The sequence below is a fragment of the Cannabis sativa genome, chromosome 1 (genome assembly GCF_029168945.1).
Source record: "Cannabis sativa cultivar Pink pepper isolate KNU-18-1 chromosome 1, ASM2916894v1, whole genome shotgun sequence".
NCBI lineage: Eukaryota > Viridiplantae > Streptophyta > Magnoliopsida > Rosales > Cannabaceae > Cannabis > Cannabis sativa.
In genome coordinates, this window is record NC_083601.1 from 22,875,751 (window position 1) to 23,019,929 (window position 144,179).

The window sequence follows — 144,179 nt, forward strand, 5'->3', positions numbered from 1 at the left end:
TAAGTGCATCACCTAAAGTTATTTCTTTGTCATTTTCCTCCCCCAGTGAAGTTTCTTCCATGGTATTTGAACTCTGAGCTTCTGTATGTCCAACAGAACCAGATGTTACCTGAACTCCCTGTCAAACATTGTAATTGGTATGCAAGGAATTATTCTTTGTTCTTTATATTGGGAAACCCAAACCTCACAATATACATATAAAAGAAGAGAGAGAGAGAGAGAGAGAGAGAGAGAGAGAGAGAGAGAGAGAGAGATTATTCTGCATCAGTCAGAGGTAAGAAAAATTTAAATCATAAACCTGGTCAGTCTCCATCCTCCTGATAATGATGCTGATCATCTGAGTCAACATTGCCTTAGACGTTGCTTGATTTACAGGACTCTTGCTACAAATTCAAACTAGACTTCATGAGTACTACTTAAAGTCGACACCCTAAAAGTTAATACAAGTACCCTGTGATCATATGAAAAATACCTGTGAAGAGCAATATTGTAGCATACTCTGATAACTCCAAGTAAAGGTTCCCCATGGACTGCATAATCACATGTCACTCTTAACAGCCTTTCAGGGTCAAATATCAAAACGATGGAGAAATAGAAGACACCTTTTATAAGTGTGAACATAAATCCTCTCAAGTAACATACCTCTGAATTTTGTGGATGCTACAGCAGTAAGGAGGACTTTCAACACTTGGAGAACAGTGCTGCATATTTACTTTTGTAAGTAAACAAGCGTAACACAAGACATAAACAGGGTTTAAAAAATTGTAATAGTACCTATCAGGTGATGAATTGTCAACACAGCTGCAAACCATGTTCAGGATGTCTGTAAACATTGGTACATTCTTACCACCATCTAAACCAGGATCTCCCTCTAGATGATCATATGCAATGAGTTTCTGTGCTTATATGATTTGAGAATCAATTAGCAGTTACAAAATGTATTCAAATGGAGATCAACTGACGAAAAGTAATTAAAAAACTGTGGAAAAGTTTAGTTAAGGAGATTCTAAAATCGAATATGATTTCACAATACTTTTTGCACCTTATCAAGGATCACATATTATCGACACACTAGTAGATCAAACTACAGAATATTTATTATAAGAAAGTGAATTTGAATAGCATGCCTTAGTTCTTCTAACTCAAAACAATTTATTCAAACAACAGCATCAAACTCACTAATAGAACTCAAATGTAAATCCTTCAATACCCCATAACCTTGCAGATATCCTAAAATGTAAATTCTGAAAAATCAAATATTTCCCTCTCAAAAGTCCCTTTTCTCAATCCGACCACTTTCAACATAATGCTAATATTCTTACCTTTTCTATTGCAAATAACTTAATGAAACAACTTGAAATTTGTATCTCTTTCTCTAGTAAAATAGAATTTCATATATTTTTATTTCCATGATCATGCATATCAAAAACCAATAATTCAAGCTTGTCTTGCAAATTTACTGTTCCCATATTACATCTCTCAATCAAACTCAAAATTCACTTCCCATCTATTAATCTCCTCAATCTTACGCAACTGACATCAAGAACCGAAGGGAAAATCTTAAACAAAGAACCAATAAATTGAGAGCGTGAAAATAAAAAACTAAGAAATAAAATAAACATGACAAATACATACATGAAGACAATCCAATGCAGATTCTAAGATTTTCAAGTTCTTTGTCTCAAATGCAAGTCGAAGAGGACTCAACACAAGTTCCGCCACTGACCCCTCCAAAGTATTCCCAGCACTTGCCAAGACAGTTGAAATAGTTGCACTTATGCTCACTGGCTTAGCAACAGGAATAGCCTGGGCATCATGAGGAACTGTTTGTGACTGGCTTTGCTCCTTTTCTGTTTTTGAAGCTCCATCTTCAAGTGAACTGCAACCGAAAGGGATACCAAGACACAAAAATTAAAGGACATCACGGTGTTACAGAGAATTTGATAGGTAACGTTTTGCATGTTAAAGAAGTGTTAATTGACATAATTGCATCAAAAAAAATATATTATATTAATCTTAGAAGTACAAACTACAAACCTCTCATCACCAGCCACAGATGCAGCTTGGTTTGTCTCACTGGAAGCGGGAGGCTGAACCTGATTGACCTCCTTCGTACCATCTGAGAAACAACATTACAACAAAACAAACTAGTGAGTTACACCATGAATTTTCTCATCTCAAGCTTGATGGACAATTGATATAATAAGCGGATGATTGTGATGAAGGTGCAACGTACAAACCAAAACAAAACTGTTCATTGCTAATTTTAGTCAATAACAGCCACCTCTAATTTCAATCACAAACAAACAAAAAGTAATCGAAAAATCGACATTATCAATTTCAAATTAAGAAGAAGCATAACCTATATAATTCTGGATAGCTTTCTGAAGTTCTGGATGTTTTTTCCCCGAACATTCTTTGAGCATCGACTCAAATGCTCGTGTAACAAAACCACCAGCTGCACCACCCGACATTTTTACTTTCTTCAATCAAAATTCTCCCCGTTCTACAATTCTCCCCAATCTTGAACCAAAAAAAGAAAAAAAAAATTGTTAATCAAAAAGGACGCCTAACATAAATTAGCATCAACCAAAAGAAACACAGTAAAGAAACAAATGCCGAGAACTCGGATCGAAAGCCATTGAGCCAAGATCCGATAAAGAAATGAGCTACTATTGATGAGCAATTGCAGAGAAATGGAGAGAAAGACACGTACCTTAAATTTCTGCAAGTTGCGAAAGAGAGATCTGAAAAGAAGGAGATGAGAGTATATTAGATCTGGTGATCTATAGAGTAGGCTTCACTCTTCTTCTCCTACTGGCTAGGCTACTGGTCTTCTCTCACGGAGCTCGGAGCGAAGCCTCAGACATTGCCAATTGCCACTGCTGCCTGAGATTTTTATTTTATTGTCAAAAACGACAATATTGCGAATGAGTCTTCTATGCAACCTTAAAGGCCAATCAAAAAAAAAAAGAGTGAAAGTTTGGGTTAGATTTAAAAATATGATAACAGTTAAGAAAATTAATTAATAGTGATACGATCGCATACCATATTCTTCAAACAAAAAAAATAGTCCATAGAGATTAGAGATCTCTTCTAGTTCTACTCCTCCAAAGTCGTTGGACACTGTCGTTTAAGAGTAAACGACATGTCACTAGGTGAAAACAAAAATTGGTATTAATTAATAAACTTGACCAGGAAACTCATTAAAAAGGGCCTATATAATAAGAACTGTCCCTTCATATTAATATTTCTTAAAGAACTATCTCCCAACGAATGACAATGATATAATTATTCTTACAACTATAAAATAAAACATAAAAACTCAAATTCATAATCATCATCACAATTCTTTACATTTTTAATTATCTTTTTTTTTTAAGACAAATCTTTCCAAAAACATAGAATGGCGTAAAAATCATCTTACGAATCACTTCTATCAATTCCAAGTATGAATGTTGAAAGTAATTATTAGCAAATATAGTATTTTTTAATAGTAGACTTACATAAATGAATTTAACATGAGAAACACATGTAAATTTATTTATGTTACGTTGAAACATAAGTAAATTTTTATTCAATTATATTTACATCCATCTTCAAGGACTCGAAATAATAATGAATAGTTGAAAACCATCTCATATCAAAGTTGAAGAAAAATTCCCAAAAATCTCACAGTAACAATTGAAGGCAGCTCAAAACATTGGGGTTACGAGAAGGGGTCTTTCTCAGTATTTATTTTGGATATTCTTTAGTTTATTTTCTGTTGAGCTTGTTTTTAGATGTTACATTTGTATCTATTGTGTTTTTTTTAGTTTTTTTTTTTTTTTTTTTTTTGTTAATTAGGATTTCCTCCCGAACTTTGACATGTACCAAATCATGCCCCTTGAACTTTTTTTGCCGTTAAAAATTCTCCATCAACTATTGAGATTGTTAGATTTGAGGACTTCTGTCTAATTTTAGTAAAAAAATTCTAACATGGATGAAAGTTTATGGGACATGATTTAGTACATATCAAAGTTTGAGGGCATGATTTGGTAGATATCAAATTCTGAGAGCATGATTTGATACATAAACAATCACTGAAACATTAAAATTGAATGAAATTAGACAAAAATTCTTAAATTTAACAATCTCAATAGTTCAGGGGGAATTTTTAACGGCCAAAAGAGTTCAAGAAGCATAATTTAGTACAAATCAAAATTCGGGAGAAAAAAATCCTAATTAGTCTTTTTTTTCTCGAGATTTTTAGTTTTGTTTTTAGATGTTAGATTTGTATTGTAGCTTGTTTTTAAATTGAATTTAAAACCAAACTTGTGTTTGGTATGATTTTAATGGAGGATTTATGTTTAAGTGAATCTCATTTTTAAGTTTATAAGTGTAATCTCAAACTCTTTAAATACTTAAAAGAATTTCTTACATCAAACACCACATTAATATTTATCTTTGGTGGTCTATCATTATCATTTTCGTTAACAATTATGGTTTCATTTATGTTTGCATATGTTTACTAAGGATAACTATAATGAATCTTCAATTTTTTTTTTAAAATATGACACTAAATTTATTCAAACCATGCTTTAAAAGTTATCCTATATAGATAATGGAATGTAAACCATACCAATTCTTTTTGTTAGTATTATCAATTTTTTATAATTAAACAATGTATTTATATTAAACTTTTATATATAATATAAAATTTTGTATTTTAATATTAATAATTTATTATTTAATTAATTAATTAATTAAATGCAAAATGATAAATATAGTACTGAAACAATTATTCTGTAACTACACAACACAACTTTGTAACTACAAAATAAAATCAGAAAACAAATAGTGCAGAAAAATAAAAATACACAAAAAAATTTATGTGGTATCAACAATCCTTGTAAATTGTCACTAGTCCATGAGCTCACGTTCAAAAATTAGATTTATTAGATAGATCTCAAAAATACAAAGTAATTGACTTATGCATAAATAGACTCTCTCTTATTGTATGCCTCAAGATTGCTGTATTCCACTGTCTAGTTGAAACTTCAAGTGCTCGAACTCCCTTCGATCTTCTTGAAGAGTGCTTGCTTCCTCCCGAGGCAAGACTTGAAAAGTTATCTCTCGAAAGCTTGTAGAACCTACCATTGTTGTTGTTCTTCTTTTGTAGACTTGATTACAGACTCAAGACAATACAAAATACATAAACACAGAAAAAGAGGCGAACACACTCTTCTCTACAAAATAAAGACATTCTTTCTTACATGATATGAATTAAATACAAAGAAGGGAATATATACAAAACCTACCTGCTATAAGGTATATTTATAAGGGCTATTTTCAAAAATATGGGAAAAATTATTAAGGTTATGATAAATATGGTATAAAAAGTAAATGCCACTAAATATGGCATTATCTAACCAATCAAACTAAAAATATGGTTTTTTAAAAAACCATATAAAAAATTAAAAAAAAATCTGAATTTAAAATTCATAAAAAATAAAAACTTAATTAAATTACCATCAAAAATATTAAAATTCCCTTCATATTTATTTTTTTAAAAAAAAAAATAAAACAAATAAAACTATAGTGATTGCCGAAGTTGTCACTCGTGCCGGAAAAGTCACCGGAGTTTACTGTCAGAACCGGAAAAGTCGTCGGAGTAGCCGCCGGTGCTGGAAAAGTCGCCGGAATTGCTGCCGGCGTCAAAAAAATCATCAGAATTAGCATTGTCGCTGGAAAAATCACCAAGAAATTGGTTTCTTGATGAAGAAATCGGTTTCTTGGTGATTTTTTAGGTAATTTTACCGGTGAGAATGCCAACTCCGACGACTATTCTAGAGTTTGATGTCGGTGCCAAAAAAGTTGCGGGAGGCACCTGGTGTTGGAAAAATTACCGGAGTTATTGACGGCGTAAAAAAAGTCGTCAGAATTGGCATTGTCGCCAGCAAAATGATTAGAAAATCACCAAGAAAGTGGTTTTTTCATCAAGAAACTGGTTTCTTCACCAAGAAAGTGGTTTCTTCATCAAGGAACTAATTTTGTTACACAACAATAATAAAGATTATGAAAACAAAACAAAAATGATATACACTGAAAATAATTGAAACCAAGTTCATCAATCAACCAAATATAGAAAAAAATACAAAAAAAAAATTACCAAGAAATTGGTTTCTTGATGAAGAAAAAAAACCAGTTTCTTGGTGATTTTTCTGATAATTTTTCCGGCGACAATACCAATTCTGACGAATTTCCCAGAGTTTACTGTCGGTATTGAAAAAGTCACCAGAGTAGCTGCCGGTGTATTAGTCGTCAGACTTGCTACCAACGCCAGAAAATTCGTCAGAATTGCCATTGTCGTCAGAAAAATTACCGGAATAATTACCAAAAAACTGGTTTCTTGTCACTTTTCTGAAGTTTACTGTCAGTGCCGGAAAAGTTGTCGGAGTAGCTACTAGCGTCAGAAAAGTCGTCAGAATCGGCATTGTCAACGGAAAAATACCAAGAAACCGGTTTCTTAGACTTCAAGAAACCGGTTTCTTGGTGATTTTTCCGGCAATAATGCCAATTCCGACGAATTTTCCGGCGCCGGCAGCAACTCCGACGACTTTTCCGGTACCGACCACTACTCCGTTGACTTTTCCGGCACCGACAGCAAACTCCGGTGACTTTCCGGCATCAATGACAAATAAAACTTCCTAAACAAATAAAAACATTAAATATGGGATTTAGAAAATAGAAACCTAATTACATATATATGGCATATCAAATACCATAAAAAAATCTAAAAACAAAAAAATACCATATAAATTGGTCAAACTTAAATGTGCCATATTTATCATAAGAACTTTTAAAATCCCATACTAAGTGTAATTTCCTCTATTTATAATCAATACATACCTTATTGACAGCTCATGCACAGTCTGAACAAAACCATAACACATAAGAAACTTCCTTAAAAAAGATATTCAATCAACCCAATAGTTTATGTTTCTATACCTACAGAATTGTGAGCAGTAAGAGTGACTTTCCAATTAGGAAAAGGAAAGTCCCAATTCATTTTTAAATCTGATCAGACCAATTAAAAAACTCATATAGGATCAAATTAACACATTTAGAAAAATAAAAATTGATTTATTCATAAAACTTACCATTTATGATAAAATTTTTAAATATAGAAAATCTAGTCACTTTTCATATCTTAATTCAATCAATTAAATACAAATATATGGAAATAAAAAAAAATACAACTGAAATTGAAAATTAATTTATGAAATATTTTATCAATTTAAATATCCCAAAATGGAATTAACAATAAAATTTTATCCAGGACTTAGGCTCCAGACTCACAATTTTGAGGCTCAAAATTAAAAATTAGAATGTATAGTATGTAAAAAAAAAGTATAATATATATACAAAAGTAATCCATTATTTTCATTAAAATTGAGCTAACACAAGTGGTAAGCATCTAGCTTATCCTTGAGGAGGTTATTGGTTTGACATTCACTTGTGACAATTTTTTTAGTTCAATAAAAAAAACTTAGTTTTTTTTTTTTTCAGATATAGCATATAAAAAAGATCTCATTTTAATTTTTTCCTAAGCCTTTCACTAGCTTGAGACGATCTGATTTTATTATGAATATTTTACTTTAAAATAAAGGTATTGTTTGATTCAGTATAATGGAATAGTAATAGTAATAATTGGTTATAGAAATAGTAATAAGAATAATATTATAATGTTTGATTTATTTTTGGAATGGTAATAGGAATGAGTAGTGTATTGACAAAAATAAAATATATGAGTTTTTTTAATTAAGTGTAATAAAAAAAATAATTGGGTCCACGGTGGGTATCGGTCTAATCCGAACCCGATCACATATGAAAAATGCACTCAAATCGACTCGTGCATCATGAGCGTTGCTCAGTCCAAACGGGGTTTTTCACATTTTCGGGTTGGCTGGATTCTAGCTAAACCTGATCCAAATGTTCAATTAGTGAATACATTGTGTTTACCCAATTTTTTGAAAACCGAATAAGAAATAGATTGAGCCTAAAGAAAGTGATTAAAGGTAAAGAAGACAAAGGTTTTTATATGGTTGGGGTGTTAGTGAGTCTTAGTTAATAGTCAAAATTATTGAGCTTTTTGGCTATGGAGTATTTTACACAAGTGTTCTTGCTAAATATATAATCAGAGTGTGACCAAAATTTGTAACCATTTGCATGAAGGGTGAAAGCCTTATTTATAGGCTGAAGTCAGGTTCACAGGTGAACCCAGACTCGCTAAGGTTTTTACTATGAAATAAGCCCACTGATGGGGTAACTACATTATAATATTGACATTGAGTCGAGTAGGTGAGGCCCAAATTAAAGAGTTTTTCTGTTGTTCGTACATATTCGTACAACCTGATGTAGACAAGTGGCCATGCGTTGCTGATCGTGTATAGTGATTGTTAGGGTTGCGGATGTTGGACAATACGTAGTTTGCTTTTTGTGTTGTGTGCCTTTCCTAGGTCTGGTACAAGGGACAAACCCATGATTCTGTGGGATCTAATGTTAGAGGGATGCCACGTCAGATTTCTCTCGAACGTTCGATGCTCTGCAATGTCCCTTCAATTATTCTTTTGTGATACCCCCGAGGGTATCTATGCCTCCTCGGATATTCAGTGATTTGGTTACGTTAACCTTCCAAATTCATTTGTCCAACTTTACCCGTAACGCAGTCTTGGTCAAATCCGAACCCCAGTCTGGTTTTATTCTTGAACCCAGTTGTTCACTTATTTAGGCATGTTTAATGGGCCCGTACGCGGATCTAGAATGTTGAACCTTACACGTGTCACATTCCCAAAAATACATATAACACATTGTAAGGGATTAGAACATCTCCAATCATACTCTCTAAACACACTCATTGGCTAAGATAGGGAGTGAGGTTTTAAAAATGAGCTTCAACCATACAAAAAATGACTCTCTATAATATAAAATGGATACGGAGCTCTCTATTTGTTTGCTAAATTTTTCTAATAGTATTTTAATCAAAAATACTATTATTTTTTATTATTTTATTAAATTAATTTATATTTAAAAAAAATTCAATTTATAAAATATTATTAAAATAATCAAATACTTACTAAAATAAGAAGCATGATTAGAGCAAAAATAATAAAAATAGCTCCATATTTTAATTTTTCAGCTATTTTAATTAAAATTTGGCTAAAAAAATAAAGAGTGTGGTTGGAGATAGGGGTGGGCAAGATCTAATCCAATTCAATTGAACTAAATTAATCCAGTCCAATCCAATTACAAAAAATTAGATATTCAATTAGATTGGATTGGATATGTTAAAAGTTGGATTCCAATTGTAGAAATTACACAAATTATGGTAATTTTTGTATTGTTTACTTTTTTATGGCATAATTAAATAATGCTTATTGGGTATAAATTTTTTGTTAGAAAATTATACTCTATATCCACTTTTTATTTTCTATTTCAATTTTTACCTTTATTTTATTACTCTTTAATTTATACCCCATTTTATAGGTCATATTCCCATTATGTACATTAAGAATTCTAATTATAATAAGTTACGTGAGGTTATATTTAGTATTTTGATTATAAAAGAATGTATTTATCAATTAAAATTATTTTAGAATTATATTTAGTTAATGTGTAATAAAAATAGGTAGTTTTCAACTTATCCCATTTTTTGTTTTGTTTAATTTTTTATGGGCTTTTTTAATGTCATAATTTTGTAAAGTGAAAATTACACCATATATGGGATTCTATAAAAAAGTTTCATAAATATGGCTTTCTTAACTTTACCATCTTTATATGACATTTGTCCAAATTTAAAGATTTTTATGGTATTTTTTACCACATTTTTATGAATTTAATTTCTAAATGCCATAAGTACTAAAAAGAATCACAATCTTAAACCCTAAACGCTACTCTCTCTCTCTCTCTCTCTCTCTCTCTCTCTCTCTCTCTCTCTCTCTCTCTCTCTCTCTCTCTCTCTCTCTCTCTCTCTCTCTCTCTCTCTCTCTCTCTCTCTCTCTCTCTCTCTCTCTCTCTCTCTCCAATCGCACTGAAATCGAAGGCCACATCGCTCAATCGCTGCCTCTCTCATTTCTTCTCTCTCTCCCTGACTACCGATCAGTGGTAGCTCCGGCGACTAAATCCCTTCTCGACCACCGCCTTTTGCCTTCTCTACAAATTTTCCACTAACTGTCAAGCAAATGCAGGACCTCTTGAAGCACTCTGATTCCCCCTAAATAAAAGAGGTATGTGTTCATGTGTATGTCAATGTCAATCTGTATATAAGACTCATTCTCCTAATACACCAAGCAAAGAATGAATGAAGTGGTGCAACTCTATTTTCTTGTTAGTCAATGCTAAAAAAGAGTATTTATTAAAAAAACTAACCCATATGATAGAATGTTGTTCTCTGTATGTATGATTCGTTGCCTCTTTTGACTTTTGATATTACTTGCTTTGGTCTCTTCATCAAGAGAGTATTTGGCAGAGAGTATGTAGTCTCTTTTTCTTTCTTATTACATATTTTTTCACAACAAGCTATGATGGGCAAATAAGAATCTTCTGCTAAGTAGCTTCTCTTCAATAATAATATGTTATATATGCCAATAAAGTAACGTGAGTATATACGGTTTGGTGGCTAGACATGGCAGTATAACTTTTGCCTAAAATACACTCAAATGTGAGAAAAGGAGTTAGAAGTAATCACAAAATTTTGGCTTGAAAATCATGTTGTTTTAAAACTTAATAACAATGGTTTAGTATATAATAATCAACTTGCTTTTACTACATAAATTAAATTAGGCATAAGTCAATATATAATTCGTTTTTAAGTTAGTTTTGATTGTTCCCTATTTAAATTTTTCTTTGATATATGTTCACAACTATATTTTACTATGTGTTTCATAATGAATAAAATAGTAGATTAAAAGGAACACAAGGAGACTAACAAGTTGATTTGCTTCTTTCTATTGATTCTCCATTTTTTCACATGGTTCACATGCTTTCATAATTTTGTAATAGAGTTTTAATTTACTTGCTTTACATAATTGGTTTTTATTATTATATTTTTAATTGGTTGTTTGATATAACTAGTTTTTTGTTTTAGTAGTTTAATTTTATAAGTTATTTCTTAAGAATTTTTATATGGTATCTTAGTATTTTCTTATATACTATATTTTTTTTCTAAGTTTGTCATATTTTATTTATTTTTTATATGAGGAAAACTGGTTTTATAATTTTTGTTAGGATTTTGTATGAGTTCACAAGTTTTTTTTTTTTTTTTTTTTTTTTTTTTTTTTTTTTTTTGGTTTTACAAGTTTTGTTATGATTTTTCATAGAGTCAAAATTGGTTTTACAAGGTTAACAAGTTCGAAACTTGGTTTCACATGTTTTGAAAGTTATGTAATGACTTGCTCCATTTTATGAGGTTATTGTATATCTTTTTTTTTTTAAGTTTCTTTTTATTATTTTATTTTTAGGTTTGAAACTTGTTTTTACAGCTATATTTTATTTTTAGATTATTGTTGTGTATTGTGTATTGCTTTGATTATATTTACGATCAATATTTTTTATTTTTTGTATTTATGTGTGTATTTTTATTCTCGTTTGGATTCTAATAAAATTGATTTCTGTTAACTTTCGTCGTTTATCATTTATGTTCTATTATGATTTTTCATAGGGTCGAAACTGGTTTCACATGGTTCACAAATTTAAAACTGGTTTCACATGGTTTACAAATTCGAAATTAGTTTCACATATTTTATTAAAGGTTATGAAATGGTGTTGTTCCATTTTTTTTGATGTTATTGTATTTTTTTTTTTATTTTAAGTTTCTTTTTATTATTTTATTTCTAGGTTCGAAACTGGTTTTCACACTTATATTTTATTTTTAGAATAATATTGTTGTGCATCGTATGGTGTTTTAATTATATTTGTAGAGTTTTTTTTTGTATTTTTGTATTTTATTGTGTGTGTGGGGGCGCGTTTTCCATTTAGTTAAGTGAAAAAAACTAGTTTCAATATTTTTCATTTATGTTTTGTTTTCAAAATTTCATTGTTATTGTGTGACGAAATTGATTTTGTTTGGTTTTCATAATGTTTTTTTTTTTTTGAATGAAATATCAACTTCATTAAATCAAAAGCATTCAGAAAGCAAGATATCCCTCAAATTGGGCCAGATATCTTGCTCTAAGATGCAACCACCAGGAATAAATCGAGATTGCCTTGCAATAGCATGAGCAACTCGATTTGCTGATCGTTTGACAAATCGTATTTTTACATTATTTAAAGAGGAAAACAATAAACGACAATCTTCTATAACAATTCCAAAAGTAGAGGACATCTTTTGGTTACTTCTTATTGCTTGCACAGATAAAAGACTGTCTGACTCAAGTTGCACATTCTCCCAATTTTTTCCTTTTATCCAGCTAAGAGCTTCTTTTATTCCCAATGCTTCAATTACTTCAGCCGGATAGCTACCTGAAAAATGGCTAGTCTTGGCTTCAAGGAACTTGAAACTGTTCATAATGTTCATAATGTTCATTGTTGTTGTAAGATGAAACTGGTTTTGGTTTATTTTTTATTTTTTGTTTAGATAGAATTTGATTCCTCCAGTAAGGATGCAACAAAAAATGTTGCTCAAGATTTAAGTGTTGACTTTGAGAAGAAACTTCCTCTAATTAAAATTAAAATTCTAAGGAAGGTTATTCACAAAAAAAAAAAAAAAAAGTAAATCTAATCCAAATTTTAATGATTCATCTTTGGTATGTATTATTTTTGAAGTATATTAATTTTGTTTTAAAAAAAAATTATCTCTTGATGTATGTTCAATTTTTTAGTTGTTTATACTAAATAACTGGTTTTCGTGTTTAATTGTTGTTTTATGTAATTGAGGTTTAAATTTTATTTTTATTTTAGGAAACTGGTTTTAATGTGTTAGATTTACTTAATTTGCTTGCTTTTTGTAACTGGTATTTCTGTTTCACTTTTTAATTGATTGTTTAACATAAGTGGTTTCAGTAATTTAAATTTATTTATATGTTAAGAATTCTCTTGTGATATGCTTTAATTTTTTTTTTTTTAATTTCCTGACTAGTTTGTGTTTCAATATATCTTTTTATTGTTTTATTTAGGCTTCTTATGTTTTTTTTTTTCTATATTAATGAATTATTAGTTTTATTTAATTAGCTATCTAATATAGCTGATTTCTCTATTTTATAAAGAAACTAGTTTTTATGTTTCAATTTATTTAATGTAACTAGTTTTTACAATTTAATTATTAGTCTTTTTTTTTAAAAAAAAAAAAGAAGCTAGTTTTTATGTTTCAATTTATCTTTTGATTGGTTTAAGTTGTATTGGTAACTGGTTTCCCTTATTTAGTTATTATTTTTGTTGTTTTACATAACTGACTTTAACATTATAATTTTTAATTCAGTTGATTTAATTAATTAGTTCTCAGTTATAGTTTTAAATAGTTGATTGTTGTAACTGGTTTCAGTGTGGCAAATTCCAACGTCTAACACCAGTGACAACTCCTATGTCTAACTCCGGTGACTTTTCAGCAATGAAGATAACTCTGACGCCTTTTTTGATGATTTTTCGACTATGATAACAACTTCGACGAATATTTTAATTCTATTTTTTTACTTTTTTTTGTGGCTAATATTTTTTTTAGTGGATAATGACTATTTTGTGTAGTGTTGTGCATTGATAGTTAAATTTTGGAGCTTTTAATAGATTTGTAACTAGTTTTATTCTGGTATTGTATTTAATTTGTTCAATTCCATACAATATCTAGAGCACAAGCATGTAAAATTTGTATATAATTTTTGGTATATGTAACTGGTTTTTTTTTTTAGATAACAATTCTAGCGAATATATTCTTATTCTATTTTCTACTTCTTTTGGGGCTAATATTACGCTTTAGTGGATAGTGAATGTTTTGTAGTAGGTTGATGGTCTAGTATTAGAGTTTTTGAGAAGTTTGTAACTGGTTTTAATATTAGTATTATGTTGGTATTAATTTTGGTAATGAGTTAATGATCAAGTTTTTAAACTTATAAGAAACATGTAAAATTTATATGAGTTTTGGTATTTGTATACCTAAAATTTTCATTAAGAAAATAATTTTGATTATACAAAAGAAATTGTTTGATTAATTTATGGCCTTACCGAAATTATATTGCTATTATTTTAGCTTATGGACGTTTTTTTTTTAAAAAAAAGTTACAGTATTTGTGTAAATAACTGGTTATTTTATATGATAAAAATAAGAATCACAATTTTACAGTTTTTTATGGCATTAATTCTTATTTATAATAATTTTTTCTCATGTTTTAAGTTTTTTTGAAAAAAATGTCATATTTAATATAATTAAGTTTGCATGCCATATATATGAAAACTTTAATTGTTTTTCCCATATTTTTGTAAATAGCCTTGTAAATAAATTTAAGAATACCATATTTTATCTTTTTTTTGTATTAGAAATACATATTCAAAGCTCTTGCAACTGTGCGGTAGAAAGGAACAGTGATAGTGATAAATTCGCCTTACTGTGTGTTCACGATTACACGCCCAAAGAAACCACTAAGATGGATGGAGATGTTCAGACTGTTTACCAAGGAAGAATTGGTCTTCTAAGGTTTTATACAATTGTGATTATCCTAAGAACAAGATTCTCACTCATGAACTCGTTAATACAGAGACTGGTGCTTTCCTCCACAAGTTTCAGTGGCTTAAAGATGATGAAATTGGATATGTTCCTTTTGGTTGGAACTTTTTAGAATGGCATAACAAGGTGGTTGAAGGTGATTCCAATACTTATCTGAAAGTTGCACATTATACTCAGGGAGGACCATGGTTTGAGGCATGGAAGCACTATGAGTTTGCTAATCTTTAGTTGAATGAAACGAAAGATTACTTGAATAAGAAGAACGAGGATGAGAAAGAGCCTAACCAAATTACCAACCAAGTCTAGATTTTTATTTATTTATTATTAAGTGGATTCATTTAATTTCAATCTTGTGTGAATTGATTGTGTTTGTATGGAGTTGAGTGGAGTGTAGGTTTTCAACTTGGGATTAAAAATACCATCAACGACGATTTATAGCATCTTGTTTTACTTGCTTTTAGTTGTCTTTACCTTGGTCTCCTTCTCCTTGCTTGTTTTATTATTTTCTCCAGTTTGCATCACCTAGTTATCGTGATCATCATCAGCTAAGGCATAACTTCCTTCACCTTGAGTCGACTTTCGTTGTATATCATTAATGTATGAATATTATATATTAATTCATGCTATATTATGTAACTTTCCCGTTTTCAAGTTTCAATTGGACCTTTACACCCACAGAATGATAGCTCTTATACACAAGTATGTCATTTTGGCTGCTTCATAGAATGACAATTGACCATACAAACCAACACGAGTATTTCTAGTGTGCTTTGTCCTCACTCTCACTTTTTTCGAAAAAACTTCTCAGGAGGTCACCCATCCTGAAATTACCTCAGGTCAAGCACGCTTAACCGTAAAATTATTTCATGACGGGCTACTGAAAAACAAGATGCACCTTGTTAATCTAGGTAGTACCAATCAATCTATTTAAGCTCTTTTCAACTGTGTAGTCCCATACATACATAATCATAGAATAATCACAGTAATTGACCTTCCCCATGCGATGTGGGATTGCATAGTTTACCCAGTATTTCCCCTTACGGATCCTAAGACTACTGACTGTCACAATAACCCCCTTATGAGGTTCGACGTCCTCGTCGACCACACTTCCGACTAAGTCAAGGCTCTGATACCATTTGTAACGTCCCCACTTCAAGCCTTTATTGACTTTTACACCCATGAAATGATGGTTCTTATATACGAGTACGTCACTTTAGTTGCTTCATGGAATGACGACTAACCCTACAAACCAACACGAGTATTTCTAGCGTACTTTGTCCTCACTCGCACACTTCTTGAGAAAAATTCCTAGGAGGTCACCCATCTTGAATTACCCCAGGTTAACACACATAACTGTGAAATTCTTTTGTGATGGGCTACCAAAAAATAAGATGCACCTTGTTGACATAGGTAGTATCAATCAATCCATTTAAGTCATTTTCAACTGTGTAGTCACATACCTACACAATCATAGAATTATACTTGACATTTCCCAGGCGATGTGGGATTATACAGCTTACCTAATATTTTTTCATACGGATTCTAGGACTACTAACTGTCACATATTATATATTTATATGAAAAGAATTTGGGTAGGGAGCTAAGATCACCATATAGTGATCATTATTCAAGTAAACATAAAAATTAATGGCATGTTCGTTGTAGTAGTTCTACAAAATTGTGATTTTTGAGGCTTTATAACCCAACTAGTAAATAATAGCTTGTTCTGTTTTAATTTATGTATTAGCATTTTTGGAATTGATTCTTTTTTTTATTATTATTATAACCAATTATCGAGTTATTGTATTTTAGTTATTTTAATCATTTAGTTGTAGAACGGTTCTATTTTAATTTATGTCTCAACTGGTTTTTATTTAAGTAATTTTAGAAAACAGTTATTGAATTATATTTATTTCAGAAAATGATTTTTGATTTAATTGATTCAATGAACTTGTTTTTAATCAAGTTGTTTTGGGAATCGATTTTTTATTTAGTTAAAACAATGAACCAATTTTTAATTTATTTATTTTATTTAACTATTTTTTGCGTGTAAAATTTTATCTTGGTTGCTTTACATAACTAGTTTATTTATCTCAGATTTTTAGTTAGTTGATAAATATAACAGGTTTTTTTATCATATAATTTAAGTTATTATGTGTTATTTATTTTTTACTTATTTTATTATGGAATCGATTCAGTTTAGATTCATGCCTCGGTATTTTTAGAATTGATTTCTATTTTTTTTAAAATATAACTGATTTTTGAGGAATTATGTATTATCCATTTTTACTAAATTTGTTGTTGAAGTAATTTAGTTTTTAATTTATGTTTCAGTGTTTTATGAACTGATTTTCTTTTTATTTTTTTAATTATAACTGTTTTGAGTTGTTCCGTGTTATTTATTTTTATTCATTATCTTATAGAACTGATTATATTTTAATTATAACTGATTTGAGTTATTTAGTGCTATTTATTTTTATTTATTATAACTAGTTTGAGTTATTTTGTGTCATTTGTTTTTATTCATTATGTTATAGAACCGGTTCTATTTTTAATTATAATTGGTTTGAATTATTGTGTGTTAATTATTTGTATTCATTATGTTATAGAACTGATTATATTTTAATTATAACTAGTTTAAGTTATTCTATGTTATTTGTATTCATTATGTTATAGAATCATTTCTACTTTAATTATAATATCTTTTCAGTTATTTTGTGTTATTTATTTTTATTCATTATGTTATAGAACTGGTTCTATTTTAATTTATATATGAGATTTCTACTTCTAGTGACCTTTCTAGTGATGGTGACTTTTCAGGAGATTTTTTCGGTGAATTTTTCGACGATGATAACTAATCTGACGACTTTTTTGGTGATTTTTCTAACGACTTTATCTTTTCCAACACCAGTGACTTTCCCGATGACTTTTCTGATGCCGGTGATTTTCTTGCGATACTTATTATTATAAGTTTTATCAAATTTATTTATCGTATTTTTTTGAGTAAATACTATTTTGGACCTTGTGTTTTGTAAAAGTTATCAATTGGACTCTCTGTTTTGTTAAATAACAAAATAGACCATATATTTTTCAAAATAGTAAAAATAGGACCAATAAACTCAATTTTTAACAATTTTATTTTTTAATATAACTAAATTTAAGACAATTTCTAACACAAACAGACACAAAAAATGTAACCAGTTTTGCCATAACATCTTTAGATCAGATTATTATTAAGTTTTATTTTGACAAAAAATCAGTTCAGGGTCATATTTGTACAATTTTAGAAAATACAAGGTCTATTTTGTCATTTAACAAAACAGAGGGTCCAATTGGTAACTTTTGCAAAACATAGGATCCAAAATGACATTTACCCTATTTTGTTTAATTTTCCATATTTTAAACTTTAATTTTTTTATCTCATATCTTTTTGCATTATTTATTTATGACATATAAAAGTAAACTCTATTAAATTTTCTCATATTTATGAAAAACCACATATTAAAATTAGGTGTGTAATTGGATATTCAATTAAAAAACTAATCCAATCTAATTAGTAGTTGGATTTTCTTGGATTAGATTTTGAGGTCAAATTAAATTGGATTAGATGATGATTTTTAAATCCATTTACTAATTGAATTGGACACGTAAGAAATTTAGCTCTATGTAGGAATTAACCTCTATAATTTCAGCTTCAAGATCACACTTAAACAAACAAATATTAAATCCAAACAAACAAATCAAGAATAAAACCAGCAAGCGCATATCAAACCAGAGACATAAACACAGAGATAAATCTAGATAGCTTTTAGACACAATAACACACGAGATTTATACTGGTTCAGATCCTAAGTTCAATGTGAACTTGGTCCTACTCTAGTTTGAAATCACTGCCACCAATCTTTATTAAATGAGATTAAGAGACATCAATCTCAAGAGCTACAGGGAAATAATCATAGTAAATCTTCCATAGTGTAATCCCTCAACACTCATTAACTCACTAACCCAAGCCAACATAATCATCAATGTTGCTCAATACAATTTCTCAATCCAGCTCTCTCACTCTCGGATATCTCTCTTGCTTTCTCACTTTAACTTCTCTCTCTGCAATGTTGTGTCTTTCTCCTTTTTTTTGGTTGAGTCTTCTTTTTGTTATTATGAAATGAGATGAGTAGTTCTCTTTATAAAGGTCAATAGATCTAATATGATTGCTTTCACATTTTAATTAATGACCAATTAACTAATTAACCAAGTTTTAGTTGAGTTTTTAAGGAATAATACCATAGGATTAAATTTCTCTAGTATTAGTAGAACTTGTAATTTTTCCGCCCATAATGTGGTTAAGTGGGCGTTTACCCATAAGAGGTTTAGTTTTATTCTGCTATCTTCTATTCCGGACAACTTGTATTGTAATGATCATAAGGTCTAACCTTTTCTATTTATATAAGCACAAATTTTCATAAAATATTAAATTGGATAGGAGGAGTAGGAGATGCTCTTACAATGTTTTGAAAACCAAACCAAACACTAAACCAAAGATTTCCAAAATATCTATTGTTTTAGAAAAGATCCGTGAATGCTAAAAATCTTAATTCACTAGACAACAAAATACATGAGATGATGGGTTTTGGAAGATTTGTTTTCACAATTTTGATCAACCTTTTTAATCTCTTCGTGCAAAATTTTAGAAAAATGGGAAACGTTAATTTTATATGTAGCTACTAAAATGTGATTATTGGGTTTATGTTCATACATTATGACATAACATCCCGGCAAGGATGCCTTCTTTCATATACTAGTTTGTTTTTCTTCCCTATTTAGAAATTAAATCTGCATTTGTTGCAAGAAAAAAGAGAAAAAAATTAAATTTTACAAGTAGGGGTGTTTATTGGATCACATTCAATGGATTTGGATCGATCCGACCCAATCCAATTATTTATTGGATATTAAATTTTGTCATCTGATCCAATCTAATTGAATTGAGTCATCCGATCTGACCCAATAGATGTATTGGATTGGATCGGTTCCATCAATTAGATACTTTAACTGGTATGGATCCAATGGATGAATCCAATCCATTTTAGCCACTATTTAGGCTGATTTCATTAAAAAATATATGAAAAACATAATTTAAAACATAATAATCCAACATAGATAATAAACAATAGTTTAATTCAAATCTAACCTAATTTTTATGATCCCATAATAAACATATAACACAAATCTAACTTAATAAACAAATCCAATACATCAAATGTAAATATTATATAAAATATTAAATCAATCACTCTCAAGAAGGGTAGCGAGATATTTTAGATTTATGGTTTTTTTGTTTATTCATATGTGTGTACATGCACAATAAAATTAAATATAATTGGATGGACATTGGATGATATTGAATTGGATCGGTTCGGTTATCCATTGGATCTGTCTCATCCAACATCCAATCCAATTGAATTTTTAAAATTTGTATCTAATCCAATTATAATTAGATGTCCGATTTTATTAGATCGGGACGGTTAGGATTTGATGACTTTCTGGAAACCCAGTGCAAGTTTTGATTAGCATTAATCAATGTATAGTTAGTATTTTTTTCCCTTTCAAAAATAAAATTATAAAATTATGCCGTAAGCTATTTTCCTTTAATTGAATTTTTCAAAGATTGATAGTAGCTTCTACACCCATGTGCACAGAAAAGGAGTACATAAATAATAGTCAATTTATTTAAAAGAAATAATGATTAGTCTTACAATAACTGAAATAAATACACAAATTAAGAAAACTCTCTAAGCTAGTTAAGTTTAGATAAGAAGAACACAGAGTGCAAAATTACAGTAGATCGAGTCATAATAAAACTGAGCAGAGAAACAGATCAATCCAATAAAATATTTAATATTAAATACATAATATTCACAGATTTTACACTAAAACGATTCTAAAAAAGAAAAAAAAAATAGGTTTAAGAAAGAGAAAATTCAGTAGTAGAGAAGAGAACGACTCGATGAAATCCATGAACGAGTCACAACAGCAAATCATCCCCAAAAAGGTAGAGAAGGCGCTCGACGGCCCAGCTGGGCTGAGGTGCGACGCCCATGGTCAATCTCTGCGACTGTTCCTGAGTCAGGAACGGCGCACGGCAAAGCGGGCACGACTTCCGGTGAGACTCTTGGTGGTGGTGCTGGTCGTGATCTAGCCACCGGTCGAGGCATTCTCGGTGGAAGACATGGCGGCAGTTCCTCAGCTCTCTCACCTCGTCGTTCGTGTTCAATTGGTTCAAGCACACGGCGCACGTGTCCCAATGGCCTTCCTGGTTCGGGAATCTCTCCGTCATTTCGCCGAACGTGGTCAGAGTCAGACTATCTCTGATCAATTCAATCGAAGGAGAACACGGAGGCGGAGATGGAAATCGTGAATTTTCAGTTCCTAAGAAATTAGGGTTTCTGGAAGAATATTCCTGAATTTTGTTTCTGATGCTGATTGCCCAAGCTAAAATCCATCTCGTTACTGCAATTATCAGAGCTGCTTTGTATAACATATGAGTAACAATTGCGCTTGAAGTTAGATCATCCGCAAACAAACCCATTTTTGAGAAAGAAAACTAAGCTCAAGCAAGTCAACAATGGAGGAAGAAAGAAGAAGAAGAAGGAAGAAGAAAAGGGGGAGATCTCAAGTGGTTTAGCGTTGCTTATAAAGACTCAAAAAGCTAAAGAAGGGAATCTCTTTTTTTCTTTTTATTTATTTAATAAAAATTAAAACTTTTTGATTACCAATAGAGTGTCAAACTCAGTGAGTCACAACTAGGTCATGGGTGTGTGGCCACGTCATAAGGGCGGTGGCTCCATTCCATTCCTCCATTGCTTACTACTATTAAGCTTTCCCTTTCTTTAGATTTTCCAATACGTTGAAAAGCTTTTTATATCAACTTTATATTTTAGCTATAATAAGCAAAAAAATCATCAAAGTTAAAGCAGCATTGATTTGCTCAGCTTATTAAAAAATGAAAAGACCAAACACGTCTTTCTTTCCACTGCTTTTTAGCAAATAAAATATAGGTGACATCACATCAATATTACTGAATTTCCTACTAAGTCCCAACCTCCACTATCAAATAAAAATTGCTGAAATTAGGACCAATTTTTTTGTTAGGTTTGAGTTGAAGATCGAAAGAAGAAATCAAAGTTGTGGCCATTATTACAATTCCAACGCAAGCCAAGCAAATAGACAGGTTTACTTGCTTTTCATAATACGTGAGCATGAGAGTGTTAATTGGTACCATCCTAGTCAGATCCCACGATGACCACTTCATTAAGTATTTATTTCTATTAGAATTACTTTACTGCTTTGTGAAGAAACTAACTTGTTTGTAAGACAAAAATCAAATATTTATTATAAATTAATTAAACACATGTATAAAGGGTCTGTGTGAGTGAGTGTAAGAAGAATTAGAAGAAGACTTATCCATGGTGTGTGTGTGTGTAGTAGGAAGCATCATCCACATTATCTCTACTCTGACTCTGACCTGGTCTTTGATATTTGCACCCACTCACTCAAAGTTTGAAACAAATTTGCTGATGATGATGACGATAGTGTGACCCTATAATCTCCAAATGTAATCGCATATGGGGCATATTTTCGATTCTTATCTACACAGAAAGCTGGGCGCTGGGGCCATTTGGCAAGAATTTTCAAGCTTTAAGTTTTAAACATTTTCTTTTCTTATGCCTCAACCACGTTTTCAATAAATACTATCTAATAAAAATTGACGATAACTATTTACTACACAATTTTGTAGGAGTAGTTGAGTCCTACAATGTCTTTAAATTATCATTATCATTAAAAATAATATTCTTTTCCTTGGCTTATATAGCCATACATGAGTCTAATATGTCATAGGTGCAATTGATTTTGATTTGGACATTGAGTACACTTTACACTGGCTGGATGCTTTAATTTAGAAATTAGCAGTTAAGCACGTTTAATTATGAAATTATTTATAGCTATTTAAATAATTAATTATACTGTTATTATTAAATTCTGAGATGCATTTTATGTCATTCAGTAGTTTTCATAATTTTGCATTTCCGGTGCCCGGTAACATGGAACTCAGTGTTTGGCTCAGTAAAATCACAACTTAGTATGTTAGTAGTGTGGGACGGTTTATTAGTCATTGGGAATGTCGGGAATGGCCGGGAATTTAGAATTTCCCAAAAATACCTATTTAGTGTTATTTATGTAATTTTAGTGTGAAGGGGCAAAATGGTCATTTTTGCCCCATTATTATTTTGTCTTCTAGTGATTTTAATAGTTGAATTATATGTTTATTTTATTAATTGTTGGCTGAGGTATATGGGGGTAAATTGCTTTTGTTTCTCATTTATTCAAAAAATTCTAAGTTAGAAAAATTGGAATACTCTTTCTGTCTCAAAGCTCTCTCTCTTTCGGCCACCCTTAGAGCAGCTAGGGCTCTTGATTTTGCTCTCTCAACCCTTTGATTTCAGCAGCTCTTTGTGTAATCCAAGTCAAGGTTTGATCTCTAGTAACTTTTCTTTGTGTTTTCTTGAGTTGTAAGAAAAGTTTGATAGTTGCATGCTTGATAATATGTTGTTGTTGCTGCTGTGTTTATGTGATGTTTTCAGAGGTTTAATCTTGTTGTTTTAAGTAGATTAGAGCTAGTGTAATGCATGATAATTGTTTTGATTTCAAGATTGAAAGTTTTTAGCTTAAAGTTTAGTGTTCAAAGGGAAAATTCGAAATCTGTTGCTGTGATTATTGCATGAGTTAGAGTTTGTTTTCTACAGTGTTTTTATGCATGATTATGTAGTTTTAAGCTAGTTTTGAGGCTTGTATGTGAGCTTTAGCCAAGTTTGAGTTTGAACTCAAAGCTTGGAGCTCACATGGTGATTTTCAATTCTGTGTATTCTGGGTGATTTTAATGCTTTAAAATGTTATTTGGGTCATATAGAGCAGGTCTGGAAGGTTTGAGGTGATTTGGGTTGGATTTGAATGAGTTATGAAATTTTGAAATCTGCCTGCGAGGAATCAGAATTTCGGTTGTGCATCCAGAATTCCGGATGGGTTTCGAAAATTCCCAGAACCGGAATTTCGGTTGGGCAACCGGTCTACCGGTTGGGGAAATTTCAAAAACCCTAGTTTTCCTCGATTTTATGTTATTTGGGGTATTGCCATGCTTTTTATCGATAGGGTAACTTTTAGTTCCTAGTTTAAGTCCTCGGGAAGTGATTTAGCGTATCACTTATAGTGTTGTGATTTTTATGGTTTAGGAGCCTGTAATCCGCCGCGCAGATAGTTCCAATCAGGTTGACCGGCACACCTGAATTCGGAATCCAGGTAAGATTAGTATAACAGTATGCATATGTAGATTACATGTTTAGCGTGCATGTAGGAAGCCTGTTAGATTACATTAGATATGTATGTTGGCTTCGAACCATCCAACTGTGTCACGTCGGTACAGCCTGGAGTATGACCAGCAGCCGGAGTATGACCGGTTTGACCGATTAGGCTGACACTGTATCACGTTGGTACAGGCTGGAGTATGACCAGCAGCTGGAGTATGACCGGTTCGACCGATTAGGCTGATACTTAGGTTGGTGGTCCGTACTATTTGACGTATCACGTCGGTACAGGCTGGAGTATGACCAACAGCCGGAGTATGACCGGTTCGACCGATTAGGCTGATACTTAGGTTGGTGGTTCCGTACTATTTGACGTATCACGTCGGTACAGGCTGGAGTATGACCAGCAGCCGGAGTATGACCGGTTCGACCGATCAGGCTATTACTTGTCAATAGTACCGTCCCTATGAACGTTCAGAACTCAGTACCGTGTTGGACACGGCAGTTAGGGGGACTCAGTATCGTGTTGGACACGGCAGTTAGGGTTATGGTCAGGGGTATGGGCGTCTGACCATGACCGGGATTTATGTATGAGTATTATTATGCTTTTCTTACTGAGTCTGTCGACTCACAGTGCTATGTTTATGTGTAGGTAAGGGCAAGGCTAGAGCTGATGGACCGTGAGCGAGCCGGTGAAGATTGTACATGTCGGGGCGGTTAGGCCTGGAGCGTACGATCATCGGGACAGCGAGGCTATTTTTGTAATTCGTCGCTAGGCGACTTATATTTTGTATAGACAGTAAACTTTTGTAAATGGTTTTGTAATCGGGATCCCGAGTATTTTGTATAAATATTTTACAAGTTTAATTAAAAAGCAAAAATTTTAATTAATCACGTTTTCCATAAACCTCGTTGATTAGCAACGAGCTGCACAGCATGTTTAAAAATCACGTAATACGCCTATGCTAGTTAGGGTGTTACAATTTGGTATCAGAGCCGCCAGGTTGTCTTCCGAAGATCGTCACGACATGTACAATCATCATCAGCAGTTAGCTCGTTCCACGGTTCAGTAAGCCTTTATTACTTTAGTAGTTTATTTATTTATTTTATGAATAAGAAAAGCCTGATAGGAAGCATGTTAGTAGCCTGATAATAGATGTTAGGTTATTTTTAGTATTAATTTTAGATTAAGTTTAGTATATTTTTAATTTAGTTTTAATCGTGTTTAGAGCATTTTCACGCTTGTTATCTTTTATTTGTGCAGATTTAAAATAGAAGAAGATTAGAAAAATATCAGAGAAAAAGATGGAAAAAAAAGATAAAAATATCATGATATTTAAAATAGAGGAAATTGTGCAAGGAAATAAAGCCGAAACTTCAAGCCTGAATTCGACTATCTTCTGATTAGATTTTGGAAAAAGTGAAAACATAAAAGTTCTAGATCTCTCTTTTATCTTTCCGGAACATCTTGAATCGTCCAATTCCGAGCAATATCGACAGAGTTATGACCAAAATACTATCAGTCAACGCAACAGGAAAAATATCTCGTTTGAGGTTTCCCAAAATATTTAAATTCGAATTGGAATTCAAACATGTGCATTTTTTCCATATTTTTAGGCCTTCAATGCCTATACAAAGGGAAGAATGGAGTTGATTTCAGCAAGTAATTTCAGAGAGCAAAAAAGTAAGAGTTCAGATACAGAGTAGAGAGATCAACCACAATACTGGAGACATACTGCTCAGGGTTTTCGGCATTCTTCTTTTCTTCTCTTCTCTATTTTTCATCTCTTTTCTATCAGTTAATATGTGTATTTGTGCTTCAATGAACATGAGTAACTAAACACTTTATTAGGGTTAGATGGATATTGTTTGACATTGTTTATGGTTTTAATATGATTTATTTTCCCCCTAATTTCTATGTATTCTATTTTATTTGTGCTTAATTACTTTTAATTGCCTGATCACCAATTAACTGTTTATGATTTTGATGCGAGATCTGAGAAGTGAGTGTCAAATATGCTATAGTAGAATAGAACTGAATTTCGATATAGGACGAGAGTACTTATATGGTTTAGATAGCTTATAGGGTTTTCGTGTTTAATGTCTGTTGTATGTTAAATTTATCACGAGAGTAGAAAGTTTTCGTTGCATCCAACTATTTTTCTTATACTTCATTGTTTTTTTTCCTATCTTTTATTTGATCAAATAGAAGTAAAAATTTAATTTTAACGTACTTAACTACACTCCCTATGGGATCGACCTCACTCCTAGTGAGTCTACTACTTGAAACGATACGTACACTTGCATGTGTTAAATATCGCAACAGTAGAATAGGCGCATGTTTCGATTTTAATTTCCAAATTAAGCGGCATTAGTAAGCTCTCCTTGAATACGACCTGATATGCCAACTCTTGGTTTCGCAGGCGGTTCCGACTAGATGGACGCCAGGCGGACTACCAGGAGCCAGGGCAATTCAGTGTGGTCGAATCAAGGTCAGGGAGCTCAGTTTCCCCCGCCAGCTAGGAGCCAAGGTAGAGGTCCCAGGGGAAGGGCTCATGGTCGGGGTGATGAGAACCCGCCACAGGCTGCCCAGGCTCCCCAAGTCGATCAGAGAGCCCAGAATTGGGAGGTTAGGTTTGCGAAAATGCAAGTCAGAATTGAAGAGCAAGACCTCGAGATTCAGAGATTGAGGCAGCAGGGTGCTCCTGCAGTGCCTGTGCCAGTAGTTCCAGTGGCACCCGCCCCTGCTGCTCAGGCCAAAATAGTTGTGGCGGCCAATAGAATGGAACCTTTGTATGAACGGTTCCGGAAGCAAGCACCTCCGGTCTTTTTGGGAGGTCCAGATGTGATGAAGGCCAAACAGTGGTTGACGATGATCACCAGAATTTTGAACTTTATGGGGGTGACCGGGAATGACAGAGTGGTGTGTGCCACTTTCCAGTTCTAGGAAGACGCTCTTGTATGGTGGGACATGGTGTCTCAGATCCATGCCGTCACCACCATGACCTGGGAAAGGTTCCAGGAACTCTTCAACGCCAAGTATTATAACGAGGCGGTCAGAAGCGGCAAGAGGAAAGAGTTCGCTCACCTGACCCAGCGAGAGAATATGAGCGTGACAGAGTATGTAATACCCGGAATTAAGAAATGGATTAGCAAAACCCTAACTAAATAATTATGTATAATTGAGGAATTATATTATTATATAGTTCAATATATGTGATTTTATATGAATTTTAATATATTAAAGACCCCGTTGGTGAGCGAGGGGCATTTTGGTAATTATGACCCGAGAAGGGTAAAATGATGAAATTAATTTAATTACGTGCTTAATAGAACTATATTATTATATAGTATGCCTGTGTTGTCTTTTCAGGTGTGTTCTGACAGGTTAGCGCGGTATAGTCACAACCGGGAATTTCGGACCAAACTGGGTTCGGGCCCGAAATGTAAATTGGATTGATTATTTGGCATTTTATTTGATAAATGATAATCTGAAATTTATTTGAAATTAATTGAGTATTGAATGACTATTTTACCCTTGTGAGGGTGTATGTGGGTATTTAAGCCCTAAGGGCATTTTGGTCTTTTGAACTTATTTAATTTATTCTTGTAAAAGCTGAATTTTGAGTTAATGAGATGAAAATTCTGGTATTCCCTTCCCCATAACCCTCTCTCTCTCAAACCCTCTCCTTATTCTAGCTTTGATTTTGATGGGAATTTCTTGTTTTGGAGCTTGGAGTTTGTGGATTAGTGAGCTTGAAAGTGAAGGAAGTTTAGCTAAACTTGAGGTAGCTTTTTCAGATTTTAATTTTGACTTCCTTGCTGAATTTTCTTGATGATGGAACATGATTTTGGTTGTTGAAAGTGTATGTTGCATGAGGTGTTATTCTCTTGTTAGTTTGAGTTTGTTGTGTTTGAATTCTTGGTAAATGATTGTTTGATTTCTAGGCAAGAATTCTAGGGTTTTCTCTTATCTTGAACTTAGGCTATTGTTGGTAATTATGGTTGAAAAATTGATGGAGTTGTTGGGTTTGAAGCTCTTGTTCAAGAGCTTGAATTTTACAAGTTTGGAACTTGATTTTTTATACTTTTGGGCAATCTGAATTTTGAGTTTAATATGTGATTTTGATGCATGAAATATGTGTTTTAGACCCTATAATATTTGCTAGCTGCTGTAAGTGGATTAATTATGATTTTGGATGTGAAAAGCTAGCTTGAGTTCATGGAACTCAAGCTTGGTGCTTTAATGGCACTTTTTGATTTTTAGTGCAATTGTTGGGTTTAAGTTGTGGAATATGTTTATTATGACATATATTGATGCTTTGGAAAGTTTGGGAATGTTTGGGGATGATTTGAGTGAGTTTTGGGGGTTTAAAGATTGAGAACTTTCGTGTTCTCTGCCCAGACAACCGGAATTCCGGTTGGTTCATCCGGAATTCCGGTTGGAGTTCATCGGGAAATGCTGAATTTTGTTTCGGCCATAACTTTTGACTCGGGACTCCGTTTGGGACGTTCTTTATACCGTTGGAAAGCTCTTTTCGAGCTCTATGTGATTATCTGTATTTGAAATGCCATGAATTTATTTTATGAATATGAAATCAGGGGTTAACCCTATTTGTGAAAATCCCGGATTGTGTGACTAGGATTACCGACACCTGGTCAGGAGCACCCGGGGATTCAGAATCTCTGCCTTTACGGGACAACAGGTAAGACAGTAGTTGCACGTAGAGATATGCACGGTGGTGCTTATATTGAATATTATATTGGTGATAATTAGAAACCGAGATTAGGGTTATTACCCTAAAGTGAGTGGTTTAATGGCCTAGGGTTATTACCCTAGTAATTATTAATGTGTAAATGCTATGCCATGCTAAATATATTGTAATAAAGAATTATGCGCACAAGGCATAATTAAGTTAGACTCGGTAAATTAGTACCTTGAGTTTGATAGTAATGCGGTTTAGGGTTATTACCCTAGAAGTTATGTGAAAGTAAGAAAGTCATGATGTACAATAATATTGCTAATCAAGTGAAAGCATGAATTAGGGTTATTAATCTCTATAAGTGTTATTTTGAGCATGCAATGATATGTTATATGAGAGACTATTTGGTATGTAATTTAGGGTTATTACCCTAAGATTCTATATGTTTTGTTATCTATTGAATACATACATATATTTCAAGAATTATGTGCATAAGACATAACTTGGTTAGACCTAGTATATTACTAGGATAAACCACTGAAAGAACGTAATGTATGGATTACGTAAATATATATGAATAGGGTTATGTGAGTAAGGCATAACCAGGTTAGACTCGGTAATTATAATCGAGATAAACCTTACTAAGGCCTTATTGTAAATAGACGTGTGAGCGTAACACGTAAGTCTATGCTACATAGACATATATAGACGTGTGGGAGCAACACGAAGGTCTATGCTACATAGACATATATAGGCGTGTGAGCGTAACACGCAGGTCTATAGCAAATAGACAAATAGTGCAGTGGCACCAATAATTATATGATAAATATATATGTTGAGATGAAGGGTTATGCGCTTAAGGCATAACCAGGTTGGACTCGGTAACAAGAACCGAGATGAACTGATCTAAGGCCTTATTGTAAATAGACGTGTGAGAGCAACACGTGGGTCTACGCCACGTAGACATAAATAGACGTGTGAGCGCAACACGTAGGTCTACGCCACATAGACATAAATAGGCATGTGAGCGTAACATGCAGGTCTGTGTCACACAGACAAATTTGAATAGCATTGTTGTTTATATTGTATGATGAGCATATTATTGATATGTTTTATACTGTCTTGCTGGGCTTGGCTCACGGGTGCTCTACTGTGCAGGAAAGGGTAAGTCAGTGGCTGATCAACCATGAGTTTGAGGAGCAAGATGAAGAATGTACATGTTCAAGCCATATCAGACCAAGCGGGTTAAGGGTCTATCAGTGATGAACTTTTGAACTCTATTTTTCCGTTTAGGTCGGCTAGAAATAAATGACTTGTAATAGCGTTTGTAAATATTTTTGGGATCCCAACTATTTTAAAAGTTTTAAATATATTACAAGTTTATTTTCTTTCTGTTTAATATAAAAGTTTAAATTCTGCGCTATTTTGACTAGTAATCTCGTTTAGGGGATTAGGGTTTCATAAGTATTTTGGGTAGCGTGCCTAATTATTTAGGGCGTTACAGAGTATACTACTCAGTTCGATCGGTTAGCGAGGTTAGCCTCGAGACTTGTGCCAACCGACTTCAGCAAGAAAGAGAAGTACCTGGACGGGTTAAATGCGAAGATTAAGCATGATTTGATGATCACCACTGACGACAAGACCACCTATGCCGAGATGGTGGAGAAGGCACTGCGAGCTGAGGGCGCAGTTGGGTGTATGTCGGAGTCGGCTAGTACTCCGGCGAGTGGCGGGGCTCCTACCCCTCCTGCATCAGGCTTTAGCAGGGGGAGTAGTGGTTCGGCCATGGACCAGAAGAGGAGAGCATCCACTGCATCCGGAGGCTCGAGTCAGAACAAGAGGGTCCGGGGGAACCAGAATAGAGGTAGTCGTTCTAGTGGTGCTGAGACCCGGTTCTCCTATCCCGAGTGCCCCAGCTGTAAAAGGCACCATCGGGGTGAGTGCAAAGGTCAGGGATGCTTTCATTGTGGCATGCCTGGACACTTCAAGAGGGATTGTTCCCAGCTCCACTCAGAGGCACCGAGGGCTCCGGCGATACCCACTCCAGCTAGGGTGTTCGCCATCACTCAGGCTGATGCAGATGCCAGCCCCTCAGTTGTAACAGGTCAGCTTTCTGTTAATAACTCGCTTTACTCAGTACTGTTTGATTCTGGGGCTACACATTCTTACGTGGCAGCCAGAGTCTTTAGTAAATTGGATAGACCGTATGATAGATATGAATCAGGATTTGGAACCCTATTACCTGGCGGAGAGTTGGTTATCTCCAACAGGTGGATTAGGTCTATGCCGATCAGGATAGATGGTAGAGAGTTAAGTGCTGACTTGATAGAGATGAGCCTAGTAGAGTTCGATATTATTTTAGGAATGGATTTCTTATCTAAATATTCGGCGAGTATTGATTGCAAAAGGAAGATGGTGATCTTCCAACCGGAAAGTGAAGAACCTTTTGTGTTTGTTGGTTCAGTTCGGGGATCTCAAATTCCGGTGATTTCGGCCATGTCAGCTAGGGATTTATTGCATGGCGGTTGTTTAGGGTTTCTGGCCGTGGTGGTGGACACCACTCGGCCAGATACCATTCGGCCAGAGAACATCAAGGTGGTTCGGGAGTTTTTAGATGCTTTTCCCGAAGAACTTCCAGGGTTACCACCTCAGCGGGAGATTGACTTCGTGATAGATTTGGCACCAGGGGTGGAACCAGTTTCCAAGGCTCCATATAGAATGGCTCCAGCTGAACTTAAGGAGTTAAAGATTCAGCTCCAGGGGTTGCTTGACATAGGGTTTATTAGGCCTAGTGTGTCACCCTGGGGACCCCGGTTTTGTTCGTCAAGAAGAAAGATGGAACTATGAGGATGTGCATCGATTACAGAGAATTGAACAAGCTAACAGTGAAGAATAAATATCCATTACCTAGGATCGATGATTTGTTCGATCAGCTTCAGGGGAAGGCGGTCTTTTCTAAGATTGATCTCCGTTCGGGTTATCATCAGTTGAGAATCCGAGAGGAGGACATTTCGAAGACGGCTTTCCGCACTAGGTATGGACATTATGAATTCCTGGTTATGTCATTTGGAATAACCAATGCTCCTGCAGCATTCATGGATTTGATGAATAGAGTATTCAAGGATTTCCTCGATATCTGTGTGATTGTGTTTATCGACGACATCCTCGTGTACTCTCAATCAGAAGAGGAGCATGAGTTACATCTTCAGATGGTACTGCAACGACTTCGGGAACACAAGCTTTATGCCAAGTTCAAGAAATGTGAATTCTGGCTATCTCAGGTGTCCTTCTTAGGGCACATCGTCAGCAAAGATGGGATCAAGGTGGATCCTGGGAAGATAGAATCCGTCAGGGATTGGCCGAGACCGAAGACAGTGACAGAGATCAGAAGCTTCTTGGGTTTAGCTGGGTATTACCGTAGGTTCGTGGAAGGGTTCTCAAAAATTTCAATGCCCTTAACCGAACTTACAAAGAAGAATCAGCGATTTGTCTGGTCAGACATGTGCGAAGCTAGTTTTCAGGAGCTGAAGCAGAGGTTGATTACCGCTCCAGTACTAGATTTGCCTTCAGACAACGAGAAGTTCGTAGTTTATTGTGATGCATCCAGACAGGGTCTGGGGTGTGTGTTGATGCAAGCCGATCGGGTTATCACTTATGCCTCCCGTCAGTTAAAGGATTATGAAGAGCGATACCCGACTCATGATCTAGAGTTGGCCGCGGTGGTTTTTGCATTGAAGATTTGGCGGCATTACATTTACGGAGAAAGGTGTGAAATCTATACCGACCATAAAAGTCTCAAGTATTTCCTTACTCAGAAAGATTTGAACATGAGACAGAGACGTTGGTTGGAATTTGTGAAAGATTATGACTGTGAGATTCTTTATCACCCTGGGAAGGCCAATGTAGTGGCCGATGCCCTGAGCAGGAAGGGTCCCGGGCAAGTAGCTAGCATGGTTCAGATTTCACCTCAGCTAGCAGAGGATATGGTTAGATCCAGCATTGAGTTTGTGGTAGGTCAGCTTCATAACTTAACGCTGCAATCTGATCTGTTGGAAAGAATTAAAGCCGCTCAGATGACCAATCCAGAGTTAATGAAGATCAGAGATGAGGTATTGGCTGGTCAAGCCAGGGATTTTTCAGTGTCAGACAACGGGATGCTTCTGTATAAAGCTAGGGTTTGTGTTCCGAATAGTGTGGAACTCAAGAATGAGATCTTTGAGGAGGCTCATTCTACCCCCTTATTCTCTGCATCCCGACACCACTAAAATGTACCAAGATCTTAAACCGTACTTCTGGTGGAGTGGTATGAAGAAGAATTTGGTAGAATTCGTATCGAGGTGCCTCACTTGTCAGCAGATTAAGGCTGAACATCAGAGACCAGCAGGGTTGTTGCAGCCTCTAACCCTACCTGATTGGAAGTGGGAAGATATCACGATGGATTTCGTGGTCGGGTTACCTAGAACCACGGGTTTGTTTGATTCCATCTGGGTAGTGGTGGATCGATTCACGAAATCTGCTCATTTTCTACCGGTTAGAACAACATTTACAGTGGATCAGTTGGCAGAATTGTATGTCAGAGAGATTGTAAGACTTCACGTGGTACCAAAGTCTATAGTTTCAGATAGAGATCCGAAGTTCACCTCCAAATTTTGGCAAAGTTTGCAACGAGGAATGGGTACAAAGCTGAAATTCAGTACAACATTCCATCCTCAGACAAATGGTCAGTCCGAAAGGACAATTCAGATATTGGAGGACATGTTACGAGCCTGTGTTATGGATTTTGAAGGCTCTTGGAATAAATTTCTACCGTTGATAGAATTTTCTTACAACAACAGTTATCAGAGTACAATAGGGATGGCTCCCTATGAACTGTTATACGGTAGGAAGTGTAGATCTCCCATCCACTGGGATGAGACAGGGGAGAGAAAATACTTAGGTCCAGAGTCAGTGCAGCGGACCAATGAGGCAATAGAGAAGATAAAAGCTAGAATGCTTGCCTCACAAAGTAGACAGAAGAGTTACGCAGATCCGAAACGCAGAGATGTTGAGTTCCAAGTAGGGGACCATGTGTTTTTACGAGTGTCTCCAATGAAGGGGATCAAACGTTTCAGGAAAAGAGGCAAGTTATGCCCTAGATTTACAGGACCTTTCGAGATTCTCGAGAAGATAGGTCAAGTAGCATACCGGTTAGCATTGCCTCCAGCTTTATCAGCAGTTCACAACGTATTCCATGTCTCGATGTTGAGAAAATACGTTTCAGATCCCCCTCATATACTCAGTTATGAGAGCCTTAAACTGCAGCCAGATATGTCATATGAAGAACAGCCAGTGCAGATCCTGGATAGAAAGGATAAAGTCCTTCGGAATTAGACCATAGCATTGGTCAAAGTTCTCTGGAGAAACAGCAAGGTGGAGGAAGCCACCTGGGAACTAGAATCAGATATGAGAGCTCAATATCCAGAGTTGTTCAGGTTAGATTTCGGGGACGAAATCCTTTTAAGGGGGGAATAGTTGTAAAGACCGCTTGGTTTAATTTGGAAATTAGCAGTTAAGCACGTTTAATTATGAAATTATTTATAGCTATTTAAATAATTAATTATACTGTTATTATTGAATTCTGAGATGCATTTTATGTCATTCAGTAGTTTTCATAATTTTGCATTTCCGGTGCCCGGTAACATGGAACTCGGTGTTTGGCTCAGTAAAATCACAACTTAGTATGTTAGTAGTGTGGGACGGTTTATTAGTCATTAGGAATGTCGGGAATGGCCGGGAATTTAGAATTTCCCAAAAATACCCATTTAGTGTTATTTATGTGATTTTAGTGTGAAGGGGCAAAATGGTCATTTTTGCCCCATTATTATTTTGTCTTCTAGTGATTTTAATAGTTGAATTATATGTTTATTTTATTAATTGTTGGCTGAAGTATATGGGGGTAAATTGCTTTTGTTTCTCATTTATTCAAAAAATTCTAAGTTAGAAAAATTGGAAAACTCTTTCTCTCTCAAAGCTCTCTCTCTTTCGGCCACCCTTAGAGCAGCTAGGGCTCTTGATTTTGCTCTCTCAACCCTTTGATTTCAGCAGCTCTTTGTGTAATCCAAGTCAAGGTTTGATCTCTAGTAACTTTTCTTTGTGTTTTCTTGAGTTGTAAGAAAAGTTTGATAGTTGCATGCTTGATAATATGTTGTTGTTGCTCTTGATTTTTATGCATGATTATGTAGTTCTAAGCTAGTTTTGAGGCTTGTATGTGAGCTTTAGCCAAGTTTGAGTTTGAACTCAAAGCTTGGAGCTCACATGGTGATTTTCAATTCTGTGCATTCTGGGTGATTTTAATGCTTTACAAATGTTATTTGGGTCATATAGAGCAGGTCTGGAAGGTTTGAGGTGATTTGGGTTGGATTTGAATGAGTTATGAAATTTTGAAATCTGCCTGCAAGGAACTGGAATTCCGGTTGTGCATCCGGAATTCCGGATGGGTTTCGAAAATTCCCAGAACCGGAATTCCGGTTGGGCAACCGGTCTACCGGTTGGGGAAATTTCAGAAACCCTAGTTTTCCTCGATTTTATGTTATTTGGGGTATTGCCATGCTTTTTATCGATAGGGTAACTTTTAGTTCCTAGTTTAAGTCCCCGGGAAGTGATTTAGCGTATCACTTATAGTGTTGTGATTTTTATGGTTTAGGAGCCTGTAATCCGCCGCGTAGATAGTTCCAGTCAGGTTGACCGGCACACCTGAATTCGGAATCCAGGTAAGATTAGTATAAAAGTATGTATATGTAGATTACATGTTTAGCGTGCATGTAGGAAGCCTGTTAGATTACATTAGATATGTATGTTGGCTTCGAACCATCCAACTGTGTCACGTCGGTACAGGCTGGAGTATGACCAGCAGCCGGAGTATGATCGGTTCGACCGATTAGGCTGATACTTAGGTTGGTGGTTCCGTACTATTTGACGTATCATGTCGGTACAGGCTGGAGTATGACCAGCAGCCGGAGTATGATCGGTTCGACCGATTAGGCTGATACTTAGGTTGGTGGTTCCGTACTATTTGACGTATCACGTCGGTACAGGCTGGAGTATGACCAGCAGCCGGAGTATGACCGGTTCGACCGATCAGGCTGTTACTTGTCAATAGTACCGTGCCTATGAACGTTCAGGACTCAGTACCGTGTTGGACACGGCAGTTAGGGGGACTCAGTATCGTGTTGGACACGGCAGTTAGGGTTATGGTCAGGGGTATGGGCGTCTGACCATGACCGGGATTTATGTATGAGTATTATTATGCTTTTCTTACTGAGTCTGTCGACTCACAGTGCTATGTTTATGTGTAGGTAAGGGCAAGGCTAGAGCTGATGGACCGTGAGCGAGCCGGTGAAGATTGTACATGTCGGGGCAGTTAGGCCTGGAGCGTACGATCATCGGGACAGCGAGGCTATTTTTGTAATTAGTCGCTAGGCGACTTATATTTTGTTTAGACAGTAAACTTTTGTAAATGATTTTGTAATCGGGATCCCGAGTATTTTGTATAAATATTTTACAAGTTTAATTAAAAAGCGAAAATTTTAATTAATCACGTTTTCCATAAACCTCGTTGATTAGCAACGAGCTGCACGACATGTTTAAAAATCACGTAATACGCCTATGCTAGTTAGGGTGTTACAAGTGCACCTTCAGGAGAAGGGTATTTACAAGCTTTCGGGAGATTGCTTTTGAAGTCTTGCATCGGGAGGATACAAGCACACAACCTTCGGGAGATGGTTGTATAGGCTTTCGGGAGATAGCCTTTAAGCTTTGAATCGGGAGGATTCAAGCACTCTTCAAGGTGATCGAAGGGAGTTCGAGCTCTTGGAGTTTTATCAAGATTCAGTTAGTAGGTGGAATACATCAGGCTTGCGGCATACAATAAGAGGGAGTCTATTTATGCATAAGTCAATTACTTTGTATTTTTGATACCGATCTAATGAATCTTATCTCTGGGCGTGGCCCCGTGGACTAGTAACAATCTGAAAGGATTGTTGAAACCACGTACAAAAATCTTGTGTGTTTTTACTTTTATGCACTGTTTGTTTTTTAGGGTTTCTCTGGAGTTACAGAGTTGTATTCTGTAACTACAGAAAACTGTTTTCAGTACTAGTTTCATTATTCCGCATTTAATTAATCACTTAATTAAATAATCAAACTAGGAATATTAAAATACGGAATTTCATTTGGTATCAGAGCGAGTCACTAAATTCTTAGTGAGATCTTGAGGTTATTCCGTTAACTTGTTTTGTGTAAGATGTCTTTGTTTGCAGAAGGAAGTTCTATCTCTAGACCTCCTCTATTGAATGAGTCGAATTATCCTTATTGGAAGGTCAGGATGAGAGCATTCATCAAATCGCAAGATGAGATGGCATGGAGAGCTATTCTTACAGGTTGGTCTCAACCTACTGAAAATGATGAAAAAGGTAATACTCAGGTAAAATCTGAACTCAGTTGGACCACTGAAGATGAAAAACTGTCTGGTTATAATAATAAGGCTTTACATGCTATTTTTAATGGTGTTGGTGAAGGCTTTATTAAATTAATCTCATCTTGTGAATCTGCAAAGGAAGCATGGGAAATCCTTCAAATTCAATTTGAAGGTACTGCTGATGTAAAGAGATCACGATTTACTATGCTGCAAACTAGATTTGATGAATTGAGAATGTCAGATACTGAAACTTTAAATGATTTTTATGAAAGACTATCTGATATTTCTAATGAGTTTTTTGCCTTGTGAGAAAAATTAGATGAATCTGTCTTGGTTCGAAAAATTGTTCGAGTTCTTCCTGACAGGTTTGATACAAAATTGCTTGCAATGGAAGAGGCAAAAGACTTTGGCAAAATGAAGGTTGAGGAACTCATGGGGTCTTTAAGAACCTTTGAGTTGAATCAACAAATCAAGAAAAAGAGTAAGCAAAGTCTCTCGAATGAGAAAAGTAAAGGTATTGCCTTCAATGCTTCTGAAAATATTGTTTCTGATGATGAAAATGATGATGAAATGGTTCTGTTGGCAAAGAATTTCCAAAAATTCATGAAATCTGTTGGAAATAAAAAGAACTTTTCAAAGAACCCAAAAGGTAACATTTCTGGTAATATTCCCTCTAAACCTTTTTCATCTAACAATAAAAAAGGTATTAAATGCAGAGAATGTGAAGGTTTTGGTCACACTCAATCCGAATGTGCTAATACCTTAAAGAAAAATAAAAAGGGATTAAATGTTACTTGGAGTGATGATTCTGAGAGTAGTGAGGATGAAAAAGAAAAGGTTGTCCTAACAAGTGTTTTGTCAAGAAATTTGCAGGAAAAAGGAAAGAGCATTTGCTTGAACAATATCCTGATCAATGACAACAAGGAAGAATCCAGATTCGAATCAGATGAGTCAGAAATTGATGAGGATTCCATGGCTGAATCCTACAAGGTAATGTTTGGTAAGTGGTTGGAAACTTGTGCTGAAAATTGCTCCCTGGTTAAAGATAATAAAATCTTGTGTAACAACATTATTGAGTTGGAAGAAAAACTTAAATGTTGTGAATCTGATTTGTCTTTAAAAGAGTCAAAGATTATTTCTTTAACCAAGGAAATTGATAACATTAAAAAGAATGTTAAAATGCTAAATCCAGGTTCCACCATCTTTGAAAAAATTCAAAAATCTGGCCAAACCAATCATGCAGGGCTGGGTTATGTTCCAAATCAACCTGATTCTAATACCACTCTTGTTAAAACTAATAGTTTTGTTTCTGGAAGAACTGTTTCTACCTCGCAGGTTTCTGTCTCTACAGCAAAGCACTCTGCTGTTACAGAAAAGAAGCAGCACGGTAAGTTTGACAATTTCAAAGGGAATGGAAGACGTTTCATTCCTATTTGCCATTTTTGTGGAGTAAAAGGTCGCATTCGACCTAAATGCATAACCATGCATAACATGTTTAAATCTAATTATATTGGAAATAAACATGTTTTACAAAAACAAAAATGGGTTGTCAAAAACAAATGCTTGGTAGGTTCTACTTGTTTTAAAACTGCTACTTCTAACATGTGGTATTTTGATAGTGGTTGTTATAGACACATGACAGGTGAAAAAGAATTTCTTGTGAACATAAGACCAATGCACTGTGGAGAAGTTACATTTGGTAACGGTCTTACTGTAAAAGTCATAGGAATGGGAACTCTCAAGTCCGAAGGGCTTCCTAAACTAAAGAATGTCATGTTGGTTGAAGGACTAAAAGCTAATCTACTTAGCATTAGTCAGATTTGTGATCAGGGTTATACTGTGAGCTTTGATAGCAATCATTGCTATGTATATAATATTCTTGATGAAATTGTGTTACAAGGGCTGAGATCTAGTGATAATTGTTATACTCTCACTACGTATGCTACTTGTCATTCTGTCATTGAAAATGTTACTGACCTATGGCATGAAAAACTTGGTCATATCCATTTTAAAAATCTGAAAAAGTTGTCTGTTTCAGGGATTGTTCGAGGATTACCTAAATTAGGTAAAGAGTCATTGGGAAAATGTGGACCATGCCAGTTAGGTAAGCAACTGAAAATTTCTCACAAGAGTGTCCCGGATGTATTCTAGAGTTCTCGAACTCTTGCACATGGACTTAATGGGTCCAATCCAGGTAGAAAGCTTAAATGGTAAGAGAAAGAATCGTACTCTAACAGAAATGGCTAGAGTAATGTTAAATAGCAAGAAGCTCACAAAGCGTCTTTGGGCCGAAGCTATTAACACTGCTTGCTATACCATCAACAGAGTATTCTTACGTCCAGGTACTCACAAAACACCATATGAAATCTGGAAAGGTAAGAAACCAAATGTAAGTCACTTTCATGTGTTTGGATGTGTGTGTTATATTTTACGAGATCGTGATTACATTAGTAAATTTGATGCTAAAAGTGATGAAGATGTTTTCTTAGGATATTCCACAAATAGTAGGGCATATCGTGTGTATAACATGAGAACCCAAACTGTTATGGAATCTGCTAATGTTGTTGTTGATGATCTAAAAGATTTTTCTGAGTTTTCCACAGAAGAACAGATTAAAGATTTGCTTGAAAAGCTTGCTGCTGAGGAAAAGGAACCTGGTGAAGCTTCGGAAGCAGTCGTCGAAGCTACTGTGCAGGAATCTGTTGCTACAGAAAAACCAACAACAAAAGAATCCGAGTATCCTTTAAATTCAATCACTGATCCAATACAGAGGGAACCATCCTCCAGGGTTAAAAAGAATCATCGTTCAGATCTCATCCTCGGAAACTTGGATGAGAGCATGGTTACAAGAAGAAAATATGCTAATATAATTCAATTTTTATGCTTTATTTCTTCTTTAGAACCTAAATCTGTAAAAGAAGCACTAATGGATGAAGATTGGTTTCTAGCTATGCAGGATGAGCTCAGTTTGTTCGAAACCAAGTCTAGAAAATGATTCCAAGACCACCGTTTGTGAACATCATTGGAACCAAGTGGATCTTCAAAAATAAGAGTGATGAGTTTGGCACTATCATTCGAAACAAGGCAAGGTTGGTTGCCCAAGGATACACTCAAGTTGAGGGTGTTGACTTTGATGAAACATTTGCTCCAGTAGCTAGACTGGAATCGATCAGGTTACTCCTTTCCATAGCTTGCATTCTTGGTATTAAATTGTATCAAATGGATGTCAAATCTACTTTTTTGAATGGGCTGTTAAAAGAAGATGTATATGTGGAACAACCTAAAGGGTTTGAGGATCCTCACTTTCCTGATCATGTTTATAAGTTAGACAAGGCGTTGTATGGTCTAAAACAAGCACCACGTGCTTGGTATGAGCGTCTAACTGAATTCTTGCTTTCTCATGATTACAAGAGAGGAAATGTTGATAAAACACTTTTCATCAAAAACATTAATTCTGATGTGATTGTTGCTCAAATATATGTTGATGATATTGTGTTTGGCTCTACTTCTAACTCTGAAGTGCAGGTTTTTATTTCCCAAATGCAAAAGGAGTTCGAAATGAGTATGGTAGGTGAACTCACTTATTTTCTCGGTCTTCAAGTGAAGCAATCAGATGAGGGAACTTTTGTCACTCAAAGCAAGTATGCAAAGAACTTGGTGAAAAAGTTTGGTCTTGCGAAAGCCAAACATACCAACACTCCCATGAGCACTACTTTGAAATTAAGCAAAGATGAACAAGGAGTAAAGGTAGATCAAACTTTGTATCAAAGTATGATAGGTAGTTTGCTTTATCTTACTGCTAGTCGTCCTGACATTTGTTATAGTGTTGGTGTTTGTGCACGATATCAGGCAAAACCCATGGAATCCCATCTTTCTGCTGTGAAAAGAATCATTCGCTATGTAAATAGCACTATTGATTTTGGGATTTGGTTCTCTAAAGACACTAACTCTAACCTTGTTTGCTTTAGTGATGCTGATTGGGCAGGTAATGCTGATGATAGAAAAAGTACTAGTGGTGGATGTTTCTATCTTGGAAACAATCTGGTTTCATGGCATAGCAAGAAGCAAAACTCAATCTCTCTGTCCACAGCTGAGGCTGAGTATATTGCGGCGGGTAGTTGTTGTACCCAATTGTTATGGATGAAACAAATGATGGCAGATTATGGGTTTGATTTGAAAACTTTAACCATCTTTTGTGATAACACTAGTGCTATAAACATTTCTAAGAATCCTGTTCAACACTCTCACACAAAGCACATAGACATTCGTCATCACTTTATTAGAGAGCTCGTGGAAAATAAAATTCTTGTCTTAGAATATGTTGAAACTAGCAAACAAATTGTAGATATTTTTACTAAAGCTCTTGACTCGGTTCGTTTTATATCTCTAAGGAAATCCTTAGGGGTTTGTACTGTTTAATGTTTTTGTTCTTCTTAATCCTTGATATTTGAGTTGTCCTAGAGTTCATAATGTCTTGTCTTTGTCCTAGAAGAAAATCTCAACCTCATAAGAATTACAGTCATTATTTTATTGCTAATGTTGTAATATTATGGTGTCATACAGGTTTATCAGGAAAATTGTTCACTCCTCACAGGAATATTTGGGTTCATCAAACAGTGTTAAGTAAGCTACCATTTTCGAATGATGTTGTTTAAAAACTGTGTGTTCAAGCTCCATTGGAAGAATAGAGCTACCTATCTCAATGTGTGAAAGCCATCTCTGAGTAAGTTGGAACTATGTAATTAGGAGTTATGTAGAAGATACGCTACCATTGAAAAGGGCTACCATTGAGGTAGTGTGACAGCGTCTCCTATGGTTACAATTTATCAGAAAAAGTCTTTTTGACAAATTGGACAATGTTCCCTGCTTACACTTTCACACACCTATGCTTGACACAGTTTGTGGTAAAAGATTTTCTATTCTCGAAAATGGTGTTATAAAGCTGTTACATACTGTTTGATTTGCTTTAATATTCTTGGTGACTGAGTCAATTTTTCCTGTGAACCGGTATGACCTCATTCTATTACTTCATTAGCTTGATAAAATAATTTCTGATTATTCTTATGAGTTTGATTTTTTCATCGGGGACAAAGACAAGTGGACATTGTGAATTCTAGTTACAAAAATATCAAGGTTATTTTATTTTTCTGTCTTTTAATCAAAAAATAAAAAAAAAATCAATAAGAAAAAGAAATTTGTGATCGAGTTTGTCAATTGAGCTTTGTTAAAAATTCTTGCTATTTTCTTGTTTTGTTTCATTATATTTTTAGACACAATTTTTTTGCTCTTAAGTGGTGATTAGTGTCTTTTGTGTCTCTGTGTGTTCTCTTGTTCATTATTTGCAAAAATTTCTTTTGGGGGGCATTTTTTGAAAAAATAAAAGAAAAAGGGGGGCATATTTTTTTCTTTCTTTCCGAATTTTTTTTCGAATCCTTGTAAAAAAAAATTTCTTTTATTTTTTCATTTTATGGAAACATGTTTTAATTGTATACTCTATTTTGTGTTTCCTTTATTTGTGGAGATTTGGTCTTATTTCGGTATTTTTAGGAAACTTGTACTTAAATAATTAATTATTTTTGGTTTCCTTTTTGGTGGCTATTTCGGATTTGGTGGGGTTTTTATTTCTTAGATTTTGTGGGGATATTTGGTTTCCTTTTTCCATTTAAGGAAACATTGACCATTTTTTTGAAAAACCTTTTTTGGTTTCCTTTTTCTTTCCACACGAGAGTCAAAGGTAAGGAAGTTACTTTCCTTTTCAGTTTTTTTTTTTGTTGATTTTGGGTAAGTAAAATCAAATGTTATATATGCTCAACTACCCACTCACCCACGATCTCCTCTCACTCTTCTCTTTCTATTTTTTTCTCTCAAAGGTCTAACTTTTTCAAAGTGTAAGAGTGTTTGTGTTCTAGGGTTTCAAAGGAAAATGGCCAAAACTAAGAATGCCCAACCGTCCAAGAAGCCCTCTCGTGGCTCTGCTTCTGCTTCTCCGGTCACCCCGCCTGCACCACCTGCACCAGCAACCGGAGCTTCTGGTTCGTCGTCTGCTCCGACGAAGTCTGCCAGAAAATCGAAGACCCAAGCTCGAAAATCAGTGGCAAATTTCTCCTCTCCACTTGTTGGTGCCTCTCCTATTGCTTCTTCAACACCTGGGTTTGGTGATCATGATGAATCTCATTCATCCGATCACACATTGTCGAAATCCTCCTCTTCGAATGATGCTCCAAATGTCGAAAAAGCAATTGTCACTCTACCCACGGTGAGTTCTCGAACAAGGTCCAAGGTTTCCACTCCTAAAAAGCCAGAAGTGGTTAAACCTAAAATTGCATCCAAAGGGAAAAAGGTGGTGACTTCATCTTCAAAGGCCAAAAATCTCAAGGAGAATCCCCCTTCGGTCTCATCCTCGGATTCTGAACCAGAAGAAACTGAGGAGGATCATGATTCAGAGGGCTTGTTCGATTCAAGTGAAGAATTTGTGCCCAAAGAGCAACTTGCTGTTGATGATTCTGGATCCGAGAGTGAAGATCCAGAGACTGCTCCTGTCACTACAGAGCCTGTTCCAGTCCCTGCTGCAGTTCCAAAGAAGGACAAAGGAAAAAGGCCCATTGTCTCTCCAAATCCTGTTCTTCCTCAGAAAAGAAAGAGGCCCTCTGGTATTTCTCTTGATAACTTCAAGCCCCACTCTCATTATTTTTGTTATAATGATCATGCTAGAGATATGAAATTCTATGAGAATAGGAATTTTACTGTGGAGAAAAAATTTAATGTTATTGCTCATAAGCCTTTTGGAGTATATAACATGCTGAAAGAAAGACAGTGGGTAGATACCTTGATTGGTTTTGATGGCTATGTGGATAGAATTGTGAAGGAATCTTATGCTCACATCACTGATGAGTTTCTCGATGAGGACTCTTTCATGTTTGGCAAAGTTTTTGTCAGAGGACACTGGTATTCCTATACTGTGAAGGATGTTGCTGAGGCTCTCAATCTGGCAATGGGAATTGAACCAACTGAGGTGGAGTTTGATCGTCAAAAGGTGTTCGGTTATCTCTCTGGTGATAATGAAATTGAACTCTCCGACACCATGCATATGTCTCAACTCACCTATCAACATGCTGCTCTCATGAGGTTTGCCCTATCCAATTGGTTTCCTTCCTCCAATCCAGTAAATGTTTCAAATGAACTTGTTTTCTTTTTGTATAAAGTTTCAATTGGTGCTAAAATTGATTTGGCTGACATGATTTGGGAGCAAATTGTTTCTCTTTGAAAGGGTAAGAAACCTAGGATCAATCTCATTTTTCCTCACTTAATCTATAAAATTTTATCTGATCAAGAGGAATTGATTCTTGAGAATGAATCAATTGAGATGCCTGCTGTTGGAACTACTTTCAAAATTCCTGAGAAGCCTCCTCAAGGAAAAGCTGCTCAAAGAAAGGCTCGGTCTGCTTCCCCTGGTCTTACAAATGATCCTGCTGCTGCATCTGCTTCAATTTATGCCCCTACAGAAATGGCAGAATTCAATTTGTGTTTGGGAAGAATGGAGACTAGTCAGGCCTTGCTTCTTAGGAAGATGGACAGCATCATGAAATACTTCCGACCCAATGATGATGAATAAGTGGTTCAATCTTTTATCTTTTGCTTTTTATTAATGTTTGTTTGCACTTATGACTTTGTCCATGTTTGTTTTTGCTATCTTTGGCTCCTTGATAGACAAAAAGGGGGAGTAGTATTATTTTTTGGATTCATTGAACTCTTTGTTACAACTCTGGACCCTTGGTTTTAGGGGGAGTTGCTTGTTTGTGGTTTAACACTTTTTCGTTTAAAAAGTTGTGTTCTTCGGTTTGTAAGCTTTTCCGTCCAAAAAAAGTTCTATGTTTTATGTGTTAGAGTGCTTTCATGCAGGGGGAGTATTTTCTATACTCTTTTATCTTTAAAAAGCTATTTGCTTTTGTTTCTAACACTTGATGCAGGTTTTCTCATAATAAAATATTTTGTCAATCAAAGTGCCAAAGGGGGAGATTGTTAATTCTATTTTTGGCATATTTAATTGACAAAAATATTTTATTATTCATTGTATATTTTCGGCTGGTATACATTAATATGGTTTCCTATTTTGTGTATTCAAACTTGGAAAGAAAGTTGTCTAGCTTTCCTATTTTTGGAAAAAAGCTTAAATATGGTAAGTTTTGATTACACATTAATTCTTTTCTAACCAGCTGTTAATCTGATCTTGTGTTGAGTTTTCCTTTTTCTTAGATCAAGTTTCTTGAAGAGAAAACCGGAGCAAAACTTTCCTTTTCTATAAAAGGAAAGTTGTAGTTACTGCCCACGATTCTGTAGGTACAGAAATAGAAATTCCTGGACTGATTGAAGAATTATTTTAGGGAAGTTTCTAGTGGGTTGAGGTCTTGTTCAGACCGAATGTAAGCTGTCAATAAGATGTATATTCATTATAAATACATCTTATAGCAGCTAGGTTTTGTATCTCTTTCACACATTTAGAATTATATTCATATCTTAAGGAAAGAGTGTCTTTGTTTTGTAGAGAAGAGTTGTTCTATTCTTACTCTGTTTATTTGTTGTTTGTATTGTCTTGAGTCTGTATTCAAGTCTGCAACAAAGAAGAACATCAGTGCACCTTCGGGAGAAGGGTATTTACAAGCTTTCGGGAGATTGCTTTTGAAGTCTTGCATCAGGAGGATACAATCACACAACCTTCGGGAGATGGTTGTATAGGCTTTCGGGAGATAGCCTTTAAGCCTTGAATTGGGAGGATTCAAGCACTCTTCAAGGTGATCGAAGGGAGTTTGAGCTCTTGGAGTTTTATCAAGATTCGGTTAGTAGGTGGAATACATCAAGCTTGCGGCATACAATAAGAGGGAGTCTATTTATGCATAAGTCAATTACTTTGTATTTTTGATACCGATCTAATGAATCTTATCTCTGGGCGTGGCCCCGTGGACTAGTAACAATCTGAAAGGATTGTTGAAACCACGTACAAAAATCTTGTGTGTTTTTACTTTTATGCACTGTTTGTTTTTCTGGGTTTCTCTGGAGTTACAGAGTTGTATTCTGTAACTACAGAAAACTGTTTTCAGTACTAGTTTCATTATTCCGCATTTAATTAATCACTTAATTAAATAATCAAACTGGAAATATTAAAATACGGAATTTCAGATTCTAATATGCAACATGAGAACTACCATTAGTGTTGTAAATATGAGTCAGACTTTTTGACACGGTACAAAATTGGCACGAGCCCGAGAGGCACAAGCACGATCTGCCATGAAAAAATATGTGATGAAGCACGACACGACACAAAATATAGGCTTAGACATGACATGGTACTCTGCGAATTGGCATGATACAACACGAAAAATATAGGCTTAGGCACGACAAGCCCAAAAGCATATTACGTAAGCACGAATAGATAAGCTCGAAAGTACGACACATTAAAAATCTTGATAATTTAACAATAATAAATATTTATTTAATTAAAATGATAGTAATATTCAAATTCTAATAATTATAATATTTTTATATGATTGTGTGTAACTATTATTGAGAAAAGATGCAAAGGTAATTAAAACTATAAATACACATATATTTTAGTAATTAGCTCATCCATTTTTAATAGAAAAATACAGAAATATAGAGCATGAATTTGAGCCCATTTAAGAAAACGGGTTGGTCTATTTAAGAAAAATGGGTCAGCATGAAACTATAGGATTTGCACCTTATAAAATTGTTGCAGAGCATGACACACCCCATATTTTTTTATGGCATGACACGACATGGTCCATGTTTTTTTATGGGTTGACACGACATAACTCGTATTTTAGAAAACTTGAAAAAAATATGATCTGGACTAGCACGACACACATGTATTTATACCCGTATTTTTATACGTAAAAACAAAATTACGCCCACCCTATAACATAAACTTGTGTCTGTCACTGGATGCACTAGTATAAGAAACAACTCCTTTAGATCCATCTCATCCCATGATTACTAAAGCTAAGGCATGGATATTTAAACCCAAGGTCTATGTGGGTCAAGCTCAATGGAATTAGGACATTGAAGAACGCACTAGAGTAGAAGAAGCTCTCAGGACCATGTTGGAAATTATTTTACCAGGATCTTAGATCTACTCACAAGTATGTTGATTAACACCCTAAATATGAACTTCTAAAATGATTATAAATTAAACACATATAAAGTATGAGAAACCTTACATTGGGTGCAGCGGAATAAAATGTCTCCTTCCGTTCAGATCTCTAACCCTTGTATCCTTTATGTCGCAGAGTATTATCAAGATCTGAACCTGGATCTCTTTCTCTCCTTTGTTTAGTGTTGAATCTCCTTCTTGTTGAATTTCTTTCTTCACGATTTTCCTCACTATGATTGATGTATCATTTGCTGTGTGTGGGCACTACTCTATCACTAAGAGGTTCGAAATTTAAAATGAAGAAGAGAGAGAAGAAGGTGGCGACTAGGTATAGAGAGAGAAGGCTCAAGTTTTTCTCTGAAGGAAACAAGATGTGAAAGTGTATATTTCCTGAAGCCTTCACAATCTATTTATAGCATTCCACATAGGGTTAGGTTTGAATTATTTGGCATTAAAATAATGAAAATATCAGATGATAAAGCCTATAAAAGTGGCCGACCATGGCTATATGAATTTGGGCCTCACTTTTTGCAATTTGGCAGTTTTATCATTTCTGCATCTCATTTTCTCAAAAACGCCATTTTTTCAAACTCAACCATTTAAATTCCAATTCTAACTATTTAATAACTATAAATAATTATTAAATAATATTGTTATTTATCATATTTATTAATTGAACCATACAAAGTATCTTAATTAACAAATATGCCCTGAGAACTCTTTCTTTACAATTTCGCCCTTACTTAGTGAAAAATTCACAAATAGACATAGTCTAATTTGAGAATTATAATTGATTAATCAAAACCAATTAAATGAGTCTTACAAGTAATATTATCTCAACTAGTGGGGGGACCATGGGTCTATATAACCGAGCTTCCAATAAGCAGATCAAGAATTTATAACCTAAATTCACTGACTTATTAATTCTTCGTTGAATCCACGCATAGAACTTAGAATTACACTCTCAGTATATAGAACGCTCTATATGTTCCACCATATAGACACGTCATTAGTTATCCATTGTTATAATCCTAATTTGATCAATGATCGATCCTCTATATGAATGATCTACACTGTAAAGGGATTAGATTACCGTAACACCCTACAATATATTTTATCCTTAAAACACTTAACCCCGTATAAATGATATTTCAGCTATGTGAAATGAGTACTCCACCATTTATTTTCTTTTGGTCAACCTCGAAGGAAATCATCCTTTACTTACTATTCGCCAGATAGAAGATATAGATTCCATATTTATGTTAGCGCTCCCACTCAATTGCACTACCGTGTTCCCAAAATGTACGTATCACCCTGACTCAAAAGTAGGCTCAACTAACAAATCAAAGAACACGAATAACACTCTTGAGATTGAGCCTAATCATATCAGGATTTAGATCATTTGATCTAGGATCAACTAGGCGATATTGACTTGAATAGATATTACGGTAAGTTTAATAAATCTATGTCAAAGTTCAATATCAGTCCCTTCCGATGCATACTCCATGCACCCAACCTGAGCTTTACTTTAACTAATGCTCTGGAAAGAACATAGCATTTCTCCAAATGCAAGTAAATTCTGTTGTAGAATATCATATCAGTAAAACCCTGTGTCTGATAAATCTAGGAATCTTTATTCACATAGTCATATTTACTTTCCAATGTGTTGACAACACAATAAACAGGATCAAGTATGTGAAACGGGTTTCAGATGAATTTATAAATCAAATAGACAAGCAATTGATAAGATGAACCAAAACATACACAAATGAATGAAAAAATACTTCTGTATCTTTATTGATGTTGAATAAAATGGATTACATTGAAATGAATTTTTATTTAGGGCATAAAACCCAACAAACCAGTGGTTAGAATAGGTCTATGCCAACTGGAATGATAGCACTGAAGAACAATGAAACTTAGATTTTGGTGTCAAAAATTAGGGATGAATTTCATTGGTAATAAATGGGTGTTGAAGATCAAGAGGAATGGTACATTTCAGAGGTATAAAATCATATTAGTTGCAAAGAGCTTTAATCAAAGACCAGGAATCGATTTTGGGGAAACTTATAGCCCTATTATCTAAATCATCTTAACTATTGTTGTTGCTAAGTCATGGGAGATTAGACAACTTGACATCAACAATGCCTTTCTAAGTCCCTTGCTTTGAAAGATTTAAGTCCCTTGCATTATTTCTTTGGCATTGAAGTACAGAGATGAAACTGGTTTTTATCTCAATCGACATAAGTATGTCAAGGAACTCTTGCTCAGGACTGGAATGATGCATTTGAAACCATGATCCACTCCAATAGAAGTTGGCAAATCATTGCCAAAAATAGAAGGAAACCCTCTTTAAAATCTTACTCATTACAAAAGCATTAGTGGAGGCCTTAAGTATCTCACACATACCAAACCTCATCTTTCCTTTGCAGTCAATTCCTACAAGCTCCTACCACGGCTCATTAGAGTGCCGCAAAGAGAGTACTTAGACACTTAAAAGGGTACTGTGTACCATGGATTACATTTAAAAAACTCAAATAGACTTGCAATTAGAGAGTATCTGGATGGCGATTGGGCATGCTCTCTTGATGATCGAAGAAGTGTATCTACTTGTTGTGTGTATCTTAGGGATACTCTGGTGTCATGATCATCCAAGAAACAAACCGTGGTGTCAAGATCTAGTACGGAGTCAGAGTATTGGGCACTCACTCAAGTTTCACCAAAGATTGCTTGGAATCAAGCCTTACTCAAAGAGTTTGAATTCCCATTGCAATACACACCAGTGACATATTGTGATAACATGGTAGCAAGTGCATTGGCTGTAAATCCAGTGTATTATACACGCACAAAGCACATAGAGCTAAATGTTCATTTCGTTCGAGACAAGGTTCTTAACAAGTCCTTGGAAATTAGATATGTACCATCCAGTGATCAAGTTGTCGATTGCCTAACTAAGAGTCTCACCAATTACAAATTTTATTTCTTAGTGGACAAACTTGGTGTAGCCTGAAACACCACCAAGTTTGAGAAGGGCTGTCAAGAAATAAAATTCTTCTACTACTTCTAATACTGCTGAGGTGGCATAACAGATTTTGTGTGGATCCCTAGGCTAACAAACTTTCATTTTTCTGATAGCATATTCATTTTGGCTTGTAATAATGTGTGTATAATTTGTACACTTTTCTAAATGATTCTTTGTAATTCTCAACATTAATATAAATACAAAGCAGTTAGCATCATTGTCACTGAGCTGAGCTAATTCATTCATCTACTGTATTCTTTATTTTTTCTATACTCAAATTTATTCTTTGAGGTTTATCTTTTTGAAATGGACTTTGTCCGAATTTCCTATTAATAAATATCTCTGTTTCTCTAATATATATATGAAACACTTTTTAATGGGCATTACCCATGAATGGTTACTAAATAAATTTAACTATAAATTAATTTTAAAAATATCAAACCATCGAATTTTGATCTAATAACGAAGAATTAAATCACAAATTTGAATTTCTATGCTTAACTTAACTACTTAATTAAAAAAATATAAGAAAATATCTCTTTTTACACTATATCAAAAATATGTTCATACAAAAATATTTAACTCAAACTCAACTTTTTTTTTTGCTAAAACACTTTTTTTTTTAATTTTTTTTTACCGATGGAACAATCTCAACCTATATGATATAAAAACAAAAGATTTTTTTAATTAGATAGAAAAATTAAGTATAAAAACTCAAAATTTTCTAATTTTACCCATTCAATATATATATATATATTTGAATCAACATTCAACATTCAACTATCCATCTATGTTTCCTATTAAAAAAATTATCCATTTCTATATTTTTTTTCTTTATATTACAAGTTTTAAATTGTGCATACACTACTACTTAGTTGGCTTAATAAAAGCAAAAATTACAAATTAGGTCGCATTTCTATTTCCAATTCCGATGTCTATTTGCCCCAACCCAATGGAATTTACACGTGATTGGTTTTTAGTTATAATATAAGTAAAAGTGGCAGAAGTCTCGTTATGAATTATAGCTCTTATTTATGTACATGAATCATATTATGCTTTTGGAACGTTTAAAATTTATTCTTCCTTAAAAAGAGATTTCAAAGTTACAAATTTGTTAATTTGGAATATAATAATTTTTTAATATATCCGTGCAGAAAAAAATCTTGGGGCATTTTTCCAAAATTAAGAGGCACTCTTTTTGTATTTCCCCAAATGTGCGTATTATTATTGGATTATGACGAATATATAGAGAAAATTCTGCATTTGCCTTATAAATTATAAGGGGGCATCTTATACTTATAGGCACTATCATGATTATTGATTCAAGAATTGTAGCATGCGTCCTATACCGTGGTTCTTACAGAAAACAAATGCATGAATATAGTAATTCTCTCAAACAACTTTCATAATTAAGAGGAAACACATGAATTGCAAAAGTAACTTAAAGCCTTAATGTGGTGAAAATCATATACACAACATTCTCAGCTCTACTGCTGCCCCAACTGCTCCAGCTCTTTTATCTTCTCTCGCATCTTATATTGCAAAGTAGCAGGAGCACAATCCAGTGGAGTTTCCCCTGAAACAAGACACAACTGATTAGAATCTCACCTTTTCCAAAAGCTAAAACTAGTAAGTAAATTTGACCTTTTCTGCCTCTTTGTAATAACAATGTTATTACAATGACCTCTATCACTACCAGTTAGCAACCTAAACTATACTTTTAAGAGGGTGAAATTTGATTGTTACCTTGAGCATTCTTGTAGTTCAGGTTGGCTCCACTGTCCATGAGGGAAAAAACTATCTCGGTTTGATTAAAAACTGCCGCCTGCACCCCATTTATTCAGATATTAGTATCATTTACATTGAAACATAATAGATAATAGCCAAAACAGGCACCAAATGTAAAGAGGAATGTACCAAATGTAGCAAAGACAACCCTTGCTTGTCATGGTAATTAGCATCTACACCCTGACTTAGAAGCTTCTTGACCGCAGCAGTGTCACCATTCTTAATAGCTTCTCTCATTCCCTAAGCAATACATACAAACAATAGTACAAAGCAAAATATTACTTGTTGCAGTGAAAGCAAAATATCACTTTATCTAAACAATTCACAATCCATACCTCTCCATTGACATCATAATCCATCTGAGATTTGTCTGACATACCATTGTATACTTGTCCTGGATTGAAAACTGAACTGCACAATAAGAAATCACATATAGAATATGAGAGCCAGCTTCGGTGTGAAGCCATAATTCACATTGTTATAGCACAACAAAAGAGTCAAGAACAAACTGGCCCTTTTATTGAGGATTATTGGCATCATTGCAAAATAATATTAGAGCTCTGGTAATCATTTATTCTTTAACAAGCAAGTAAACTGAAAGAGATTGTCAAAAGAAATACTATAATTTTTTTTATTTTTGGAAAAGAAAGGAAAGTTCATAAACCTTTATGTTCACCCAGATTTAAAAGACAAGTATCCTCCACGAGCCTCTCTAATTTGATTATATATTTTCTCGTTACAATTCAGGATTAAAACATGTACTAGTCAGAGAGAGAACGAAAACTAAAAATTAAAAATAAAATTAAGCCATTGAATGATGGAGAATCCATAAATTCACATTCTTTAATCATTCACTCTGCTAGGAAGAACAGATACCAGAATCAAAAAGCACCTGAGGGTCCCTACCTAGGCTTGCTATATGACGTGGAACCTTTATTCTTGGATGCAGTTTCTGTTTTCTTCGGTTTAGGATTTGCCCGAGGGATAGATGTGGGTGAGGGTTTCTTCTGCCAATGAAACATAATTAAATCTAAAAGGTGCACACAGAATGCAATGGTTAGATCCAAGGAAACTGAACAATTTATACCGGCAGGGGAAGCACATCCACAGATGGGGCAGGAGCTTCACATATACATAGAGGCATTCCACACTTGCACTCTATAATGCCTACTGCAGGTTGATGCTCTACAGTTGGCTCTGTCTTACTTTGTGTATCGTCAGCAATGCTTAAACTAGAAACTGCATCTGTTATAGAATTAGCTTCATTTGGAGAAACCCGTACACTGCTTTGCCCTGGTCTGTATCAAAACCAAAAAACACATTCTTTTAAGTTTGATTAAAATAAAAAGTCAATGAGGGGAAAAAATTAAAGAAAAAACTCTTAAGCCAGGACGAACAAAATTATTTTCCAAACAATGAACAAGAAAGAAAAGGAAACAGAAGCTGAAAGCTCCTAGTACGTGCAAACACATCTTCCAAAAGAATACCACATTTTCCAAATATAGTAAGAAGCAGAAATAGAAGAGATTGTACTGGAAATCTCCTTAAACTATGGTTTGTTTCCTCCTATTTTAACTTGGAACTTCAATTTAAAACTCCATAAATTTACATGCAATACACCATAAATCTCCATGATACTACAAAATCTCTATATAAACCTGGACTGCATTCCTGAAAAAGTGGGTTGCTTGAAGGAAAGGGTTGCACTCTCATTTCAACCCGACATATTTATGTAAGTGAGATTCTAAAGTGTCGTATTAAATAGCGCCATATAGCTGTATATATAATACATAAGGGAGGAAAGGCCGTTTAATATCACCACACCATACTCTAATACTCAAATTTCATAATAAATAAATTCCTAGAATCCTAGATTCTATAAATTTAATATGAAATTGGATTGAGTACCGCGAGGAGTTGTTAAAACAATCAGCACAAACTCTGACAGCCGATTGAATGCCAAACTGAGGTAAAGCCTGAGAAGTGCACAAAACAGAATATTCACCCCAAAATGAGATAAACTCCAGAGAAACACAAAAGTTGGTAATGGATGAGTGGGCCATCACAAGAAGATTCACTTACCATTTGATTTGATGAATGTTCGTTACACAGTGTCCTCCCACAACATCGACAATGGTGCTGCAAAAGAGAAACAGTAATGGAAACATTAACTAGGCTATGAGTTTTTGAGGAAAGACAAAAGCTCAATGTTTATTCTACTATCCAGCAGAATATCTTATAACTTGAAAATGTAAAAAAAAAAAAAATAATCAACCAACAAAATTATAATGAATTGACTGCCTTTTCTATTCAAAAGGATCCATTAAGTTTATGTTTTAAAAGAAAAAAGATCTATGAATTTTAGAGCTATTTATAGTCTGCCTGAAACTGAATTGTTCAGGGGAAACCTTCTATGAATAAGTGGGACTTGAGCACTCAAAAGTAGGATAGTGAATCACGAATCAGGATCACCCCAATTAATCTAGAATTGAACACAATGGCAACCCATCTTATATCTAATAGTGAGGTCAAAACGCATTCCATTTTCCAAGCCCAGACAAAATACCCAGTATTATCTCCCCTATAAAGATTGAAACAATACAAATTTCTCTCTTGGACCAACTAAAACAAATCTCACCAAAATCACTATCAATTCAAAGCATCAACATTGCCAACTTAAAATCTAAAAAAAGCATCATTCAAGACTTTGGATTGGATAAGTCCACAAATACTCCAATCGACACTAACTAAACACTACCATTGTTAAGGGCAATCGATGTTGGCAGAAAGCGTGATCAATTTACAATAATCAATTTCATATGTAATGGTGGAATTAAATACAAAATTAGATTGGGGATGAATTAAGGTTACCCGTCGCCTGAAGGTGTTGAAGCTGCATTTGCAGACATCGCAGCGCGCTGCTTCTTGGAAAGTTGGAGGCTCCATATCGATTATCACATATACAGCTATAGAGATGTACGAGTATATAAATATATGCGATGTGTGCCAAAATATGTAATATGTATGGATAATGGATGGATTGGGGTGTAGGGCAAAAGAGATGGAAGCAAAGAAGATCCAAGATGAGGAGAGAGGAGGGTTAGAATGATTTAAGAGTGTTGTGTTAATTTTGCAGATTGAAGTATAGTATGTGATGATGAATGATGATCATCAATTCATCATGTCAACACAGTCACCCAACTCTTTCTTTCTTCTTCATCCTCGAAGGCTCCAATGCCATACCCGTTTGGGTTCGGTTCGGGTGACCCGTATATCAACGCCCAAGGTACTGAATTAATAACAAATTATACTAGTTTTTCTAAAAAGTTTTCTTTTTTTTTCTTAAATTTGAAATAAAATAAAGAAGTGTTACCGTAAACTTTCTGTTACAATCACTTAGTTAGGGTTGGCCCTAGGCATACCATCTATATTTATAGTAACGGCCCAAATTTTTTTTTGCCTATGGCCCATTTCAACTCAGGGCTGGTCCTGCTCTTAGTTAACCTCTGCGCCTGAAAATATATGTTGTAATATTTTTTTTATAAAATTTTTTTCACGACGGTGTTTGTTATGCTTACATCATCATCCCTGTAAATTTTTGAAAATTTTCGAATAGTTTACAGTGCCGAAAATACGTTTGAAGGTTTTTGAACAAGCGTGGTAAATTGGAATATCAGAAACTCTATTTTCGGTACAGTAAACTATTCGGAATTTTTCAAAAATTTACAAGGATGATATTGTAACTATAACGAATATCTTTACACGTGAAAGTTGACTAAAAGGTTAAAATTAAAATTCATGCAGGTAAGATCAATATTGACTTTATTTTGAATTTGTATGAACTATAGCTCATCATTTGCAAATGGCATATCTTTTTAGTTCAAATTTTCTTTGATATAAACTCTTTTTTCTTCTTTTGAGTTTATTTCTAATTTTAGTGTTGAAATTGTTTTACGATTGATATTATCTCAATTGGGTTATCCAAGCTTATCGAGTACAATAGTCTTCGAGCCTTTACAATTTTACTTGTTTGACTTTGAATTCAATGATAAGTTTATGTGTATGTCTTGTTATTGTTTGCCTTCGAGTTCCTCTTCTAATTTTTTTATGTCATGTTTTTACTTTATTGTTTGCTTTTAGGGGCCTTCTGAATAGTTTCTTGTAGGTGAGTCCAAAGGTAGCTTTTGATCACCGTCGAGTCCTTTATATGTCATAGATAGTTTGTTTTCATATGGTTGCTTTGCCGACACTAACCAGCTTTAACTTTATTTTTCTCTCATAAGACTCGAGGATCATAATTATTAATTTTGTATTTCAACAATACTAATTAACATCACATACAGGGTAATATATCCTATTTACTTCTTCTCCCTTAGCTACCTTTTCTCTTCTCTTTAGAGCCAAATACACACTTTATGCTTTGATTATGAATTCGTGTGGGTATTTGATTCTATTATACTAAAAGGTATTACACTTAAAAATATTTATCTTAGGGGTGTACATCAAACCGCTCAAACCGCCCGCACCGCAAAAAAAATGCGGTTTGAAATTCTTCGCGGTGCGGTTGCGGTTTGAATTTTTCCCAAACCGCGCGGTGCGGTGCGGTTTGCGGTTTTGAATTATTAAACCGCGATTCAAACCGCACCGCACCGCATCTTTTAAAATTTCAATTTTTATATTTATTTTATTAAGCCCATACATATGAGCCCAACCCAAGCTTATAAATCTTAGGGCAAAAATTACATAGTCATAAGCTTTAATCTCTTTTTTGCAAATACGGCTATTGCATGTGAGCATGGTATCTCATCTAGTTGGAACCTACAGTGCATGTTCTTTCCAATATGTTGATTGTGAAATCACCTTTTTCTTGCACCTTTACTTGGGACGGGATTGTTGTGATTGCGATGACCTGTTTTTTTTTTTTGTTTTGAAATATAAGATATGTGTTAGAAATAGGTTTTTGATCATGATCAAGAAACGGGTTTTTTTTTTTAATAAATGTTGTTTTCTATGATTTAGTTATTGTACACAGTATTTCATTGCTTTAAGCGAGTTGTCTTCATACTTTTTATCCTCTTTCCATTGCCCTCCATATTTGATCACACACATTATTGAGTCCATACTGTACACGTATTTTAAATATTGTTAGTTAAAAATTACAATGTATTAAGAAACTGGTTTTCTTATTTTTTTGTTTTGTTTTTATTTGTTTTAAAATTATATGTGTTTGTTTCCCTATATATTTCGAAATAGGTTTCCAACATTACTTTATATTTTGTTTATTTTTAATCTATTGATGTAAGTATGTTAGTTGTACATTTATATTGTTGTTAGAACTTAATTAGTTTCAAGTTTGTTATTTTGATTTAAGTGTGTTGTTGAAACTTTAAAAAGATTATTGATTTATTGTTGTTGTTATAACTTTTATTAGTCTCAAGTTTGTTGTATTTTCTTAAGTGTTTTGGAATAATTATATTAATGATAGTTTAACTATTTTATGATTATTTCAAAAAAAAAAATTGTGATAGTTCAAACCGCATAAACCGCAAAAACCGCACCGCACCGCATCATTTTTTGCGGTGCGGTTTTTGCGGTTTTTAGTATCGCGGTGCGGGTGCGGTTTGAAAAATTAGAAAAACCGCATGTGCGGGTTGGTTTGAAAAAATGGTTAAAAACCGCACAACCCGCACCGCGAACACCCCTAGTTTATCTCATCTTGGTTCAACCCAACTTTATGTTGTTCCCATAGGATTGTGTGTTAGATATGAGCTTAGAAGAATAGTATTCGTTAGAATGGGTGCCAGCAATGGCGGTGCTGATGTGAGTTTTATCTTCTGGGAAAAATCTAGCTACTCCGACATTACAATTACACCTAGCCTTTCAAAATGAGCATCATCAAAAATTCAAGGATTATAAATTGAAAATGATATCTTGTTACTTTTGGTGTGCCCAACAAACTCTCTAACGGATGACATTATATTTCGCATATCCCAAAGCTGTTTAAAAGTAAAGCAATATAGCAAGGGAATAGAAGACTTACTCAAATAAATAATTACTTGAGCAACAAAGGATAACTCGCTAATAGAACACTGAATATTACACCCAAATCAACAAAAAGTGAGGAATCGCAACAGAGAGACCATGAATCACAGCATAAAAGCTGAAAGATCAAAGAGAATAGATGAGGTAATAATTCAATAGCAATATAGGGTTTGAGGGTTTGAGATTTAGAAAAAGAAATTATAAATGATTATCCTATATAATCACGATTGGTTGCTCATCCTCTTGGGGTTAGTTATTTTATTGAGAATTTTCAGAGATTGTGTTTCCGGTTAGGTTTATACGATTAAAATTTAAAAGTAATATTAATTTATTTAAAAATTAATATTAAAATACATCTTCATAAAAAAAATTATTATTTTTGAATAGAAAATTATTTTAAAAAAAAAGTTACCCATAAATTTCTCATAAACCCGATTAAAATTTAAAAATAATATTAATTTTTAAATAAATTAATATTAAAATACATCTTAATAAAAAAAAAATTATTATTTTTGAATAGAAAATTATTTTTAAAAAAAGTTACCCATGAATTTCTCATAAACCAAGAATTCAGTTATATAGGCACACTTTATATATAATAGATATATATAAATCTTTATATAATAAAAGTGACTATTTAATAGCAATTCTTGGTTTAATAGTATATTCCCTTTTTATTCTATTAAATTTAACTGCACTTTAACTCTAACTTTAGTTTTATAAAATATACATTAAACCCCTAAAATATAAACTAAACCCTTCAAAACCCTAACTCTTTCAAGCCATGAACTACCCAAGAAAGCTACTCTCCCAAGCCGTCGACTAGAATTATGTGCTCTAATTCTGCAGTCTCCTCCCAATCCAAGCACCGGTACACCATCACTTCGCTCTATAAAAATGGTATCGCTACAGAAATATCATCACTTTGCTCCACGGGGATGGTATCGCTCTAGAAAATCTCTAATTACCAACCATGGTGACAAAGGTGGAACATCCTTTAACCTTTCCAGAAGAGTCCATGTGTGGTGACAGTTTTAAGTGGCTGGTGTACCGTAAATGGCCTAATAGTAATGTTCTTACTATAATATATTTACTATAATCATATATTAGCATTTAGCAAGATGAGTTGAGGTCATTCTTTAAAAAGAAATAATAATCTTTCATTTACTACATTTGAAATATTCATCTTCAAACTAATAATAATGTGCCTATAATAAATATGTATATATTATTTTTTTTAAAATATATTATTATTATTATTATTATTATTATTATTATTATTATTATTATTATTGATAAGATATATATTATTAGAATTTGAAACCATACCACTAACAATTCTATTTAAAAATGAATTTTTTTTGTTTTATTTATTATTAATATATACATATTATTTATTCTGTAATATGGTTACATTTAAGAAAAAAAATATCATTAGGATTTAAAAACCCTATACAACATAGGATTTAAAAATATTATTGAAAGAAAAAATTTAATTTTATTTATTATGATATATATTCATTGATTATATTTTACAAGTAAAATATGTGAATGATAGTGATTTTAAATATAGTGGCCACTACAGTTGAGATACATCTATTTTGATTATAGTGTGAATACAGATAAGATACAATAATAACAACAATTTTAAATATATAATATTTTTTTATAATAAATTTATTTACAATAATTTTATTTTTCTAAGTACAAATAATGAAGATTTAGTAATATAATTACTCATATTACTAAAAAAATATTATATTAAAAATATTAAAATTTAAAATTTGATAATTTTATCATTAATTATCAATAAACTAAATATGACTGCATGCGAGCAAAGCGCAAATTAGTTTCTAATTAATTAATATTACTTGAACGATTTACGTATTATATAAATCCCCCGTACATAAATTTAAATATTGTGCTAGAGGAGTACTTTTTAAAAAATATATATGAATTAAGCAATTTAATCATAAATTTTATAATTCATTAATTGCGTGATTTATTAATATGCACCAAAACTATATATTTTTTATATATAAAAATAGTCTTTTTTTTTTTTTGAGATAAAATGGTGACATTTTATAAAAGAGATGAATAATATGTAATGTTATATATATATATATATATATATATATATATATATAAAAAACAAATTAATAATAATGATTGAGCCCATTTAAAATATGTACCATTTTTTTTATCTTTTTTCTTTACAAAAATATGTCTTAATTTAATTAATTATGATTAATTAAATAATTTATTTCGTTATTATGTGTCATTATTTTAAATATATTATTACTTTATATAAATTATCTCACTTTACATAATAATAATTATCATATATATTATTTTTTAACATTTTTTTTGTTAAAAAATTACAATTTAGGTTAGTGCGGTGATTTTTATGTGAATTTCAAAATAGATTTTGATTGTGAGTGATATAGATTGCTTCATTAATTTCTATATGAGTTGCTATATGAATTTTGGTAAAAACAAATTACTTTATTATATAAAAATGAAATAACAATAATAATAAATAATAATACACTTCAAATAAAAATAATGTGCTACTGGACTCCTCATAAAATAGGAATTAATATACTTTATTCATTTATTTATTTTTAAAACAAGTGATTAAAATTTATTATTAATAATAACACCATCTCACTTTACATAATAATAATTACCATATATATATACTAGGTGATTGTTACGTGCCAAGCCACGTAGTGTTAGTTTTATTTAATATTTTAGTTTCTTATTTGAATTAATAATTAAAATAGTATAATTATTTGAACGATTTGTTTTATAAAAATAAAATATGTGTTAGTATATTTAGTAATAAGTAAAATATAGTTATGTTATAATAATGTATGTTATTAATAGTAAAATGTACATTAATCTTCTAATTGAAAAAAGTTCTATTATCTCATTTCATATTTAATAATAGCTACACAACTATATATTTATAGACTTTCACATTCTTTGCAAATTACTAATAAGCACCAATAATATTTTCATATTCTAATATTTTTTAACCTTCTCCTCTTAGTGGTAAAATTAAAAATAAAACTAAAAATAAGCACAAACATATAAGGTAAATACTAATTACAGCCCATTTTATCTTTTTTTTTATTATTATTTTTTTAAGCCCAAGCCCAAAAATCTCTAAGCCAACACAATCAATCATCTTTTATATTATCTTTTCTAAATATTTTATCTATATTTTTCTTCTTTAAAAAATAAATAAAAAAATTATTAATATTCTCCCAAGATAGGTTTGTTAGAGAGATATGTGGCTAAGATGATTTTTTTTTAATTTAAAAAGAGATTATTAATATTTAAAAGATTGTTTATTTAAAAGATTGTTTAATTTTTTGGGTTTAATTATTGGGTTTATTTTTTAACGGTAGATCAAACCTAATCGTTAAATTTAACAGAATATTCTTTTATTTTTAAGTATATTCTGTTAAACCAAGAATGTTAAACCAAGAAATGCCGTTAGATAGACACTTTTAATATATAAAGATATATATTATTTTTTAACAATTTTTTTAAAATTTTAAATTTAGGTCACTCCAGTGATTTTTATATGGATCGCAATATAGATTTTGATTGTGATGTAGATTGTTCCATTAATTGCTATGTGAGTTGCTATATGAATTTTCGTAAAAAATAAACAAAAAATAATTTAATATATAAAAATGAAATAATAATAAAAATAAATAATAATACACTTTAAATAAAAATAGTGTTATTGGATTCCTCATAAGATAGGAATTAATAACCTTTATTCATTTATTTATTTTTAAAACAAGTGATTAATAAATTTATTATTAATAATAATTATTAATAATAAATTTCAATTGATATTATGAATATAATAGATTGAATTAACAGAAACAGTGACAAACAGGACCACCTTCATTTTTACATATACCTCCTCTACAAGGCCCCTTTTTACACTCGACGTCACATTTAGTGGGATTTGAGTCTGAATGAGGACATAAATCTGGACGCTTTGTGCTCTTGCAACATGAAAGGAGCATAGAAGAATCTTGTCCTAGAGTACCATTGAAGCCTACAAAAACAAAATATATAGTATGAGTAATAATAATAATGACAAATATGATTTCAATAATGCAAAAGGAACAATATAAAAAATATGTATATATTGAGACCAACCAAAGGAAGAAATGAGAATCCCCACAAGAAGAAGAATAGAAACAATTTGAACTTTGGCCATTCTTCTTATTAATTATTTTCTCTCTTTTTGTTTTAGTTTTATGAAAATATGTTAGCTACCAAAGAGTCTTATATACAGTTTGAAGAGATGATATTAATTAATTAAAATTTATTTTTTCTCTTATTTCTTTAATTTTTGCCATAATTAGTGATATATGAATTTAAGTTTTGTTACAATATTGTTGGAGAATATATGATATATGATTTTCTTAATATATACTTTTTATAATTTTAGTATAATATGTTTATTGATTAGGAGGAGTTTTAGGAATTTAATTAGTTTGAGAAACAATTTGTATATACCAAATATAGATGATATGAAGTGATTGGAGAAATCTTTTAATAAATAAATTTCATATAGATGATATGAGAAATCTTTTAATTAATAAATTTAAAAATACAAGATAATATGTTTTCTATATATAATAGGGCATTTTACATAAATGTATACATTATTTTAATTAATTACAAAAAATGTGCAAAAAAAATTTAATTTTAAAGATGTATACATTTGAAAATATTTTTACATAAAATCATACAAATTCTTAATTTAATTATATTAGATGTATTAATGAGTCAAACTTATCATAATTAGGTTTGTGTAACTATTTTTATGGCTATTTTTTTTTTTATTTATTATGTCCAATATCATTATTGGTAGATTTTTAAAATCAATACAAATCACATCCATGATTCACATAATAATTGTATGGTATATTTTTCAAAATCAATACATATATAATCATAATTTTTTTATTAAAATATGTCCAATATGCCCTATATATTATCAGAATTGAAATGCTATTATGTTGTTTAGATAAAAATATTTAGTATGTTTATTTTTGTAAAAGATTATTCTAAATATTTAATTAATTTTATGAAATTGTTTATTTTATTTAATAAACATGTAATTTATTAAATAATAAAGATATATATTGGTAAAATAAATATAGATTAATTAATAAATATAAAATATAATTATAACTAGTAAAAATATATGTTTTTTTTTTCTACTTAATTTTAAATAAATATAGATATAAATTATTAATACATTATTGTTTATTATTTTTATTAAATATTTCGTTAAAATAAACATATATTTATAATAAATTATAGTAAAATGGATAATAAATATTTATAATATAAAAAAAATAGTATATTTATTATATTAAACTGTTTATTATTTATTTAATTTTATTTTTTGAACATGTTTATTTATTTTTCATAAAACAACTTATATATATAATAAATCGTATATTAAATAATAAATACACTATAAATAAACATAAATATATAATAAATCACACTGAAATAAATATAAACATTTGTATTACAATTAAAAAAAATAGCATGTTTCTTGTGTAAAAGTATTTTTTTTTAAAATAAACATGTATATTATTATTAAAAAAATTTAAAACATTACTGTAATAAACATAGTACATTATTATATTTATAATTACAAATTATAATAATTTAAACATTAAATGATATTATTATAAATAAAATATTTTATTAGTATAATAAATTTATATAATTTTATTCTTTTAATTAAATTACTATAATTAGTTTTCTTCTTAAATTTCATTTTTTTTCATCATGTACTTATACCATACATATATTAGTAACTATTATAAGTATCAAATCAATAATCATAAATAATAAAATTTAAAGTTACATGTTATAATGAATACACATTAATGCTCCTTAATCCATAATCCACATTTAAAGAATATTATGTATATATATATATTTATAGTAAGTTTAGTAAATATTATATCGAATGATCTAAATATTAGTAAATATGTTATTAAAATGTATGAGTTTTTATAATTAAGTTTTTTGCACATTTTTTAAAATATATTTATTTTTGTTGTACATTAACGAAAAAACCCCTATATAATACCCAAATATAACATTAATAAAAAAATAGTATTATGGAAATGGGCCGTCAGCCCATTAAAAATAACAAAGTCTAACAGCCCATTACCAAATAACTTAGTACTTAATTGAGTTAACGAACTTATTGAGTAGTCATTAATGAGGTATGCTTGTTTCAATAGCCGCATTTTAATTAGCAGCAGTGATAATTTACTTTTCATTACTTTGAAGTTCACTTTTTCTTAAGATTTTTTCTTTGTGTTTAGGGCCAGTTGCTTTGTGGGGAAAAGCATATGTGTCTGTGGGAAAAGCATTGTATGTTAACCGTGTGGAAAAAAGCTGAGCTGAGTGTTTGGTAAATTATAATTTTTAAAGTGCTGTGAGTTGTTAAGATTCTATTACAATAATGATAATATTTTAATCTAGTTCATTATAATTACAAATATATATAAAAAAATATGTTATATAAATTTTTTATTTTTTTATATATTTTTAATTATTTTTTTCTATAGTATAAATTTATATGCATTTGATAAAAATAATTTTTAATATTTTTAAATTATATTTTTATCACTTGCAAAAGATAAAATTGTAGTTTATAAGAAACATAAATTAATATTATTTATTAATAATAAAAATATAAATATAAAATATTTTTTAAAATAAAATAAAAATTTAGAAATTTAAATATTATTTATTTTTAAATATTTTTTCATTTAAAAAATATTTTTATTTTTTATAATATATAATAAATAATTAAATAAATTTTTAGTAAAAATAATTTATTATAAAGTCTTTTAATCAAAACAGCTTTTTCTAAAAGTTGGGTTGTACCAGCTTCAGCTTTTAGCTGTAGCTTTTCCATAATTTTTTCAATAAGCTGTTTTTTAACTGCTTACCAAACACCTTTTTGTCACAGCTTTTTTGAAAAGCAGCTTTTAGCTTTTCCAAAAACTGTGCCAAACGGGCCCTTAGTGTCCATGTTTTGTTATATATGCTTAGCAGCGATGCTTGTTCTGCTAGAATGATTTATAAACTGTATGTTCTTAATTTTGTCATTTGAAATAACTTACTATTGCACAAATGATGTTAAGGTTAGTTTTCTTTCAGATTTATGGGTGCCTGTAAAGTTTAATCAATCAAGAATCTCATAAATATTAAGGTCTAAACAATTCAACCATTATACAAGAACCAAGCTATAACTTTTATGTATTGAAAGGATACTGACATAAAGCTCTTCACCATTTTTAGATACAGAGATGAAAACAACAATAGTAAACATAGGACTAAAGGCACAACAATATTAAGTCAAAATACAAGCATAATGATTAAAATAGTGACAAATACTAAAACCAAAGAGATACTTATACATTAGAACTTAGAACATATTTAGCTTCATACAATCATTTCAAAACAAAAAGAATGCATTATCTGTGAGCTAAAGCAGAGAAAACCCATCAAAATGTTGGTTATTAGAAAAGCTAGCCATGATTTTGCTCACCTCTCTGGGATTGAAATAGTCAAAGAATAGTTTTAATAATAAAAATTTGGCAGTCATAGTTTCAGTCTTTCATGCATTCAGACTAGATAGTAGGGATATTTAATTTATCAAATAAGAAGAATAAGATCAATAGAGAAAGGAGAGAAGATTCTATACAAAGTAAACCAATAAAACAACATGGGTTGGCAGAAGCATTGTTCTTAAGAAAATTTTAGTGCATTGCTTAAGGTTAAGCTTATGTTGTGCACCTAATATTTTACAAGTTTGAGTATCTCTAATGGAGACATTATTTAAGAATCTTACAAATTTGCACATAATTTAAAATTATAATATTTTATTTTATTTTTCTTTCACATTATTAGTATTGGTACTTTTTACTTTAAAATATTTAAACACCTATAAAATTTATTAAAATAATATTATATTGTTATTTAATATATATTAAATAATCAAAATTTCTTATTTATCACAAAATAATAATAAAATAATAAGAAGGAAAATATGTAAAGAATGCTATTGTACATCACTTTTTCATACCATTCTTTTTGAGAAATTTTAAAAAAATACTGACTTTTGGCTCAATCTTTACAAAAATACTGCCACATGTTACTTTTATACTGTCTTAGCCAATTTTTTTTTCTTTTAGATGGTAAACACAAAAAAAAAAATGAGACCTACATCTTCTACACACACAGACAGAACCACCACAGGAACACCAGAACAATCGGAAAACAACCATTAATTCCGGTGAGATTGAGAAAAAAAAAAGTAACATCGACGTCAAATAAATAATCATGGCAATACAACTGTAAAATAACACTAAAACAAATCAAACAAAAAAAAGGAAAACATGATTACAAAAAACTAAAAAATATCATGCACAACCTCAATACCCAATACAATGGTAGTTATATTTGCAAGCTCAATCTTAAAAAATCAAAACAAAAAAACTACTACTAAAACAACACAAAAACAAATGTAAAACAATAAGCAGATATAACCACTTAGAAAAACATAAAAGAACCACACACCTCAAAACTCTTTTTCTAATGAGCTCGTCAAATGTATTTTTAGGAGAACCAAAATAAAAAAATAATCACAAAATAACCATAGAGAAGGAAGAAGAAATGTATTTTATAGTCTCTATCTTCCACACTCACGGATAGAACCACCACAGCACCACGAGAACACCCATAAAACAATCATTAATTCCAACAAGATGGACTAAGAACAGTGAAATCAACTTTAAAAAAATAAATTATGGAAAACAACCGTAAAACAACACTAAAACAAACCCAAAAAAAAAAAAAAACCGAAAAATAAACACAGTATACTGTAGTATGAAACTTATAAAAATACACAGTAAAAAAATAAAAAATACTGCCTGGCAGTATTTTGTAAGAAAATGGTAAAAGTAAGTATACCATGTAAATTTTCCACTCTAATGATAATGATCCATTAAAAGATGTCAAAATTATATCCATATACTAGGAAACAAAAGCCGCGCGTTGCGCGGTCTTAAAAAAAATCATAAGCTATATATATTATTGAAAAAAGTTTATTTTTTAAATGTGAATTTTTTACAAAGTTATATCATAGAAAAAACTGAAGTTTCTAAAAAATAATAAAAATACATTGAAAAAATATGATTTATCTTATCATTCTTAGTCTTACATATATAATTTTTTTTAATTATTAACAATTAATTTATTAAAATATCTTTTGAGAAAAGTTTTTAAGGTGTATTTTTTCTTAAAAATCGAGATCACTATATTTTTAAACAAAATTAATAGTCACTAATAATACACATAATTTTTCACTGATGAATTAATAAAAAAATATATAAAATATTATTTAAACTTTCAATAATAAGTTACAATTATTAATATTAATATTACTTATTTTTTTTAATAATAGACATACAACTACTTAATTAATTAATTAGCATTATTCATAATTTGTAATAAATATTAAAATTACTACATAAATAGAGAGATTAGCAAAAGAAGAATATACCGCGACCTCTTTAATTAGTTTTTTTTTTGTTGTGGGAAAATTATTATCATATTATTGTTGCATTTATTTTTAAATAAATATTATAAGTTGAATGATCATGTAACTTTACTTTTTACTTAATTAAATTATTATTATTATTTTAAGACAAATCAATTATTTAATTATATTATTTATGTGAAATTAAAAATTGAAATTATCAAAAATTATGAAAAATAAGATGTTAGAAAAATAAAGTAACATCTCACATCTTTATATTTTCATTGTTTTTTTTCTTTTTTTACTTTTGAGAGTATTTTTTTTAACAATCCTATTAGAGATGAATTATTATTGTTCAATTAATTTTTTTAATGCTAAAAATGAGTATCATGATCACATAATCAATATTAAAATAATGTCAAGACATTTATTTTATTACAAATATAGAACCATTAGCATTTATTAACACAAAATATATTTTAAATAAATAAATTAAAAATAATATTTTTAATCATGTACTTGTTGTAGTTGCCTTTATTTTTAGGTATCATCATTATTATTTTGCATCATCTACACTATTGAGAGTGAGATAACATTCTCTATGCATTAATAAATCATCTCAATATTTAGTGAGAAAAAATGTATTGTAAGACTAAAAAATTATACAAATATTAGGAAAGAGCAAAAATGAGAAAGTATCTAATATTACACTGTATATATATGTAATATTTATACATGTGTATAAAAAATAGAGTAAAAAATGATAAAAAAAATACAAATATATTGTTAAAATATTTACATAGAGAAGTGAAAGGTATGAATACTTGACATTATAAAATGATGATGAAAATAAAAAAAAAAAAATTGAATAAATATAAAAAAAAAATAGAGAAAACAAATAATTAGAAAGAAACCTTATATAAAATACTATTTTTTTTAGCATATATGATCATCCATGGCAATTTGTTCCAATCTTTTTAATCTTCTTCTTAAAATTCTTTTCCCTTCCCATCCTCATATATGTGTCAAAGCGTTTGTATTTTTATATCTTTAACTCATCTATATATATTTTATAGAAATATGAGGAGGCATAACCAAAGGTCTCTTAAAATAAATTTTGTAATTATAACATGAATTTATTGAATAGTTTTTTTTCTTTTGAAGAATGTCCAAAGCTTTATTTATCATAAAATCAATGTAAATATTAATGTAAATATGAATTAACAGATAATTAATTAAAATAATTAGAAAATGAATAAAAATTTGAGAAAAAAATGAGAGAATAGAAAAATTAGCTCTTTGAAAAGTTAAAAGATTACATTATCTATCCTAACATTAGAATTGTATAATTATATATATAAATATATAGATAGATATATAAATATAGCTATATGTATATACTTTTTTGCAATATAAATATGTATGCATATATTTTGAATTGTTAAAGATTAATTAATTATATATGTTTACAAAATTACTATACATATATCATATTTTTTGGTGTAATAAAATATCTATATATATAGATGAGAATACTAATAGTTTAAAAGAATACTAATAGATTATAAAAAATTAATAATGGGGAGGTTAGGTTACATTATTTTGGGAGGTTACATTATTTTTTTTCTTATTATTCAATAGAAAAAAATTAGAAAACATAACAAAATAGAGAAAATAGAGAAATGGAAGGAAAAGATGCCACATCAATGCTCTTATGCTTTCCTTTATTTATATATATAGATATAGATATATAGATATTATCAAGTATTCTTTAAATGAAACATACGTTGGCTGGGTTATGGAAGCCGGGCAAAGGCTTGTTCGTCAAGGAATTGGGGCCGAACCTTTTTCTATTTCAGTTTTACCATGAGATCGACATTAAGCGTGTTATTAATGGTAGTCCTTGGACTTTTAATAGGCTACCATTGATATTTGGCAGAGTTCCACGAGGTGGAGATCCGAAAGCTGTCAAACTCAATCAACTGGATATGTGGGTACAGATTCATGGCCTTTCTACGGGATTTATGACGGAGAAAATTGTCTCTACAGCTGCAAACTACATTGGCTCCTTTGTTGAATCGGATCCTAAGAATTACAATGGTCTTTGGCGGGATTATCTCCGAGTCAGAGTGACGGTAAACATTGATGTCCCATTGAAACGACGAATGAAGCTTAAGAAAACAGGTGGTGAGTGGTTTTATGCCAATTTTAAATATGAATTTGCTCCGACGTTTTGTTTTATCTGTGGTTTGATAGGTCATTCAGAAAACTTTTGCCCTAAGTTATTTGATACACCTGAGGATGAGATTGTCAAACCTTATGGGAGCTTTATGCGTGCGCAACCACGAAGGAAAAATTATCTATTGAACTCTCAGTATTTGCGTACGGGTACGGAGGCCGATGAGCAGTTTGACCAAGCATCCCCGGTGCGACATGAGGAGGAGGACGAGCGACCAGCCATGCAAACTGGGAAGTTACCTTGCTTGGAGTTTGAGAATAATTCCCAGTCAAAGGTGGTTGATGATATTCCAGATTTGGTGGAGGATGGGAATATTCCTCTTAATGAAAATTTGACCCATAATGGCAACAAGATTAATATTTCCAAGTCTAGTGTCAATGAAAGAGGAAAGTCAGTTGTGTTTGGAAATCATGTGCCAAGCGGGAAAGGTCCATCTTCACTTTTCCTTGGTGGAATTATCGGTCCACTTGGAGGACAAGGAGGCCGTGGGCCTTCTACTGAGTCCAAAAAAAGGCGTCAACAAGAAGGGGTTGGTGGGCCTGACTATGTTGATATGGAAGCGGAGGATAGTGCTGATATGGATGTTAATGGACTCTCAAAAAACGAGTTCGAGGTGGGTTCTGCTCTAGGGCCCACGGCATTATGAGTACATTAAGTTGGAATTGTCGTGGGATGGGCAACCCACGGGCGATACAATTCCTATATGATACTGTAGCCCATAGAAAACCAGATTATATCTTTTTATGTGAAACTTTGTGTCGTAAGGATGTGCTGGAGCGAGTTCGAGCTAAGTTGAAGTTTGAAGGTATGTTTGCGGTTGATGCATGTGGTAGGAGTGGGGGGGTTGCTTTACTATGGAGAAATAAGGAAGACGTCAAAGTGTTGAACTATGCCACGAATTTTGTGGATGTGGAGGTGCGGCCTACTGATGTTGGGGAGTGGCGTCTTACGGGGTTCTATGGGGAATCTAAGAGAAGTTTGCGAGGGGCTTCTTGGGAGCAACTCAGGACGTTGGCTCGTGGAAACACTCTTCCTTGGTGTGTAATTGGTGACATGAACAATGTTTTATCTCAAGAGGACAAAAAAGGGGGACATCCCTATCCTAACTGGTTAGTTGACGGCTTCCGGGACACTATTCAGGAGTGTGGATTAATTGATTTAGACATTGTGGGACATCAGTTCACTTGGGAGAAAAGTCGGGGAACCGATAATTGGATAGAGGTCCGTTTAGATCGTGCTCTGGTGACAGACAGATGGCTCCAACTGTTCCCTCGGGCTAAACTTATTAATCTCGAGGTATCTTCTTCTGATCATTGTCCCATTTTTCTTGATTTGGTGCGGCATAATATAGCTTCCGGGAGTCGCAAATTTCGCTTTGAAAATTGCTGGCTTCGGGAACCTCTGTGTTATCAGGTGGTAAAGGAGTGTTGGGAGGAGTATAATCTAGCGGGTATCCAAGAGAAAATACAACGGTGCGGGGAATCTCTTTCGGTTTGGGGCAAAGATTACTCGGGTAATTTTGCTTCTCGTATAAAATATTGGAAAAAGGAGGTGAGACGGTGGAAGCAAGGTAGAGATCCTGATGCTATTTCTAAATATAAGGAAGCTGAGACAGAACTTTTTGAAGTTCTTACTCAGAAGGAGGTGTTCTGGCGTCAACGATCGAAACAATTGTGGCTTCAAGAGGGGGATAAAAATAGCAAATTTTTCCATGCAACGGCTTCTTCTCGGCGCCGTATGAATGCTATTGATAAACTCCAATGCGAAGATGGAAGTTGGGTTGATTGGGAATCGGGTCTATCAGATGTTATGTGCTCTTATTTCCAGAATCTGTTTACTAGTTCCAACTGTACTATGGATGATGTTCTTGATGGGATTTCTGCTACTGTGACCTCAACTCAGAATGACTCTCTCTTGCAACCTTTGACTGATGAGGAGGTGAAAGATGCTCTATTTCAGATGCACCCAGATAAATCCCCTGGACCCGATGGCATGACTCCAGGTTTTTATCAAAAGTGTTGGGCAATTGTGGGTAATGACGTCATCAAACAGGTTCGCTCTTTTTTCTTATTTGGACAGTTGCCTACTGGTCTTAATCATACTAATTTAGTGTTGATTCCTAAGAAGAAAAATGCCACTACTATGGGTGACCTGCGCCCGATTGCTCTTTGTAATGTTCTCTACAAGGTTTGCTCCAAGGTTCTAGCTAATCGGTTGAAGCATGTTCTTCCTACAGTCATTTCAGAGAATCAGAGTGCTTTCATTCCCGGGCGTCTTATAACTGATAATATTATGATTTCGTTTGAGGTGATGCATTATCTCAAGCGGAAAAGAGTTGGAAAGGAAGGTTATATGGCTCTTAAGCTTGATATGAGTAAAGCGTATGACCGTGTTGAGTGGCTTTTTCTTAAGAATATCATGCTAAAAATGGGCTTTGATGCGCGGGTGGTAGATCTTATTTTGCATTGTGTCTCAACGGTTTCGTACACTATTACTCATGGGGGTCGTGAGATGGGGCCAATTGTTCCTGGAAGGGGTATTAGACAGGGAGATCCGCTCTCCCCTTACTTATTTCTTTTGTGTGCTGAAGGATTTTCTTCTCTCATAAAAAGATTTGAAGCTCGGGGAGCTCTTCATGGTTGCCGTGTGTGTAATGGTGCCCCCATCATCTCTCATATGTTGTTTGCGGATGATTGCTATATCTATTGTAAGGCTATTGAAAGGGAGGCTCGTAGTGTTCTTCTTCTGCTTCAACTATTTGAACAAGCCTCAGGTCAGTGTGTTAATTATTCTAAATCTACTATTTTCTTTAGCCTCAACACAACTTCGGCCTCTAGACAAGATATGTGTAACCTTCTTCGAATGAATGAAGCTCCTGAAAACAGTTTGTATCTCGGCCTCCCTTGTATCATGGGTCGAAATAAGAATGCTATTCTTGGCTTCTTGAAGGATAAGATGCAGAAGAGAATTCAGAGTTGGGAAGGTCGCTTGCTCTCAAAAGCCGGAAAAGAGGTATTGATTAAAACAGTGGCTCAATCTCTTCCTACATATGCTATGTCTGTTTTCTTGTTGCCGGTGGAAACCTGTAATAAGCTAGAGGGTATGATGAGCAAATATTGGTGGAGCTCGGGATCCAATCAGAACCGTGGGGTAAGTTGGGTGAGTTGGAGGAAGTTGTGCCGCCATAAGCATCATGGGGGGCTTGGTTTTCGAGACTTAAGGGATTTCAACTTAGCCATGTTGGGAAAACAAGCTTGGAGGTTAGTTACAAATGCTCATTCTCTTGTTAGTCGGGTATATAAGGCCCGATATTATCCTCAGGGTTCTTTTTTGAGTGCTTCTCTTGGGCCGAATCCTAGTTTCATATGGAAGAGTATTTTTGAAACGCAAGCTTTGATTAAGGAGGGAGCTCGTCGGGGAGTTGGTCCAGGTACGAATGTTAGTGTTCAATTTGACCCGTGGCTTGCGGATGAGTCTCAACCGTGGGTTACTTCTAGAGCTACTGGTATGGAGACGTGGACGGTTCATAACCTCATGTTGGTAGGAGAACGGGCTTGGGATTTAGAGGTGGTTTCAGATATATTCAATGACCGAGATAAAGAGATCATCCTTCGTACTAACATTGATCAGGAGACTCCTATGGATACTTGGTATTGGCATAAGGATCTTTATGGATTCTATACTGTGAGGGAGGCATATCGGTTGCTGCACCATTCAGAGATCACTAATACTAGTGAGGCTGAGATTAAGATATGGAAAATTGCATGGAAGCTTCGTGTCCCTCCCAAGGTGTACCAACTTATGTGGCGTGCTTTATCTGGTTGCTTGGCTACTAAGGATCAACTTACCACCAAACATATTACTCTAGACCAAGCTTGTCCTATGTGTAACCAGGTGCCTGAGACCATTTACCATTTGTTGGTGCAATGTTCTTTTGCACGGTCTTGTTGGCATCTTTCGGTTCTAAATTGGAGTCATACGCCTATGGAGTCTTTTTGGGATTGGTTTAGCCACATTCTGCTACAACACTCATCCACGGCCCAGGAAGAATTGCTCATGGTTCTTTGGGCGATTTGGTATGCCCGAAATGAGGTGGTTTGGCGGGACAAATCAATGTCAGCGGCGGAGGTTATTCTATTGGCAAGAGTAGTCCTTAATCAATGGAGAAATGCTCAACAAAGGAGAATGGGGTCTCTGCTTGTTCCCACGGGTTCAAGAGAGGACTTAGAGCATTGGGTGAAACCAGTTATGGGAAAGATTAAGGTTAATGTCGATGGTGCAATCTTTGCAAGTGATGGTCGATTTGGAGCGGCAGGGGTGGCCCGGGATTCTCAGGGTCGATTCATTGAAGGCTTCACAGTTTTACGAGTGGGGCGTGTGGATTCGGCTATGGCTGAATTGGTAGGGGTTAAGGAGGCCTTGAGTTGGATCAAGAGGAAACATTGGGGACCGGTTGACCTTGAAACCGATTCTTTGGTTGTCGTCCAGGCAGTCCAAAGCACGATGGAGATACCTTCTCCTTTTGGCCTTCAGGTGGCGGTTTGTCGTTCTCTTTTAGCTGATTTGCCGTTAGTCTCAATTAATTTTGTTAAACGTTCTGTAAACAAAGCTGCACATTGTCTTGCTCGTAGCTCTTGTTTGTATCCAGATCGTATTTTTAGTGAGGATGATGTTCCTCCTGATTTTCTTTCTATTGTAGTGGTTGAATCTTCTTATTAATAAAGTTACCATTTTCCTTCAAAAAAAAAAAAAAAGTATTCTTTAAAATATCTCCATTATTAATGTTGGAGCATTAAGGCTAGTTTAGCACAGTTAGTGTGGGAAAAAAATAATTATAGTTGTGTTGTGAGAAAAAATAGTTGTAGTAAGATTGTAAAAAAAAACTGAGTTGAATATTTGGTAAATTATAAATTTTAAAGCGTTGCGAGTTGTTAAGATTTTATAATTATAATGATAATATTATAATATAATTCATTATAATCATATATATATATATAAAATATGTTATATAAAATTTTTATTTTCTATATATTTTTAATTATTTTTTTCTGTAGTATAAATTTATATGCATTTAATTAAAATAATTTATAATATTTTTATCTCTTGTAAACAAAGAAAAAAAAATGTAGTTTATAAAAACTTAGGTTAATGTTATTTGTTAATAATAAAAATATAAATATAGAAACATTGATGTTTCTCCAATAGCTAATAATGAGAGATATTATTGATCACAGGTAGAGTTAAGTTCTAGTTCGTTCAAGCTTCTAATCTTTCTACTCCACTTCAGATCACGGTTGGGATTAGAGATATTAGATTCTAGTTTTAAAAATTCAGTCATAAAATCCGAACCTTTCTTCCCCAACTAAAAAACCCACCACAAGTGATTAAATGACCTAAAGTATAAATTGTAAGTCATGGTGTCTTGTCTATTGACATGCAAAGTTCGTATTGGTTTTGAGTGCTCTGTTTTTTTCTTCTTTTGGTTCTTTGGCAATGGTACCATGAAGCTTTAGCCATTAAAGAGGCGTTAAGTTGGATCAAGGATCATGAATGACATAATGTTGAACTTGAGTTCGATTGTCTCTCAATTGTCCAAGCTATTCGAAGTAACATCACCATGGTTTCGCCTCTTGGGGGAGTGGTGATGGACTGTCGAAAGCTTCTATCTATTTTAAACAATGTTTCTTTGTTTTTTATTAAACGATCTGCTTATATGACTGCGCACAACTTTATTAGAGCGTCATATTCTTTTCCAGATTGAGTTTTCAGTGGGAGGGATGTTCCTACTGAATTACAGTCTTGTCTTTTGGCTGATTTAACAAATTAATAAAATTACAAATTAAATTAAAAAAATATATAAAATATTTTTTGAAAAAAATAAAAAATAATAAATTTAAATGTTTTTTTTCCTTAAGAAAATATTTTATTTCTTTTAATATGTAATAAATAATTAAATACATTTTTAGTAAAAATTAATTTATGATAGAGTTTTTTAATCAAAACATTTTTTTTTTGTTCTAAAAGTTGGATTGCATTAGCTTTAACGCAGTAGTTTTTTTATAAATTATTCAATAAACTGTTTTTCAACTACTTACCAAACACATTTTTATTAAATTTTTTTTAAAAATCAACTTTTAACTTTTCTAAAAATTATACCAAACGAGCTCTAAGTTGCATCATTTTCTTCTTGAAAGAATTTAAGTGTTGCCTTTTAAAATTTATCAGTTGGCAAACATTCTAAATTTTATAAAATACTCATGTTTTAAAAAATACTTACCTAATTCTTTTGGGTTGAATTAGGTGTCTTACATTGTTAAAAAATAAATCTAAAATTTGGTAATATACTTAATTATGTATATACAAAATTTTATTATAATTTCTCATCTAATTAAGATTTGTCCCCCAAGTATTGTCATTTACCAAATTGTACTCTTTTAACTTTTCATATCGTAAAAAATTCTTGTGGAACTATTAATGAGATTGTTAGATTCAAGAATTTTCATTTAATTTTATTAACGAGCGCCTAATATTGATTAAAATTCTTGAATTCAACAATCTCAGAAGTTCAAAGAAATTTTTTAAAAAGTTTAAAGAACACGATTTAATATATGTCAAAGTTCGAATGAACATAATTTAACATAAATAATTACCATGTTCGACATAAATTTATAAATCCAATAAAAAACTTTAACAAATAAAAGTTTTCTAAAAAAAATCTATCATAATTAACCTAATTTCTCTCATCTTTTTTTTTTTGATTCAAGCGTTTATATATTACATTATGTTTTACCTGGGACTCGAACCCAGGTAATATTTCTCTCATCAATAGAGGGCAAAAATAGCACCATTGCTCCCTATAATATTTTTCTTAAGAATAACAATAAGAAAATCATTTTATCACATGGTCTCTATCATTATTCACACCCAAATGCCAGCAGAGGCAGAAGAACATGACTTTGTGGGCAAAATATTAATATTTATTATAAGCTAAAGCCTAAATACAATCATGTTGTCTCTAAAATATATAAAAATCAAATAGAAGAAACATTAAAAACACATGTGCTAAAAATCGAATACAGATAGAATTTATGTACTCTGCACAATTTAATGAGAAAATGACCACACAGAATTGAGAAAACGATGCCATGGCCAATCCAAAGGGCTGTAAATTACAAAATAAAACTATAATTTCTTAAAAATAACTTCTTTTAAATAATAATAATAATAATAATAATAATAATAAAAATTAAATAGAAATTGGGGTGTGGGGAAGAATCAAGAAAGAGACCTGAGAAGAATGAAGAGCTGTTGAGGACAAGTAGAAGGAAGGTGTTATAACAGTATAATATATAATTATATATACATGTGTAATTTGTAATTTGTAATTAAATATCGTAAACAACGACTACCCCGTGATAGTCGGTATTCATAGTAATTTTTTATTATTTGTTTTCTTTCTTTGTAACCTTTTAAAGCAAAACAAATAAAGGTCCGGCCTTTAGTTTAGACGTGGTTTCTTTCTGGTTGTTGTGTGGTCTTCTTTCTGTGAAGTTTTTTTGCTTTGAAAATGGTGATAGAGAACAGATCTGATTCTGATGGGGTAAGGCTTGAAGAGGAGCCTAAAATTTCCCATGTAGAGCTGAAGAAGGGAGAGGAAGAAAAAGAGCTGGACAGGAATGATGACTCCAAATCAATTTTCCAGCCTTTGTCTGAATCCAGGTATTGTACTCTTTACATGGGACGAGTTCTTAGTAAAAGAATCATTTTTATGTTAAGGTTTTGATTGTTCTTTTGTGGGTTTTCTGATTTATTGTCTATTTATGTGTTTTGATGTGTCTTGAAAGAACAGCTTTGCATAATCATCAATTATTCTTTGTTTTGTTTGTTTGGCTGTTGAAATTCCTTGTTGGGTTTCAGAAGTTTGACAAGCAAATGAAAAAATAGGAGAATTTTTCTACTTTGTAGAACCCACAAATCGACTATGTGCCACATGTTCTGCTGAAGTTTTGAGTGAAGGGTTGGTTTTAGGTTCAGGTAAAGGGTTTGGTTTTAGGTTTTAGCTTGCCAAACCAAACTACAGTTCCTATTGACTTCAGGGTTATTCCAGTAGTCATTGACTTAATTCTATTTGGCAGGTTAAATTTGCTAGGGTAGTAGGTTCTTTCTTATTTTTTGTGGGTCAACCCAGGTTCATAACTTCTCAATTATTGTCTATCTAGTTTAGTTACAGTGTTTAGATTCAGTATGTATTATTCTCTCGGCTCAATTTCCAAAGCTGTAGACTCCACTCAAAATATTTGACTTAATCCCAAAACCCAGCCACAAAATATTCAATCACCACATAATATTTTGTTAGCTGCAAAGAAAAACATAATATTTGTTTGTTCCTTTCACTAAGTTTACTGCAATAGTAAAAGTTGTACATTCTATAGTTTGGTTGCTTTTGGTTCTGGTACTTAATCTTGAAAAATCCTCAAGATCACTTTGTTCTCTTCTCTCATGTCCTCTGTCCTCAGTCCTCATGGGTAGCATTTGTTTTCATTTAAACACATAATATTAGCAAAAGAGCCTTTGAGCTTTTCTTCTTTCACTAAAAAATTCATATTCGGCTGACATGATATACTGGTTTCTTTGTCTTTTGATGTTTGAGATCTGAAACAATGCCAAAATCTGCTTCAAACACTGCACCTGCGGCTCAGCTTACCATCTTTTATGGTGGGTGCGTCAAGATCTTTGATGGAATTCCTGAAGAAAAGGTATGATTCTCTTCCAATTTCAGCCTTTTCAACCCCATGATTCATGTTCCTAATTGATGTTGCTTTCTTTAGGTCAATGAAATTATACGTATGGCTGCTGCCACTGCTGCTGCCATTAAGTCCAGCAATATGAATAATATGGAGGCTGATAATGCCTCTAGTTCACCAGTTCCTCCGAGGTCTCCTGCAATTCAAAATGCGGCTGCAGTGGGTTCTCTTCTTGCCCAGCTTTGCCCTGCTCAGAAGAGTTCCCTTAACAAACTGCAAGCTGGTAATAATTGCCCTACTTTGCTACAAAATAGCAGTAATGCTGCAGAAGTTATTAAAGAGATTTTCATGATTGATTTTCCTCTAACCTTTTTTCTTTATCATGGTTTAGAATTTCCAATTGCAAGAAGGCACTCCCTTCAGAGTTTCTTGGAGAAGCGCCGGAACAGGTACCCCAATATAAAGCACCATTGAAATTTTGAAAATTGTCTTGATTCCTTGGCCATATAAATGGTCAATGTTTATTACACCAGCAACCTCTAATATGTCATATGTGTATCATTTTCTTTTTTGTAGGCTGGTAAGCAAGAGCCCATATCCTTCTTCACCAATGATGAAGGTAGAAAATGACTCAGTTGTCTGACCTTGTCCTGCAGTGATGATTTCATCACTTTCGACAAGGTTTTTATGGTTCCAGGAGGAATATTAACCTATTGTTTTTTTTACCTTTGAATAAACTATGTATGAATTTATTGTGAAATCTTCACTTGCTTATGGAGAAGTGTAGTCTTGTAAAAAAAAACTTATGTCTGACTGTACTAAAGTGAACTTAGTAGTGATGATGTATTTTGATTTGTGTCTTACAAGGACTTATAACCCAAATGGTCTCTTAGTGTTGTAACTTGTATCCTTAATAGGCCTTGGGAATTTGTTCATGTATTACATTATCTCCTTGAATCATCTGAACGAATTGGTATGTTTTTACTACTATTAAGTGTATACTTTCGTGTTTAATAACAAACTTACATAAAGGGGAAGGGCCAATAGTTAAAAACATCAGAAAAACTCCTCTTTACTTTGTGATTAAAGTGAGACACAACCATCTTTAACAAATGTAACCAGAAATGGCTAATCCTTGTTAGAGCTTAACAGTAAGCAATGTTTAGCTACTTGAAAATATATGTTATGTTTATTGTACAAGTGGATGTATGCTGTATGTTTGTTGTAATAATTTTTGTTACCAATCTAGAGCTCTTTCAACATGTTTGTAACTCAATTGTTATCTCTAAACAGCCTTGTAAATTTGGATTTAACATGGTATTTATTTCAGGTAGATGAATTCTGTTCTCTTGGAACAATCCTTGTACTAAATTCGAGCTCAATGCTCTGTATAGATATCATGTCTTTCTCAACAGTTTTTAACTTTCCGAACTTCTGTGAGTTCTTCAATTGTTCTCTTTAAAAATAGAGCCTTGATTGCTTAGATTTTACAAACAGAATACACATAATTTTCACAAGAGCACTTAAGCAATAAGAGCCAGGGCAGATTTATTCCAACAAAACGATATCGCTTAACACAAGTCTACATGCCAAAAACACACCACAAAAACTAGCTCATATGCTTAGTTAGTAAATCACTTTAACAAGTCACTAACACCAGTTTACATTAAGCAATTTTCAGTGAGCACTGCGTAGGATCCCATGCAAGTAGCCACCAGTCATTATAAACGAGATAATGGATACGACACCAGCAGGAAATATCTTCCCTGATCTCTTAAAACGAGAACCCATCACTACTAGTAGTGCAGCAGACAAGCCTGGCAAAACAAGGGATAATGAAAGCAATTAAGAGTAAAACCTAGTAGCAGCAAAGTATTTACTCTTATATAATCGGTGAAGGAAACTAGTAGAGATGATTATGCATAATGCCTGCTTGTTTGCTCACACTTCATCTTGTTTCGAAGATAAAATTTTAGCAAAAAGAAGATAAAAGTTGGGTGTTCTCCATGTAGAGATAATAACGAAAGAGATTGACTAAAGTGAGAAGATTTCTTACCAAGTCCCAAAGATGATGCAAACACAGGGTTGGTGGGAAGCTGAGTATAAACGTAATAGAGTAAAGAGGCTGATATTCCTCCTGCCAACAACGACTTCTGGCTGCCACTCTTCAAATAGCCCATAAGACCACCCACTGTCAAAACAAGCAACCAACATCTCATTTATATGCAGAAGAAAGCCTAATTGGCTATGTTACGCAAAAACATCAATAAAAAACTTTTATGACCCTTTTCTAGAATAGTTAATCAAAAATTAACAAGGAAAACAGAATTAAGATTTTTGCAATCCGTGACCAAATATGAGTAATTTCATGAGACTTAAGTAGCCATGGTCCGTGCAATTCACAACTAAGTAAATTCAGGAAACTAAGTAGAACCCAATAGATTCTTGACCACATCACGTTAATGGAAGCAATTTCCAATACGTGAGAGAACCAATAGTTTGTGTTGTTGAAAAGAGCCATAAGCCAATTGTAAAAATGTTTTCAAAAACTAAAATGGAAAGTGACATTTTTCCCCAATTTAATCTAATTAATCATGCGGTGACTCCAAAAATCCTGTAATCTAAATATGATCACTTCCATTATAAAGCATAAACATCAGCACAGCACTAATTCAAATTCACAAAAACACTTAAGAGTTCTATAATCTCACCTCCAACAAGGGCAGCATACCCAAGAGTTAATTTCTGAGACATTGACAAAGCCATCTTCTTTTTGCTATTCTCGTGCGATTCGCCTTCACCCTCACCCTCGTTGGAGTTACTATTATCACCTCCACCACCACCGCCTCCACCGCTATCGCCTCGATCACCGAAACCGTTTCCGTCACCACCGCCGGTATCCAATTGAATGTCGACCTCCTTAGTGGCCGAGTCGACAGTGAAGGTGTTAGAGGATCTGGGGTCAGAGACAACTGCAGTGCAGAGAAGCTTCTGATGATGATGAACTCTGAGAAGATTAGAGCTACCAAAGGACGTTCTAGACGAGCGCGAAAGCAGTGCCGGAGCTCCGCCGCTGGATAGGCAGGAGAATCGGATTTTGGGTTGAAGCAGAAGAAAGGTCTGTGAAACACCTAACAACGCCTCTGCCATGTGTTTTTTGTTTAAGCTTCTGGTCAGTTCTTGATTTTGACTTCTCTTCTCTTCACGTCTCCAGTTTCTATTTGTCTATTGACATGGTATTGGGTTGGGCCTGCTGTTATAATGGATCTTGGGTCTAACAAGCTTGTCAGAAGCCCAAAAGGCCCAATTTGAACGGACAATTTTGCCCTCTTTGCCAAAATCTAGGTGCCAGGCAAATAGAAAGCACAAGAAAAAGGAAGAGCTGCTAAAAAATGAAATCCCCTTTGATTCCATCATCAACAAAAGAACACCAGGGATGGATTGATGTAATTTATGATTCTACTTTAATGTTTTTTTGGGCCAAATACAACACCATGCGAGACACTGCAAGGCAGGCAGATTAGGCAATTTTTAGATAGTTTTTGTAGTTTTTAAAACTCTAACCCATAACTGTCCAACAAGTTGATGGATTGAGCGGTTTTTTTATGTGTAACTTTATGCGATTTGAGTTGATGAAACATACAAATTTATCATCGTATGACATTGTTGAAAAGAGATTCAAACTACAACTACAAACTTGTTTGTAACTTTTTTGATCATCATACATTATAACTAGTGATCGTAATTGTGATATGTCTACGAAAGGTATTAGATGGATTGTTGGAACAAACAATAACATTTTACGAAGACTGACCTCTTGGTATAATAAAAATTAAACCTTTGACCTTCTTTGGTGTTGATCGGTCATTGAGAGTTTCTAGTCTTATAACTAGTGATCGTCATTGGGATATGTCTGTTTTGCCATGTTTGTTTCTACCCTTTGATGTGAGTCGTATCTTGGATATCCCATTAAGTTTCACACCTCACCAAGATAAGTAAATTTGGCATCACACTTCTGATGGGATTTATAATATTAAATCGGGCTATCAACTTGCAACAATTATCACAAACATGGGTAATGAGTCTAGTTCTACCTTAGAATCACGTTGGTGGAATAAATTTTGGTCATTGAAGCTCCATTCAAAACTCAAGATCTTTATATGGCCTGTTCTTCATGATTTGCTGTCTGTTGCTACAGTTCTCCATGGTTGGTACATCAACCCTTCAAGTTGTTGCTCCCTTTGTTCCCATCGTTCTGAAACAGCTTTCCATACGCTCTTTGAATGTAAAAGAGCAAAGCAAGTTTGAGGATTATCAAGCTTCAACATTATTGTCTTTCTTGATCATTTTTACTTCTACAAATCATCAATGTTTCACATATCATATGTTTTCTCTCAATAGGAATTAGAACAGATTGATTGCATCATTTAGAGCATTTGGAATGAACGGAATAATGAGATCCAAGAACAAAGTCTCAAACCAGCTGGTGTTTTACTGCTCTCTGCCTTAAATTATATTACAAAAGTTTGAAAATGCTAAAAAGGAGCGGGATGATGGAGACATTTGGCCAACATCTTCCACAACTATTTCAGTATCCCCGAAATGGTTGAATTCACCAACTGGAAAGTTGAAACTCAACAATAATGCTGCAGTGAATACGATGACAAAAAATTCTAGTTTTGGCCCTGTCCTTTGTCACTCAAATGCTGAGATAGTGGCTGCCTTATCAAAGCCTTTTCACTGAAGCTTCAAACTAGAAATTCTCAAGGCTATGGCTATCTTTTATAGTCTTCTATGACTAATTGAATTGCAACTACCGATTCATTATATCGAAACAGATTCTCTTATTGCAACAAAAAGATTGTAATCTTCTTTAAACTTAGTCTCAAAGTTTTATTGTATTCTTACTGATATTAATAATCTTGCAGCCAATTTTTCAAGAGTGCAGATCTCTCATGTTTATAAGGCTGTGAATACTAATTCTCATAAATTAGTTAAGCATGTTCTCTCAGTGGATACAAATTGTATTTAGTGGGAGGATACTCCCTCTCCCCTTTTTAACTATTGTATCTTGACATTGTTATTTATGATACTTTTATTCTAAAAAAAATCATATATTATACATCACTTGAATTAAAAAACAAAACAAGAACTTCACAAAACAAACCTTACAATAAGTTAGTAGTATGTAAATGTCACATGAAACTGTTTCACAATTATAAGTTTAGAATTTCAAAACTGTAAAGTCACCAACAACAGATAGGACATATGTTAGTAGCTCTATAGCAATGGGACCAAGGACATGTTAGGCATCTTGGTGCCATTGCCATACAACCACTAACATGTCCTTTTATTTACTAGGTATTTTGGTACTAGACATAAGACTACGCTAATCACCATAGATACCCAAGTACCTCACCATTTGAGCTACCCGTTGATGCAAAATGTTCTTGTTAGAACCTCTATCGAACTCACTAGTTAGTAAGATTATCCCTTATATGGAGATATACCTTTTTTTTTTAATGGGATTAATAAAAAATAGTAGAACAAAAATTCAAATGATGATGTTTAGCGAAATAAAAAAAAAAAAGAATTGTTAAAACAAAAAAGCACCATTAATACCTAGTACCCTCCTCAGTATCATATCGTTATTGGTGTAATTACGTATCAGGTCTTGTATAATTTAGAGATTTTTTCTATTATAAACTAAAAATGTAATAAATTTACATTTATGACCCTAAAAAAGGAAATAAAAAAAAATAGAAACTAGAAAGTTGTTAATTACAAAAATGCCGGCCAAGCAAAACGGAAACTCCATCTTCTTCGTGACCCGGCCGCAAGCTTGTTCGTGACCCAGCGATCCAACCTCAACAACCCAATCTCAACCATCTTTCTTCCAAAACCAGCAAAATAAAAATCTAAAAAAATGTAGAACTCATAGGAAACAAGTTGAATCCCGAAAATCCAAAATCAAAAACGGAAAGGAAAAGAAAAAAAAAACCAGGAAACCTCCATTGATGTACAAAAAAAACTCAAAAACAACAATCATTGAACAAAGAAATCGCGATTAGAGGAGAAGAACCGAGTAGAAGGAGAGCTGGAAATCAAAGAAACTCACCCATGATTGAATCAGAAGGAGAATTGAAGGTAAACAAATTTTTTCATGAACGTAAACACATCTTTTAGTGTAGATTAAAAGAAATTTGATATTAATTGATGAAAACCAGATTAAATTGAAATAATAATGAAATATTGATGAAGCTGAGAAAAAAACAACAACGGTTTGCATGAAAATAAACATTAACGCATATAAATAGTTGCTACAGTATTTTATTCTGAAAACTGTTGTTTACAAGTTGTTTTACAGTGGAATAATAGTTGTTTGGGATCTACAAACTAGAAAATATGAATCTATTGTTATTAATTACTGACTGCTTTTAAAATAGTTGTTTGATAGTTGATTTAACCTATATAAATAGTCGGCCAGATGAAAGTGTTAGATGCATAAGTTATTGCTGGAAAGAGTTGTTTATTGGTTGTTTTGACAGATTAAAATAGTTGTTTGCAACTACAAAAACTGAACCAAGTAAATAATTTACATTATTTCAGGATACGGAACCATTACAAATATTGGTGCAGAGCAATGGGCATTGGGATGACCACAAAAACTATGTTGATTATGAATCAAGTGGAGAATTAATTTCGACCAAGTGCATTTTTGAGGAACTAATGAGAATAATGATGGAAGAACTCCAATGCAACCCTGAATCAACACAACTACAACTGAAATATCAACTGAAGGAAGGAGGCCAACCACTACAAATCAAGGATGACAAAAGTCTGTTGTTCTACATAAAGCTATTAACGAAGGAGGTTGATTTCACAAGGTACCCATTGTGTGTGAACAAAACCAGTTACACGGCACCACCTAACCAAACAATGGTGTGGAACAATATGATCATGGAATCGTATGACAACAACGCAGCACAGGAAGACTTGCAGCAACCTGGAAACAACACGGCAACAACTTCCAAGCAACAACTATCTGCGCAGACGATGGGATCTGGTGAAGTTGATACATTTTTCCTAGAAACAGGAACAGTGTCATCAGAATCAACCATACAATAACCAGAAAACAATAGAGAAAAAACTATAGCAGTAGATGAAGATTTCGACTTCACCGACTATGCAAAGCTTGTGGCTGCAGAAATGGTACAGCAACTCGAAAACAACCAGGAAGAGAAGAGGAAGTGGACAACACAGAAATGATTATCATCACTGACAAACGACATGAAACAATAGAGAAGGGGCAAATTTACAAGGACAAAGAAACATTGATAAGTACACTATGCTACTTTGCAATCAAGAAGACATTTCAATACAAAGTAGTGAAATCTTGCACAAAAGAATACAACATAGTGTGTTTGGACACAAACTGCAAATGGAGTTTAAAGGCTACAAAAAATGGAAACACAGAAACATTCATAATAAGGAGCTACGAAGAAGAACACACATGTGCAGTTACAATAAGATTTGGAGATCAACGACAAGCTGCATCAAAGTTGATAGCAGATTTTGTAAAACCAAAATTCTTGAACCTGAAAACAAAGTGCAGCCCGGCAGACATAAAGACAGAATTGAAAGACAAATACGGAATAAAGATGAATTACATGAAAGCATGTCGTAGTAAAGAGCGAGCACAAACCCAGCTACATGGAAATGCTAAAGAGTCGTACAATCTCTTGCCAAGATACCTGTACATGTTACAGAAAACAAATCCAGGTAAAAAAAATTAAAAAATTTTACTTTGAAAATATTTGTGAAAAAAAACGTTGTTTTTGCGTTGTTATTTCGTTGCGTACATGTTGTTTGACAAAATCTTGTTTGATTAAAATTCAGGAACATTAATAGACATAGAGAAAGAGGATGATGACAGTTTCAAATATGCATTTGTTGCATTGAATGCTGCTATAAAAGGTTGGCCAAACTGCAAACCAATCATCGTGGTGGACGGTACATTCCTAAAGGCCGCGTATGGAGGCACGTTGCTCACTGCCAACACACAAGATGCAGAATCGAAAATTTTTCCACTAGCATACTGCATAGTTGATTCTGAGAACGATAAATCGTGGGAGTGGTTCTTAAAAAAAATAAAAGAAGCATTCGGGGTTTGAGAATATCAATGCCTAATATCAGACAGACATGAAAGCATCATCAAAGCAACTAGGAAAGTGTTCCCTGAAATAACACATGACTACTGCATCTTCCACCTCTTGTCGAACCTCAAAACAAAATTAAAAAAAAAATGCAAAGCATTTCAGAGTGCCATTCTTTGCAGCTGCAAAAGCTTACACACAAATGGAGTTTGAATTCCATATGAGGGAGCTAGACAACTTGGATAAGCGCATAAGACCGTACCTGGAAAAAATTGGCCATGAAAAATGGTCAAGGTATCATTCAGAAAACAACAGGTGAAAACAAATAAAAAGAATAAAATTAATGACATATTCAGATATTTAAAGCGTTGTATTTGCGTTGTTTTTGCGTTGCGCTTGAGTTTTTTTTCAAAAGTAGAACTATGATAGAAACTGTCCAAATTATAGGTACTCTACCATGATATCAAACATAGCTGAGGCACTGAACTCAGCAAATTTAGCAGCAAGGGAAACACCAGTCACAACATTAATGGAGTGCTTCAAGGCACAAATGCAAGAGTGGACATACAATAATAGAAAGGAGGCACAAAAATGCACAACAAGGCTGACACCATCGTCTGAGAAAAAACTCATAGGGAACTATGTACAGTCATTGCGACTAACAGTAAGTTGAGATTATCGTTCGCATAAAGTAAAATGAAAACAGTTGTTTTTGCATAGTTTTTTGGTTGTTTTAAAGTTGGTTTAAAACATGCAGGTGAAACCAGCAAACCAAAACCTGTTTGAGGTGATAGATGAAGACAGAACAAGAATAGTAAACTTGAAGGAGAAGACGTGCACATGCAATAGATTTCAAAAAGATGAAATGCCATGTAACCATGCAGTCGCCGTCATGAAGGACTTGAACATAAACACATACAACTACTGTGCACAATACTACACATCAAAAGCATGGCTGCAAACATATGAAGAAACAGTATACCCAGTTGGAAACGTAAGAGAATGGGAACTTCCAGAATTTTTTGAAGACATCATAGTGTTGCCTCCAAAGGAAAGAATCAAGTCTGGAAGGCCGAGGAAAAGAAGAATGGCAGCAGCTTGGGAAACAAAGAAACAAAACAAGTGTGACAAGTGTGGACAAAAGGGACATAACAAAAAGACCTGCAGAAGAATTACAGCATAGAAGTAGAAACAACTACACATCAACCAAAAAACAACTATATTAAAACATTTAGAAAAACATACTGCATATTACGATTGGTTGTTACATATATTTTTTTATTGTGAATTTTTATGTGGAGAGATATTGATAATAGAGAATTGGTATTATTATCATTAATATACAAAATAACATCAAATATTATAGTTAAATAATTAAATGAGTGGAAGAAGGTTGAAATTAATAAGAAGGAAAAAAAACTACATAAAGTGATTAAAATGCAATTTAGTTGTTTGTAAGATGGTTGTAATAAGGTTGTTAATAGTATGCTGTCATGAGTTAAACTAAATATAAAAATTAAAAATCCAAAAATATGAACAAATAAAAAACCAATTTCAATAAAAAAAAACATTATAGAAACAACAACTTGTCTATGATTATGAACATAATCTGGTAATAGAAAAAACAAAAGCTAAATAAAAAAAATACTATTTCCAACAACAACCAATAGATAACTAAGACAAATTCTTCTTTGGACCCTTTGGAGGAGCCTCATCTTCACTATCAATAAAATCCACTTCTTTCATGCGAGCATACTTATAGAACAACACAGCAAGCCTATCACAGTGTTTCTCAACATCAAATATGGGAGGAATCGGTTTCATATCAATGAAGTATTCGGCAAACGATGCAACGAAACAACCACTGTCACTGGAAAACAACCAAAAAACAACAGCAGAAAAACTTAAAAAAGGAAAATAACATACAAAATTAAAAAAACATTTGAAAATAAAAACTAAAAACAACTTACTTCGAGGTTTGTTGAGGCAAACCATCAACCTTAACAACTTCGAAAGGGTCTAAACAAACCGGTTTGTTTTCCTTTTTGAACTCATCAAACAAAGCAAAAAAGTGGGGCAACAACACCGCAAATGGCTGACAAGCTTTGATAGCAGCACTATCTTTCATAGCAGTCGACAAGGAGTTGTACATGTACATACGCCTTTCCTCAATATTCAATCGACCAAGAATCCAATGTGATTCAGTCTCCATATGGATGATAAACAAAACATGATCGCACAAATGTCAAGGGGAACCACTTAACACTTTTCTACCTCTGATATAATCAGCAATGGCATGCTGGGCAGTTATCAAAGAAAGATTTTTTTTCTGTGCAATAAATTTTTCATACAAAGCATGAATGGTTTTGAAGAATAAGCAATCGGTGGTTGTGAACTTAACCTTTGGCTCCTTTGCATACTTTCCTTTTTTACGTAGATAGTAAAAAATGATGTCCAGATGCTAAACAATAAAAAATGAGAAATGTTCGAAAATCAGAAAATGAATTATATTTTAACAACTAAAAAAAACCAACAAACAACATGAAGAAAACTATAGACTGAAATTTTTGAAAAAAATCAAAAGAAAAAATAAATTAACTTACAGAATTAGTTAAACATTGGCCAGGATATGCAAGCTTGTGGAACCACATCTTGGTTGCAACATCTTCCACGCCAAAACGAAAAGGGGGAACAATCTTATCCTTACCCTTCAAGTAAACCTTGTCCTTGTCATGCCTAACATAAAAAAAAAAAAATACAATTGAAACATAAATAGTAAAGTAAAAAACAAAAAATACAAAAACACAACAAAAATGCTGAAAATAAACACTTACGGATCTTTCTTCGATCGCCGTCCTTCACCAAGCCACAAGTCAAAATCATTCTCGTCTTTATGTTCTACATCTTCACCAATCTTATCATCGAGAGGACACAACCCAGCCACATACTTAACAACTCCATAACCAGAACCTTCTTTAGAACTAGAAATGGAAGAGTCATACTCCATAAACGGAGACGTCAGCGCTATGGGTTTCTTAGATTTCCTCTTGTCAACAAGAGTAGTTTCTTCAACGGGAATTGGGTCATCTTCAAGTTCAATGTTAGAATCAACATTGACACCTGTTGCACCCATCTAATATATTTTTTCCATAAAAATGAAAGAAAAAAGACAGTGTTAAACACAAAAAGTATGAAGAAACTAAAAAACAACCATAAAAAAAATATACCTCAAAACAAACAAGACGACGATCCGTAACCTCAACATTTTCAGAAACTGAAATCTGTTTACAAGAATCACCACCAATTCCATCTGAAGACATCTGTTTATATATGGTATTAAAAAGTAATTAGAGCATGGTTAAAAAATAACAACCTTTACACAACCAAAAAACAACACAAAAGCAACATTACCATAATCTCAACTGCTTTTACACCGGACTGAACAGTAGCCTCAACATCTATTTGAGTAGGCCCGTCATTGAAATCAACGAAATTCTTGATACAGAAAATAAAGAAAAAAGAAAATGGAAAAAAAGTGAAGTTATTTTTTGTGAAAGACTTCAACAACTAAAAAAAAACTACATAACAACTTAAAAACAAAATAAAAACAACAAGTAAAATAAGAAGACCAACAATAAATTGCGAACAACATAATCTATAAACACAGCCATATAAATAACATAATAAATATAAATAAATAGTCTGAAAAATAGTTGCAAATTTTTTTTTTTTTTTAAAAAATAAAACATAAGAAGAGACATAACAAGAACATAGAATTACAAGACCACTACCTAAAACGGACTTACAACAAAATAAACCACACAAAGTAACTAAAACCTAGTTACATTGTCTACTTATCTACCTTCTCCTCACTATCAGTGCATTCATCATCACTGCCCTTATCATTTTTTTCTTTTGACTCAGAATCTTCATCAGCTTGACCATCCTTCTCTTCACCTTCACTACCCTCACCTTCTTCATCACCCATAACATTCTCTTCTTCATTGTCATCAGTTTCTTCAGATTCATCTAAATCAAAATCTTCTTCATTACCACTTCCACCATCATCATTGGAAGAGTCACTGCCTTTGTCCTATATTGAAATTACAATTTAAATTAGTATAAAACAACTTAAAAAAAACTGAAAAACAACTATTGAAAAACTAACATACCTTGGCATAGGAATCGGCAAAAACAGTAAAAAACTGTGTCTGCATTGAAGCCATCTGAGCACCAAAAGAAACAAACTGTGCAGACACAAACTCTTTCAACTCAACCAAATCAGATGAAATCTTCTGTTGGGAAGTATGCAACAAATCGATCTTCACCTCCAACCCATCAAATTTCTCAGAAAAAGCATCAAGCTTGACAGAAATGTCACTCTGAGCAACAGAAGGCTCTTCGGGAACAGGAAGACTCTTGTAAGAGTTGTAGTCAGTGTCAAACTTGAAACTGCTCAGTTTCAAAGCTTTGAACTCACCAGCCGTGGGCCTCATATTTGATAGTTGCAGCTGATCAAAAAACAACAAAATGAAAATTTCAATTATGAAGATTATTAATAATGAAAAACAACATAAAAAAAACTACTGAAAAACCAAATTACAACAAACAGACCTTATCTTTGGAAACATCAAAAATAGTAGTCTTCAAAACTTTGAAAGTAGGCTGACTATTGCATGTCCACTGAGTGATCCTTGGAATACGAGAGTTTTCCTTTTGACAGTACTTACCTTTCATGTACTTACAACACTCATAGAACCAAATTTGAAGAACATGAGGACAACCAATCAAAGTGTAAAAAACACTCGGCCTCTTTCCCGAACTCCTTGCCTTCCTAACACCCTCAACCCAACTGTCAAGCTTACCCTTCAATGAGGAAATAGTCAGTTCAAAAGAACTCCGGCCCCAAGCAAATTCATTGTACCTCCCACTATCTACAACATCTAAAATAGACTTAGGTACATTTTTATGCTTAGTGCCACTAAGCAAGAACCATTCCACAAAATACAAAACTGCCAACTTCACAGCATCCTCATCAGAATCACCCCACCTCTTGGTGGTAAAACATTCCCTAACAGATTCCTTAGTGATAAAGGACGAAGTTGGCCAATATTTTTCACAAAAACTATTAACGTCTTGCTTAAAATCTAAAACACTACAGTCACCTTCACAGTCTAACCCAGTAATCAAAGCAAACTCCTCAATGCTAAACCTAAGCCTAACACCGCGTATCATTACCCACAACTCAGCATCATTAGGTTGTTGAACCTCCCGGAGCAACAACCCATGAAACACTTGCGGTTGAACTTTAAAATCAGGAAGGTTAAGGAAATGTCCAAAACAGGTTTTGAAAAACATTTCAAGCTGTACATCTGAAAGACAAGACTTAATGTTCTCTATCACCTGGAAAGTAGCAGTCGAAAAGGCTTTCGCAATGAAGAGATTCTTCTGGTCATAAATATAATCCCATTCCTGTATCAATTGAAACAAAATAAATCAGGACAAAACAAAAAAACTAAAACAGAAACAGAAAACAAATAATAAAAATATTTTTTTTTTTTTTTAAAAAAAGGACACCTTAGGGGGATTTTTCTTTGGTAAGTCAAATCCTTCAACCTTCTCTGAGGTCCTAGCATGGACCTGCAAAAAAAAAGAAATACAAAGTAAAACATAAGCAACAAATCTTAGATACAAGAACAAGGAAGATATAAAAATGTAGTAACCAAAATACAACCAATAAAAAACCTAAAAACAACGTTTATGAAACCCTTACAGTATGATAAATGTAAGAGATAAACAACTTTCAAAAAATACAGTAACAACACTGTCACAACTTATACAAAAAAAAAACAAATACTAACAATAAACAGATAAAACAACTAAACTATTAACAACACTGTAGAAGCTCGTTGTTATGAAATTTCGAAAATGGTAGTCGATAATAATAGTGTGACAAATAACCGAGAAAAAACTCACAATAAACATATAAAAAACTAAAGAATAAACAACATTGAAAGATCTTGTTGCAAATGAAATTAGTAAAATGCTTCTCAATACTAATAGTGTGTAAAACAACCGAAAACAAATTCACAATAAACATATAAACAACCAATGGGGAAAAGCAATTCAAAACTGTAACACAATACGAATTGAACTGGGTAATTTTTAAACAACCAAACAACAACTGAATAAAAACAACAAAACAACATCAACCACAATACATGACAGAAATACATAAAGAACAACAAAAAAAAAAATATCCTAATAAACACCTAAATCAGTGACCTAAAAAGCTGATGTAAAAATTAACTCAATAAAATGAAACCAAGCAATTTAAAATTACCTTCGATTTAACTTTAGGCTTTTGGTCCTCAGCATGCACTTCATCCTCAAAATCGGAATCTGAGGAAACCTAGAACAAAAAATGGGAAAAACTTTAAATCATCAAATGTAACACCACAAATAGAACAACCAGAAAAAAACTAAAGAAAAATTTAAAAACAACAAAGAGAAACTTACATCTCGTGCAGACTTGGAAATTTTTGCTCTCTTAGGCTTAGGAGCATCGGCCTTAACTGGAAGGGCTCTTTTCTTAGTGCCCGATGTCTCTGGAACATCACCCACTAAATTTTTAGCAATTTTTTTTTAACCCCATCTTAGCTTCGACTTTGGAAGTAACAGTTGGAGGCTTCTTCGATTTTTTAGAATGTTTCTTCGCCGGAGATGGTGATTTCGAACCACTTCTAATTGCCATTTATATAGAAAAAAAAATAGTGGAGGATGACAATGTAGGTTGAGGAAAACGTGGGTGAGGGCTTGGAGAAGATGATCGTGGGAAGAAGAAATGGGTTAGGGCTTGAGAATGGTGATCGTGGGAAGCTACGGTTTGAAGAGTGGAAGAATCAGAGAAATGAAAAATTCAAAAAAAAAAAAAAGGAGTTATGAGGTGGCGTGCGTGTACGTGTGTAAGGAAGGAAGGGAGAAGGTAATTTTGTAATTATGAAACTTTTTGAAAAGTAAAATTAAAAAATGTAAAAGTTAAAAAAGTTTAAAAAACCGTGTATTGACAAAAATGTAAAAAAGATGTCAATTTTGACATGAGGTGTAAAAATCTCTATAATTTAAGAAAATAACTTTTAAAAAATATCACTAACCAATCGTGAGACACCAAGAAAGCAATGCTCTATAATAATACAAGTAAGGATTTACTGACAATACATTTCGAAAAAGTCAATTATATACCTACATGCTAAATTATAAAGAGATGGAATGAAAATATAATTTTAGTCATTGCATTCAATTCATAATCTTCCAACCAGATTCCAATAGAAAAGGCAATGCTTTAGAAAACCAAGCATTGTTCCTAATTGAATGCAATGACTAAAATTATATTTTCATTCCATCTCTTTATAATTTAGCACAAACATGGGTAATGAGTCTAGTTCTACCTTAGAATCACGTTGGTGGAATAAATTTTGGTCATTGAAGCTCCCTTCAAAACTTAAGATCTTTATATGGCCTGTTCTTCATGATTTGCTGTCTGTTGCTACAGTTCTCCATGGTTGGTACATCAACCCTTCAAGTTGTTGCTCCCTTTGTTCCCATCGTTCTGAAACAGCTTTCCATACGCTCTTTGAATGTAAAAGAGCAAAGCAAGTTTGAGGATTATCAAGCTTCAACATTATTGTCTTTCTTGATCATTTTTACTTTTACAAATCATCAATGTTTCACATATCATATGTTTTCTCTCAATAGGAATTAGAACAGATTGATTGCATCATTTAGAGCATTTGGAATGAACGGAATAATGAGATCCATGAACAAAGTCTCAAACCAGCTGGTGTTTTACTGCTCTCTGCCTTAAATTATATTACAAAAGTTTGAAAATGCTAAAAAGGAGCGGGATGATGGAGACATTTGGCCAACATCTTCCACAACTATTTCAGTATCCCCGAAATGGTTGAATTCACCATCTGGAAAGTTGAAACTCAACAATAATGCTGCAGTGAATACGATGACAAAAAATTCTAGTTTTGGCCCTATCCTTTGTCACTCAAATACTGAGATAGTGACTGCCTTATCAAAGCCTTTTCACTGAAGCTTCAAACTAGAAATTCTCAAGGCTATGGCTATCTTTTATAGTCTTCTATGACTAATTGAATTGCAACTACCGATTCATTATATCGAAACAGATTCTCTTATTGCAACAAAAAGATTATAATCTTCTTTAAACTTAGTCTCAAAGTTTTATTGTATTCTTACTGATATTAATAATCTTGCAGCCAATTTTTCAAGAGTGTAGATCTCTCATGTTTATAAGGCTGTGAATACTAATGCTCATAAATTAGTTAAGCATGTTCTCTCAGTGGATACAAATTGTATTTAGTGGGAGGATACTCCCTCTCCCCTATTTAACTATTGTATCTTGACATTGTTATTTATGATACTTTTATTCTAAAAAAAAATCATATATTATACATTACTTGAATTAAAAAATGAGAACTTCACAAAACAAACCTTACAATAAGTTAGTAGTATGTAAATGTCGCATGAAACTGTTTCACAATTATAAGTTTAGAATTTCAAAGCTGTAAAGTCACCAACAACAGATAGGACATATGTTAGTGACTCTATAGCAACGGGACCAAGGACATGTTAGGCATCTTCGTGCCATTGCCATACAGCCACTAACATGTCCATTTATTTACTAGGTATTTTGGTCTAGACATAAGACTATGCCAATCACCATAGATACCCAAGTACCTCACCATTTGAGCTACCCGTTGATGCAAAATGTTCTTGTTAGAACCTCTATGGAACTCACTAGTCAGTAAGATTATCCCTTATATGGAGATATACCTTTTTTTTTTATGGGATTAATAAAAAATAGTAGAACAAAAATTCAAATGATGATGTTTAGTGAAATAAAAAAAAAAGATTTGTTCAAACAAAAAAGCACCATTAATGCTTAGTACCCTTCTCAGTATCATATCGTTATTGGTGTAATTACGTATCAGGTCTTGTATAATTTAAGAAAATAACTTTTAAAAAAAATCACTAACCAATCGTGAAACACCAAGAAAGCAATGCTCTATAATAATACATGTAAGGATTTACTGACAATGCATTTCGAAAAAGTCAATTACATACCTACGTGCTAAATTATAAAGAGATGGAATGAAAATATAATTTTAGTCATTGCATTCAATTCATAATCTTCCAACCAGATTCCAATAGAAAAGGCAATGCTTGAGAAAACATATATGAAATTTTACCTCTTGGCCCTAGTATCAAGTCAAACAAAGGCCTCAAACTAATCTGTTCCACAGTATAGTATGTAAAACCAAATCTTACCAATAATGGCAAACAACGGAACAAATTGATTGATAAACAATTATAACCATTTCTCTCTGGGATAAACCTGTATTTTTAAAATGATGAACTCCTATGAAGACAAGGACAAATGTCTTGATGGCTAAAGGAATAAAGGAATGAAAACTTTGATTGTTCTCAGTACCTTGAGATGGTTTACGAGTTCAACACTCAAGACATTATGAGAAGGGCACATATCAAAAACCTGATTTCAAAAGTAATTCGATTCTGCACAAAAATGAATATGATTGAAAATGAGCTGTCGAATTAAAATTATAACCAATCGACATTAAATCAAAATCTTTTCATTCATGAATAGAAATATTGGGAAAGACTCAGAGCATACTAAAATGCCTCAGGAACACAATGAAATCATCTTCCTCTTCTTCACTAAAACTGAAAACAAGACAGAAAACACTGTCTTTGAAAGGAATTTCCAGGTCATCAACAAACAGAAAGACTACATTTCAAAAATAACTAACCAACTAAGAATAGACAACACTATCCTCCTCAAATTGCCATAAGATCACCATAGTTTCGCATCAGAACTACTGATCCAGCAAAAAGACCGACAGCCCGGAGTAATTTCTGCAAAAAGAGACACAAAAACATGTTTGAGTATAGCTTTATTAATTATTATTTTATTTTTATTTTCTGTGAATATTAGTTATCCCATGAAACTCTACACAAGCAAGGAACTCAACATATTGTACACCACAAGGCTAATATGGTTTCACATCCAAACGAGTGAAAGTTTTAACGAAAATAGATCCTCATATCCACTTACACACAAAGACTTATCAAGAGTATATAAACCAGAGTCTAAAAACAATGGGAGGGCTAATGAAAGGCAAGGTATATGCATAATAATGATCAACCTAAGTTTTATAAACCAACAAGATATTCTGTATTGTGTTGGATTGGAGATTTAAATTGCCCAAATAACACAAATATACACCTCTCCTCGCCAAAATAGTGAAGAACCGAATCCCTTGATTAATCTCAGCTGATAAAGGGCTAATTTTTCAAAGCTAAACTAACACAGGTTCCATTATATTGACACACAACAAATGGGAAAATCACGATCAGATAACCAATCATTGTTGAACAAAGGAAAGGAGCAAATACCCATCACTTAATTTAGGACAAAGAACCCGAAATTCCAAAACAATGTTATAACATCAAGATAGTGAATAAAAATAAATCCAAACACAATTAACTATTTAGTTAGTTTTAATTTGTATTCATGAAAGCATGAATACAAAGTTGAGAGTTTCAGCAGCGAAACTATAACAAAAATAAAAATGAATTGGAGGAGTGGAGCGAAAAAAGGAGTACCACGTTAAGGGCCCACTTCTCCTCGTCGTTGTACTGGGCGTACAAGAAGCCTTTGACCTTGTCAAGTGAAACTGCAGAGTCCGCCATTGATGCACAAGAAAGAAGGGGAAGGGATGCAGAGTCCGCAAACCAATCAATAAAGTTTTAAACCCTTATCTTGATGGTTCTATGGTGGGATAATCGAAGAATAGCAAGAGAGAAAGATGAAATATTGGGAGCGAGTACGGACGTAGATGATGGAGACGGAAGAGAGACGGCCCGCGAAGTGAGGTCGGCGGCGTTAGGGTCAGGCTAGAGAGAAGAAGTGTTGTTGGTGAGAGAAAATAGAGTTTGATATGGAAAATGAGTAACATCAAGAAAGAATAGGGGTTATTTTGTAAATATACAAAAATGTCAAAAAAAAAAAAGAAGAGGAATTTGCGGAAAAGCCCTCTTATGTTTTAATTTTTTGGTGGCAAGACACTGTTTATTTTTCTTTGCAACTTTAAGGTGTCAGTTAGATATTACCGTTAAATTTCAATTAAATTACTACTGTATCGACTTTGAGGCTTTACTGTTACATATACACAAGTGTATACAGTGTTCATCTAGTTGATATTCAACGGTTATATTTAACCGTTGTATCAAATTTACAAAGAAAAATAAAATTTAAGGAGGTTTTACTACAAAAAAGTAAAAAAATTAAGTGTATAAAAATTAAAACATAAAAAAATTTCCCTGCAAATTTTATGAATATGCAATTTTACTGCAAAATTTTAAAATTGTAAAAAACATACTAAGAAAATGTGGTATTACGGTGTAGTTTGAATTGTTTCGTTGTTGTTATTATTATTAAATATTATAATAAAAATTTTAAAAATTAATTTAATAAAATTATTATATATACTAATCATTAAATTATTATATTATATTATTTTTTAAAAATATTGTAATATATTACATTTATTTGGTCATATATAAAAAAAAAATCATATTATAAAAATTATAACTTTATAATATATACGTGGTACAATTTTAACTGCAATTATTAAATTTAAAACTGCACTGTACCACATGATTTTGCAAATATGCAAACCATATTCACAATGCAGCACCACAAAAAATTTAAAGCTACATTTTTGTGTGGTCTAGATAGTTTGATGAATACTTTTAAATTTCTCATTTTAACGAATTTATTTATTTTAACCGATTTTTTTTTTTTTTTTTTTTTTTGTAATATGTAAGCAAAGAAATGTGAAAGCAATATTTTTCTCTAGAAATTTTCTCTAGAAAAAGTGAAAACCTTAAAAAAAAAAAAAAATCATAAATATACATATAAAAAAAAAATCTATTTTTAAATATATTGTATAAATTTAACCTCAAAGAAAAAACGTAATAATTCAAAGTGTATTAGCGAGTACGGGTTAGACTTGCCCCTTACTATCCTAATTAACTCGTAACTGCTTGCCCTATTTAGCAGATTTAACCCAATCCAAATTAATTTAACGGGTTTCAAACGAGTGGACTTAATGTGAGCGGGTGTTGCAGTTGGCGATTTCTATGTTCAGCTCTACCAAAAACTACACTCGTTATGAATGTCATTTTAGAAGTAGATCCAAATCTTATATGCAATAAGATTACACCTAATGTCCAAGTATGGTTTTCAAATTAAGTTATGTAATATAAACATCTCAGTATTAAATAATTTGAAATAATAAATATTTTTGTTCTTTAAACTTTTTACACTATTAAGTTGTAACGTAGTCTTTTTATCACATTTTACTCAATTTTATTATAAAATAAGTAAAATGGTAAATGATAGTTGATAAATAAATTCAAATTAAATACTTTTATTTCTTTTACATTAATGAATAATAGGATAAAATATTTTTTTATTTTTATAATAATTTACATTTTTTATTTTTTGTTATTTAATTATTAAAGTGAAAATAACAAAAGATACTTAATTTGTATCAATTTAAAAAATGAGAACTCACCTCATATACTGCTTTTTAACTTTTTTTTTCTCTATTTTTGTATTTTTTTTTTTATATAATTTAAGTTGCTCCATTAGTTACAATTTAAGTTAGGGATTTTTTCTATTATACCTTTATTAGGCCTAAAGTTTACTTTTTCATTGCTATTTAGAAAAATAAACAAAATTAGAAAACAAAAACTTTCTTTTTCAAAAATACGGTATCTACAAACTTTCCCAAAATGATTTCTTCTCCTCCAAAATAAGTCAGCTCCTCCATAATCGGTGAAGCTTCATTCTCCAAACAATCCTAGATCTGAAATCAACACCACCACCAACGATGTAGAAGCTTTGTCGATCACCATGAACGCTGATGAGAAGCTTTTTTCAATCTCCATGGATGTCAGTGAGAAGTTTTGCTTCAATATTCAGCCATGGTAAGAGCTACCAACAATGAGAGATCTCCATAAAAGCTGAAGAGAGAAAAGATCAACTATTAAGGAGAGATCTCCTTCAATGCTTACTTGCCCAAAAAAGTTGTTTTTTTTTAAATAAAAAAACAAATCTAATGTTGTTTAGTGTGTTTGATTTAGTTATTTTCTTACTGAGTTGTTGTTATTTAGTTGCTTCACATATACTTGTGTTTGTTCATGTATTTTCAGTATTTTTTAGTATTTTAGAAAATCTCAAATGAAAACCAGTAAATTAAATTTTCTGGGTAGTATAACCAGAACAGTAAATGCGTGTTAAAATTTCAAAATAAATTATGTTGTTTTAACGTTGCTGTCATGTTTGCTTTTGGTTGTTGTCCTTAATCGCAGAATAAAAATTATACAAGGTACACAATAACAAAGACAAATACAATGAGGAGTGTGACTTTTTCATTTAGAATAATGAAAAATGAAATAAAGAGATAAATGTGTTGACCATGAGGAAAAAAAGAATATTTGTATCATCAACAACATCTTGACTCATCTCATCTAAAAAATGATAAAATTGTTCATTCACTAGTAGGATCCATCTTTCCACAATTCAACATTGAAAAAGAAAATCAAAAACTAAAAAGTTGAAGAAAAAAAATAAATAAAAATTACAAAATATTTTAAAGGAGTTAATAAGTTATTTTCATATTGTTGTGAAGCTTTGTTTGCGTTGTTTTTGCAACATTTCAGGTTCAACTTGAAAATACTTTGTTAAACTAAGTTATTTTTATGTTGTTGTAAAGTTCATTATGAGTTGCTTACGTCACACTACCATTTCAACATGTAAAATCTAATGGAGGGCCTCCATGAACACCGCCAAGAGAAGATTAGCAAATGAGAGATTTCCATGAACACTGACTTGCTGCCCAAACAATTTGGGAACAAATTTGATCTTTCCTTTGCTTTAATTATTTTATTCATCAATTGTTGTTGTTTTGTTGATTCACATATATTTTTAGTGTTTTTTTTTTAATAATTTTATGAAAAATCTTGAAAGAAAACCACTAAATTGAATTTTAGAGTAGTATAATGAGAATAATGAGTCTGATAAAATTTTAATATATTACTATGTTGTTTTCACGTTGTTATCATGTTTCGTTTACGTTGTTCTCTACATTTCTGAAATAAAAAGATGCTCAGGCAACCAAATAACAACACAAAATCAAGGAATGTCATATTTTCATAAGAGTAATAAAAAATAGATTAAAGAGACAGTTCTCTACATATTTTCATAAGTGTGTTGGCCAAGAGAATAATAAAGAGAGAGAAAGAACATTGTGTCGCCAACAATATCTTGACTCATCCCATCTAAATTTAAAGAGAATAAGTTGTTTTTAAGCAGTATGATCAATATTTTCATAATTTTTAACGTTAAAAAGGGAAACAAAAAACTGAAAAAGTTGAAAAACCAATAAAAATAAAATCTATTAAATGTTAAAAAAGAATAAATAAGTTGTTTTTATGTTGTTATAAAGCTTCTTTTTCAGTTGTTTTTGCAATATTTTAAGGTCAACTTAAAAATATTATATAAAAACAAAATATTTTCATGTTATTGTAAAGTTTGTTATGAGTTTTTTATATACTACACTATATGTTCAACATATAAAAATTTTAGAATTTTACATCTTAAAATAAAATCTCATCTCATCTTTTACATTTAAAATTGGTATAGAGACAAGAGAAATAATATGATTACAAAGATTATATTGATTTTGAATCAAGAGGACATTGATAGGAAAAACTTTGTAATTATAAAGAAAATTTATCTATATTGATACAACCACTAAATTATAATCATGCATCAATATACATACAACCACACTATTAAGTAAGAAAAGGCTACTCGCTACTGAATATCGATGATGACACTAATGTTTCATGTTTTGAATACAAATAAATATTTAATATTAACATTTTGTGTTGTTTTGCAGTTGTTGTAAAGTTGCAAAGACGTTGTTTGTTTCCTTTACTTTTAAAACATGTTGTATTTATGTTGTTCTTACGTTGAATTTTAGTTTTTGAAATTTAAAAGTTTCTTAATTTTTATCAATACTTGATGCAAAAATTAAAACATAATAAAATTGCTGCTCAATCGACTAAAATATAAACAAATTATATATAATGTTCAATATCTTATACAAGATTTATGTGTTGTTAACTAAATAAAAGTTTAACAAAATATAAAAGTAACGTTTTTCAATTGTTGCTCTTCAGCGTATAAAATCAAAACCAAACTGACTATTTAATCATTAATCATTGTACATTAGCTTCACCATTCTTTAGAAACTTGAGACATTTTCTTATACACTTTTAATGTACTTGACTTGCTTCATTCTACCGAAAGAATAGAAATGACCAAAAAGCATTCCAATGAGCTTTAAAGTTCATCAGCAATAGGAATCAATTTTTTATATTCAGCTGCAGCAAACACAACACCACAAAAAAATGATAGCATTTTTAAACAACTAATAAACAACGATATATCAACATAATGATTAAAAATATGTACATAAAACTCACTAATAATTATGGACTTAGAGCAACAAAAATAACACCATAACAATAATACTAAAAGCTCAACTCAACAAGAAAAAAATACTATTATAGATGTCTTCTTTCATTAGACTAATGAAAACCCAACTCTTTTGGATATTTCAACAAATATATAGTATGTGTGTCTTATATACATATATAATATCTTTATTTATATACATATACACACACAAAAGATTCAAACTCCCAATATAATATATGTATAGAACAGAGTTTACAACCATTCATTAATTTATATAATAAAAGTTTAACTCTCTTAGATATTTTATCAAATAGATGGCAGATGTATAAATTTGTTATATATATACATGTACCAAAAAAATCTAAACTCCCACAATATATATGCATACAATATAGAATTTGAAACGATTCACTAATTTACACAAAACAAACAACAATAACATCTAAATCTAAGCATCTATTTCCAAAAATCAAACAAATAAAAGAAAGAAAATGAATAGTAAGTTACATGGAGATGGAGAGTGAGTGGTTGGAGATGGGCCTTGAGCAACAGTGGAGGGCATAGATGAGTTTTGCTTGAGGCGCAGTATTGCGATTGAAGAATAAAAGTTTGGAGATAGGCTCGTGAGCATGAGGAGGAGAAGAGAGAAAGAGAGCTAGAAAATTATGTGCAAACCGTATAAATGTAATTTCATAACTTATAAAATGTATAATTGAAAAAAGGAAAAAGTATAAAAGAAAAAACTGCTATATGACAGTAAAAATGTAAAAAATAAATGAAATTTGTTATTTTGTGTAAATTTCCCTTTAAGTTATTGCATGAGTTGCAATATAAATTACAAGTTAAATTTATTTGCGATTTAAGTTGCTTCTTATATTCCGTAAAAATACAAGAAAAAAAAATTAAAATGTATAAATGAAAAAGTTCCAAAATAAATTTACTTTTAATAATATTTTTTATATAAATCATACTCTTTTTTTATTTATTTTTGTAGGAATTTGGCTTGGTGAAATTCCAAGTTCAACCTACACCACTCAAGAAATTTGTCAAAAACGACAGGGACAAACTTGTCCCAGAAAAATTCAAATTAAACACCCCAATCAACGACAAAGAAATCTTGGTCGTTTCTCCTGCACGACGATGGAACTTGTCGTTCTCGCCTACACGACAGATCGTTTGATTCAAAACGATCTGTCGTTCTCCTTAGAATAAAACCAAGAGGAATCAGAGCTAACCCTAGCTCATTTCCTCTCTTCGAACCTTCGAGAGTCTCTGAACTCTCTCTCTTTCTCTCTGCCTTCTCTCTGGTTCTCAAACCCTAACCGTAGATCTCCCTCGATCTATTGATCGATCTTTCCCAGAAAATCACCCCAGAAACAACACACACACTCATACACAAATATTAGCCAAAACACAAACGTTTAGAGTAAGAAATCAAACACCAGAAATATAGAGGTTCGCCCTAAAAAATTAGGGGTACATCCTCTGATGAGCTCGCCTTGAAGATCGACCTCAGATCTTGCACTATGATGAATGAATGTTACAACAGGTAAGAAATCCAAGTCACAAATCGACTGGTATTTCTAGGTTTTTCTCTCTTTTTGTTTTCTGTGTTTATTTCTCTTTTTCTTTCTGATTTTCCTCACTAACTCACTTCTGTTTCTTGTGCATGGTCTTGAACATCATCTGGAGCTGAACAACTTCTCAGATCTGGTAACCTAAGGCTTTAGCACGGTATATCTCATCTCACTTCTTCGTATTTCTCTAGTGCTTTTATAGTTGTAGTTTTAGGGTTGATCACGAACTAGGAGTTAGTTACAACTTCGGTTGTAACTAACAACTAGTTCTTGATCCCTTAGAGGCGAAGCCACCTAGATCTATTTTCTGTTGTATTAAGTTGTTTGTATTTTATACGTATTTTTCACTTCATCTTGTAACACGGTAATAATAAATATTACGTTGAGATCTAATTTAACAATTTCCACCTTAGATCTCATCTGTAATGTTTATTATCATTGTGCTTCGTCTTCAAGGGTCTTAGCTCATAGTGGTAGTGGTCATCCACCACTACCAACCCCTAACAAGTCCAAGCAGTGCTTGAACTTGGTTAAGGGTAGCACCTTAGTACCGATATCAGAGGGATTCTCTTCAGTGGGAACTTTCTCTATCTGTACGCCCTTTTGTGTCACTTTATCTCGTATAAAGTGATACTTGATTTCCACATGTTTGGTTCTGTCGTGAAAGACAGGATTCTTACACAAGTGGATACAGCTCTGGCTATCTGAATAGATTGTAGGTTCTTCATCTAGGAGTTTAAGTTCATCTAGTAGTCCCTTAAGCCAAATGGCTTCTTTAATAGCCTCCGTAATGACTACATACTCGGATTCCGTTGTAGATAATGCTACAACAGTTTCAGTTGTACTTTCCAAACTCGATACAATTTCCCCATAGTGTAAAGAAATAGGCGAGAGGTAGATTTCCTACTATCTCTCGTCACCCTGCATAGTCTGCATCACTGTACCCAGTGATCATTCTGTTGTTGTCCCTTCTCTTGTAGTTTAATCCCACTTCTGTAGATCCCAATAAGTATCTTAGTAACCATTTCATAGCCTCCTAGTGTTGTTTACCTGGGTTAGCCATGTACTTACTTAGTACACTAATGGCATAGGCTAAGTTCTCAGTACGTGCTTACCATTAGGTACATCACTGATCCCACTGCACTAGAATAAGGCACTTCACTCATAGATTCTTTCTCTGCTATAGTTTTAGGACATTGCTCCTTGCTTAGGTAGTATTGATTTGTCATAGGTTGCTTAGTTTGCTTTGCATTAGTCATAGAGAAATTCTCTAAGACTTTCTTAATGTAGTTTTTCTGATGTAGCCTTAGTGTCCCATGTTCCCTGTCCCTAGAGATGTTAATGCCTAGGATCTTAGCAATGCCTTGCCTAAGTCCTTCATCTCAAACTCTTCCCTTAGCCAACCTTTCATTAGGTCAATCCCTGGTCCTTTCCTTGCTCACAATGAGCATGTCATCTACATACGGCGGTAAGTAGATGACTTCATCAATCTTAGTGCCTTTGTAGTATAGACGGGTGTCATAATAGCTCTGAAAACCCTTTCTTGATCATGAACTCATCAAACCTTTTGTTCCATTGTCTTGGTGACTGTTTAAGTCCATACAGGGACTTAATCAGTTTGCAAACTAAGTCTTCTTTACCTTTTTCCTCATATCCTTTAGGTTGTTGCATGTAGATTTCTTCCCTCGAGTTCCCCATGTAGAAATGCAAGAGTTACATCCATTTGATCAACTTCCCAGAGTCAAATTGAGTAGCTATGGTAAGTATAATTCTGATGGTTTTATACTTAGCCACAGGTGAGAATATCTCATTAAAGTCTATCCCTTCTTTCTGTGTAAATCCCTTAGCCACTAGTCTTGCCTTAAACTTCTTAGGATCTGTCTCAGTGTGTCCTTCTTTGTGTTTGAAAAGCCACTTGCATGACACTATGCTCTTTCCTTTAGGTTTCTTCACTAGTATCCAGGTTCTGTTCTTTCTCAGAGATTCCATCTCTGTGTCCATTGCCTTGGACCATTTCTTGGCATCTTTATCAGTCATAGCTTCTTCATAAGACTTAGGTTCTGTCATTTCCACTCCCATAGCACAAAAGAATGCATAGGCTAGCACTTCTTCCCAAGCTGTGAAGCTGAATCTCTCGTGTAGTCTAGGAACCCTTCTGGATTACATCTCCGGTCGGTTGGTAGTCTTGGATTTCCTCATTTTCTTGTCCTTCTTCGATAATAGGTTCCACCCGAATGTTGTCATCTGAACTTGGTCATTTCCTTCCAAGTTTTCATCTCCCCGAGTATTTTCCACCGTTACGGTTCCACTGAACAGAGTATTAGGTTGAGTGTTCCTTGTTTGCATGTCCGCGCATGTGCTGCGGGGTTAGTGTCTAAAGTAGAATTTGGATATAGCATTGTTATCGGTAGTACAAGGAAATAAGTCTTCCTTAAAAACAACATCCCTATCGTTTATAGCTTTAAAACCTTGTTTCTCTCTTACCCATAATGTTTGTAGCCTTTAGTACCTTCGGGATAGCCTAGGAACACACATTTTAGAGCTCAGAGCTCAACTTACCAACACTCACGATGTGCATAGGCCATTTGCACATCCAAATACTCTTAAGTTTGAGAGATCGGGAGGCTTACACGACCGGATCTCCTCCGGGTGTCTTGAATTCAATGGCACCGGATGGACTTCGTTCACTGGGTAGGGCTGCCGTTAACACGAACCTTCTCCCCAAAATCCTTTAGTAAGCCCTGCATTGCAATAATAGGCATCCGACCTTGTTCATCAAGGTCCTATTCATTCTCTCGGCCTACCCCATTCGTCGAGGAGTAATTCTCACGCTTCCGTGCCTTTGAATTCCAATGAGCCACTGATACCCGTTAAATTCATCAACTGAAAACTCTAAGCCATTGTCGATCCTTGGGTTTTAACCCTTTGATTAGTTAAATTTTCCATTAGGGTTTTCCATTGTATGAATTTAGATAAATCCTCATTTTTATGTTTAAGTAAAAATACCCAGACTTTTCTAGAATGGTCATCTACAATAGACATAAAATACACATTTCCACCATGTGTTGGAGTTTTCTCTGGTCCCCAAAGATCAGAGTGAACATACTCCAATATGTGCTTAGTTTTGTGAATACCGCTTTAAACTTTAACCTATGATGTTTACCTAGGGACACAAGATTCACGAAATCCACTTTACTTACTCTGTCCTTACCCGTAGCCTTTGTTCACTCATGATGCAAGGCCTTTCTCACCGATATGCCCTGACCTTGTGCCATAGATCACCTTTAGAGTCCTCTCGGATTGCTAGTGATCGCATTGTTGCGGTGAGTCACCGGTTCTCCATCTAAGTAGTATAACCCTTCATGTTTGTGGCCTTTGATTATAGTCATAGCACCGCACTTAGCTTCATTGAACCCTGTCTAATTTTGCTAACAATACCCATGTCATCTAGAACACTTATAGAAATTAAATTTCGAGCAAGATTAGGAACATACCTTACACGATTAGAGGGTTCTCGACAATCCCATCAAACATTTTAAAACTTACATTACCCCGAACCTTCTATGTTGCAAGTGTTGTTATTTCCCAGAATTACTTTGCCACCATTAGAGTTTCTGTAATCAGTTAGGATTTCCCTAGAATTTGTCATGTGAAAAGTACACCCAGAATCCAAAATCCGATCATCTTTGAAAGATGTAGATGCAACATAAACTTCACCACTTTATCATAGCCATCTCGAGTAGTTTGCTTACTTGTTGCTTGTCATTTTGTTACTGTTTTGATCGATCTTTCGGAAACCTTCCACCTTTCTTATTCTTGTATTTGTTGTTGTAGAAATAGCGATCTTTCTTGTAGTGTCCGGGTTTTCCACAATAAAAACACCCCTGTAGAATCACCCGAGATCTCTTGATGGTGATCTACTCTTCCCTTTGTTTGAGTTTCTATGATGATGTGCACTTATTACTTCTACCCACTCGTTGGTAGGATTTCTTGTGAGATGACCTTCCCCTTTACTTAGGTTCATTTCACCATGTCCTAATTGGATTTTTCACTTTTCATCTCTAAGTCTTTAGATTTTATGAGATGACTTCATCGAAGTGTGATTGAAGTCCTTCCATACTTGATTGCTGTCTTTACCTCTCTCGTATGAATCAGTAATGAATTCAAAATGATTATTGCCTCGATTTTCATCACTTTTAAGAGCTTCATTCTCTCCCCGAATTTGCCAATTCAATGTGCATTACGAGAAACTCATCAAGATTCGATCAGGGTTTTAGTGTGACTCATCTTAAACCCAAAGATCCTTTCTTTTAGGTAGATCTTGTTAGTTAGGGATTTTTGTTGAAAGCTCTTCAAGTTTCTTCCAAATTTTAAATGGGTGTTTTTCTTTATCAACCAATCCGATAATGGCATCGAAAGGTTGAAAATTATGATTCCGTGGCCGTTTCCAACGAGTTCTTCTTGTTGAATCTTTGAAGTGTTTTACGGCCATTCAATAGGGTCTTGAGAACCACTAAGTAGTTTCGTTGAGCCAACAGGATACTGATCTTTCTCCTCAGGATCCCGTAGTCACCGTATCCATCAAACGATCAATGTCAACTTTGATATTGCTCGTATGTTAGAAAAATCAAAATTAAATTGAGTTGAGTTTAGAAAGATTTGTTTATTATCGGTTTGTGGAATTTCCACGAGATTTTCCACTTGTCCTGACTTCTTGTTGTGTTTCTTCTTCTTCTCCCAAGTCTTGATCACTTTCTTGAATCTTTCTTGAGTTGATTTAAGCTTCGAACCAAAGCTACGATACCATTTGTAGAATTTGGCTTGGTGAAATTCCAAGTTCAACCTACACCACTCAAGAAATTTGTCAAAAACGACAGGACAAACTTGTCCCGAAAAATTCAAATTAAACACCCCAATCAACGACAAAGAAATCTTGGTCGTTTCTCCCGCACGACGATGGAACTTGTCGTTCTCGCTACACGACGGATCGTTTGATTCAAACGATCCGTCGTTCTCCTTAGAATAAAACCAAGAGGAATCGTAGCTAACCCTAGCTCATTTCCTCTCTTCGAACCTTCGAGAGTCTCGAACTCTCTCTTTCTCTCTGCCCGCCTTCACGGTTCTCGAGCCCTGTAACCGAGATCTCCCTCGATCTATCGATCGATCTTTCCCGTAAAATCACCCAGTAAACAACACACACACTCATACACAAATATTAGCCAAAACACAAACGTTTGTAGCAGTAAGAAATCAAACACGAGAAATATAGAGGTTCGCCTACTAAAAATTAGGGGTACATCCTCCGATGAGCTCGCCTCGAAGATCGACCTCGGATCTGCACTATGATGAATGAATGTTACACGGGTAAGAAATCCAAGTCACAAATCGACTGGTATTTCTAGGTTTTTCTCTCTTTTTGTTTTCTGTGTTTATTTCTCTTTTTCTTTCTGATTTTCCTCACTAACTCACTTCTGTTTCTTGTGCATGGTCTTGAACATCATCTGGAGCTGAACAACTTCTCAGATCTGGTAACCTAAGGCTTTAGCTTCTGGTATATCTCATCTCACTTCTCTTCTGTATTTCTCTAGTGCTTTTATAGTTGTAGTTTTAGGGTTGATCACAGAACTAGGGAGTTAGTTACAACTTCGGTTGTAACTAACAACTAGTTCTTGATCCACTAGAGGCGAAGCCACCTAGGATCTATTTTCTGTTGTATTCTGTTTGTATTTTATCTGTATTTTTCACTTCATCTTGTAACACAGTAATAATAAATATTACAGTGAGATCTAATTTAACAATTTTTATGCAAGTACGATTTTGGTAATCAAGTTGTAAAATATTATCAAAACTATAAGTAAAAGACAAGAGAGGAGGCATTTTTTTTTTTTTTGACATAAAAGAGAGCAGGTATTTATTATTATCAAAACCAAAACAATTATATAATTGATTTTATGAGTTAGATCTGTAGAGTAGAAAGTTAAAACGAGTGCCTGCAATGGATGGGGGGGAACTATCTCCTCAGCAATAAGCTTTCTAAACAAATTCACCTCCACTAGCTAAAACACATTTGGTGAAAGAAAGCATATTTGAAAAGACTCAATTTCTACACCGCTTTCCAACAACCTCTAAATCAATGTTCTTCATTCCCTTGGCCATTACCGTTCATTAGGTTATCCCCATCCTCACCTGCTCCATTTGCATCTCCATAATGAACCCATGGTAGCATTGATTCAAACAAGACAGCCAATGCATTTCGATTCGTAACGTCACGCGGTGGAGCACGTAGAACCTCATTTGCATTGGCAGCAAGGCCTTCATTATGCATGCCTTCCATCATCCTTGGGTCAACCATGAAGGGTTGCAGATTTTCAGGCGGAAGAGTTGGCGTTGAGTGAGAGAAATCCGAGACCAATAAGTGGCGATACCTAGCAAACAAAAAGCATCATATCAATCTCACTTATTAACTAAATTAAATGACATATGCTTTCATGTAGAAATCAGCATCAAAGTAGATATTGAATAGAACATGGTAGCCAAATCAGAAAAAGGTGACAATTTAGAGCAAAAAGAAAATTAAGTGACAATACGATATGTATACTCACTCGTTCTTCTCAGATGAAAATGCTTCTTTTCTGACACAAGCCCAATCCTTAGCTTCACTGCTATCTCTTTTAAGGGTTTCAACGATCTGTTGTGCAGCATCTCTTAATAACTTTTGCAGATCTGGGAGCCTCCATATAAGATAATTAGTCTCCACATATATGTTGATCAGGTGATCCAAGGATGGGATTCCAACTTCTTCTGCTCGGAATAATGCATCCTTAACAATACCTGTCCATGCCTGGTCCTTCAAAGGCACCTTTTCTATCAATTTCTTCAAGACTGAGGGGTGAAGCATCAAAGCCTGCTTCATAAGCTCGGTTGAACTAGACTTTGCAGTAAGAGCATGAGTGCCTTCCTCTGACTCTTGTTTCTCTAGATAAAACCGGCATACAGCAAGGGAAAATGAGAAATTTGGAAACAACCATAATGAGCTATCACTTTGATAGTCTTCTGAGAACCTCTCAAGCCATGCATACTCATCTGCTCTCAATGACAAGTAATCAATATAGAACTTGGCCCCCATTGGATCATCAGAATCGAGAGAAAGCAATAGCTTGCAAACTTCCAAAGCAGACCGATGACAACCACGCTTATCCATATTCTTCATGTGAGCAAAAAGTGTCGTGAACATAGGTTTGTTTTTCTCATCATTGAATTTTACTTGGCAATTACCCTGAAAAGGGGTGAACAGTGGATGCCATGCACATTCCAATGCATACAGACATTTCGAAATAGATTCTGCTGACATTTGCTGCTCACCAGCAAACTTAAAGTAATCTGCCATCGTTAGAAGGGAATCCAAGTGATAAGGGTTGTACAATAATATACTGGCAATGCCATTGAGATCGTGAATAGCTTTAGCAGCTTCAAAGGCTCTCTGAGCTTGAGCATAGGATGATGAATGCACATATCTACAGTATACCATAACAGTATCGAAAGGGTCTCAGGAGAAAAATACAACTAAAAGGAAAAAGAGAAGAGACAACATGGAAGCAAAAAATGATCTTACCTAAAGTAGTGGTATCCGTCTTTCACTTCAAGAAATTCCATGGAGAAAGAACCATCCCACCTAGGCCAATGTTCTGATGCAGTTACAAGTACTGTCTTTCTAGGAATATAACCTCCACGCCGTCCACCACGTACCTGTCTTGAACTGCCAGGGCCAGTTTGATTACTTTTCTCAAATGATTTTACCACTTTAGAGCCAAATATTCTTCGAAGCTCATTTTCAGCATTAAGATATTTTGGATCTACTTCTAAAATTGAGGCTGCAGGTGGTTTAGCCAAGCTATCATGAAGTTTTGTATTCACTGCTTTTGCTTTCTCAGGAGCACGTGGCAGTGCAGAAGTTTTAACATCTAGACTTAAAGCTTCTAGAATTGCATCCAAGGACTTCTCGTCTTTATGTGTACTTTCACAAGCACCCTCCTTGTTTTTCTTCTTTTTCTTTTTCTTTGATTTGTGGCTGGATCTTGAGACGGAATTGCTGGTACCTTTAAGTTCTTGAGGATCTTGTTTATCACCAGCCCCTAACACGATATCTTCTGAAGTTTCCAACTCATCATCCTGTAAGCCAATTGAAAATTAAAAATACTTAAGTGAACATCATCATTACCTCCAAAACAAGATATCAGACCATTAGAAAAGTGAAAGCGTAATCAGTAAGCTAAGGAAACTTTCAGCAATCCATTGTTCTCTTCCTCTACAACTTATACCCTACACTTAGTTGCTTGATAACAATATCAGCACATTGCATGAGCAGGACCATTTTGATGTCCTAAAAGCCTAAAAAGGCATCAACTAACTTTTAAACAAGGTTTCCTCCTAATACCAAACTCCAAAAGGTTTTCAAAATTTCATGAAAGGGTAATTTGTAAAAGAAATTACAGTTTTGAATTTCAAACAGAAATAGAACCACCCTATATGGATAAATGGAGACTAAACATTTCAAATACAAAGAAGCATTGACTTAGTAAGAACCAAGTGTCAGCTAAGAGAGATGTACATTTTCTATTAGAAACATATTCAAGTGCCCCCTTTCTAAAAACATAGTAAATCGAATCAAACTAATGGTTTTGATATCACGAAATTCGGATACCTACACAGAACAATGATATAGAAAAAACCAATTACTTCATCATATCTAGCTGTAAACAACTTTCTTCAAATTTTGAAAAGAATATAAGTTAGGAACTTCAAAGTTGAGCTGGGCAGTGGGCAGAACACCACAACAACTAATTGTAATCCAGAATGAAAGAAGATATACTACCAACAAAGAAAGGCCTTAGAGACTCGAACCTGATCGCTGACATGGTCACCATCATTGAGAAGGTCGAATGGATTGATTGAAGAACCAGAATTGACATGTTCTTCCTCTTCTTCTTCATCGTCGTCATTTTCATCTTTAATATGAGGATCCTTCTGAGGTTGCAGCAGCTCTTGCTCCTTTAAAAACTTCTTGAACAATCGAGCCGACATGGCCGAAATCCAATACCGATACAATGCCCAAAATTGATTGGGGTCGAATAAAGATTAGCCCCTTACGTATCAGCGAAGAGATAAATCAGAGGGAATGAAACCCTAAGGTGGAGAATTGAGAGTTTGGGCCCTTGTTCTTGCTTCTTGTTCAATATTGTTCTATACGATACCGAAGGAACGACGTTACCACAAGGGCCTTGGTGAAGAAACCAGCTGAGCCTTCCACTCACTTCTCAAAGCTATTCAATTTATTTTCTTTTTCCAACTTAAATTAAAATTATTTATTTTTTAAAAAATTTAAACAAATTTCTTTTGTAAGGTGATTAGCTTAAAATTAGTTTTTTCAGTTATTTATTTTTTTGAAAAGGTTAGAGCATATTAATGGAGTGCTGAAATATTAGTGTAGTGCCTACATTTTAGCACTTTTAAGAAAAATGAACTCTCTAATGGTATACTAAATGTTGTTTTGAATTTGTCTCTTGTTACAAATTGTGCTTTATTTTACATAAGATGTACAATTATATCAAATTTGGCACACAATAAATAAATGGAGCTTCTTTAATTACAGTTTTGTCATTAATTATTAATGATAATTTTAATATATTTTGTTTAATTATAATATTATCATTAATTATTTTTTAAATATTTAATTTATTGATAATTATTAATGATATTTCACTTTTTCTCTTAATTTTCAACAAAAATTGTTATATTGCATTGGAGCACAATAATAAATACTGTAGCAAATATAACATTTACTTTTCTTTTTGGGTATAAAATTTAGCAATTTTGTTTTTGATAAGTGTATAAAATTTAGCATAATATTGACATTTGTAGACAATTTTCAATGGAATGTGTAAATTTTATGCTAAATTTGGCTTAAAAAATGATGAAACCTTGTAGCCAAAGGCTACATGCGCCAATTATGATGAAACTTTCTCTCTTGTTGCGATGTTTAAATCCATTCATATTCTTTTGTTCATAGTTGCTACTTATGATTATTAGATAAGGCAAATGGACGTCAAGACTACTTTTCTAAATGAAAATCTTGACGAGATATTTATATGAAACAACTTGAAGAGTACAACTAGGGGAAAATCGAAAGATATACAAATTGCTTAAATATATTTATGGATAAGCAAACCTTTAGATCATGAAATATCACCTTTAATAAGATTATTAAAGAATATGACTTCAAACAAAATGAAGATGAAACTTATATAAACAAATACATTAAAAGTAATTAATGTAGTGGTATTCCTAATTCTTTATGATAAAATTCTACTTATTGTAAACAATGTAGAAAAGTTATAAGAAGTAAAGAAGTGGTGAGCCGAACAATTCCAACCTCATGTAGTGTTATATTGTTTACTATTAATACAATCAACTTGAATGTCATATACAATGTAGAAGTATTATTAGATGTCAAATTAGCAGGAATATCACTTCCACTAATAACACAATCAACTTGAAAAGAAGATGCTCTAACAAGAGAGTATGAGCAACCTTATACCATATCCGTAGATCATTTAATAAAAACTAAATAAAATGTTTCCACACTGGTATGATATAGGCCTCGCAAATTTATTTATGAACATATTTTCCTAATTCATACTAATGGAAATATTATCATCCTTATATATCAATTAGGACTGTTCATATAAATCGAAAAATCGCAGTTTAAATCCAGACCACTATAATCCGAACCACTGTAAACTGTAACCGGAAAACCGTTTTTGGTGGTTTGGTCAATCCGGACTGTTTACGGTGTAATGATTCGATTGCGGTTCGTAATAAATAGTTAACGGTTAAACCGGACCGGACCGTTTATAATATATAATTAATTTATATATATTTTATATATGACTATATGTATAATTTTGAACTTTTTTGTGTGTCAAATTTTATATTGGGAAATTTGATTTTCTATACTTAATATTTTTTTTAAAACACATAACATTTAATATTTGTGGGATATGACACATTTTAGAATATCCCTAAAATACCCCCATTTACATTACCGCCTCCCCACTCTCTTCTTCTCTCTTTGTTATAAAAAAAAAAATAAATTAAAGTGGGCATCGGGCCCTACATCGGGCCCATCGGGCCAGTCATCTGACCATCGGGCCCATCGGGCCAGTCCTATAAAATGAAAAAAAATATAGTGGGCATCTGACCATCGGGCCCTACATCGGGCCCATCGGACCAGTCCTATAAATAGAAAAAAAATTTAAAAAATCCAAAATGGGCATCTGACCATCGGGCCAACCATCGGGCCCTACATCGGGCCCATCGGGCCAGTCCTATAAATAGAAAAAAAAATTTAAAAAATCCAAAATGGCATCAGACCATCGGCCCCTACATCGGGCCATGCATCGGACCATCGGGCCCTACATCGGGCCCATCGGGCCAGTCCTATAAATAGAAAAAAAAAATTAAAAAATCCAAAATGGCATCAGACCATCGGGCCCTACATCGGGCCATGCATCGGACCATCGGGCCATGCATCGGGCCTTCATCTTCAAGCTCATATCAAACTAGAAAATCGAATTTTCTTGCCCAGAAAGATCACAGACCCTAGATCTACTCCATCTAACCCTAGATCTAATCAAGAATGCACATATCCAACCTAAATCTATCAACTAACAACATTTTCACCATAATCAATAAGAAAAAAAAATTAAAAAACCGAAAGGGGAAAGGCTCGTCGCGTGCTCAGTGGATGGGTTCCCTCCGTGGGGTGGTGGGTTCGGTGGGTTCTTCGTTCGAGTGGGGAATCGTGGTGGTGCAATTTCAAACGCTAGAGAGAGAGAGAGAGAGAGAGAGAGAGAGAGAGAGAGAGAGAGAGAGAGAGAGAGAGAGAGAGAGAGAGAGAGAGAGAGAGAGAGAGAGAGAGAGAGAGAGAGAGAGAGAGAGAGAGAGAGAGAGAGAGAGAGAGAGAGAGAGAGAGAGAGAGAGAGAGAGAGAGAGAGAGAGAGAGAGAGAGAGAGAGAGAGAGTCAGTTTAGAAATGAGGGGGGTAAAATTGGGTTTAAGTAAAAGTTATCCCATTTTACAAATTATGTATAGTTTTAGATTAGGATACCAATTTTAATCCCTAATATGCATATAATTTCAAATTTCCCTTTTTTATTGCATGAATTTTAGATTTTTATGTTATGTATGACTTTTGAGAATATTTTTATATCGTTATTAATAGGTTATAGATATGTTACTTATCATGTTAAATATATATTTTAAAAAATAAAATTAAAAACTTAGTAAAAATAGTACAATTACTTAAAAAATATGAATAATTATAAATTTAACTTAAACCGTGGTATCGAACCAAACCAAACCGTTCTTAATGGTTTGGTTTGAGAAATTTTTTGGTCCGGTTTGATTTTTAATATTCAAAAAACCGTTATATTGGTTTGGTTCAAAAATTATGAAAATCTAGATCAAACCAATCCGTAAACACCCCTAATATCAATGATCTATTCTATTCTGTTTTAAGTCAATATGAGATTTTGGTTGTACATCAACAATTTTCCCCTTCAAACAAAGGACTACTTACCTCCCCTCAAACAATTTTCCATCCGTTCACTTTCTACCAACTAGTGTATACTTCGCTCCAATGTCTAAGAGCACACGCTTTACATGGAGCACCACTACTACCTTAAGAGTTCTTGCTCTTTTTCAGGCCAATTCCTTTATTCAGAGAACATAATCTGTCTAATTGAGCACATCAACGAATCTCATAGTGCATGATATTATCCAAACTCATCTCCTTTGATCAATAAAAATTACTAGCCATTGGAGCATTATGGCCGTACGTGGAGTAGGCAAGTGACACATTGTCATCTTGTTCGTGTTATATTATTTTATAATATAATAAAGTATAAATTAAAATGTGTTAAATATATGTGAATAATATATATTAAGTGTATGGTAAATAAATGTGTAACCTATGGTTTTATAATCTATACTTTTGTAACCTACATGTTGTAACTTGGAGAGAAGTTACAATTTGTTGTCACTTGTAACTCATGTGTTGATCACATATTATTAGTGTAATAAAAGGGTTGTTACACAATTTGATGATAAGATTCAAATGGTATGAAATATAGTTGTTACAACCTATATTAATAGGGTTGAGATGCAAAATGGTCCTCAATTTGGTAACTAAGTTAGTAAATGTCCACTTTTTAAAAAAATTAAGAAAATGGCCAAATCTAATAAATTAGATAATAAAAATTATAAAAATAGATTTATCACATATTTTTTTTTTAGAAAATATATATAATAACAAAATTAAGTTACATAATTTTTTTTAGTATTGCATATTATGATATTGTAACAAAAATAAATAAATATATTAGATCATTTAAATATATACAGCAGTATTAGATATATCGTAGTACAGAAAATTAATATACCACAAAGAAATTATAACAATACTAAATTAATACTCAATATATATATATATATATATCATGCTAACAAAATTATATATACCACCATTAAAATATGAATACATACCAAAAAACTTATATATAATAAAATAGAAACTAAATATCATATTAAATAAATAATATATTATAGACAACAAAAATCATATACCATAGAATAAAACGTATATACCTACAATAAAAAATAAAATAAAATAATATAATATTATTAAAAAAAAATTCTATATATCATATTAACAAAATTATATATCACCTTTATGTATACTAAAATAAAAACTAAACATGCATTATCTAAAATAAAATAATATACTATACAATAAAACTTATATACCATATAACATAAAATATATATATATACCTTACAATAAAAATATATATAATAATAAAAACAAATAAAAATAAAAATATATAGGATGCTAATAAAATTATATATCATGTCAACAAAAATACAATAGAAAATAAAATTTAAATATTATTTAAAAAAAATTATATACCGTATAACAAAAAATATATACCATACACTAAAATATATATACAAAAAATAATAATAATAAAAATATAGATTACTAATACATATATATATGTATACTATACTAACTAAATTATATACCACAATTAAAATATATATACCATGACCATTGTATATAATAAAATAAAAACTAATTAAATATTATTTAAAATAAATAATCATACAATCAAAAAATATAAAAATAATAATTAAATATATGTAGCATGTCAATAAAATTATATACATACATTAAAATATTTTTATTATGCTAATAAAATTATATACCACTATTATACATATCATAATAAAAAATAAATTGTTGGAAATTATTTTACCAGGATCTTAGATCTACTCACAAGTATGTTTATTAACACCCTAAATATGAACTTTCTAAAACGATGAAATAAACACATATAAAGTTAAGAAACCTTACATTGGGTGCAGCGGAATATAATGACTCCTTCCGTTCAGATATCTAGCCCTTGATTCCTTTCTGTAGCAGAGCATTATCAATATCTGAACCTGGATCTCTTTCTCTGAATCTCTGATGCTGAAACCTCCTTCTTGCTGAAAGTCTTTCTTCACGATCTCCCTCACTATGATTGAGGTATCACTTGCTGTGTGTGGGCACTACTCATACACTAAGGATTTTCGAAATTGAAGGAAGAAGAAAGAGTAAGTGGGTTCGGCCAAAGATAGGGAGAGAGAGAGGCTCAGTTTTTTCTGAATCAGAAGTGTCAGAAGAAAAGTGTAATTTTCCTGAAGCCTTCACTATCTATTTATAGCATTCCACTAGGGTTAGGTTTGAATTATTTGGCATTAAAATAATGAAAATATCAGAGGGAAAAACCCTACAAAAGTGGCCGGCCCTACATAGTGGATTTGGGCCTCACTTTTTACAATTTTGCAGTTTTATCTTTTCTGCATCTGATTTTCTCAAAAACGCCAATTTTCTAATTCAACAATTTAAATGCCAATTCTAACTATTTAATAACTATAAATAATTATTAAATAATATTGTCATTTATCATATTTATTAATTGAACCATACAAAGTATCATAATTAACAAATATGCCCCTATAAACTCTTTCCTTACAATTTCGCCCTTACTTAGTGAAAAATTCACAAATAGACATAGTCTAATTTGAGAATTATAATTGATTAATCAAAACCAATTATATGAGTCTTACAAGCAATATTATCTCAACTAGTGCGGGGACCATGGGTTTATATAACCGAGCTTCCAATAAGTAGATCAAGAATTTAGCACTAAAATTCACTAACTTATTAATTCTTCGTTGAATCCACGCATAGAACTTAGAATTGCACTCTCAGTATATAGAATGCTCTATATGTTCCACCATATAGACACATCATTAGTTATCCATTGTTATAATCCTAATGTGATCAATGATCCTCTATATGAATGATCTACACTGTAAAGGGATTAGATTACCGTTACACCCTACAATGTATTTTATCCTTAAAACACTTGACCCCATATAAATGATATTTCAGCTTATGTGAAATGAGTACTCCACCATTTATGTTCGTCTGGTCAAGCTCGAAGGAGATCATCATTTGCTTACTATTCGCCAGATAGAAGCTATAGATTCCATGTTTATGCTAGCGCTCCCACTCAATTGCACTACCGTGTTCCCAAAATGTACGTATCACCCTGACCTAAAAGTAGGCTTAACTAACAAATCAAAGAACACGAATAGCCTTTCAAGATTGAGCCTAATCATAACAGGATTAAGAACATTTGATCTAGGATCAACTAGGCGATATTGACTTGAATAGATATTACGGTAAGTTTAATAAATCTAAGTCAAAGTTCAATATCGGTCCCTTCCGATGCATATTCCATGCATCCAACCTGAGCTTTACTTTAACAAATGCTCTGGAAAGAACATAACACTTCTCCAAATGCAAGTAAACTCTGTTGTAGATTATCATATCAGTAAAACCCTATGTCTGATAAATCTAGGAAACTTTATTCACATAGTCATGTTTACTTTCCAATGTGTTGACGGCACAATAAACAGGATCAAGTATGTGAAAAGGGTTTCAGATGAATTTATACATTATGTACATATAATCATGAAATAAATCATGTGAACCATGCAACATTAAATGTTATTTCTGATCTATATTAATAAGTAAATTTGATTATATTGAAATGAGTTTTATTTAGGGCATAAAACCCAACAAACTCCCACTTGCACTAATATAAAACAAAAAGTGCGTTTCAAATAATCTCAACACCTTGATATACAAATCAAGTGTAGTAGTAGTAAACTCCTCGTAATAGGATCTGAAAGGTTGAATTAACCACAACCTTTCCTCCACTATTACTCTTCCTTAATCACAATATCATTGATAATGTGAAATTCCTCTCTATATGTCTTCTCTCTTGGGATACTGGATTCTATATCTTTGGCAACTACTTTTGGTTAATCAGGAAATTAACACTAGTAGTTTAAGACAATTTGGAATGATGCCAAAAATGTATAGAACTTTCCTTAGACTGAATAAGTATCTTTCCTGCAACTTTAACATTCAGTCCCTTCCTGGTAGACCTAGAGACTTCAGATAGGTTTTTACACTTCTCTAAAATCACTATTCCACCCCCAGAGTAATAACCATCTTATCAGAAAGATTTACTAGCACAAAGGCAAATTTCGAAATCTGATATGGTGTAGTCTAAGAGTTTTAAACACACCCTTATAGACTAACATATAGTTCTGTTGCCCCTGATTTTGCCCAATATACGTGGACCAACCAGATAAGGACACGTGGATCAAGCGATTTACAATATTTGCTAAGTCTTTATGCCATAAGGTAGCGTCCAGGACGTAGCTCCCGGAGAAGGCATATGGAACTCCATATTCTCCCGGAAGCTCGAGTAACGCTAAGGCATCTCCGCGAGGTGTCAGGTTTCTCCTGAGCAATCAAGTCGCATTAAATGACGCATGGGAGGAAGCGTGTTGGGACTGCTACACGCAATAAAGTCTGACGACACAACCTCCAACCAACAGCTGCACAGTAAGGATCATTTAAGTCTAGCGACGGCTACACTGTGAAGAGTCACATCAGTCAAAAGGCAATAAGGACATTCCACATAAAAACCCTACAGCACCTAGGGATTTGACCATGCATTACCCATGGTATATTCATTGGGAATGCCCAACTTTATGGATACTTACAGATACACTTGTAAGGATAATTCTGGGGATCACCCCACCAAAAACACTATAAATACCCCCTCAAAGCTCATTAAAGGGGATGGAGAATCTGGGGCTGCATATGAGCAAGTAGAGAAAATACTCACCAAGAACATTCTCTGTATTTATAAGAGTGAAACACTCCCCAAATACATTCTTTGTATTAAAGACGTCCATAAATAACAAAGACTCGTGGACTAAGGCTCATTAACGCCCCAACCACGTAAAAATCCTTCTCTCAATTTCTTACAGCTCACTAACTTTATAATATTTTATTAGTTGCCGAAAACCTCGGTCAACATTTTGGTGCTTTCATTGAGAGCTGAAGAAAGCTACTGTAAACGAACACTTGACTTCACAAACATGGTGGAGACTAGAAGTACTCGTCAACCTCGCTCTCTAGAAGATGCTCAAGACCCGAATGAGGAAGATGTAGCCTCAAGAGCAGCTGAGGGTTCCGAGGAAGAAGAAGGAATTCCAGATGATGACTACGAGGGAAACCTCAATGAGTATGCCTACGACGAAGGTAGTTACTCGGGGTTGGTGCTTCTCAGACAAAAAGCTATCAATCACGAAGCCGAGATCGAAGCTCAGAAAGCGCAAAACCAGAAAAATGCAAGAAGTGATGCTGGCCATGCAAAAAGCCATAGAGGCGGCTGGCATTCACGTGCACCCCAAGGCGATGACCGCTGGACTTGGCAAGGAACCAGCGACGTCCTCGCCTAGTTCCCAACAGCAGAAATCTAGGGAGCCTAGCCCTATAAGGTACCCTGCTGAAGGGAACCAAACAAAAAACCCTACCTCTACCCCAGGGCGAAAGAAAAAGGCACAGGATCTGCGAAAGGTCCGCTCAGATTTCCCTAAAGGGAAAGGTCCGCAGAGGGGCAAGCCCCAAAAAGGGAGCTTTGGCCCTCAGGATCGAGAGGACAGAAAAAGCGTTTCCGTGCACCAAGAGCCCGGGGGTAGAGGGAGAAGAGGACAGAGGTGTCCTCCCGTTGATCTGAGAAATCAAATCAATGGGAACCAAGGTGATCTCCGAGATCACCTTGACCAAAAAAGATACGGACCCGCGGTCTCCACGGGTACGTTAAATGAAGGAATTATGGCGGAACTCGCCATACTTCGAAAAGACATTGCCCGAGTCTCCCGGAGACAGAAAGGAGACGACTCCGACTCAGACAGCGAGGATCGGGAGCCATGTGCTAAGCACATCTTAGAGGCGGAACTCCCTAAGAACTTCAAGATGCCCGAAATGGCAGCTTATACCAGGAACTCCGATCCTAGCGACCACTTGTCACGGTTCAACCGTGTCATGATGGTCATGAGGGTCAGCAATGACGCCAAATGTCTATGCTTCCCGCTTACTCTAAGTGGGTCCGCGAAGGAATGGTTCAAAAAATTGGAACCGGGATCCGTGGGCTGTTGGAACAAGCTACAAACCAACTTCCGGAGACAGTTTGTCACCGCAAGAAAGGTCAACCTGGAGGTCAGTGCCTTGACTAATATCAAGCAACTGCCCACCGAGACCTTGAAGAATTATATAAAGAGGTTCCGAGAGGAAGCCTCGAAAACCAAGAAAGTTGACGACGGACAACAGCTTGCGCTACTCCAAGCAGGCATCCGCACTGGGACTCCTTTCTGGAATGAACTACAGCAAGAAGGAGCCGCTAGCCTTCAGGACTTCCGGAAGAGAGTCCAAAAATATATCAACCTCGAAGAAGCCCAAATCGTGGCTTACGGAGGATACTATCCCACCGGGATAGTAGGGTATACGCCCGGAGTATCGCCCTCGGGTATTACCCCGACCGCAACTCCACAAGCAAGTAGCATACAATTCTCTGCTACCCCCAGATATAGTCAGGGCCAGGCCTTGGCACCAGCATCATCCCATTTCGGCAACCCGTCCGGAATAAATGGACAAACTCCTTCGCACTCTGCTCCGGCTGCTAGCCTGGCAGGCCCTTCCTGTGGCTCGAGGAGTAAAAGGTCCTCCAAGGGTAGCACCCGGACGGGGGAGAAGCGCCAGAAAAGGGGGTACACCCCCCAGTACACTCAATACACGGAGCTGTCGGACTCCCAAGAGTGGGTGTACTTTGGTACTAGGCAAAATACACACTACCGGAGGCCACAACCGTTGTACAAGGATAGCTCCCGGAGAGATCCGAGCAAAAAATGCGAGTACCACAACGACATCGGTCATAGCACCAATGAATGCAAGAATCTCAAGGAGGAGATTGAAAACCTAATCCGGTTAGGCCACCTCTACGAGTGGATCAAAAATAGGTTGCCCCACCTTAATCCGGGCCAGGCGACTGTGGGTATGCCTCAGGGAACACCGGGGGGTACAGCAGGGGCATTAGCTCCAGCTGCTCCCACGGCGACGCCCAGCACATCCCCGGTCTGCCGCCCAGGCCTAATGGGAGGGTAGCCATGATCTCCGGAGGTCCCCATATCGGAGGAACTACTCGCAAGGAGCTTAAACGATACGCAGGGGCCGTGAAACACAATGAGGTTTGGGAGGTTACTCAACTCCCAGCTTAAAGGCCCCGGCTGATGGACCAACCCATCACGTTCATGGAAGAAGACGCCAAGACAGTGCTCTTCCCTCATCATGACCCGTTGGTCATAGAGACCCCCATCGCAAATAAAGTGGTGGCTAGAGTCTTAATTGACAATGGAAGTTCCGTGAACCTACTCTTCAAGGAAGCCTTCACCGCAATAGGCTTGACGGACCGGGACATGTCGCCCAGTGGGTCCCAGCTCACAAGGTTTAACGGGACGACACTTATCCCAATGGGAAAAGTAAGGCTCCCAGTCACCTTGTGCCCGGACACCCTCCAGAGCACATTTAAATACTGCACTTTCGTGGTGGTGGACTGTCCGATTGCTTACAACGCGATCCTCGGCCGACCGGCCTTGGTAGACTTTGGCGCAGTCACATCGATTCGGCACCTGTGCCTGAAGTTCCCTACCCGGGAAGCTGAGATCGGAACGGTGAGGGAAAACCAGGGGGAAGCAAGACAATGTTACAATGTCGCAACCCACCTGCCCGTACTAATGGTCCGGGAATCAGTTGAGCCAGAAGTGGCTGAAGAAGATGAGTTAGACCCCCGTGTGGGGTCCGAAAGAATTGTGGAACCGATGGAGGATGTCGAGGAATTATCAGTGTGCGACCTCGACTCCACCAAAGTACTCCGGCTGGGGAAGAACCTAGATCCGGAGGAAAAATAAAAAATAATAAAAACACTGAAGGGCGCCATCGACATCTTTGCATGGCGCCAAGAAGACATGACTGGCATAAGCCCTCATGTCATCACCCACGTACTCAACGTGAATCCGAACATGCCCCCCGTCCAGCAAAAGCGACGCCCGCTCGACTCGGTGAAAGCCGAGGCTCTGGAGAAAGAGGTGGACAAACTTTTGACTAACGGCATGATCCGCGACGTATACTATCCGGAGTGGCTAGCCAATCCGGTGTTGGTGCCCAAGCCGAACGGAACTTGGCGAGTTTGTATAGATTTCACTGATCTAAACAAAGCTTGTCCAAAGGACTGCTTCCCGCTGCCCAGGATCGACCAGATGGTAGACGCCACTTCTGGGTTCAAACTACTATCCTTCATGGACGCCTATGCTGGGTACAATCAAATAAAGATGCATACGGCAGACCAGGAGTGCACTAGCTTCAAGACCGATAAGGGGGTATACTGTTACTTAGTCATGCCCTTCGGACTGAAAAACGCCGGAGCAACCTACCAGAGAATGGTCAACCGGATGTTCAAAGGCCTCCTGGGGCGAAATATGGAGGTTTATGTAGATGACATGCTCGTCAAGTCCAAAGCATGCAACAACCATGCAAGCGACTTAGAGGAATGTTTCGAAGTGGTCCAGAGATACGACATGAAGCTCAACCCAAAGAAATGCACCTTTGGGGTCAAGTCAGGAAAGTTTCTGGACTTCATCGTCAGTCAAAGGGGGATTGAGGCAAATCCGGAAAAAATCCAGGCCCTCCTGAGCATGCCATCCCCCTAAAAGCATAAAGATGTGCAGAGCCTAACTGGAAAGGTAGCTGCCTTAAGCCGCTTCATCTCACGGTCCACGGACAAGTGCATACCCTTCTTCAACATATTGAAGAAGTGTCAAAAGTTTGAATGGTCGGACGAGTGCGAGGAGGCATTCAAAAAACTAAAAGAGCACATGGCCAAGCCTCCTATCCTATCAAAACCCGTTCTCGGAGAAGACCTATTTCTATATTTGGTTGTCTCCGAACACGCGATCAGTGCTGCCCTAGTCCCGGAAGAAGAGAAAACTCAGCATCCTGTGTAATATGTCAGTAAGCCCATGATAGGAGCCGAAGCAAGGTACCCAATCATTGAAAAGCTGGTTTTTTGCCTCCTGATGGCATCAAGGAAATTGAGGCCATATTTCCAAGCACATCCGATCAAGATACTCACCAACCACCCACTCCGGCAAGTCCTCCAAAAACCTGAAGCATCCGAAAGGCTCCTCAAGTGGGCGATGGAGCTAAGTCAATTTGACTTGCACTACATACCCCGAATTTCTAAAGGCCAAGCCTTGGCGGACTTCATTACTGAATGCAACGAAGCCGAGGCGACCGCAAATATGCCGGTACCGCCAATCCCCACATGGAGAGTATTTGTGGACGGAGCCTCCAATGAAAATGGTTCCGGGGCCGGAGTGGCGATGATATCACCAACCGGACTGCGGCTCCAAGCGGCCCTACGGTTCAACTTCGCAGCTTCAAACAATGAGGCCGAATATGAAGCCCTAATAGCAGGGCTGAAATTAGTAAAAGCTGTAGGAGCCAAAAGAGTGGAAGTCTACAGTGATTCTCAACTGGTCGTAAACCAGATATCGGGAGAATACCAAACACGGGGCGAGCGAATGGCCGCGTACGTAACAATAGTCCGGGAGCTACTCCACGAGTTCACGGACTACAAAATAGAAAGAATCCCTCGAGAAAAGAATGCTCACGCGGACTGTCTGGCTAAGTTAGCCTCAGATAGCGAAATCGAAGAGTTGGGGGTAGTACCAGTGGAACGCTTGGCAGAGCCAAGCATCAAAATAAAAGAGACCACAATAACGGTTGGGCAAGAACCCAGCTGGATGGTCCCCATCATAAAATACATAACAAAAGGTGAGTTGCCCCAAGAAAGGGCTCTGTCTCGGAAGATTCAGTATCAGGCTCATCGTTATGTAATGATGGATCAAATTCTCTACCGAAGAGGACTCAGCATGCCTTATTTAAGGTGTGTATCGGACCCTGAAGCTAGACAAATCATGCTAGAGGTCCACGAAGGGTTCTGTGGAGATCATACGGGAGGACCCAGTCTCTCAAAGAAAATATTGAGACAGGGGTACTTCTGGCCAACAATGAAAAAAGATTGCATAGACTACGTCCAAAAGTGTGATTCGTGTCAAAGGTTCGCGAACATACCGAGAGCTCCTCCAAATGAAATCACCCTGATGACTAGTCCCTGGCCCTTCGCGGTATGGGGAATAGATCTTATTGGGTCCCTGCCAACAGGAAAATGAGGAGTAAAGTATGCAATAGTAGCAGTAGACTACTTCACCAAATGGACGGAGGCTGAGCCCATGAAGACCATAACTGCTAAAAAAGCACTAGACTTTGTTATCAAAAACATAGTGTGTTGATATGGCTTGCCTCACAAAATAGTCTCTGACAATGGAAAGCAATTCGATTGCGAGGAATTTACTGACTTCTGCAACCAACACCGAGTAGTGAAAAGCTTCTCCGCGGTGGCCAGACCTCAAACAAACGGTCAAGCGGAAGCAGTCAACAAAATCCTAAAGGTCACCTTGAAGAAAAAGCTGCTGGCCTGCAAAAACAACTGGCCTGAAGAGTTGCCTAGAGTGTTATGGGCCTACCGGACGACCCCCAGAACCACGACCGGTCACTCGCATTTTTCAATGGCGTACGGTTGTGAAGCGATGGTCCCGGTAGAAACGTTATTCCCGTCCCACAGAAGAGCGACTTACGATCCAGCCACGAATCAGGCTTTGCTTCAAGAAGCCTTGGATCAAGTTGAAGAACTCCGGGACGAGTCTCAAATACGGATGGCAGCTTATCAAAAGAAGGTGACCAAGTATTTTAACTCTAAAGTTAAAAACAAAAAATTTGCTATTGGGAATATGGTCTTAAGAAGAGTCTTCCCAGCCACCCAAGAACCCGGAGTGGGGGTACTTGGGCCAAATTGGGAAGGACCATATGAAATCGAGGACGAATTCGGCTCAGGCACTTACAAGCTAAAAAGAATGGATGGAACCATTGTGCCAAGAGCCTGGAATGCCGATCACCTCAGAAAATATTACCAATAGCCAAAAATATAACTTAGACTTTGTTTAAAGAGTTTGTACCGTCTAAATGTATACATCTTCTGTTGGGTTTTATGCCCTAAATAAAACTCATTTCATATAATCAGATTTACTTATTAATAAAGATCATAAATAACATTTTATGTTGCATGGTTCACATGATTTATTTCATGATTATATGTATATAATGTATGAATTCTTTTTAAGTCCAGAACATATGAGTTTGTTAAAGATTATAGTGTTGTCAACACAGTGGAATATAATCTTTATTGTATGTTCAAAAGTTGATTCCCTGATTTGTCAGAACACTGGATTTAGACTGACATTGTATAATCAGCGATAGGTATTCTTACACCTTGGAAAAGTGTTATGTCCTTTCCAGGACATTGGCAAAGTTTACCAGTATCGGATGTATGGAGTATACATCGGAAGGGACCGATATTGAACTTTGATTAGATATGTTGAAACTTACCGTAATATCTATTCAATTCAATATCACCTGTTGATCCTAGATCAAATGATCTCAATCCTGATATGGTTAGGCTCAATTTCAAGAGTGTTACTCGTGTTCTTTGATTTGTTAGTTAAGCCTAGTTTTGTATCAGGGTGATACGTACATTTTAGGAACACGGTAATGCAATTGAGTGGGAGCGCTAACATAAATATGGAATCTATAGCTTCTATTTGACAAATAGAAGTAAAGGATGATTTCCTTTGAGCTTAACCAAACGAAGATAAATGGTGGAGATCTCATTTCACTTAGGTGAAATATCATTTATACAGGGTTAAGTGTTTTAAGGATAAAATACATTGTAGGGTGTGACTGTAATTTAATCCCTGTACAGTGTAAATCATCTATATAGAGGATCATTGATCACATTAGGGTTATAACAATGCATAACTAATGACGTGTCTATATCGTGGAACATATAGAGCGTTTCTATATGACTGAGAGTGCAATTCCAAGTTCTAAGTGTGGATTCAATGAGGAATTAATAAGTTAGGGAATTTACTTGGTAAATTCGGTTCGACTTATTGGAAGCTCGGTTATATAGACCCATGGTCCCCATACTAGTTGAGACCATACTGCTTGTAAGACTCAGTTAATTGATTTTAATTAATCAATTAAAATTCTAAAAGTTAGACTATGTCTACTTTATGAATTTTCACTAAGCAAGGGCGAAATTGTAAAGAAAAGAGATTTTAGGTTTATTTATTGATTAAGAGACTTTATATGTCTAAATTAATAAATATATTAAATGGCAATATTATTTGATAATTATTTCCAAGTTATTAAATAATTAGAATTGGCATTTAAAAGGTTAAATTGGAAAATTGGTATTTTTGAGAAAATGGGAATGGAAAATAACAAAATGGGAAAGTTGCAAAGTGAGGCCCAATACCCTTTGTATGACCGGCCCTATGCATAGGAAATTCCATTTGTAGTTTCCATTATTTTAATGCCATACAATTCTAACCTAAACCTAGAGGGTTTTCTATAAATAGAAAGTGTTGGCTTGAGGAAACTAAGACACAGATCTCTGATCACTTTGTTTTTCTCAGAAAAAGCCTCACACGCCTCTCTCTCTTTTCTTCTCTCTAAATTTCGAAACTTTGAGTGAATGAGTAGTGCCCACACACATCAAGTGGTATCTCAATCATAGTATGGAAGACTATGGAAATTCTACATCAAAGAAGGAGAAAAGAAGATCCAGGTTCAGATCTTGGTGATGCTCTGCTACAGAAAGGAATCAACGGCTAGAGATCTGAACGGAAGGAGTCATATTATTCCGCTGCACCCACTGTAAGGTTTTCTAAGTTTATATGTGTTTATTTTCATTGTTTTAGAATTCATATTAGGTTGTTAATCCAACATACTTGTTAGTAAATCTAGATCCTGGTAAAATAATTTCCAACATCTTCCACATGTTGAATAAAACTGAGTGCCTTAAAAACAAAGTTTCTATGCCACTCAGGGGGGTACTAGGGTATATCGCACGGACAGACAGAAAACAAACTAAGTAAAATATCCTGACCCAAAGGGCAGGTCAAAAAGATTATGCAGAAAAATAAAAAGCATAAGTATAAAAATCCTGATCCAAAGGACAGGTCAAAAAGAGAAATATGTGCATCAAAAAAGATCACGTATAAATATCCTAGCCCTAAAGGGCAGGTGAAAATATATACAAATGGCCCGGGGACAGGCCTTAAAAATTGTCTCCCCTCTAAATAAAAATAGCTATATAAATATTATCTCAAAATAGCTGTATATAAACAAATATATATAAAGAAAGGAAAAAAAAAGAGAAGTGGGTGAAATCCTGGTTGTACTGGGTTAATCTCGAGCGGCCTAATCAATGCGCGGAGGGAGACGAGGTCCGATGTCCTAGCCCTAAAGGGCAGGTCAAAATATATACAAATGGCCCGGGGACAGGCCTTAGAAATTGTCTCCCCTCTAAATAAAAACAGCTATATAAATATTGTCTCAAAATAGCTGTATATAAACAAATATATATAAAGAAAGGAAAAAAAAAGAGAAGTGGGTGAAATCCTGGTTGTACTGGGTTAATCTCGAGCGGCCTAATCAATGCGCGGAGGGAGACGAGGTCCGATGCGTGCCTCCACCATGGCATCAAGCTTTTTCTTCTTCTCCCGAAATTTGGCGATCATCTCCTCAGGTTTGGGGTAGAAGGTAAGCTTGATATTCTGGTCATTGGTAGACCAAGCCATGAAGATGCCATCGTCAAAGCACTTAGTGCACCGGCTGCAAGAAACGGGAGAAAGAAGCTCAGCCCTTTTTGCCTTCTTTGAGGCTTGTTCCTTGAAGTCCCTGAGCTCCTTCAGCTCCGCAGCCAGAGTGGCCCTGGATTCTAAGTTTGCCTAGTGTGTTTCCTCTAAGGATCTCACCTTGGCAGCCATCTCGTCCAAGGCTTCCCTGGCCTCCCGAAGCTCCCGCCTGGCCTTTGCAGTGGCCTCGCCTTCCGCCCTCAACTCCTCTTGGTGCTTGGCCTCCAGCCTATCTCTCCGCAGGGCCTCCTCCCGAATCATCGCCTCCGCCTGCGCTTCCCTCCGCTTAGCCTCTTCCTCATTAGCTTTGGCAGCGGCCTCCCGGCGCTCAGCAACCTCTTGGTAAAGCCGCCTCTCAGCAGTAAGATCCTGAAGAATCTTCCTGACTTCGTCCATGTCCCCAAAATCAGACAGGACGAAGCCATGGTTGATTATGTTCTTGGAGAGACGGCCGGCTTCAGCAGCAAGCTAAAAAACAATACAAGTATAAGAAAGAATCTCCAAAAAAAAAAAAAGAAAACAATAAGGGGAAAAGCAAATTACAAAACACTTACCACAGTGAGGGAGTGGCTGAGATCCTGGACTTGGAAGATGGAGTTCAAGGATGCACAAGCAGCGAACCGCTTAGGTGCGCACCGGGTAAGCTGAGACGCAAACTCACCAGTCATCTCCGCAGCAAAGAGAGCTAAGGTGGGCCCAAGGAAGCGACCGAACCAGTCCGATAGGGGGTCCCAATTTAGGTCCCACGGATTCTGGTATTCCGGGTTGTTGATGGTGTTTTGCATCTCAACCCGCAAAACCCTCCTAAGGGCTTCCACCTCAGCATACCCCCAGGAGTATTCATCCATGGCGTAGTTGTGTTTAGCTATCCGGAGCTCCTGTCTCGCCTCATCTCCAGGAACCGGAGTCAGCACAATGTTGGGAGGGGCAGTATGTTCTTCCATGGGAGAGACCCCACCATCAAGACCGTGGGCCGGAGTATCAGCCCTCCGAGGCCGCTTGGGCTCCTCCTGGGCAATCATTTTGCCTTTACGTTTGCGAATCAGAGCAATTTCTTGCTCTTCTTCACCTTCTTCAGCTTCCCCAGGAAGAGCCCGGAGCCCTCCTGCACCTTCTTCAACTTCCTCAAAAAAGCCCCATTTCTTTTCTTGACCTTCTCCCGGCAGCACCTCCTCGTCATCCACTAAATCAATAGTGTCTGGAGGAGCACTGGAAGAAATCTTTAAAGCGGGGGCCATCGGGGAAGAAGTAAAGGGACGAGGAGCCTCAGGAGTGTGAACCCCGGCAAGTTCGGCCATAATGGCGTCCATAGAAGCACCTGCTACAACAAAAGAAAGCAAGTGTTAGAACATCCGTGGGAAACCACCAACACAAGATATGACAAGCAAGCTAGTCCTACCCTGACTCTCTAATTTGGCCCTAGCAAAGTTCTGAATTTTGATGCTGGCAGCATCATCTCCGAGATAGCTGTCCGAAGGCCGGAACCAGCTGGATGTAATGTAAGCTGAAGGGCCTAAGGGAACGGGCTCCGGACGACTAGAACCCATCCGGGACCGACCTAGGAAATCTCCTAAGTTTGAAAAATAAAATTCCTTCAAATGGTCTCCCCACCGGGTCGAGGGCATCCTAAACCTATAAAGACGCTCGTCGAACCCTACGGGCCTAAGACTAGCATACTCGCCAACAGAAGGGACATAATGAACTACTAAAGGAGACTTACCGCCGGCGCCGGAAGTGCTAGCACCAGGAGCCCTAGTGTTCGGCTCCTGAGCCGAAGGCTGCGGCCTGGGAGCCCTTCTCTCCGCCGAGTCCCCAATATGAAGGGGCTTCCCGGCGATCGCATGGCTTCTTCTCTCAACCGGGCTCCTTACGCGAAGTGACCTCCCGGAAGCCGCCTGGGCCTTAGAGTACGCCTTTTCCTGAGCCTTCCGGTAGAGATACTCCTGGTACTTCTTCTCTGCAGTGGCAATGATCTCGTCCCGGAAGGTCTTCTCCGCGACCGGCTGTTGGAATTATTTTACCAGGATCTAGATTTACTAACAAGTATGTTGGATTAACAACCTAATATGAATTCTAAAACAATGAAAATAAACACATATAAAGTTAGAAAACCTTACAGTGGGTGCAGCGGAATAATATGACTCCTTCCGTTCAGATCTCTAGCCCTTGATTCCTTTCTGTAGCAGAGCATCACCAAGATCTAAACCTGGATCTTCTTTTCTCCTTCTTTGATGCAGAAATTCCATAGTCTTCCATACTATGATTGAGATACCACTTGATGTGTGTGGGCACTACTCATCTCACAAGGATTTCAAAATTTCTCTCTATTTTTCTCTCTCAATTTCGTGGCTTTTCATCCATACAAGAGAAGAGAGCAAGGTTGCTTTATATAGGGAAAAGGGAGAGCACAACTTTCTAAATAAAACAGTTTCCTTAATTACTGTGAAATCAATTAACTGCCTTATTTAGTGTGATCCACCACTTTACTATTATAGCTAGGCTTTAATTAGCAATTACATGACAATTTAAAAATAAAAATAATAATTGGGAAACACAAAGGGAGTGCTCGGCCATAGAGGGAAATGGGCCTCACTTGGATTTTGCAGTTTCCTCAATTTTATTTCAATTTTTCCAAAAATGCCATTTTTCCAATTCTAATCATTTGAATGCCAAAACTAATTATTTAATAACTAAAATAGATTATTAAATAATATTGTCATTTAAAATAATTATTAATTAGACATACAAAGTCTCTTAATTAATAATTAAACCTAGAAACCCTTTTCTTTACGATTTCATCCTTAAACTGTGAGAATTCATAAAGTAGACATAGTCTAACTTTTAGAATTATAATCGATTAATTAAAATCAATTAACTGAGTCTTACAAGCAGTATGGTCTCAACTAGTATGGGGACCATGGGTCTATATAACCGAGCTTCCAATAAGTCGAACCGAATTTACCAAGTAAATTCCCTAACTTATTAATTCCTCATTGAATCCACACTTAGAACTTGGAATTGCACTCTCAGTCATATAGAAACGCTCTATATGTTCCACGATATAGACACGTCATCAGTTATCCATTGTTATAACCCTAATGTGATCAATGATCCTCTATATAGATGATTTACACTGTACAGGGATTAAATTACCGTAACACCCTACAATGTATTTTATCCTTAAAACACTTAACCCTGTATAAATGATATTTCACCTAAGTGAAATGAGATCTCCACCATTTATCTTCGTTTGGTTAAGCTCGAAGGAAATCATCCTTTACTTCTATTTGCCAAATAGAAGCTATAGATTCCATATTTATGTTAGCGCTCCCACTCAATTGCACTACCGTGTTCCCAAAATGTACGTATCACCCTGATACAAAACTAGGCTTAACTAACAAATCAAAGAACACGAGTAACACTCTTGAAATTGAGCCTAACCATATCAGGATTGAGATCATGTGATCTAGGATCAACAAGTGATATTGAATTGAATAGATATTACGGTAAATTTTAACATATCTAATCAAAGTTCAATATCGGTCCCTTCCGATGTATACTCCATACATCCGATACTGGTAAACTTTGCCAATGTCCTGGAAATGACATAACACTTTTCCAAGGTGTAAGAATACCTATCGCTGATTATACCATGTCAGTCTAAATCCAGTGTTCTGACAAATCAGAGAATAAACTTTTGAACATATAATAAAGATTATATTCCACTGTGCTGACAACACTATAATCTTTAACAAACTCATATGTTCTGGACTTAAAAAAAATTCATACATTATATACATATAATCATGAAATAAATCATGTGAACCATGCAACATAAAATGTTATTTCTGATCTTTATTAATAAGTAAATCTGATTATATTGAAATGAGTTTTATTTAGGGCATAAAACCCAACAAACTCCCACTTGCACTAATATAAAACAAAAAGTGCATTTCAAATAATCATTAACACCTTATATACCAATCAAGTGTAATAGTAGTAAACTCCTCGTAATGGGATCTGACAGGTTGAATTAAACACAACCTCTTCTCCACCATTACTCTTCCTTAATCACAAAATCCTTGATAATGTGAAATTCCTCTCTATATGTCTACTCTTTTGGGATACTGGATTCTATACTTTTGGGCAACTAATCTTTCGTTATTCAGGAAGTAACCCTAGTAGTTAAGGCAAGTTGGAACACTGCCACAAATGTATAGAACTTTCCTTAGACTGAATAAGTATCTTTCCTGCAACTTTTAACATTCAGTCTCTCTCTGGTAGACCAAGAGATTTTAGATAGGTTTTTACACTTCTCCAAAATCGCTACTCCACCCCCAAAGTAATCACCATCTCATCAGCAGACTTTCTAGCACACAGGCAAGTCTCAAAATCTGATGTGGTGTAGTCTAAGAGTTTCAAAAACACCCTTATTGACTAACATATAGTTCCTCTTCTTAATCTTAAAAATTTACTTGATTGTCTTCCAATGTTCCTCTCTTGGATTAATCTGATACCTACTCATTACTCCCACTCAACAGCAGGTGTTTGGTCTAAGGCATGCAAAAAGCATATCTGAGACCTCTCACTGTTGATTCAAGAAATTCTTTCATGGCTTTATCTTTTCTGGAATAGTTGAGACTTTTCCTTAGATAAATAAAATCTATGTCTAAGAAGTTGTGAAGCTTCTATAGATTGCCATTGGAAAGAAAATGCTTCAGCATCTTACTAAAGTAAGTTGCTTGCATTAGAGTAAGTAATTACCAGGTATACCACAAGCCATAGGTTTAGATAAACTCATACCTATAATACTAGGAACATGAATTTTTGTTAAGTCCATTGAATAGACTTATGAACGGAAATTTCCTTTCATGTCCTTGTAATAGAAAACTTTAGGTTACTCCATGTGAATGGATCAAACCATAGTTCTATTGACTTTCTTCTTAGTTTCTTATCTTGACAATCCATTACTTGTTTAAACTCACAATGGATTTTAATCACTAGTGTCTTCCAAGTTATAAGAAGGTGAGTTCCTAGAAACTCTCCCACTACAACAAGGTACCGTGAACTATGTCAAAGAAAACTAAATGGTATAGACCTCTTCAGTTGTGTTAAGACAACAGAGGCAGTGGGATCATCTTGTAAAATAAGATGATAGAACACTTATGGAATCAAGAAAAAATATCTCCTTTATTTGCTACTTTATTTTCAGACTTAGTCATTTTCTTAGAAAAGCAGTATTTGTTTAAACAAACACTTTCTTATCTAATGACTATGGGATGCTCCACCCCTAATCACTTAGAATAGCTAACAAACATGCAAACCAGGGTTAGCAGTTCTAGCTTTTCTTAAGATTTCGATTAGGTCATCCATGAATCTAGTAATGATTTACATTAAGTATACAACCATTGCATCATTCTGAAATTTTATTTTCATAGAAGGATTTAGGCAACGACTAGTAACTAATCATCAATATGCAACTCGAATTTCTGGGGAGGTAAGTTTGGATATTATTCAAAATCAAATTAATGATCTTTGAACTGCATATCTACTAACTTTTTCTCCACCCCTATCAGTTCGCAAGATCTTTAACCACTTACCTTCACCATTGCTAGAAATTCATGAAATTTTTCAAACATTTCAAATTTCTTTTCCATAAGGTAAAATCTAGAGTGATCGTTTTAAGAATACAACGAAAACTCATATCCACCCCTGAATGTACATCCATCTGCGAATGAGATGAAATTACTTTCAGTGGATATAGGCATATTAACTCTTTGTAGAGAATGATCTTGTCAAAACCACTATGAACAAGATACAAATGCCGTAGATTTATAAAATATGTGGTTGTATCTTTTGATGACTTAAGTTTAGTTACATCAAAGAGTTCTTAGAATAGTGCAAGTGGATTCTGGTCATAGAATACTAAACTCATACAGTTTAAATCCATTGATCGAAAATGGTTATGAAACACTTGTGAAAGTGTAACTGTATAATTAGTAATTCTTTGTTGGACCACCACTACTAATCTAACTCTATGATTTGCCTATACAAGTAGGAGATATCTAAGATTGAGGATTTATATCATTTAGGGATAGAATTTCGGGAATATAATCATATGTGTCATCTAATTTCTTAAGAGAAAATAAGACTTTATATGATTTATAGACCATTCATCCAATGATATGTCATTAAGCTAATTCGAAATGAATAAGCTAAGAGGAATTAGGATAATTTCGTTTTAAATAAGAATCCAACGATGCTCCGATTAGCGAGAGTCAAAGTAATCTTATTTATACAATCTTCTTGTTTCATATTGTAAAATACTAGTCTAAGGTGTCATCAATTGATGAACAGTTAGATGTTGCATATACAATATTTATCTTTCGAGATCTAACACTATTATGTTAGTCTAATGGTGAAAATCCATTAGGGATTTATCTCATTAGAAAAACAAATCAAGTTAGACCAACAATGAAGATTCGAAATTAAACTACAATTTAATAACAGAAAATAACATGGTTCAATACAAATTCATACACAATTCAGAAATTATCAAGCACATAGCAAGTAGGAATGACAAGTGAAAATACTAAAACATACAATCCTAAATAATTTCCAAGGTTTTCAACAAACTGATATCAGTGTCCCGTTTAGGTGAGAGTCAAAGCTACCATTCATTGAATAGAGTTGTCAGCTCATCTAAAATGATCAACATTCTAGCAACCTTTTATTCGATCAAGATGTGAATCCGCATTGTCCCGTTTAGGCGAGAGTCAAGGCTATTCTATCTTATGAGCTTCCACCATTGTTTCATATTCTTGCAAGTCTTATACAGTTGCCACCATTAGGGTGAGCATAAACTATATAAAAAAAACTTACAAGATTACTTATCTTTCGAGATTAAACGGTGCTAACTTGCTAATGAACGTTCCTCCATTAGGGAGGATTACTCACTAAAACAATAGCTATGTGAAACCAACAATGGAGATCGAATATCCTTATAATAATAAAGCTCATTATTTAATGAAGGGTTTGTATTTTCTTCTAATATTTATTTTAATCCATTTATTTTAAATATATATTTATTTAATTAAAATTTCCAATTTAGAATGAAAAATTCCAAATATAAATTTTAATTTAATATTTATAAATTATACTTAGATAGATAAATAACGTGAATTATTTCCATCTTAGTAATAATTTCCATAAATATTTAGAAAATTATTCAATTTAAGTTGTTTCAAAATTAATTTGAATTAATTTACAACTCAAATTTAATTTTCTATAAATATATATTGCATTTTCGAAAATGCTTTAAAATAAAATAAAATAAATCCTGGAAAATTACTCTAATTTTATGTTGGCCCAAAATTAATAAAAATTAATTTTCAACAAAAAATATAATTTCCTATTTAATTAAATATCTAAGAAAAATTTCAAATATTTAAGTATCATGATTAAAAAATCAACTTAAATATTAATTTTCTATTTAATTAAATACACTAGAAAAATACTTCAAGCAAAACAGATAATATCTATCTAGACTTTTCATAAACTAATTAATTCAATTTCTAATTACAATATATTTTAGTTCATTTATTTTAATTAATCATTAAATGAAAAAGTCATTGATTTAAGTTGGTCTAAAATTAAATAAATAATTTTCAACTTTAATCTATTTTTCAAATAAAATTCGAAATTTCTGCATTAAAGAAATGCAATTTCAAAATTTTGGGAAATGATTAATAAAATAAAATAAAATATATTTTGAAAATTATTCAAACTTAAGTTATTCTGAAATAAGATTCCAAACTTAAAATAATTTTCAACTTTAATTAAATAACATGAAAATAACAATATTAAAGTATCATGATGAAAATCAACTTAGATATTGAAATTTTCAATTTAATTAAATGTATTAAATTCAAGAAATAAATAATTAAGTAAAGAGGAAACTTAATTATTAATTCTAGTTTAATACTAGGAAAATATTCTAAACTTAGATTGTACCAAAATTAATTATGAGACAATTAATTTCACAATCAATGATATTTTCCTATTTAATATTAGAAATAATAACTAGTACTAGAAATAACTATCTAGAATATATCATTGACTAAGTGTTTTTCTAAAATTAACTTTAAAATATTACATGAAAAATAAATTCATATATTTTAAAAGTTAATTATGTTGCTAATTCAATTTTAATTAGGTTAGACTAATATAATTAACCTAATACAATTATTTAAATAAGGCAAATGGGCCTTCACAATTGGGGTAGTTCATGTGAGGGGGAGCTGGGTTCAGTATGTCGTACCCACTTCTATGGGCCCCAACTCTCACACAAGGCCCAAAAGAGAGGAATTTAACCTTAAAATAAACAATTGTTATTCATTGAATAAGCCCAAATCTAATTGGGCCTAAATAAATTTCCTTATGTCAAAATTTATTTTAGCAACCTAGTCCATTTACTTAGTAAAAACTTAAATGGGCTTCCTATATGCATCTAAGCCCAAAAGCAAACATATAGGCTCACACAGGTCAAATGATTTGGATGGACCCTATCATGTTACTAGGTTTACACAGATGAAAGAAGTACAAAATTTACCTGTTACAAATTATTTATAAGATCTATCGTCAATTGGACTATGATTAAAATCAGATCATAAGATCTGTCAATAAGTTAATCATAGCAATTTAGATCAGATAAATAATAGGTTTGTTAAAAAGTTTTGAATAAACAATATAAATAAACAAACATTGTCCATGTAACAGATGTGAATCAAGATATTAATATAATTAAATTATTATTCTTAAACTAACCAAATAAAGGAAACTAATTTTAAAATATCTAGGTTTATTTGAATTAAATTAAATTAAATATCTAATAAGATCAATGATTTAAAAGGAAAGAATCTCCAATATCACTTTCAGATCTTATAATTTAATAAAATAAACCAATTTTAAATAGATTTGGTTAAATAATAATTACCATAATTATATGTCAAAATATCTCAAATTAAGCAATATTCAAATCTCTACAAAAATATCTATGTTATTTAAATATTTAAGATATGATTTATAAATTTCTAATAAAGAAAAAATGATATATATAGAAAAAATATCATTTTTAAACTTATAATTTATAAATAATTAAATATTTAACAAAATAACAAATTTTTGAATTTGAAAAACATTATGGTAAGTATATCTATAAAAATATCTATGTTAATTTCAAATTTATTAATTATTTAATTTGACATATAAGATAATTTTAATATAATATTTTAAATAAAAAGACAAAGTTATCTTTTAATTTAAAATATCTTAAATATCAAAATATCTAATCTTATAATTAAATAATAAATAAATATTAAAGAACTTAACAAATTTTTAAATCTGACCATAATAGGAAATATTTAAAAATTGGAAACAATCCAAAATAGAAATATTTAAAATTGGAAAAATTCCAAATTGAAAATATTTTAAATTGAAAACATTTCAATTTAGAAATATTTAAAAAAGGAAAAATGAATTTTGGGAAACAATCCCTTGGAAAAATTGGATTTTTGGGAAAAAAATCCCAAAAATCGCAATTTTGGGAAAGTGGCTCCATGCAGCAGCCCAGGAGGCTGCCAGCAGCCTCAAACGCGCGCGGATGGAGTGTCATGGGCGAGAAACCTCGGCGGGAGCAGGGTCCCGTGTGCGGCAGACTTCGGCGTCTGCAGGGTGCACACCCAGGCTCACGCGCGCGCGGATCGAAGCACCTGGTGCATTCGTGCACCTAGCTTCGACATCCAAGAAACCCGATTTTCCAAAATTCATAACTTTTTCAATTTTTATCGGAATTGAGTTCCGTAAAAAACAAAATTGCTTAATTTTTCACAAGGAATCCAAATAAAATATTTTCAAAAATTGAAAAAATATATTTCATGGGAAAATTTCGTACAACACATACATTAATCAACTAACACATAAACCAACATGAAACCATCCAAATCAACACAAAACATGCAATCATCGTTTTAATTCATATTACATGAAACTAAATCATTACCATGGCTCTGGTGCCAGTTGTTGGAATTATTTTACCAGGATCTAGATTTACTAACAAGTATGTTGGATTAACAACCTAATATGAATTCTAAAACAATGAAAATAAACACATATAAAGTTAGAAAACCTTACAGTGGGTGCAGCGGAATAATATGACTCCTTTCGTTCAGATCTCTAGCCCTTGATTCCTTTCTGTAGCAGAGCATCACCAAGATCTGAACCTGGATCTTCTTTTCTCCTTCTTTGATGCAGAAATTCCATAGTCTTCCATACTATGATTGAGATACCACTTGATGTGTGTGGGCACTACTCATCTCACAAGGATTTCGAAATTTCTCTCTATTTTTCTCTCTCAATTTCGTGGCTTTTCATCCATACAAGAGAAGAGAGCAAGGTTGCTTTATATAGGGAAAAGGGAGAGCACAACTTTCCAAATAAAACAGTTTCCTTAATTACTGTGTAATCAATTAACTGTCTTATTTAGTGTGATCCAGCACTTTCTTATTATAGCTAGGCTTTGATTAGTAATTACATGATAATTAAAAAATAAAAATAATAATTGGGAAACACAAAGGGAGTGCTCGGCCATAGAGGGAAATGGGCCTCACTTGGATTTTGCAGTTTCCTCAATTTTATTTCAATTTTTCCAAAAATGCCATTTTTCCAATTCTAATCATTTAAATGCCAAAACTAATTATTTAATAACTAAAATAGATTATTAAATAATATTGTCATTTAAAATAATTATTAATTAGACATACAAAGTCTCTTAATTAATAATTAAACACTACTACAAAAACCCCCTTTAGAGGCGGTTTTTAAGCCCTTTCAGCGTCGGTTTTCGTGAAATTCGCTACCGACGCTGATACGGGTACGTATGGCGTCAGTTTTTATAAAATAACCGACTCCATAGCGGTTTCCTAAATTTTTTTTCAGCTTTCATTAATATATTTTTTTTTACATTTATTAAAAATCTAAATTTATTTTTGTATTATTAATTAAATTAAATTAAAGCATAAATAAAAGTAAATTAAAAAGTTAAATAAATACAAATTTACATTGCTCTATATGTTTGTATATTAGGTATTTTTTTATTAATATTTTATATTTTATAATTAATATGTGTTTGTATTCTAGTATTTTAGTATCATTTTTATAATTTTTTAAGTTATGTTTTATATAATAATTAGTATATTGAATATTAAAATAATGTGTAATATTTTAATTTTTATGTAATTTAATATTTTTATACATTTAAATTTTATAATATGGGTTTGTATTTTTCTAGTATATTATTATTATTTTTATAATTTTTTAAGTTATGTTTTGTATAATAATTAGTTTATTGAATAATAAAATAATGTGTAATATTTTAATTTTTATGTAATTTAATATTTTTATACATTTAAATTTTATAATAGGGGGTTGTATTTTTCTAGTATATTATTATTATTTTTATAATTTTTTAAGTTATGTTTTGTATAATAATTAGTTTATTGAATAATAAAATAATGTGTAATATTTTAATTTTTATGTAATTTAATATTTTTATACATTTAAATTTTATAATATGGGTTTGTATTTTTCTAGTATATTAGTATTAATTTTATAATTTTTTAAGTTATGTTTTGTATAATAATTAGTTTATTGAACAATAAAATAATGTGTAATATTTTAATTTTTATGTAATTTAATATTTTTATACATTTAAATTTTATAATATGGGTTTGTATTTTTCTAGTATATTATTATTATTTTTATAATTTTTTTAAGTTATGTTTTGTATAATAATTAGTATATTATCCCAATATTTTTGTATTTTTTTTAGCTTACTATATCTATCATTAACACTCAACAATATCTATCCTATGTATTAATATTATTCGAAAATTACTCTAAGTATTTAAGGATTATCTAAATATATATAAAAAATATTCTTATAAAAGTAAGTTAAAGAAAACATACCTTAAACCAAAAATTATGTACTTGACTTCCGATAAAGTCACTTCCGATAAAATCCTAACAACCAAGTTTAAGAGAAACGAAAATCAAATATTATCCTAATTCTACCAAAATTTCGTCAGCATAACGGCTATAATTGAACGTTTCCAAAAAATTTAAATCTATTAATAACATTTTCCTAATACCATTAATAAACAAAATTTGAGAACCTTTCAAATATGAACTTTGACATTGATAATCATGGTACTAACACGAACATGTTATGAGTCAAATATAAAGACCTACTAAGTATAATAAATGCATAGACACATCAATTAGATTATACAAGACAAGTGCCTAAAGTAACAAACAAAACAAATGTCACCTAATTTCACAAACATGTTTTGAGTCAAATATAAAGACCTACTAACACGAACATGTTTTGAGTCAAATATGAATGTGTTATGTCACCTAATTTCTTACAACTAGCGAGTAATAACCTTTTTTTTTTAACCTAGTTATTTATGTTATGTACTTTTCCTTTAACATTTATGTTTTTTATAATAAAATTTGATCCAAATTCTACTGAAATTTTGGCAGCATAACGGCTGTAATTGGACGTTCCCTGTTACGAATTTTCTGTTTATTACGCAAGTGTACGTATCAAGTAGTATCTCACGCAAGTGAGGTCGAACCACAGGGAATTGGATTAAGTACTACTAAACTATACTTATGATTCTATTTGGTAAAATAATAAGTTTGCAATTTTAAAAGTAAATAACTCAGAAATTAAAGAGAAAATAAACGAAGATTAATCAAGATGAGAGATTAGGGAGGCGAATCCTGTTGATAAGCTACCTATGTCAATACCTAATTGCTATCCTTATCTCAATGTGAAAGACAGATTATAAATTAACCTAACTCTTTTCAGATCTTTTAGGTTCTAAATAATATGTTCTCTAATTAACTTCTTAATTAGATCAACACAAAATCAGCATTAAGCAATAATCTATTAGTCACTAAGGCTATGTAAATACTTTCGTTTTACATCAAAACCTAGACTATCCAAATTTTAGCATTCCTAATTCTCACTTTTCAGATTTCGAATTAGGATCATAGAACATGTAAAAGGTGATCAAGCTTGCACATGAAATTAAACACAAATAGAGATAGTATTCACACATAAGATGAAGGAATGACAATTATTTATTAACTAGGCATAAACTTAAACAACAATCATCATCCTCCCTTATTGGGAAATTTAGTTCATAATAACTCTAAAAACATCCATGATTAATTCAGAATTAAAAACAAACATAAAGATGAATCAAAAGGGTAAAAGAAAGAAACTAGAAGGTGGTATCCCTCCGGGTCTTCAAGATAGCTTCCTCTCCACTTGCCTCCACTATTAGGTCTGTTTCTGCTTAGATCTGACCTTCAATGTCGTATTCAATATAGGGATGAGTGGTGAGCCTCCAATTGAGTGAAAAATCAAAATTAGGTCAAATCTGCGATTTCCGTACATAGTCGCGACTAGCATTTAAGCTGGTCGCGA

General features: G+C 33.7%; 11 protein-coding genes and 1 long non-coding RNA gene across 16 annotated transcripts in view; 3 read left to right on the forward strand and 9 right to left on the reverse strand.

Moving 5' to 3' along the window:
• The window catches only part of LOC115705502 (brefeldin A-inhibited guanine nucleotide-exchange protein 5), a 14,344-nt gene extending 11,318 nt beyond the window's left edge, over positions 1-3,026 (reverse strand). The window contains exons 1-9 of the mRNA XM_030632845.2: positions 2,717-3,026; positions 2,363-2,523; positions 2,038-2,119; positions 1,636-1,879; positions 775-896; positions 643-701; positions 473-530; positions 299-383; positions 1-118 (exon numbers count right to left, since the gene is read on the reverse strand). The exon at positions 1-118 is cut by the window's left edge and continues 71 nt beyond it. Coding sequence (XP_030488705.2) covers positions 1-118; positions 299-383; positions 473-530; positions 643-701; positions 775-896; positions 1,636-1,879; positions 2,038-2,119; positions 2,363-2,474 — 880 coding nt within the window. The 5' untranslated portion in view covers positions 2,475-2,523; positions 2,717-3,026. The remainder of the gene's footprint in view (positions 119-298; positions 384-472; positions 531-642; positions 702-774; positions 897-1,635; positions 1,880-2,037; positions 2,120-2,362; positions 2,524-2,716) is intronic.
• A 17,367-nt stretch (positions 3,027-20,393) lies between these two features.
• Positions 20,394-21,645, reverse strand: LOC115703759 (E3 ubiquitin-protein ligase RHA1B). The gene has a single exon (XM_030630993.2). It carries the CDS (start codon positions 21,273-21,275, stop codon positions 20,712-20,714), a length of 564 nt encoding a protein of 187 aa, XP_030486853.1. The 5' UTR covers positions 21,276-21,645; the 3' UTR covers positions 20,394-20,711.
• A 29,991-nt stretch (positions 21,646-51,636) lies between these two features.
• Positions 51,637-55,582, reverse strand: LOC115707165 (uncharacterized). Of its 2 annotated transcripts, none has more exons than XM_061105971.1 (9): positions 55,050-55,582; positions 54,261-54,317; positions 54,087-54,154; positions 53,266-53,476; positions 53,085-53,185; positions 52,514-52,589; positions 52,308-52,418; positions 52,137-52,215; positions 51,637-51,966 (listed from the first exon to the last, which is right to left on the reverse strand). In XM_061105971.1, exons 1-9 carry the CDS (start codon positions 55,122-55,124, stop codon positions 51,878-51,880), a joined length of 867 nt encoding a protein of 288 aa, XP_060961954.1. In that variant the 5' UTR covers positions 55,125-55,582; the 3' UTR covers positions 51,637-51,877. The 2 variants fall into 2 exon arrangements, with proteins under 2 accessions (XP_060961954.1, XP_060961957.1); XM_061105974.1 differs by having other exon boundaries at positions 53,085-53,182; positions 55,050-55,464.
• A 14,032-nt stretch (positions 55,583-69,614) lies between these two features.
• LOC133032153 (uncharacterized) lies at positions 69,615-70,724 on the forward strand. The gene has a single exon (XM_061106018.1). It carries the CDS (start codon positions 69,615-69,617, stop codon positions 70,722-70,724), a length of 1,110 nt encoding a protein of 369 aa, XP_060962001.1.
• A 6,582-nt stretch (positions 70,725-77,306) lies between these two features.
• Positions 77,307-79,809, forward strand: LOC115705512 (protein TIFY 3B). Its single transcript, XM_030632855.2, has 5 exons — positions 77,307-77,797; positions 78,729-78,834; positions 78,907-79,105; positions 79,214-79,271; positions 79,399-79,809. Exons 1-5 carry the CDS (start codon positions 77,646-77,648, stop codon positions 79,463-79,465), a joined length of 582 nt encoding a protein of 193 aa, XP_030488715.2. The 5' UTR covers positions 77,307-77,645; the 3' UTR covers positions 79,466-79,809.
• A 536-nt stretch (positions 79,810-80,345) lies between these two features.
• On the reverse strand, positions 80,346-82,049 carry LOC115705511 (protein FATTY ACID EXPORT 2, chloroplastic). The gene is made up of 3 exons (XM_030632854.2): positions 81,534-82,049; positions 80,879-81,013; positions 80,346-80,639 (listed from the first exon to the last, which is right to left on the reverse strand). The coding sequence occupies exons 1-3, from the start codon at positions 81,970-81,972 to the stop codon at positions 80,500-80,502; spliced, it is 714 nt and encodes a 237-aa protein (XP_030488714.1). The 5' UTR covers positions 81,973-82,049; the 3' UTR covers positions 80,346-80,499.
• A 258-nt stretch (positions 82,050-82,307) lies between these two features.
• Positions 82,308-96,023, reverse strand: LOC133032129 (uncharacterized). 3 transcript variants are annotated; one of them, XM_061105977.1, is made up of 6 exons: positions 93,322-96,023; positions 92,556-92,618; positions 91,593-92,450; positions 91,151-91,489; positions 90,841-91,071; positions 82,308-90,473 (listed from the first exon to the last, which is right to left on the reverse strand). In XM_061105977.1, exons 3-6 carry the CDS (start codon positions 92,334-92,336, stop codon positions 90,354-90,356), a joined length of 1,434 nt encoding a protein of 477 aa, XP_060961960.1. In that variant the 5' UTR covers positions 92,337-92,450; positions 92,556-92,618; positions 93,322-96,023; the 3' UTR covers positions 82,308-90,353. The 3 variants fall into 3 exon arrangements, 1 of the variants encoding a protein (XP_060961960.1); XR_009685017.1 differs by having other exon boundaries at positions 82,308-89,714; positions 89,813-90,473; positions 91,593-96,023; XR_009685018.1 differs by having other exon boundaries at positions 82,308-89,439; positions 89,582-90,473; positions 91,593-96,023.
• On the forward strand, positions 87,508-88,161 carry LOC133032135 (uncharacterized). Its single transcript, XM_061105985.1, has 2 exons — positions 87,508-87,642; positions 87,736-88,161. The coding sequence occupies exons 1-2, from the start codon at positions 87,508-87,510 to the stop codon at positions 88,159-88,161; spliced, it is 561 nt and encodes a 186-aa protein (XP_060961968.1).
• Positions 96,024-96,156: 133 nt separating the features above from the next.
• Positions 96,157-98,043, reverse strand: LOC115704678 (mitochondrial import receptor subunit TOM5 homolog). 2 transcript variants are annotated; one of them, XM_030631876.2, is made up of 3 exons: positions 97,689-98,043; positions 96,833-96,938; positions 96,157-96,578 (listed from the first exon to the last, which is right to left on the reverse strand). In XM_030631876.2, exons 1-2 carry the CDS (start codon positions 97,773-97,775, stop codon positions 96,861-96,863), a joined length of 165 nt encoding a protein of 54 aa, XP_030487736.2. In that variant the 5' UTR covers positions 97,776-98,043; the 3' UTR covers positions 96,157-96,578; positions 96,833-96,860. The 2 variants fall into 2 exon arrangements, with proteins under 2 accessions (XP_030487736.2, XP_030487735.2); XM_030631875.2 differs by lacking the exon at positions 96,157-96,578 and having other exon boundaries at positions 96,640-96,938; positions 97,689-98,042.
• A 4,178-nt stretch (positions 98,044-102,221) lies between these two features.
• On the reverse strand, positions 102,222-103,623 carry LOC133032142 (uncharacterized). Its single transcript, XR_009685019.1, has 2 exons — positions 103,147-103,623; positions 102,222-102,542 (listed from the first exon to the last, which is right to left on the reverse strand). It is a non-coding gene; the product is annotated as an uncharacterized LOC133032142 (long non-coding RNA).
• A 2,306-nt stretch (positions 103,624-105,929) lies between these two features.
• LOC133032229 (uncharacterized mitochondrial protein AtMg00820-like) lies at positions 105,930-106,295 on the reverse strand. Its single transcript, XM_061106114.1, has one exon. It carries the CDS (start codon positions 106,293-106,295, stop codon positions 105,930-105,932), a length of 366 nt encoding a protein of 121 aa, XP_060962097.1.
• A 3,881-nt stretch (positions 106,296-110,176) lies between these two features.
• On the reverse strand, positions 110,177-113,613 carry LOC115706201 (uncharacterized). The gene is made up of 4 exons (XM_030633770.2): positions 113,118-113,613; positions 111,829-112,385; positions 110,819-111,730; positions 110,177-110,641 (listed from the first exon to the last, which is right to left on the reverse strand). Exons 1-4 carry the CDS (start codon positions 113,295-113,297, stop codon positions 110,347-110,349), a joined length of 1,944 nt encoding a protein of 647 aa, XP_030489630.2. The 5' UTR covers positions 113,298-113,613; the 3' UTR covers positions 110,177-110,346.
• Between the last annotated feature and the right edge of the window lie 30,566 nt (positions 113,614-144,179).

Bases quoted from the DNA above. Each gene is read 5' to 3' on its own strand.
- LOC133032153 (XM_061106018.1), top strand. From the start codon at position 69,615: ATGAAACATACGTTGGCTGGGTTATGGAAGCCGGGCAAAGGCTTGTTC.
- LOC133032229 (XM_061106114.1), bottom strand. From the start codon at position 106,295: ATGGGAGTGGAAATGACAGAACCTAAGTCTTATGAAGAAGCTATGACT.
- LOC133032135 (XM_061105985.1), top strand. From the start codon at position 87,508: ATGGAGTGCTTCAAGGCACAAATGCAAGAGTGGACATACAATAATAGA. The intron at 87,643-87,735 runs GTAAGTTGAGAT...TAAAACATGCAG, and splicing joins TACAGTCATTGCGACTAACA to GTGAAACCAGCAAACCAAAA.
- LOC115705512 (XM_030632855.2), top strand. From the start codon at position 77,646: ATGGTGATAGAGAACAGATCTGATTCTGATGGGGTAAGGCTTGAAGAG. The intron at 79,106-79,213 runs GTAATAATTGCC...ATCATGGTTTAG, and splicing joins CCTTAACAAACTGCAAGCTG to AATTTCCAATTGCAAGAAGG. The intron at 79,272-79,398 runs GTACCCCAATAT...TCTTTTTTGTAG, and splicing joins TTGGAGAAGCGCCGGAACAG to GCTGGTAAGCAAGAGCCCAT.
- LOC115706201 (XM_030633770.2), bottom strand. From the start codon at position 113,297: ATGTCGGCTCGATTGTTCAAGAAGTTTTTAAAGGAGCAAGAGCTGCTG. The intron at 111,731-111,828 runs GTAAGATCATTT...GGTATACTGTAG, and splicing joins GACGGATACCACTACTTTAG to ATATGTGCATTCATCATCCT. The intron at 110,642-110,818 runs GTGAGTATACAT...TTTGTTTGCTAG, and splicing joins TTTTCATCTGAGAAGAACGA to GTATCGCCACTTATTGGTCT.
- LOC133032129 (XM_061105977.1), bottom strand. From the start codon at position 92,336: ATGTTTTTCAAAACCTGTTTTGGACATTTCCTTAACCTTCCTGATTTT. The intron at 91,490-91,592 runs GTCTGTTTGTTG...TTTTTTGATCAG, and splicing joins TTGATGTTTCCAAAGATAAG to CTGCAACTATCAAATATGAG. The intron at 91,072-91,150 runs GTATGTTAGTTT...ATTTCAATATAG, and splicing joins TTGCCGATTCCTATGCCAAG to GACAAAGGCAGTGACTCTTC.
- LOC115705511 (XM_030632854.2), bottom strand. From the start codon at position 81,972: ATGGCAGAGGCGTTGTTAGGTGTTTCACAGACCTTTCTTCTGCTTCAA. The intron at 81,014-81,533 runs GTGAGATTATAG...TTGTTTTGACAG, and splicing joins GTATGCTGCCCTTGTTGGAG to TGGGTGGTCTTATGGGCTAT. The intron at 80,640-80,878 runs GTAAGAAATCTT...TTGTTTTGCCAG, and splicing joins TGCATCATCTTTGGGACTTG to GCTTGTCTGCTGCACTACTA.
- LOC115707165 (XM_061105971.1), bottom strand. From the start codon at position 55,124: ATGGAGCCTCCAACTTTCCAAGAAGCAGCGCGCTGCGATGTCTGCAAA. The intron at 54,318-55,049 runs GTAACCTTAATT...TCTCTTTTGCAG, and splicing joins TCAACACCTTCAGGCGACGG to CACCATTGTCGATGTTGTGG. The intron at 51,967-52,136 runs GTAACAATCAAA...GTCTTGTTTCAG, and splicing joins GAACTACAAGAATGCTCAAG to GGGAAACTCCACTGGATTGT.
- LOC115704678 (XM_030631876.2), bottom strand. From the start codon at position 97,775: ATGGCGGACTCTGCAGTTTCACTTGACAAGGTCAAAGGCTTCTTGTAC. The intron at 96,939-97,688 runs GTACTCCTTTTT...CTCTTTTTGCAG, and splicing joins AGAAGTGGGCCCTTAACGTG to AAATTACTCCGGGCTGTCGG.
- LOC115703759 (XM_030630993.2), bottom strand. From the start codon at position 21,275: ATGGGTTTGTTTGCGGATGATCTAACTTCAAGCGCAATTGTTACTCAT.